This window comes from Cervus elaphus, chromosome 13, assembly GCF_910594005.1.
Source record: "Cervus elaphus chromosome 13, mCerEla1.1, whole genome shotgun sequence".
NCBI lineage: Eukaryota > Metazoa > Chordata > Mammalia > Artiodactyla > Cervidae > Cervus > Cervus elaphus.
In genome coordinates, this window is record NC_057827.1 from 49320906 (window position 1) to 49465084 (window position 144179).

The following is a 144179-nucleotide window of genomic DNA, read 5'->3' on the forward strand; positions in this document are numbered from 1 at the left end:
ACAAGCTGAGTGCACCTGGGGTATTTAAATATTGGTTTGAGATGGTTTCATAGAATATCTTGGTTTTAAAATTAAGACAAAGATGTAGAAGATACGGAGAGAAAAAGCATATAATGATTCTCCCCTCTGGCCCCAGCAAGTGTCCTGATGACTCCCGGCCTCCCTTTTCCTTCTGTAAAATAAGGGGACCATGTGCTGACCTTATATGGTACTGGAACACTTTTAAGTAGCAGCCTGAGCTGTTTCCTGGGAGAAAGGGTGTTATCATTACTAAGGGTTTCCCTAGTGGCTCAGATGGTAAAGAATCTGCCTGCAATGCAGGAGACCCAGGTTCAATCCCTGGGTCAGGAAGATCCCCTGGAGAAGGGAACGGCTACCCACTCCCATATTCTTACCTGGAGAATTCTATGGACAGAGAAGCATGGCAGGCTATAGTCCACAGGGTCTCAAAGAGTCAGACAGGACTGAGTGACTAACACTTTCACTTTTCATCATTACTAAGACCCTAAAGCCCCTCAGGACCAACATGAAGGGCTGGGGTGGGAAGCAGTTTACTTCTTCAGGGAAGGCAGTGGAGAGGATTCAAATTGTGGCTGATGTGAACAGAGTACCCAAGCCAACCTAGACAGACTTGGGGCTGAGGTTTATCCAGAAATTTGATACTTCAGAAAGCTGCCCTGAAGCTGTTGCCAAATCAGAGAGTCCTGAGTCCTGTTGAATTCAGCGTTGTGGCAAGTCAAATGAGCTCAGACACCAAGTCTAATGAGGCTCACTTTGTATGACTGTCACTGTGGGTAGCAGAAAACAATCTCCTCTCTCCTTCTGCTTCCAAGTATGGGAAGTGGATCTGGCTAAGCAACAGGAAGAGGCTACAAGGAAGTGGAGGAGGGGAGGGGGGAGGCTCCCCTGCAGTGAGGCCTGTGCAGGCATCAGCTTGATCTGTACCACTGGAGGTTTTCCCACCACAACCTGCATCTGGCTGGTGTGTCTTGCCTTTTCTGTTTCACCTCAAGGGGTACAGTGCTCCTACATCCTCACAGCCTGTGGCTGGGGCATGGGGGGGGGGGTGCATCCAAAAGCTGACACAAGCACCCAAGAGCTCAGTCTAGTCAAAGCCTGCAGGTCACAGTCGTCACAAAGAGCAACAGTTATTATGGCTTATGTTCACCACACCTAAGAGGGATACAGAAATAGCCGAAGGCAAAATGCTTGCTCTGTAGGAGTTAACAATCCAGCTAGTGATGTGGAATATAGCAGAGACCACAATCTAGGACCGTGTGAAGTCAGTGCAAGGGGGTTTCCCAGGTGGTGCTAGTGGTAAAGAATCCACCTAACAATGTAGGAGATGCAAGAGATGTGGGTTTGATCCCTGAGTTGGGAAGATTCCCCTGGAGAAGGAAATGGCACCAACTCTAGTATTCTTGCCTGGAAAATTTCATGGGCAGAGGAGCCTGGCTGGCTATAGTCCATGGGGCTGCAAACACCTGGGCACGACTGAGCAACTAAGCACAAAGTCAGTGCAAACAGGCTAGTCCACACATGCTAATATGAAATGAAGTGAATCTCAAGAAGGTTCCCTTGAAGGTGTTCTGAGTTCTGAGCCATGCTCAGATGAGGGCTCAGATGGGGGCAGGAGGACTTCCTGGCGCCAAAAGGGACACTGCCAGCATGAAATAGAGGAAAGGTGTGGGTGGGGGTTCACCCTGCCATGGCACAGAGCAACTGCTTCTGGGGTGGAATCAAAATGGGCCCAGGAAATAAAGCTCCAGCCCTGCTGACCACAGACACACAAGTTGAAGCCAGAAGCAGGAAGGGTCTAGGCAGAGTGAGTATCACCCAGCATTAAGCATAAATAAGAGTTCTATAGCTCTTCTTGGCCTGGTGAAGAGGGAGAGAGGTCTATGTTGAGGAGCAATAAAAATGGAGGTCACTGTGGAGTCAGAAGACAGACCTGGTTAGATGAATTTTGATTTAAAATGATTGACAGCAGGAAGCCCCTGGAAGTTCCTGAGAGAAAAGTGACATGATGCAAAGGGGTCTAAAGAAGACCATTCTAAAGATTGAGTCCAGTGAGCCACAGAGGAGAGACTATGTGTATGAGGTGAGGGGGCACCAGTTCACAGGCCATATCTGTAGCTCCAGAGCACTGTTGTCTGATCCTAAGGCAAGTTTGCTGATTTGGGACTAAACTACAGTATTAAGCTTCCTGGTCTATTACATTAGGTGTCAACATTGCAAGTTTAAAAAAAAAAAAAAGATTGATGCAGTCTATTCAGCTTTTGTCTCAAGATATAGTTCACAATAAAACAACACCTACAACAAAAATCACTGAAATTGTGGCCTCTCAGTGTATTTAATCCCTTAGGTCAGATTAAATATTATTATAGGGCTTGAGTTATCCGGAGGGGATAAATGACCTCACAAAGAGATTAAAGGCATGAATTAAGACAGAGTTATACCTTTGCTGGTGTTAGCAGTATTTTGGTCAAAAGTAGTATTATTTCAGGAATCAACCCTGAGCAGAGAATTTACAGACCCAAGAAAGTGACAATTATATTCTGTATATGCAATCAACCATTCGGACACCTTGTCTCTATGGCGTGGCACACAGCTCATTGACACCTAGCAGGGCACAAAAGCCACAAAAGCCAAGGATATTATGATGAGGGCATTCAGTGACTGGTTTTGCTTAGGCTAGTGATTCTCAGCCTGAGTGGGCATCATAATCTCCTGGGGAGCTTTTCAAAGAGGAAGGATGCGGGGCTTGTACCAGAATCTGAATCTCAAAGGATGCAGCCAACATTTGTCTCTACCACTTTTTTCTTAGCTTCCCCAGATACTTCAGTTGTGAGCCACTGGATTAGACTGTGAAGCTGAAATACTCTCACATAAAACACATGTGTGTTTCGGCACACACATGGACACACACACCTTCTGTGATAGCCTGTCAAGCTTGCCCAATTTTTTTTTTTTTTTCCACAGACAGAGGTGGTCACAGATATTCTGGGATTATCAGGGTATCAGAATCTCTAAATCCTTCCATTAATAATAAGATCTGTCTCCAGGGTTTTCTTAAATCTTGTCCTATTAGATTACAGTACTTTCCCAACCACCATGGTGTCTTAAAAAGCAGTTTTCCTAAGTGAAGATGCAGTCAGCAAAAAACAAGACCTGGAGCTGACTGTGGCTCCTGATTGCAAAATTCAGACTGAAATTGAAGAAAGTAGGGAAAATCACTAGGCCATTCAGGTGTGACCTAAATCAAATCCCTTATGATTATACAGTGGAAGTGACAAATAGATTCAAGGGATTAGATCTGATAGACAGAGTGTCTGAAGAACTATGGACAGAGGTTTGTGACATGGTACACGAGGCAGGGGTCAAGACCATCCCCAAGAAAAAGAAATGCAAAAAGGCAAAAATGGCTGTCTGAGGAGGCCTTACAAATAGCTGAGAAAAGAAGAGAAATGAAAGGCAAATGAGAAAAGGAAAGATATACCCGTCTGAATGCAGATTCCAAAGAACAGCAAGGAGAGAGGAGAAAGCCTTCTTAAGTGAACAATGCAAAGAAATAGAGGAAAACAATAGAATGGGAAAGACTAGAGATCTCTTCAAGAAAATTAGAGATACCAAGGGAACATTTCATGCAACGATGGGCACCATAAAGGACAGAAATGGTATTGACCTAACAGAAGCAGAAGATATTAAGACAGTGGGCAAGAATACACAGAAGAACTATACAAAAAAGTTCTAATGACCCAGAAAACCATGATGGTGTGATCAATCACATAGACCTAGACATCCTGGAGTGTGAAGTCAAGTGGGCCTTAGGAAGCGTTACTACAGACAAAGCTAGTGGAGGTGATGGAATTCTAGCTAAGCTATTTCAAATCCTAAAAGATGATGTTAAAGTGCTGCACTCAGTATGTCGGCAAACTTGCAAAACTCAGCAGTGGCCACAGGACTGGAAAATGTCAGTTTTCATTCCAATCCCAAAGAAGGGCAATGCCAAAGAATGTTCAAACTACCACACAATTATACTCATTTCACAGGCTAGCAAGATAATGCTCAAAATCCTTCAAGCTAGGCTTCCACAGTATGTGAACTGAGAACTTCCAGATGTACAAACTGGATTTAGAAAAGGCACAGGAACCAGAGATCAAATTGCCAACATCCATTGGGTCATAGAAAAAGCAAGGAAATTCCAGAAAAACATCTACTTCTGATTCATTGACTATGCTAAAGCTTTTGACTGTGTGGATCACAACAAACTGTGGAAAATTTTCGGAGAGGTGGGAATACCAGACCACCTTACCTGCCTCCTAAGACACCTGTACACAGGTCAAGGAGCAACAATTAGAACCAGGCATGGAACAACAGACTGGTTCCAAATTGGGAAAGGTACGTCAAAGCTGTATATGTCACCCTGCTTATTTAACTTGTACGCAGAGTGAAAAGTGAAAGTGAGAGTCGCCCGGTCCTGTCCAACTCTTTGCAACCCCATGAACTATACAGCCCATGGAATTCTCCACAGGCCAGAATATTGGAGTGGGTAGCCTTTCCCTTCTCCAGGGGTTCTTCCCAACCCAGGGATCTAACCCGGGTCTCCTGCATTGCAGGTGGATTCTTTACTGTCTGAGCTGCTAGGGAAGCCCTGTATACAGAGAACCTAATATGAAATGCCAGGCTGGATGAAGCTCAAGCTGGAATCAAGATTGCCATAAGAAATATAAAAAACCTCAGACATGCAGATAACACCACACTTATGGCAAAAAGTAAAGAGGAACTAAAGAGCCTCTTGATGAAGGTGAAAGAGGAGAGTGAAAAAGTTGGCTTAAAACTCAACATTCAGAAAACTAAGATCATGGCATCCAGTCCCATCACTTCATGGCAAATAGATGGGGAAACAATGGAAACAGGGACAGACTATTTTCTTGGGCTCCAAAATCACTGCAGATGGTGACTACAGCCATGAAATTAAAAGATGCTTACTCCTTGGAAGAAAAGCTATGACAAACCTAGACAGCATATTAAAAAACAGAGACATCACTTTGCCAATGAAATTCAGATAGTCAAAGCTATGGTTTTGCCAGTAGTCATGTATGGATGTGAGAACTCGACCATAAAGAAGCCTGAGCATCAGAGAATGGATGCTTTCAAACTGTGGTGCTGGAGAAGACTCTTGAGAGTCCCGTGGACTGCAAGGAGATCCAACCAGTCAATCCTAAAGGAAACCAACTCTGAATATTCACTGAAAGGACTGATGCTGAAGCCCCAGTACTTTGCCCCCTGATGCTGGGAAAGATTGAAGGCAGGAAGAGAAGGGGGCGACAGAGGATGAGATGATTGGATGGCATCACTGACTCAATGGACACGAGCTTGAGCAAACTCCAGGAGACAGTGAAGGACAAGGAAGCCTGGTGTGCTGCAGTCCATGGGGTTGCAAGAGTCAGACACGACTTAGTGACTGAACAACAACTGAGAAGAGCCCTCGCTCACCACCCTGTGGAATGTCTGGAAGCTCTTTTCCTTGCTGTCCTCATTTTAAAGCCAATCTTTCATTTGCTTTCTGTCCTCCTCCCAGCAGTATTCACTAAGATTCACATTCCTCACTGATCTCTTCCGAAAAATAAGAAGGGGGAAGGTAATTGTTTCTAGAGCCTGTGGGGAAGAAGTTGCCTCCTAGGGAGGAAGTCACAGAAGAGCCCCTGAATTCCTTGAGTAATCTCCATTGAATAAAAACACAAAGAGGGAAGCTAATTTAATTAGCAAGTGATGCCTTGTCCTAGAATAAACTTTTTGGACAAGAAAGGGCACAAGACCGGTAGGGGCTGGTGCCCAGACTGCCAACAAGAAAACATTGGCAAAGCCTGCAGTCTGCCACCCAAAGGGCAGTAGTTGCTCACTTGAGTATTTTTTTATTGAAAAAGTACCAAAGTGTTAGGCTCTTTTTGGACACAGAGTTGTGTTCACAAGATAAAGTACACTGATAAAACACGGAGAAAGAGAAGGGATAAAAATATTCTTCAAGGAAATGGAGGTCTAAAGTCCAAAGGTGAAGAGCTTTAGGGAAACATTTCACATTCTGACTTTTAAGTGAATTGAAAACACAATTCTTGAAAGAAATGCATCTTGAGAGAGCACTCAGTGTAGAGCAAAGAGTTCTTACAAGACAATTTTTGAGGAAAGGTGCGGTTGCTTATTCAACCTCTAATGTGGTTATCTCGCATGTAATAGAACCAGAGAAATGTTTACTGAATAGAACATTACTTCAGTATAGATTGGGGTTATATTTTCACTCTCTTGAATTTGAAAAAAAGATACTCAGAATATTAGAGCTGATGCTTTGATCTTGATACTATAAACACCTCATCCAGAGTCCCAGCATTACTCTATTAGATGGGATGAGCATCTCATGGTGGGGCTGGGGAGGGTGGCTCTGGGTTTGCTGCTAAAGTTGTCCTCTGTCGTGGGCCCTGAACAATCTTGAGCAAACCCAAGGGCTTGGGGGCCATGATTTGGAAGCCTCCAATCTAGCACCTCTGTCTTTATAGGTATTTCCAGTGTTAATCGCTCAGTTGTGTCTGATTCTTTGTGACCTCATGGACTGGAGCCCACCAGGCTCCTCTGTTCATGGGATTCTCCAAGCAAGAATACTGGAGTGGGTTACCATTCCCTTCTCCAGGGGATCTCCCGACCCAGGGTTCGAACCCAGATCTCCTGCAGTGCAGGCAGATTCTTTACTGATTGAGCCACCAGGAAAGCCCATTTTTATAGGTGAGGAAACAAATTCAGAGTGTGGGAGCTGGAGTCAAGTGCTCTTTCCACCACACTAAGGTGAAGTCCTACTAGGAGGTCCATTTCTTTTCCACGCCTGTGAATGTTTTGTCCTGGGCCTGTGATGCAGAGTGAAAGAGCACAGAACTGGGAGTCAGACATACCTGGGTCTGAAGGTTGGCTCTACACTTCTTCGCCCTGTACTCTTGGCAGATTACTTAACTGCACTGAGCTTCCACTTCACTTACCAAGTCGGGATACAGTGCACATTTTAGATCTTAGCCATGCACAGAAGTGCCTGGTGTATGACCTGGGCTCAGTATATGTTAGTGCCCTCTTTCAGGCAAGCAATCGAATATTTGAATAAAGTGACAAGAGCAGTGGAAGGCGCTGTCATAATACTAATACCTAGCATTTACTATTTGTCACAGGCTATACTTGGCACATCACTTATGTTAACTCATTCAATCTCCAGAACAACCCCATACAGGAGGTACTGTATTTTATCCCCATTTTGCAGGGAAGGAATCTGAGGCACAGATGGGTGAAATAAGTTGTTCAAGGTCACAAAACTAACACATAGGGAAGTTAGTATTAAATCCCAGCAACACGACTCAGAATCATGCTCTTAATCAACATAACATTTCTGGGTAGGATAGGAGGCAAGGGAGGACCAGAATAGAGATATATGGGAGGGGTTTGGTCCATTTAGGTAATTGGACCATGAAGATCTGGCATTAAAGGGTGTGTTTACATGGAAAGAGATATCTAGGGACAGGTATCTCAAGGTTCTAGAGTGAGAAACTGAACTCTCCCTCTTTATATATACATAAAATTTGGGCTATTGCATATAAATATATATATGTATATAAACACACACACACACACATATATGTTACACTTTCATGCATTATCTAATCTCCACAATAGTATCCTATAAGACAGGGCTGATATCCAGAAGGTAAAATAACTTGCTCACAGCCATATGCTTTCTAAATCATATTGCTAGTAAGTGAAACAGCTGGTGGACCCTTACTGCTGCATGGGTCCCCAAGCATTTTTTTTCCCACACCAGTTATAAAACTACTTTTCATAACCCTTCTCTACCTTCGAAGGATTTGTTACCCACCAGCATTGAAGTCATCTATAGATATCAGTGGTCATGTAATTCTTCACTTGTGGCCTTTCAGGCTCTTTTCTAAGTTCACAAATGACATCTTGGTCTTTTCCTCTGCAAGAAGAGCCTCTCTCAGGGGCCCACAGCAACAACTCTTTAAACATCTGACCTCTGCCCTGTCGTCACTCTTTCATATAGCACCACAGTGGTGCAAATCAGCTCCCCTGTCCATAAACAACTGCACTTGTGAGGCAGAAATGACTACTAAAAAGAATGGTGGAGACCCCCTGTTGAGTGCTCTAATAGGCTCTGCCAGGGACCAGGGAGAATTTCTATCACGTCCATATGTGTCCTCTTACGGGGTCAGCCTCATGGAAACAGGCACAATACCAGCTTCAGATAAAAGCCAGGGGTGATACTAAACTCACTTTCCCAGGAGAAGCCTTTCTCAAAAGGCCACCACATTCTTGATTAGGGCCAGCAAGCCAAAGGGGAGGAATGGATTTGAGATTTTTTTTTTTTCATTTTTAAAACTAGTGAAATTAATTTGCATACACTCCCCCAGGTTTGTTGTTGTTGTTGCTTTTTTTTTAACTGGGCATTTTAATTTGGAGACTCAAAGTAAGGGGCTCATCATTACTCACAAAGCCTGTTCCTTTCACCACACAGAGTATAGCAGGAAGCGTTCTTGCTATGTATTTTCTAAATGAGGCAGAGAAGCTAAAAGCCCTGCGTGTTTCTGACTCGAGTGATCAGATGCCAGGTTTCCAAAAAAGTTTTTGAAATATAAAGCAAATTTTTTTGCAGTCTGGTTAAAAGGAGTATTTGTTTGCCACGTAGGGCGTTAATGGTGATGACAAATAGAAACCCGGGTGACATCTCCATTTCTATGGAACACATGAAGCAATTCCACAAGGGCATTTTCTATGTGGATCCAGTTTTCTTTTCTGTTGCCAATGAGTGTAATTTCAGTTGTCATGTGTCAAAGTTTATACTCTTGCTTTAGAGCATCTCTTCAACTTGAACAGCATGAGTGAAATCACCCAAGTGTATGGCCTCACTGGTAATATGGCTTTTAAAATATAAGCTCTTCTCCTTTATACCCCTTGTCATTAACTGGTAAATTACTAATTTATTTCCTATTAGAATTTATATAGTTTTCAGCAATTAAGGAGAAAGGCATAATTGCTGACAAACCCAGGGCACTATTTAAATCACTTCCTTGTTGACAACATATTTCTCTTTCCTCAAACTGAATGTCACTGAAATCTGATTTGTGCAGAACCCTTGCGGACGAGCGCACTGCACCTGTCACCTGGGCGCTAGCATTCTGCTGAGGATCAATTTACATAACCTCATTTAATGGTTCATAAATCATACCCATTAAGCCCAGCTAACAGGAACCGAGGGTTCTAATTTATGCTGCCTTTCATAGCAGAAAATTGGGAGGCTGGAGCCTGTGGATAAAGAACCCAGGTCTTGCCTTTGATTGTTGATTGTGATGGTAAATGTATGGATGATGAGAACAGATTTTCACTTTATTGATTTCCTGCCAAAGCACAGCATGCTTTATTGTGAAAAGGCGCCTTTTGGCAGCAATGCTAAAAGTGGCAGTTGTTTAGGAGCCCTTTGCCAAGATGAGGTCTAAGACAATACAGAGTGGTAAATACTAAAATAATATCAAGCTGAAATGGTATTCTTTGGAAGAAAAAAAAAAAGCATCTCTAACCTTTTGGAAATCAGTGACCTTTTCTCCTCAGGAGCACCTCCTCCCATCACTGCCCCCCCTCAACCCCGAAGCACGTGAAACCAAGAATTGGGACAAGATGCTTTTAAGAAAAGGAAAAAACAATGCTCTCTAAGTCACTTGCTGATGGAGCCTCATGCAAAATAATGCAGATGTCTAGAATCCTTCAGATAATGACATTTCAGCCAGCACGCTCTACTGGGCCAAGTTTACAGCCTCTGCACTCTCTCTTCTGCCATGTACTGCTTTTTGGTTGAATACCCGGAAACACCATTTTTCTCTCTATTTCATTTTTCCCCTTTAGGTCAAGATATTGTATCCAACTATATATAGCTCTCTGCAAAATGCAATATATAAAAGGTCATCTCACAAGTGCTTGGGCTGGATTTCAAAATAGCAAAAGTGGTCCTAAGATCATTTCCCAGATGAAAAACATCTCTTAAGTATTGTTGAGGCATATTGATTCCTTTCTCTCATCTTGGTTCTGCCCTATAATGGACATTGTATACTCTCATTTTACCTCGTTCTCAAAATCTTTGTTAAACATGGTGATTTTTTTTCACTATGAAATGTAATCTCTTCCCCCCCCACCCCCTTCAACTCTCCTCAAGGCAGGGTTTTCTGAAATGCTTGTATTTCAGGTTGTGGGTGTTGCTGTGGAGGTTGATTTAGCATGAATTAGTCCACACTGTGGACTCCTCTCACTCCCATCTCTAAATTCTAAAGCTGCCATGTAGAAAACCAGTTGGAGCTAAGCAAGAGAATCAAAAAGCTTGGCAATCATTCTGTCTGCTTCTCCATCCAACATGAAATGTCTCCTCCTTTGTTACTGCTCCTTCTTCATAAGGGGAGGGAAAGAAATCAATAGCATCAGTGTCTTTTCTACTACCTGGGAGGGTTTGTCCACAGTTAGATACATAGTGCTACTAATAGAATGCAAGTGGACATGGTTCTTTGCTCTCCCAGCAATAGAACTCTTCTTTCCAAGGGGAACCCATCCCATATAATGATGGGTTCCTGCTCCCAACTCTATCCAAAGGGAAAGACCCACAATGTGAGCCTGGCCAGAAGGAGGGTAACTGTGCCCCTTGTCCAGCAATCAGTTCAGGAATGGTCACTGGGCACAATGCCAGGAGTTAACTGGAGCTGTTGTCAGGAGAGACTCTCTCTGTTCTCTGGAGATATTAATCTGTGGATAATATCTGGATAGAGTGTCCAAGAAATAGAGGGAGGGTGACAGAGTTTCACAGATGTCATTTGGGCCCCTGGATCCAGCCATGTCTGAAGCCCTCCTCTAGGCTTGTACCACATCACAGTGGTGCCACAAGATCATGATGTACCACCATCTTGGCCATATTTTTAATCTATTATAGGTAGGGTTGCCAGACAAGGCCCCACTGAAAAGATGATATTTATGTAAAGACCAGAGGGACCGAGCCATGTGTGTGTCTGGGGGAAGAACATTCCAAACAGAGGAAATAAATGTAAAAAGCCTGAAGTGGGAGGAGGAGGAAACTCAGGAAGTAGGAGGAAGGGGGCCCACGTGGCTGAAGTGGGATGAGCAGGGTTGAGAGCTCGGAGTAGGTGAGCTCAAAGTGATCATGGGGAGCTGGGCCTTGGAGAGAGCTTTGAAGGCCTCTGACTTTTACTCTGAGTCAAAGGAGGGTCCACTGGGGTTGGGGACAGTTGAGCAGAGGGGTGACATCACTTTACTTACAGACTAGAACAGGCTCACTCTAACTGCTGAGTTTTGAATAGATGAAAGGGTCAGGAGTAGAAGGGAGAAGAGTGAGAAATAAGGCCAGAAGACAGTTTGGAGCCAGTTTGTGAAAGATCTAGAATGCCCAACGGTGGGCTGGGGGAGTAGTGAGTTCTTCCAAATTGGAACCCAGAATTTCTTACCATCCACAGAGGAAGTAAAAGAGGACGAGAAAGGGGGACTAGTTTCAGTCTGTGAACCATATTCACCACTTCAGAAAGTTAAACGAAAACATTAAGTTTCTTTGCTTTTGCTTAGCATTACCCTCTTCCTGAGGATAGATAATCTTGGTTGGATCATGTTAATAGGAAACTTGGCTTGACTGTCGTTGGCATCATAGGCATTTCTGGGATGTGGTTGGGATACTCAGCTCTTTATCAAACCTAGAGGCCGGGCAGTCTCTGCACAAAGACCATTTCACAAATGGGATGGTGTGGCCACCACAATTACGAGATATCTATGAACAAACAGGACTTAACTATACTTTCTTAACTTCATTGTGTTTTCACACTGCAAATTATTAATCTTATAATATTACTGTGTAACCTCTATAACCTGATGAAACTTAATACTGAAATGCAAATTATGCTAACACTTACAAAATGCTGTTGGGTACATAGGCAGGGTGAAGATGAATTGCTTTTAGTTTAAAAGTAATAATGAAAGACATAGGTCTTGTAACTCTTTTTGGACCTGGATTTGGCACAAGTTATAAATAATAATGTCCTATATTTTTATTTTTTTAGTTGACATATGGTTTTGGCATCATAGGGCAAAAAAATGAGGGAGAAGAAAATTTTCCCAACTTTGAATTTTGAACTTTTCTATTCTTAGAAAAGTTATTTCTAAGAGTCATTCTAAGACTCTAAGAAATAGGTTTATTTCTTAGAGTCATTAATCTGGAATTATTTTTCAAGCAAATGAAACTTACAAGGGTCATAAACACTCAACAATCAGAGATTTGTTGATACATTATGGAACATCTGTAGATGGAATATTATACAGCCATTAAAATGATATTGTAAACCATTTACCGGGTGAACAAATTTAAATTGTAAAACCACAGACATGACATGATTACATTTTTAAATATATGTGTGTATGTATATATACACATATGTGCTTATCCAAAAATAGGAAGAACAAAGAAAAAAATCTATTAAGTTATTTCAGTGTGGTGAAATATAGGGTCTATATTCTAAAAGTACATCTACATTTTATATAATTAGCATGTGTTGTTTGTATGACTTTTACTGCTTGACACAGAATCAAAGGATACATAAATATGGCAAAGTTACTTTTTAGACCTGACATCCTAATTTTGGCTCATCAGACAAGATGGGTTTTCACAAAAGGCAGCCTGAGATCCTTCTAAGAATTTCCTTGAGCTACTCTTTCTGTTTGGGGTTTGAGGGATGTCTTTTGGTCATACAGGGTCTCACACCAAACCATTCTTCTTGGAACAACAATTATCATCATCAAGGACTGGGATTCCAAGAAATCCAATTTGTAACCTGACCTAAACATTTTCAAAATTATAAATCATTGCCATCATTAAGAGCCTTGTAGAAAGTGTCTTTTTCAAAGCCACTGAGTCAAAACATTAGAGTGGGCAAGGAAGGACTGACAGTGATGAAGGAGAGAAAGAATTGTTGATGGAAATTATAAATGAGCAACTTGGGAAATAGAAATCTTTTCCTTCTGATCTTATATCTTATAAGATATAAGATAAGGATATAAGATATCCTTATATCTTATAAACCAGTGTAACAAAATGTCAATAAAAATATTCAGCTGCATCTAGAATAGAACCCTTCAAAACTTTTATTTGGGAGGACTTTTAATAACAAGAATTCACTTACATCCCATGCATTTGAATTGGAAGAATTAATATAGTTAAAATGGCCATACTACCCAAAGCAATCTACAGACTTAATGCAACCTCTATCAAATTATCCATTACATCTTTCACAGAATCAGAGCAAATAATCCTGAAAGTTAGATGACCACAAAAGACCTAGAATTGCCAAAGAAATCCTGAGGAAAAAGAACAAAGCTGGAGGTATAACCCTCTCAGGCTTCATACAATTTTACAAAGCTACAGTAATTAAAACAGTGTAGTACTTACACAAAACCAGACATATAGGTAAATGCAACAGAAATAAATCCACACACATATGCTCAATTACTCTCTGACAAAGGAGGCAAGAATATATAATGGAGAAAAGACAGTCACTTCAGCAAATGGTGTTGGGAAAGCAGGACAGCTGAATGTAAATCAGTGAAGTTAGAACACTCCTTCATACCATATACCAAAATAAACTGAAAATGGATTAAAGACTTAAATATAAGACATGACACCATAAAACTCCTAGAAGAGATCATAGATAAAATATTCTCTGACATAAATAGTACCAATGTTTTCTTAGATCAATCTCCCAAGGCAATAGAAATGAAAGCAAAAATAAAAAGTAGGACCTAATCAAACTTACAAGCTTTTGCACAGCAAAGGAAACTACCAACAAAACAAAAAGATAACCTACAGACTGGGAGAAGACATTTGCAAATGATGAAACTGACAAGGGATTAATTTCCAAAATATACAAACAGCTCATACAACTCAACAATAAAAAACCAAACAATCCAATCAAAAGGGCAGAAGATATAAACAGACATTTCTCCAAAGAAGACATCCAGATGTCCAACAGGCACATGAAAACGCTCAACACTGGTAATTTTTGTTGTAGTGCAGTCACTAAGTCATGTCTGACTCTGCAACCCCATGAACTGCAGCACGCTAATTATTAGAGAAATGCAAATCAAAACTACAGTGCAGTACCATGTAACATGGGTCAGAGTAGCCATCATTTAAAAGCAATAGATGCTGGAAAGGGTGTGGAGGAAAGGGAACTGTCCTACACTATTGGTAGGAATGTAAATTGGTACAGTCACTGTGGAAAACAGTATGATTTTAAAAAACTTAAAAAGAGTTACAATATGACCCAGAAGTCCCATTCTCAGGTATATATCCAGAATAAAACATGGGCCAAAAGGATACAGGCATTCCAATATTCACTGCAGCACTATTTTACAATAGCCAAGACATGGAAGCAACCTAAATGTCCATTGACAGAGGAGTGGCTAAAGAAGATGTGGTACATATATACAATGGAATATTTGTCATTGTTGTTTAGTCGCTAAGTCATATCCAACTCTTTTGCAACCCCACAGACTGTATCCTGTCAGCATCCTCTGACCATGAGATTTCCCTGGCAAGAATACTGGAGTAGGTTGCCATTTCCTTCTCCAGGGGATCTTCCTGACCCAGGGATCAAACTTGCATCTCCTGCATTGGCAGGTGGATTCTTTACCATTGAGCCACCAGGGAAGCCCCTCAATGGAATATTAACCAGCCATTAAAAATAATGAAATAATGCTATTTGCAACATGGATGGACCCAGAGATTGCCATACTGAGTGAAGTCAGCCAGAGAAAGAGAAGTATCATAGGCTATCACTTATATTGCCAAATCTAAAAAGGAATGATACAAATGAACTTATTTATGAAACAGATACACACTCAAACTTAAAGAACAAATTTATGGTTACCAGGGGGAATGGGTTGTTAAGGAATGTGGGATTGACATGTACACACTGCTATATTTAAAATGGATAACCAGAGTTGGCTGGTGGTCCAGTGGTTAAGAATCTGCCTGCTAATACAGAGGACACTGGTTCGGTCCCTGGTCCAAGAAGATTCCACATGCCATGGGGCAACTAAACCCACGTGCCACACACTGCTGAGGCCACGTTCCAGAGCCTGTGAGCTGCAACTACTGAGCCCACGAGCCTCAGCTACTGAAGTCCACACACCCTAGAGCCTGTGTGCTACAAGAGAAGCCACCACAATGACTAGACTGCCCACCGAAACTAAAGTGCAGGCCCCGCTCCCTGCTTACCGCAACTACAGAAAGCCCGCACACAGCAACAAAGACCCAGCACAGCCAAAAATAAACACATTTTTTTAACCTAAAAAAATAAAATGGATAACTAACAAAGACCTACTATATAACGCAGGGGACTCAGGTCAATACTGCGTATTAATAACAACCCAAACGGGAAAAGAATTTGAAATAGAATGGATACACCGATACGTATAACTGAATCACTGAGCTGTACGCCTGAAACTATCACAACATTTTAATCAATGATACTCCAATATAAAATGAAAAGTTGAAAAAAAGCAAAGTTACATGCACACTAATGTTCATAGCAGCACTATTTACAACAGCCAAGCCACGGAAGCAACCTAAGTGTCCATCAGCAGAGTAATGGATAAAGATGCAGTACCTACATACAATGGAATACCACTCAGCCATAAAAAATAATGGAGTAATGCCATTTGCAGCAACATGGGTAGACCTAGAGATTACCATACTAAGTGGAGTAAATCAGACAAAGAAAGACAAATATTGTATCACTTATACGTGGAATCTAAAAAATAGTACTTGTGCTTAGTCGCTTAGTCACATCTGACCCTTTGGGCCCTTTGCACTGTAGCCTTCCAGGCTCCTCTGTCCATGATATTTTTTTCAGCCAAGAATACTGAGTGGGTTGCCATTTTCCTCCTCCAGGGAATCTTTCCGACCAAAGGATTGAACCCACATCTCCTGTGTCTCCTGCACTGCAGGTGGATTCTCTACCCACTGAGCCAAATGAACTTCTTTACAAAACAGAAACAAACTCACAGACTTGGAAAACAAATGTACAGTTACCAAAGGGGACAGTGGGGAGGGATGAATTGAAAATATGGGATTAACAGATACACACTACCTTATACAAAATAGATAAACAGCAAGGATTTACTGTATAGCACAGAAAACTATAGTCAATATCTTGGAACAACCCATAATAGAAAAGAATATAATTATATATATATATATATATGCATATATATATGCATAACTGAATCACTTTGCTGTATGCCTAAAACTAACACACTATTGTAAATCAATTGTACGTCAATAAAGTAAAAATTTACTTCCCTTTCCCTTTGCAATAGAAGCACATTCTTAGATTTAGACTTACTGATGGCCCTCTTTACTCACAACCCTGTTCTCTTCCCATCTGCCAAATCTGGAGAGTATAGTCATGAGGTCCTCTGGGCAAGAGGCTGAAGAAGTACCTGCAGGCCTGAGGAAACTCAGCTGCATTTCAGGAACAATGCAGAAATGTTTCATATGCTTCATCCTCACTCTTGTGGCTTTTACTTAGAGCATTAGCAATATGTTTGATATTATCAAATAAATAAGATTCTATCAATATATCAATACAGATATTATTTCATTAACATTGATTCCCCTTGATCATGGAAATGCATTCCTTCTTTTTAGGGAAGGATTTTGGTCAGCTGATATCATCAGAATGTAGAAGTCTGACAACAGTGAATTGTCTGTATTTCCTCTTTTAAATCAAAGTAGCCCGGATATCGTTTAGCAGTTGGATTATATGAAAAATCCCAACACAACATAGCTCTTCTATTGAAATTGGATTGATTTCTTTAGAGACCATCTGATCTCCAAAGCAGTCTGTAAAAAATCCTCTGGACCTTGAAAGAAACTAAAATTAATGGATTTTTTAAAACATCTAAGCTCTCGGTTTTCTGAGCATAAAGATTCCTACTCCCAGTAATTTGCATCTAAAAGCAAAAATCAAAGTGTACGTGTCTGTTCATATAAAAAAACCTAGTACTCCGTTCTTATGCTAAACTTTTTGATTTCTCTATTTACTAAAGAGAATTACTGTATTTTCAAACATGCTAACATTTTCTTTGAAATATCTCATCAACCTATAAACCCAAAGTTCTCCCAACTGCATACACTATTTTTAAATGTGCATAGTTTTTGAAAAAGGAATTGCCATGTGCTTCCCATGTTTACATACAGAAACTCATTAACTATCTCTCCAAAACCGTGTCAGGGTTCTCAACTTAAATACATACATCTTTCTCTTAAAGCAACTTGAAACCAAAACATGAAATTTTGAGATCTTTACAGTAAAGAATGATTATATTATGGTGATGATTCAAGTTAAGAAAAGACTTCTAGGTTTTTTTTAAATTGGTGACTTTCTCTGAAAGTTTTAAAGCAATTTAATTTGAAAACATGTTGTACTTTTTAGAAATACATATATCTATGGAGCAACATTTCCCAAATCTTGAACTTTTGTATACCATATTTTTGGCCATATCTACACATCATTTGTTCATTATTTACTTTATTGTTCTCTTTAAGAGGACTTTAAACCAAATTACTCTAGTTACTCCTTCTTGTCTAAGACTCATCCTAAGAAACAATATTCATGTTTAATATATTGATCATCAATTTTTCTGATACAAAATAAAGTTATAGCCATTAAAATAAATATCTTTATGTATATGTCCTTGAAGATCAGTGGTAAATGTATCCCAGTTTGGGCATATAGGCATCAAGAAGTTACAGTATTTCTTTGATAGCAAGTTGTATGTGTCAGCTTGCCTGGGCTAAAAAATGCCCAGATTATTGGTAAAACACTAGTTCTGAGTGTATCTGTGGAGGTGTTTAAGTAAAGAAGATGTCTCTTACCAATGCAGGTAGGTGTCATCCAATCCATTGGGAACCCAAGCAGGGTGGAAAGACAAATTCTCTCTCCTTTAGTGAGCTGGAACAACTGTCTTTTCCTGCTCTCAGATGTTACACATCAGTGCTCCTGATTCTGAGGCTTTCAGACTAGGACTTATAGCAGCAGCACCCTGCTTCTCAGGTCTTTAGCCTCCAACTGAGTTATACCACCAGCATTTTTGCTTCTCCAGCTTTCAGATGGTGGGTTGTGGGACTTCTTAGCCTTCATTTTGGTTAAGAAAGGGAGGAAAAAACAAAATTAGATATACATTTGCTTACACTTCTCTAAAGAAACTATAAGAAACTAATCAAAGAATTGATCAAAAAGGGAGATGGGGAACAGGGTGGACAGAGATGAAGCGATGATCAAGTCTTTTCAAGGAATATACTTTTATTTAACATTTATTTTTGAGCTATGTGACTATACTGTCTACTCAAAATGAACAAAATCCAGTCAGAGATTAAGGGAAAATTAAGACTGTGTCTTTAAGGGGGATGGGAGACAGGAGGTGGCACAGTACCAGTCACTTCATCACAAGGTGAGGGAATTATCAGACAGCCATTTTGATGGGCAGGATGTGGCCACTTAGGATCTGGAGGTTAACTTCAAAGTTAGATGAGAACCTATTTGGTATCTTACCAGATGCTGATTCTTGTGCCCAGTCAGGCATTTGGGACACAAGAAAGCATTTACCATCTGGGATACAGGTTACTGATCTGCAGCTCTGGGATGCATAGAACCTGGGCCCTTTTAGCACCTGTAGTTGGTCCCAAGTTACAGCTCTAGATTAAGGCATCATTACCTGTGGTTTCCCCTGTTAAGTCAACAGCCCCAGGGGGCCTACTACCACTGCGACTTATGCACTAACATGTCTATAGGCATAAAGGGGTTGGAAAACATGATTCATATCTGTAGGTGTATATGTTACAGATACACTCAAGTCTTGATTAGCTACAAATGGAACCTTGTCTAGCTGGCAAGGACAGGCTCAATCAGAAATCTGGGACTGGGTACAGAAAATCTGGATACATGCACATAAAGGACAAAAAAGTGAGCATACAGAGGAAAGAGAGAGGAAGAGGGCCAAAACCAACAGGAAGGATGCTGCCTCTCCTTTCACTAACCTGAATACAGAGAGATCAATCAGAGGCCATGAAATTTTAGGGCTCAGAATGATATTAGAAATAAATTAGTGGGACTGCTTCAATTTACAAATAAGAAAACTGAATATAAAGCCTCTGGGTGGTAGGTGGGGGGAGGTACATATATGTACACAGATGTAACATGTATGTGTTATCTACTCACACAAAAATACACCTTGGGATGCTTTTCTGTTTCCCAGGCTTTATTTATACTCAGGTTTCTTTAAAACTGTATTATCAGCTCATTCTTTTTGCTAAAATGAGCCAAGAACAGCAAGCATCTATGTCCATTTATTATTTTGAAGCAATCACTGTGAAAATGGTTTCATTTACCTCCAGAATTCACCCCCTCCCACCCAAAAAAATCTGATGATGACTGAAACCAGTAATGACTATTTTCTGTTTTCTTTTCCCTAAGTAATTGACCATTAATTATAATATCAATAGGCAGTGGGTAAGGAAAGCAGACCCATGTTAGGGCTATATTTCATTTGTAACTGTTTTGTATATATCATAAATCTCTAATATTGGGCTATTGTCAACCATGATGAATTATTGTAAGCATGTCAGCACATGGTGGAAGTCAAGTACATTCAAATACTACTCAGTCAGAATTGAATTTGGCATGATAGTCTCATAAAAGGGGGCTCAATTGAGAGTTTCCACTTGCCTGCTCTAAACTTGTCACTTGTAGGTGCTAAAGAGCTTGTTGTGTTGGTTTAATTAGTCAACAAATCGGTCCTTACTTGATTGCGTGGTCGTATCACATATGTTAACACTTCAGTGTTTGATGGAGATATTAACAAGTGACAAGAGTCTCTTGGTCTGTGGACTTTAAAGAAGAGAAGCTCTTCTATATTATTTCATTTGGCCCTGCCAATATTTATTAGATCATGCAGCCCGCAGGCTGCCAGTTAAAGAAAGACAACACAAACATTTTTCAGGGTTATGCTCATCAGTATCCCAAAGAAGGGTCACTGAACAATCGATGGGAGAAGAGCATGAGTAAGATAAGTGTTTTCTTCCACCGCTTACAAATTCATTATTTGATACAGTTTGCTGCAGACCTCCTTTGAGCTTTTTTCACTTAAAGATAATTTATGACAAGAACAGAGAGGTTCTTGAAAATGCTATAGCAACTGAAGCTGAATGATACCATGCTGGTACAAGACGCCGAGTCACCAGAGGCGGGTAAAGAGGAGGTTTGTATTTATATTAAAAAAAAAAACAACCCTATTATTTAACATTCATCCATGGTGGATAAAATTCTCCTATTAATGGTCAATAAGAGATTCAAGGAAAAAGATTCAATGAAATGATTATTCCCCAGAGTGGGAGAAGGAGATAAAAAGTTGGTACCCTGAAAGTTTGCAAAAGACCCGTCTATTCACTTTTTCTATAGCAGAACAAACAAAGAGCCGTGCTTGCTTTGAAGGACGGGCTTCATTTGTTCTGTCACCATTCCGTTATGGCTTTTATCTGTGTCCTGGCAAGAATCAGTCTCCACGCCATGGGCAGGAATGATGCAGAGCCTATGAAACAGAGTCATCCGGTAGTTCATTTTGGTTGGACACTGGTTTGCAAAAAAGCTTTTAAATAAGTGTTATCAATTCAAAATTTGCCAGCAGTGACTTAACCAGTGAATATGGCAGATAAAAAATCATGAGTGAAAGGTTTTCTGTGAAGACTCTCTAGTGGGAACTTTTATACTCTATTTTTATCTGTCTTAGGAAACTGAAAACCCGAAAGATCCTGTCTCTTTGCCTCACAAAGGATAAAAGTTGCCATTTCTCTCCTTAGAAGAGCTCACATTGATGTATTCAGTATCTAATTATGTGGTGGTCAACCATCTTGTTGGGCTTCCCAGGTGGCGCTAGTAGTAAAGAACCCACCTGCCAATGTAGAGACTTAAGAGACTCAGGTTCGATCCCTGGGTCAGGAAGATCCCTTGGAGGCGAGCATGGCAACCCACTCCAGTATTCTTGCCTGGAGAATCCCATGAACAGAGGAGCTTTGTGGGCTACAGTCCACAGGGTCACAAAGAGTCGGATATGACCAAAGCAACTTAGCACGCATGCACAAACTTGTTGGTCAGAGACCAACGTTTATCTCTTCCATAACTACCACCAGCTGAAACCCCATGGGCCTGGCCTAAGTGTTCATCTGCTGGTCAGCTGACAATTGTCTCAAAGCTTTGGCACAACTCGGGCAGGGGATGGGACAGGTGGGAAGGTCAGGTGGGGTTGGGGGTTGCAGTGAGGGTGGTGGTGCTACACGTGAAGAGTTGCAAATTTGGAGAGCGTGAACAGCCCTGGGTTAAGGAAGATTTACTCTAAATAATTAAAAATACTCTTCAGATAGTTATAGCATCTCCCTCCCTGAGGCCACTCCATTTTCAGCCAAGCTCTGGGGTTGGAGTAGCTGCAGCGTCCATGACAAAGCCTTTTCCACTCTAAAGTCTGTGGAGAGAGTTGAAAAGGAGGAATGTCCTCCTTCCTACTTACTTTTGCCTCAGCTTTTGCTTAGCCTGTGCACCAAATGAAGCCACCTTTAGATGGTGATTCAACTTCATAACTTCCTCAACCCATCCCCCACCATCACAAATGCTTTCTCAGGAGAGTTACAAATCCATCCACTCCCAGAACCAGCCAATCGGGTTTTGCTGGGAAGCGGGCCTTCAGTGAATGCTCGCTGATTAATTGATTGATTGACTAGGGTAAATTATGAGTGTTAGTCTACCCAATAGAAACAAAAAATAATCTGACTGAGTGACAGTGTTAATAGTGAAAGGTTAAAGGGGGCAAGGTGGGGTGTGCTGTGGGGTAGCACAAATTGACGTTCAGAATGTGAAAGCTTTGACAGACTATTTTCTTTTGAGGAGCTGGAGATGGGAAATGGGTTGGGTAGCTTGCAAAAGACATGGGTGCTCTCAGGGCAAGAATTTTCCTGCCTGAACTCTGAAGAAAAAAAAAATAAAAGAAGAAAGGCAAAGGATGCAGAGAATGAAAAGCCATTTGATGTGAGGTGAAGAGGAAGGGTTAGGAGGAGGGGAGCGGGGAGTGAAAGCTGTTATGAGGGAAGCAGGAACATGTGTGACTTAATCTAAGGCTCAAACTCCCACAGCTTCCAAGTTTTGCTGTTACCATGATGCTAAAAAGAACAGCCTTCAGAGAATAATTAGGAAGAATGGAAACACAATGACCTTTCTTCCTACTTTTTGTAATTCTGTAAGATTGGGATTTCATATAATCAAAATGGATTGATTTTATAGCTGGAAAAAAAAATTCAGAAACAGAAAATTAAGAGATAATTCTTGGAGCTGTGACTATTTTCAGAGAAGGAAGTACCAGCCTCTGAGGTTTAATGAGTTAATAATGAGTTGGGACTATTAAGAGTTTTTCAGTTCATTTAGGAATTTTTACCTTGGCTTCTGAAATGGTTTGATCTCCTTAAGCGTATCTACTTTCCCAAAAGTTGTCATCTTATTCTTCAGCTCTGAGAGATTGTTACTTGCTGTTCCAGTCATATAAAATCACTTCCCCCTGTAATGGCAGAAAAACCTTATTTCAATTATTTTTCTAGTCCCAAACCCTCCACAGGATGGGAAACTGTTCCTAAAAGTGAAATGGGCTGATAGAAAGCAGACCTATGTTGTCTGGGGCCAGGGATGAAGGGCAGGAACCTCCTGCTAAAGGGGACATGGGAACCTATTGGGGTGGTAGAAATGTTGTATATCTTGATTGAGGTGGTGGTTACATGATTGTACACATGTCAGAATTCATCAAATGCACATTTTAAGTGGGTGAATTTTATTGTATGTAAATCACATCATAATAAAGCTACTTTTTAAATAGCTTTACAAATAAAGTGAACTAGAACTTTTTTGAGTGATCATTTTACAAGAGTATTCCAAATTCTGGAAGATTTCAGGAGGCTTCTCTTTTTTCAAATGTCCTCAAACTGGTATCAAGAGATGTGTTAGGTTGAAAAACTATAAAGACTTTACCTACTTAAATGTCATCTTTACTTGAGGCTTAGTAGAAAAAGAAGAAAAACATTTTTTAATCACAGATTCTTATTCAGTAATTCTTGTGGTTCTTTTTTAATTTTCCTTGGAGGGAGGTATCGTCATTTGGGTACTGATATTTTGATTAAGACAAATATCCACCCATTCATTAAAAGTTTCTCTCATATAAAGGAATTCAATTTTTTTTTTTGATTGGTGCTAGACAGACAGAAATAAGCTGCCATTCTTCCATTTGATAGCCAGACGCTGCCAGTTGTAGCCAGGGCAGTCATGCTGTTAAATTAGGTCTAATGAAGGAGTAATTGCTTTAGATATAGTGAACCATTTCAAAGAAAACAAGGATTCTAATTGATTTGCAATTTGTTTGGCACATTGCATTGTCTGCGGCTATTGATTAGTCTTCTGGATTTCACACTGCATGTGTTTCCCTTTATTAAGGGAATAACAGGTTACTGATTACTTTCTTTCTGGGTTTAATGTAGCGGTTAATGTCTACTTTGTTCTTGTGTCATGTCACAGGCGAGAGAGGAATAATAGGCAAGTGGGTGGCCCTTTGCTAAGCGACTTCCCTGCTGCTCTGAGCTGTGTGCTCCGAGACAGGCTGAAAAGCAGATCAAGAGAAAGGGTTAGAATAGCAGGACTCACAAGTTAGGGCCTGAGTCAGGCTAGACTCAGCTCGCAACTTGGCTTTCCCCTCCTAGTCAAAGCGGAGCAGGGGGACGAAGCAGCTGGTGGTAGATTTGTTCTTGTATCATTCGATTATTTGGAGACAGGATATGAATCTATACCCATTGTTTTCCCTAATAGGTGGGCTCACTAAATGGGTGCAGGAGGAGAATATTTGAGGCTGAGGCCTTTGGGTTCATTTAACCCTTTGCAGAGTGACAGTTTGTTGGCACCTGGAAAGCACTTGCTGCCGAGGTGTCGATATGATCATCAAAATGGCTCTTATGTTTATATCAACTGCAGGGGAGGAAGAAGTTCTCAGGGCTGCAGTCATTTCATTGCCCTCAAAGCACAGCGGGAATTATTAGCTTACCCTGGCGCGCCCCTTTGTTTTCCTAGGGCTCTGCTCCTCCAGCAGACACTCATTTAAGGCGAATCCAGTGCTTTCTGAAATGTGTTTAGCAATGGTGCACAGAACAGCTCTCACTTAGCGGATCTAATCCTTTCACGGCTCAGCTTGTTAATGTAGCAAACTGCTGAAAATGGGAAATGGATTCTTTAATGAGACCGGTTCCTTCGTGGCTTTATTCTCCCAGTTCAACCCTCAGGCATTCATTCATTCGAGTCCCCGCCTCTGCCCGGCCCCACCACCACAGCCCCTCCAAGCCAGGATCAGACACCCCCACTTCCCACCCAGCAAGGCACCTGTTTTCCAGCATGCAATCTCCCATCTCTAGGCCCCTTGCCTCCTTGCGACCTTCCCAGAGCCCTTGGAAGCTCACAAATAACAAAGGCGTGTGGGCAGTAAAAGGTTCTCTTTTCTCGGCACTGGTTACCTCCTTCCTAAGCCAGAGCCCATCTTTTCCTGAGCTCCTAAGCTCACCAACAAGGTGGGAGAGGGGAGCAGCATTCACAGGAGCAAATGCCCAGGGATTGCATCTAACATATCAAATAAACACAATTTTGCTATCTGACCCAACATATTTATACTCTTTGTATTCTTATGTTGAAGAAGGAAATGGCAACCCACTCCTACTGGAGGAGGAGATTCTCTTGCCTGGAGAATCACATGGACAGAGGAGACTGGTGAGCAACCATCCATGGGACATGACTTAGCTATGTTGTAAACAACACTTTTATGTAATATAGTTTTGGGGCCCTACTGGCTTTTTACAGTGATCCTAATTACAATGGTTTGAAAATAGAGCCAAGAAGTGAAGGCAAACTTGGACCCTGGTCTTCACTCTTTTGCTTTTACCATTTATACTACCCTGGGTCTTCCTAAAGACTTCATACTTCTTATCCAGAAATTACACTTTCTTGAAACAATTCTAACCAACCAAGATTCAGGTTAAGAGGAATATTAAAAGCAACTTGGAATTCATAACAAGCCAGTCTTCAGTTGGAAGCAGGCATTGAGAAGACAACGTGAGGAGAGTTCTGCCTATTTTGCTCTGGAGAGCATTGATTTGGGAAAGTAAATTATATACGCATGAGCTCAGATCTTCCTTTAGTCCAAATTCATAACTTTTTTCTTTTGTGTGTACCATAGAATCCTCTGGCAATCTGTGGATCTCTTCTCAGAACGCTTTTAAGTGCATAAAACAAAACACTCAGGATTACAAAGAAAATCTATTATACTGAAATAAAGTTATCAAAAGATTTAAAAAGCAAATTTGTATACAAGCAATTCTATGATGATTTAATGTTAATGGATTTATTGCTTTAAATATTAATAATAAGATCTAGGTACAAAAGTAGCAACTCCCGTAATTTTTTAGTCATAATGAGTAATGAAGCTTTGAATATTGATAATAACTTTAATGTGTTATTTTAAAAATCCTGTGATTTCCATTGGTGATACAATTACAGATGCTGATAGTCATTATTTTGTTGCTTGCATCTATAATTTAAGGGGTAATAAAAATATTCATTTTTTCCCACCCGAATTAATGGACTTCTGTATTCTATCCACAAACCCACAGGATCCCTGCCTCCTGCAGGAATGGCCTCTTTTAACACTTCATTAGGTGCCCAGCAGCCCGCCCTTGTAGCTGTGGGGACAGGAAAAAGAGGAGAAATGGGCCCAATTTGTGGTGCTAGGATCTGACCCACCACATGGAGTACAGAACTTCATGGAGTATAGATGCCCTCCATGTCTTCCTTGATTTTGGCTCCACCCCTGTACCTCCCTCCTACAAAACTCATGTCTAGGCCACACAGCAGAGACACATGGAAAGAGAAGAGCTGGCAAAAGCAAAGCAGAATAAGCATGCAAATGGTGCCTCTCTGCATTATATTATAGACATGCAAATTTATAAGATACAATTCGAGAAATACAATCTGGGGATTGGTAAAATGTGAAAGTAACAAAGTCAAGATATTATCATGGAGAACTTAGTGCACATTGAGTTAACTAGGGTTGACAGATTTAGCAAATAAAAATACCAATATTATGCAGAACATACTTGGATTGCAAAATTATTTCTTGCTTATCTGAAATTCAGATGTAGCTGATTGTTCTGTGTTTTAGCTGGGAACCCTGAATTAAGGTTTTGTCGAAGGCAAGGAAGGAAAAATGTAAACAGTGACAGATTTTATTTTCTTGGGCTCCAAAGTCACTGTGGATGGTGACTGCAGCCATGAAATTAAAAGATGCTTGCTCCTTGGAAGAAAAGCTATGACAAACCTAGACAGCATATTTAAAAGCAGAGATATCACTTTTCCAACAAAGTTTTGTATAGTCAAAGCTATGGTTTCTCCAGTAGTCATGTATGGATGTGAGAGCTGGACCATAAAGAAAGCTGAGTGCTGAAGAGTGAATGCTTTTGAACTGTGGTGCTGGAGATGACTCTCCAGAGTCCCTTGGACTGCAAGGAGATCAAACCAGTCAATCCTAAAGGAAATCAACCTGGAATATTCATTAAAAGGACTGATGCTGAAGCTCCAACACTTTGGCCATCGATGCTGGGAAAGATTGAGAGGAAAAGGAGAAGGGGGTGGCAGAGGATGAGATGGCTAGATGGAATCATTGGCTCAATGGACATGAGTTTGAGCAAACTCCAGGAGGTAGTGAAGGACAGGGAAGCCTGCAGTGCTGTAATTCATGGGGTCACAAAGAGTCAGACACGAGTTAGTGACCGAACAACAAGGCAAGTAAATCCAAGTGTAGATGATAATTGAGTGATGGGAGAGAACTTTTGCTTTACTGGTCAAATAATCTTGAAATAAACAGTGGCAAGTTTGGGGTGATTTGTTTTCAAATCAAAGAGGATTTTCAGGATTGAAAGGGGAATAAAGAGAAGAAGGAAATTCTCTGGCAGTTCAGTGGTTAGGACTAGGCACTTTCAAGCCCTGGTCAGAGAATTAAGATCCTGCAAGTCACATGGCATGGCCAAAAGATAATTGAAAAAAAAAAAAAAAGCTAGTAGAGGAAGTTAAGAAGTGAGGAGGGGGAAAGAGATGAGACAGGAGGCAGTACAGAGTTATCCTGGCTGAGAATCCAGGACCAGGTGGCTTCTGGCGGGACCTTACTCAGTGACATCTTCCCGTCTTGACACTTTTGCAATCGACAAATGAAACCAACACGGCCTGGGCTTGGTCTTCAGACTCATAAGACATAAAGGAACCAAGGCTCTTAGAGGTCAAGCAACTTGTAGGCAGCTGTAGATCTGGGATTCAAACTCAGGGCTGACACACCAAAGACCTCATGCTTGCCACCAGACCCCACCACCTCTAGCAATTAATACCCTGGGATTTGCTACCTCACTGCTCCTTCCACTTCTCCTGTTTCCTATAGAGGATTGACACTGTCAGAGCCAGGAGGTTTGTGCCATGTGTCAAATATCATGAAAGCCCCACTCCCTGGGGGCCTTTCCATTGTCCAATAGAGAGTAATTAAATGAACCAGCTAGAAATCGTACTTCCTGAGAAGGAAAAGACAGGCTCCGTCTAGTTCCTTATTAACAACAGCAATGGCAGCAACAACACACAGAGTCCCATCACGACAGCATAACCCAGCCCTTCCCTTACTCTCTGGTCATGGGAATTTTGGGGGCTTCCCCAGTGACTCAGGGTTCAAGAATCCACCTGCAATGCAGGAGACACAGGTTCAATCCCTGGGTTGGGAAGATTCCCTGGAGAAGGAAAGTCAGACTACCCACTCCAGTACTCTTGCCTGGAAAATTCCATGGACAGAGGAGCCTGGCAGACTACAGTCCATGGAGCTGCAAAAGAGTCTGACATGACTTAGTGACTAAACAACAACATGGAAATTTAGACTTTCTTTTTAATTGGCAGATCCATCTCATTATGATTTTTTTGTTTTTATTTATTTATTTGGCTGCCACTGGGTCTTAGTTGCCTAATATGGCATGTGGAATCTAGTTCCCTGACCAGGGATCAAACCGGAGACCCCTGCCTTGGGAACTAGGATTCTTAGCCACTGGACCACCAGGACAGTCCCTGGACTTGGAGTTTTTAAATCGAGGAGGGTGCACATTCAGACTCCAAGAGCAGCCTGTGGACCCAGGTGCTCTGAAATGGTTCATTTTTCCTAGGCTGGTCCCATATCCCAGAGATGTCCGGGTGCCATGTTCTGGAGTCCTGAGATAAAGCCTCTACAAAAGAACATGTTATTACATTAATTCCTTCTATGCTACAGAACACAAGGGCAAAGGCAGTCACAGGCAAACCTCAGACACTCTCTTTGGAAGTCCAGACTTGCTGTAAATCCCCTGAGGTGGTGATGCTGGGTCAGCCCAACCAGTGCCCGCCATCCTCGCCAGGAAGCACGCCTGTGTTTAAAGCTGCTCCAAGGAAGAGCTTCCCTGAGTGAAGTCTCAACCATCACCCCGTGCTGATACTCAGATATTTCCCTGCTTTTAAAGGCATTTTCTTTCACTTTATCACAAGTGTCATCAATAGGTTATTTATATTTTGAACTCTATTGAAAAGGGGATTATATCAGGACATTTAATTTTAGTTAAGAAAATATAGAAATTACTCCCATGTATGAAAAGCAGTGCTTTAAAATGAAAGAAAATAGTTCACTTCTCACTGTCACAGCAGTAGCACTGGTAAGTACTTCTAAATTGCTCCACTCTGCTATTGTCTGAGGTCCTTGATAAGCATTCTGCATTTTAAGCTTTATCTATTTCCCATCATTAAAAAGCTCATTAGCTAGTCAGCATACTGGTACTTTCTTTACAGTTCATAAATTCAGATTATAACCTTATGGCCTATAAATGGTGCCACTCATTAGATCATCCAAAACACTAGTGTACAGACATTTAATGGGTAAGATTTAAAATTAGATCTCCACCTTTAGAAGTCTCAATAAAATACTGGACTGCTTAATGTTTTTATTGAGAGACATAAAATCAATAGTATTTTATTGTTTGACAGGCCTCTGCATCTCACTGAGCTATTGCAATGTTTAAATTAGCATTGGGACATATTGACTTAGTGAAGCTAAGCCCAAATTTTTGATGCTAGGTTCTTTTTTCCTGTTTTCATAGTGGTAAAGTTTTGCCATGATGTCACCTCTCATATGGCTTTATTGTGAAGTGAACATATCTTCAGGATTTGGGCAGTCTATAAGAAGCAGCCCACTAGTCATAGACTGATAAGCCATGGGTCAGACAAGAACCCAATGACCTCCACACCCAGGTAACCTCAAGATGTGGAGAACATTACTAAGGATATGACAAAATGCTGGATATCTTGATCTGAGATCAGTAATTGGGAGGAAGAAAAGAAAGTGGCAAAGAGTGCATTGGAAAAATGAAACCCATGTTAGACAAAACATTGTTCTGTCACCCTGGCTTGAACCAATGGGCAAATGCAAACTTACCAAACTATGTCCTGAATGGAAAAGGAGGAAACTAAGTGCCGATAAAAACTGGGAACGACACCAAATGAAAAATAATCAAGAGCAAACATTTTCTGAGGGTCCCTAGAAAACACAGACCTGCACCACACCCCTACATCCTCTTCCATGCTGTTATTCTTTCTACTTGATATTCTGTCCTAGACTGGATACCATCAATCTGAAAGGACTCATAATATACTTCTACTGCCATCTTTCCCTAAGGGGACCTACCCAACTTCCATTGCCTCTGTGTGTAATGGTGAACTACATCCCGGTGTAGTGTGTGAGAGAATGAGGCTGAAGGATGGTGGCAGAGCTGCTTGCAGGTGGTGGGCAAAGGTGGGGTGGTACTGGTTACAATCTGTGAGGCATGGCATTCCCCAGTGAAGTGCTCTAGGCTGGGTCTAAAGTTTCTTAGGCTGGAGAACTTGAGGAACTATGATTCCTGTCCTGTGCTGCACTTGACAGATAGGCACATAAGTCATTTTACCAAAACTAAACTTGACTGCTTACCTCACTTACAAAAACTACCTAAATTGAGATTAGTCTCTTTCCTGGCTACTTAGCTCCCTGTTCTTCCATTTCCTTTAATCACCCCCGAATATTCATTGGAAGGACTGATGCTGAAGCTGAAACTCCAATACTTTGGTCACCTGATGTGAAGAGCCAACCCATTGGAGAAGACCCTGATGCTGGGAAAGACTGAAGGCAAAAAAAAAAGAAGCAGGTGGCAGAGGATGAAATGGTTAGACAGCACCACCGACTCAGTGGACATGAATTTGAGCAAACTCTGGGAGTTCGTGGAGGACAGAGGAGCCTGGCATGCTGCCGTCCACGGGGGTCACAAAGAGTTGGACGCACATAACTTAGTGACTAAACACCACCACCACAGTGACTCTTAACAGTTTCCCTTTCCTCAGCTATCCCTCAACACCAGGTAGCATCTGGTTCAATAAATTTTATTCACTGAAGCCTGTCTTTAAGAATCTTCTGTAATGCCCAAGTCCTGGGGTTGCATGGGCCCTCGCCCCTTGAGAAGCATATATGACTGTTTTCTAAATACCAGCCTCTCCCTCTCCCTTGCCATGTCCCTCCCTGCCTCCCGAACCACCTCCTGCCCTCCACTCTCATCCCAAAGCTGTGCACACACAGCCCAAAGACACCAGCATCAGAGCACAACTCTAGGAATTCTAGGTACTATTCCCAAGTCTACTGGGCCCGCCTCTGGGAACTTAAAACTATGTTCTAACACGGTGCGGCTTGGCATCTGTAAATCAATAATAATAATAACCTAAATACTAAATACTGTTAAGAAGCCAGCAGTGAAAAAACAGTGGGGGTCATGGAGAATGAAGGTGTTACACCTATTCTAAGCTAGTGTAGCTCCTCTATGGAAGCTACAATTGTTCTTGTGTGAAATAAGGACAGTCCTCTGGGGAGATGCCTCCTTATGAGAACACCTATTTCCTTAAACACATTCCCCAACTTTATTGCTATCATTCTGATGACCTCGCCACACCACTGAAAACATCATCTCTACATCTTGGCCAGTCTCTCAAATTGAGGCAAACACCTTGAAATCTTTAGCAAAACATTTTAAAGCTCTGGCTCCAAATTTCCCTTGGTCTGCTATTTTTCAAGAATCTTAGCCTGTGTGTGAGGCTCGCTTTATACAACAGATACGCTTTTGGGAGTGGGCAGTACAATTTCTGTGGTTAAAATTCCATTTTAGGTATACCAGAGGACCTCATTAAACCAACAACCAATTTGAGGAATTGTCTTGTAAAGCAAAAAATCCAACGCGTTTCTGTTTTGGAGAGTAGATGTTCTTAAGCCAAGGCACATCTCAGCACCCCCACCTCTTTTAAAGCTGCCTGACCAGGAACATCTGTGACTGGGTGAGGTCTCACCTCAGTTCAACTCGGTAGCAGTTTGTTCTCTGGATGTTTGACTCCTACCTGCTTCACTCTTCTGGGCAGACTCTGCTCATTCCAGTTTCCTCCCGTTTAAGCAAACAACACGTTGCTATGCTTCACCACCGCAAGTCTGGCCCCCGTCTCTGCCACTGCTCACCTCCCTGACCTCTCCTACGAAGCCTGGCCCTCCTCAGCCTCTGCAGCCCACAGCCAGCCCCAAGGCCCGATTCCCCAGGCTTATCCTCATGTCTGCAGATGCCCTTCTGAGCCCCAACAACCGGCTCATACGCTACACAGACGAGGTCTCAGCACTTCTCAGAAATCCGCCTGTTGGGCGGCACCCCGCAGGTCTACCAGGCCCGTCCTTGCCCAGCTCCAAGACCAAAGAACAAGCTCGGCACCAGTGACAGGGACATCAGTGGTTTAAAACTGCGGGGGAGCTTACATGTCGGAAGCCGGTCCTGAAGCAACACCCCCCCACCACCGTGCGCTGCTGGCGGCCAGGCTGCGGGCAGAACATGGCGGCCATCCTCGCTCCTTGAAGCATGCGGAGGTTACCAGTTGGGGAAATTGATATCAGATTGGCGCATTGGTTACCATGGAAACCAGCAAGCCGCACGCCCCTCCCCAACCCTTTGATAAGCATTGGAGAGTTCTGAGCTAAAGCTAGGACAATCACCAGCTGAGGCAGGGGCAAATAGGTAAGGGTCAGTCAGGTGAGTAGGGTGTAGGTGAAGCGGGTTCTGGGCAAAGGATGGATGTACAGAGAGCAAGAGAACAGCCATCTTGGATGGCCTGAACTTCCACCAGAGCTTTGCCTCTCCCATCCCTGCATTTTAGAAGTCAGGGCTACAGCGGGTGGTGTTTCTTCCTACTATTCAGTTTCTGTGGACAGCAATCCATGTCACTCATTCACACAGTAAAGCAGCGTGTTACAGCCCAACACCATAATAAAGCAGAGAACACATGATGACAGCTCTTAGCCTAGCCATGCCCGGCTCTAAAAGGCAGCCCTCTCATCAAGAGGCTGAAAAGGCCCTCCAAACTCAGGAGCCTAGGAGGAAGGGACAGGACAAAGCCTGGCCTATGCTGGTCCTGTGTTAGTTAAGACACCTGGCCCAGAAGGGCCATACAGAGTTATTGTCTATGCAAGCCATGGAAATCCACTGCCCCCAGCCTCCAACGCCCACCACTCCTCAATAACCTAGTTCCCTAACATTAAATGTGCAATGACTCACAGCTGTAGAGAAGTAGAAACTTACCTACCGCATGTATATTTTGCATACTTTTGTGTGACAGGCAGAATAATGCCCCCCCCAAGATGTCCCCTGACCCTGTGGATAGGTTACCTTACACGGCAAAAGAAACGCTGCAGATGTGACTGAGTTATGGATTTGTGATGAGATGATCTTGGATCATCCAGGTGGGCCCAGTGTAATAACATAGATCCTTAAAACTAGAGACTCTTTCCCACCTGTGGTCAGAGGGAAATGTGACTACTGAAGAACAGTTAAAGAAAATGTGGCTCTGAAGAGACACAATCCAAGGAGTGTGGGTAGCCTCTAGAAGTTGGAAAAGGCGAGAAAAGGAACACAGCCCTGGTGACACCTTGATTCTAGCCCAGGGCGACCCTTTCCAGACCTCTGATGAGAAAAGCCAACTCATTGGAAAAGACCCTGATGCTGGGTAAGAGAAGGGAGTGACAGAGGACGAGATGGTTGGATGGCATCACTGACTCAATAGACATGCTGCTGCTGCTAAGTCGCGTCAGTTGTGTCCGACTCTGTGCGAACCCACAGGCGGCAGCCCACCAGGCTCCCCCGTCCCTGGGATTCTCCAGGCAAGAACACTGGAGTGGGTTGCCATTTCCTTCTCCAATGCATGAAAATGAAAAGTGAAAGTGAAGTTGCTCAGTCGTGTCTGTTTGAGCAAACTCAGGGAGATAGTGGGAAGGCTGGACAGGGAAGGATGGCATACTGCAGTTCATGGGGTTGCAAAGAGTTAGACAGGACTTACTGACTGAACAACAATAGGAAACAAACACAGTCTGGAAGAGTAGTCTGCTGAAGTTGTTGCTACAGTTTATCTTACTTAAATGCTACAAGAGCTTTCATCACATCTCACCTCCCAGAGGTCTTCTGGAAACAAATTACTCCCTTGATGCTTTTCTTTTTCCTTTCACATGTAGACTGAGGCTTCATCAGACTTATTCTACTGGAAGGCTCCAGCAATACTATCTCAGTGTATAGAGATAGAGATCTCTCCCCAAATAGGAGAGCAAACCAGTCAATCCTAAAGGAAATCAGTCTTGAATATTCATTGGAACGACTGATACTGAAGCTGAAACTCCAATACTTTGGCCCCCTGATGCAAAGAACTGACTCGTTGGAAAAGACCCTGATGCTGGGAAAGATTGGGTTGGCATCACTGACTCAATAGACATGAGTTTGAGCAAGCTCCGGGAATTGGTGATGGACAGGGAGGCCTGGCGTGCTGCAGTCCATGGGGTCGCAAAGAGTCGGACACGACTGAGTGACTAAACTGATAGCCCCTGACAAGAACAATCCACACAGGATGCTACATTTTCTCCCTCAAAAAGGGGATATGGAGGGTATCATGTGGGGGCCAGCGAATGTATTAACCAAAGACACGCTCCAGGGAAGAAGAATGAAAAGAAGATGTTTTGACTAGCTTGACTATGGCACTTCATCCCTGGAGTCATTCCCTCAAGTCTAAATTGCCGCTGACTGGGTAGTTTCCCTCTAAAAGCTTCGGGATGACCGCGTGTGCTGCCCTGGAGGAAGGCCTGAGGGGAGAAGACAATAGCTGTGAAAGAATCAGAGCTCTCACCCCTAACCACTCCCCTCCCCAACCAGGAAAAGTTAAGGAAACCACCAAATGTGGCCTCAGAAAAATGCCTAGTCAAGCAGTTGTTTCATCCCTGCCTGTTGAACATTTGGGTTGCCCAATGCAAATGTTAAAGCTGTGTTCAAACCAGAAAAAATAAAAATAATAAGCTGTCAGAATAATTACTAAGAACATGCAAGGATTATACAAAGTAAACTGCAGCCTGCAAAAAAGAGAATTGCATGTTAGCTAATTGTTAATTTTAGCAATCGCAGTGGCTAATTACCACGGCTCACATTGACTATTAGCTTGATGCCCCAGCACCTGCTTTCTCCAATGAACAGATTTCTTCATCGCTAGCACAGGAGCAAAATGTGTAATTATTGGCCATCATTGGGGCGATTTTTCAGTGATTCTTTTGTGCGATGTGAATAAAGCATAATGACATATTTTATTAGAGGGCAAATAGCTGTTTGTTAATGGAAATGATTTGAAATCCAAAAAAAACTAGAAGCTAGGAGCATGTTTTCGGTATCAGCATGAATTCAAATGTATTTTCTTTTAACTCTTTATAAAGGGAGCATAGAAATCAAATCTAAACTGAGTATAATATATTTAATGATATGTACAAACACAGCATTGATTAATTACCTCAAATGCTTTCACTGGTACACCATTTATTTTGTTTCAGTCATGTGTTAAATTTTAGTATTTCATATTTAAATTCTTATTTCTTGGTCCGAGAGTCTTGGCGAAGCTGGCCTGAGTCACACCTCATTTCCTAGAGAACTCTCTTTTCATTGGTATACGTGGCACTTTGGGAGAGCTCTGAAAACCCAGGCTCGTTGCTTTGACAGCTGACGTACCAGCATCTCCCTAAAAAGATGGGCATGAATTAGGTTATCAACACCCAACTGTCAGCCACTGGGTGGACTGGACATTGTAAATAAGGTGCCCTGAGGATAAGACTGGAACTCTTTCAGGCTTGGAAATGACCTTCTTTTCCCTTTCCTGACAAAATTAATAGATCTACTACTGGAATCTATTAAATAATAAAAGCGACATCCATCTTTAGCTAAGGGATATAAATGAAGAGTATGTCTGTGTGTGTTTACTTATCTGCTGGAAAACAGTACTTCCATCGGTCATAATGCAACATAGCAGGGTCTTTTCTTTCAACTCTGTCCCCGACAAGGTTCTCAAACCTCCGTCTAGCCTGTTTTCTTCTCCTACCCCTAACCAATTTCTATGTTCTCATAATGGACAATAATTCTAATTATGGTGCTATGAAGTTTGAGTATAAAGTCCTCTGAAACTCTCAAATGCAAAAAAAAAAAAAAATCCATTTAAGGATGGATTCATGAAGAATTAACACTAACATGATCAGCTCACCCTGTTGGTTTGATCCAGCTCAGGGGTAAAAAGCTGGTTTGGAGTGTTTAATTCCACCACATATTTATACCTTATTTGTGTGTCTAACTCTGAACACCCTGTGCTGAATTCTTCCTAAACCATGACACAAGAAAAGGCGCCTCTCGTTCTCCACAGAAAAGATTAAAGGGCTGTGCTTGAGATGTGTTTGCTGAGCTTTCGTCACTTCATTCCACTCAGGTTGGATTATGAAAGTTGTGTATTTTCAAAGGTCACTGGAAGGCAACCCACCTCTGTTTCCTGAGTGTGGAGAACTGGCTCCTAATTGCCCGGCTTATTGTTTTATTACCACTGTTTACAAACAGGGAGAAACTCCCTTGAAGGGGCACGTCCCTTTCTTACCACAGGCCTCCCCACTAGTTTAAGATGTAGATAAGTTCAGTATTCAGGTTCACTGTTTGACCCATTAAACTGGTATTGAGGTATAATTTGTGTGTTTTCCCAGTACCGTAGCACATAGAATGGGGTTCATTTCCACACGTTTGAATAAATTTATCCAGTTCAGTGAACCTGTTGTGAAGCTCAGCAAAACTCAGTAGGTGGCTTTAAAGTCCTGTAATTAGCCCATTACAGAAAATCTGTACTTTGGATTTTTGCACATTGGTTAATAAGCATAACATGCTTCATATATAAATAACATTACATTAAATGATGCAATATAAAGGAATTAAAGGCCAATGGAATTAAACAAAATACTTGAAAGAGACCTCAAATTAGCATGCTTAATTCCAACTCACTGCGCAGGAAAAGCCCCTGGCTCTTACTGTACAGCGCTCCCCACGAGCTCAGGACGCCGCCGGCTGTGCGCGAGAGGCCGGGCTCTCTGGCTGCGTGGCCTAGCGTCATCTGTCGACTCTGTTAAGTTTGGGGTGGGTTTATCTTTACCTCATTTCCTTTTGCTTCTAACTATGGACAAGGAGACGAGTTGAGGGGACAGAAGAAAAAAAAAAATTAAAAAAAAAAAGATATTCACCTCTCTGCAGAATGAAGTTCTATTCCCATTTAAAATCAAATATAGTGTAACAGTAGGGTAAACCTGCTCCAATGACTCAAGAACAAGAACGACACAAAGATGAAGTCGCCCTACAGTCATATAAACAGTAAGAGGAAAAGAGTTGAACTACCACTCCATAGAGAAGGTAAGCTTCCTGAAAGCAAAAACCCTGATGGTCTTTGCCTTTATATTCCACACCCCGCCCCCGGCGCCGCACCTCCGCCAGCGCAGTTTCTTCATTCGTTTATTCACCCCACTGTTAATTGAGCATCTTCTGCATATCAAGCACTGCAACAGGTTTTGGAAACGGTAAATAAAAGAAACAGCAGAAAAGAAACTGACTAGTTAGCCAAAAATCGATCCTGCAAAATTAATTCATCAAATGATCAAATACTGAATCACTAACTTGCCAGATTTACCAAATGTAATGATCAAAACCAGTTTCTTTTAACTATTTATACAATTTACACAATTTTTATAGGTTGGTCTTAGTTGGTCAGTTTTTATTGGCTTTTTATAGCAGCATTTTGAAGAACCATAATGTATCAAAACCTATGGATACTTCAATCTTCTCATAGACAAATTTTATATTCATAAAATGTCATATTTTACCCAAAATTTTAGTTATTATCTGAAGAAATATTTGGCCTTACACAGATTTCTTCTTTAACTCATTTACAGTTCTGTCAACTCTTTAGCTTTCTAGGATTATTTTTGTCAGTTTCCTAAGACGAATACTGGCTTCAGTATACGATGCTGTTGCTTCATTATTTCCAAGCTCATTTCTAGTTTTACCTGCCATTTTAGCATTTTTAGACATTTTAACCAAGGTTTAAATCCTTTTCTGTAAACTTCAGTTTTATGGTAACATGTAAATCAAATTTAAACTTCTGCCATTCATTTAATCTTGCCAATCCCTTATAAGCCTCTTGATTTATGCAACTTTGAACACATGTGCCCTTTTATTTTAGATTTTTTGATGCATTACAACCATGTAAAAGTACCTTAGTTTTCCCTTGCTAGAAAATAAAAACTGAATCTTCAGTTCAGTTGCTCAGTCATGTTCGACTCTTTGCGACTCCATGGACTACAGCACCCCAGACCTCCCTGTCATCACCAACTCCCAAAGTTGACGCAAACTCATATCCATTGAGTTGGTGGTGCCATCCAACTATCTCTGTCGTCCCCTTCTCCTCCCACCTTCAATCTTTCCCAGCATCAGGGTCTTTTCCAATGAGTCGGTTCTTCGCATCAGGTGGCCAAAGTATTAGAGTTTCAGCTTCAGAATCAGTCCTTCAAATGAATGTTCAGGATTGATTTCCTTTAGGACGGACTGGTTGGATCTCCTTTCTGTCCAAGGGACTCTCAAGAGTCTTAACACCACAGTTCAAAAGCATAAATTCTTCGGCACCCAGGTTTCTTTATAGTCCAACTCTCACATCCATACATGACTACTGGAAAAACCAAAGCTTTGACTAGACGGACCTTTGTTGGCAAAGTAATGTCTCTGCTTTTTAATAAGCTGTCTAGGTTGGTCATAGCTTTTCTTCTAAGGAGCAAGCATCGTTTAATTTCATGGCCACAGTCACCATCTGCAGTGATTTTGGAGCCCAAGAAAATAGAGTCTGCCACTGTTTCCCCATCTATTTGCCATGAAGTGATGGGACCAGATGCCATGATCTTAGTTTTCTGAATGTTGAGTTTTAAGCCAACTTTTTCACTCTCCTCTTTCACTTTCATCAAGAGGCTCTTTAGTTCTTTACTTTCTGCCATAATGACAGTGTCACCTGCATATCTGAGGTTATTGATATTTCTCCCAGCAATCTTGATTCCAGCTTGTGCTTCATCCAGTCCAGCATTTCTCATGATGTACTCTGCATATAAGTTAAATAAGCAGGGTGACAATATACAGCCTTGACATATTTCTTTCTCCATTTGGAACCAGTCTGCTGTTTCATGTCCAATTCTCACTGTTGCTTCTTGACCTGCATACTTCTAATTTCCATAATTGTCTAATTTTTTTCAAATGTAACCATGATTAATAATCTTTTTACATTTGCAGGGGCTTTCCTGATAGCTCAGTTGGTAAAGAATCCACCTGCAATGCAGGAGACCCCGGTTGGTTGGGAAGATCCCCTGGAGAAGGGAAAGGCTACCCACTCCAGTGTTCTTGGGCTTCCCTTGTGGCTCAGCTGGTAAAGAATCTGTCTGCAATTCAGGAGACCTGGGTTTGATCCCTAGGAGAAGATCTCCTGGAGAAGGGAAAGGCTACTCACTCCAGTATTCTGGCCTAGAGAATTCCATGGACTGAATAGTCCAAGGGGTCTCAAAGACTGAGTGACTTTCACTCTTAATATCACTTACAATTGGCATGGTAGACTTTTGTTTCTAGCGATTAAATTTTTAAATTTCAGCATTACACATAGGATGAGATTGTTTCAGTTGACTTAGTTTCCCCATCTTTCTGAATATCACTTGGGATTGCTCTTTAAACATTTTTACATTCTTTCACCAATCCTTCAAATGGCATATTACCTTAATTTTATAAGACTAGCAATTAGTGTCTAAGATCCCTGCATTTCATATGAATTCAGTTACTCTGAATTCCTCTTCAGCAATTTGATACTTAAAGGCATGAATGTTAGATTTGGGGTACTAATCTTTAAGGTTTGGTTACTGGTTATTAATTACTCTTTCTTGAATATTTAATATATACTCTAAAAGGCTAACCCATTCTGTAATCCTTAGCTTTTAACAGTCCAATATTCCTTAAAATGCTGTTAAGAAAAAATTAAAACCAACCAACTAAACCTTCACGGAAATCATCAAAAGCTTTTAAAATATTCTCTCCAATAAAACCGGCTGTATAATTTATAACAGAAAAATAACTTACACTGTTGAACTGGTACATTGCTAAATGTAGCCATCACTCCAAACACTGGACTTCAGCAAATTATTTTTATAAGTGACTCAGAGCTAAAAATAATGAAAAAATAACAATAAAACAGCCTGGCCCCTGCCCTCATGGAGCTTACCACTGAGACAGACAGGCATGAATCAAGGAATCCTATTTCCCAGGTTAATGATATTAGGAAGGCATATTGTGGGGGAACTGCCTCATTAGGGAGGCCAGATCTGGAAGCGGAAAATTAACCAGGCAAAGCTGGGGGAAAGCAACACTCCAGGAAGAAGCAAAAGTGTGTGCAAGGCCCAGACCTACAGCATGGATCCGGAAAAGGCCCCTGCGACTGTCGAATGAATGATCTGCTGTTTGTGACTTCAGATTCAATGAGCCCTCCCTCAGAGAATGGTCCTCCTCAAAGCTAAGGGGTCCTTTGAACTACCTCCTGCCGAGTGTGTCTGGGAGGCCTGCCCAGCTAAGATCAGCCAGGGCACAGGTGTCTACCCTCTCACCCACACAGGGAGGGCTTCTGTGTCCCTCACCCTACCCTTGGTTCTGTCTCAGAGTTTCCCTAGAACAAGTTTTCCTTGTTGAAGAGTGAGAAACTTACTGGCAGTAGCTGAAGGCATTGTCAGCTGTCACCAACTCTCCACAGACAAGCATTCCTAGAGACTGTTATTAATTAGCTTCATCCTAAATAATCCCACAGAACATCAGCTCTTGTAGCACTTGCCTGATTTTCAGGATTATTTTCTCAGAATTTACTTCTCTGATAACGGACATGAGATTCTCTTCTGGGGGTGGTCTGAAATGCAGAGCCCAGAAACTCACCCCAAACTCACAGAATCAAAATTTTACAGGGAAAGGATCTGGGTCTATTCATTTTAATAACCACACCCCCGCCAGGTGTTGGCCCAGCAGGTAAAGAATCTGCCTGTGATGCAGGAGACACAGAAGATGTGGGTTCAATCCCTGGCTCAGGAAGATACCCTGGAGAAGGAAATGGCACCCCACTCCAGTATTCTCGCCCGAAAAAAAAAAATCCCAGACAGAGGAGTCTGGCGGGCTACAGTCCAAAGGGTCTCAAAGAGTCAGATATGACTGGACAACTAAACACACACACAGGTAATTTTACATCGTAAAATTGGAGAACCACTGGTATGAATGTTCAATAAATAAAACTTGAAGAAAATATTGTGGCAGGGTTTATCAGATGGGTTTTTACCTGTTATTTTGAGTAATTGTTGGTTTTTCTCTTGCCTTCATGTTGGAAAATTTGGGTTGGGTGAAGGGCATTGCTGGTCTTTCTCTCCTAACACCAAGCCAAATGCTTCTCTGGGAGCTCTGTTCTGGGTTCCACATGTCAGCACCGATTTGCTTTGCACACACACTGGGGCTTTAGGGTGTCTGGATCTTGGCATATCCCAGGCTGAGAGCCACAGGTCCTCAGCGGGCTAGGGGAACACCTCTTTCATGCCTGAGCCCATCTCCCTGCATCAACTATTTCCATGCTCAACTGTGGGACAGCACCTTCCCCACAAGAAAAATGTCTGCGCCTTCACTCAGCATCCTTTCATTTCCTAACTGCCCTCCTAGACCACGCGCAGTATATAAATTAGGTAGAAACGAGATTTCTAGGTAAGATATTTTTGGTTGACATCCATAGCATTATTGCCCAGGGCCCCTAGAGTTTGGTTTGCTCTGGGTAAGCAGTTCCCATAAAGGTGTACAAACACCCACTGGGTTCAAGTCTTCCATAGGAAGTTCACTTAGGAGAGGAGTCAAAGGAAACTGTGAAGCTAGAGAAAAGGAAGAAGTATTAAGAGCTCAGATTATGGATTGAAACAGACCTTGGTCCTCCTCCTGCTCTTTCCCAGAATTGTAGTATAACTTGGGAAAGCCATCCAGCTGCTCAGCATAGTTCCCTCCCAGCTTTTCCTTCACATCGTGACGATCAAATGAGACAATGTTTATAAAGTCCTCAGTACATCTGGCACATAACTCTCAAAAATTTTCAGTAAGCTTTCATAATTTTTAAAATAAACTGACTAGTCCTGCCTGATAAACTCTATAATGTCTGTTTGCCATTCAGGTTATCTATCTTTAACCAAACAAGGGTACAAAGTGAGAAATCCCATGATGTCACCTATATTACACACAACCTTTTTGCTCTAGAAAGAGGGGCACTTGGTGGTATCTGGTTATTTCTCAAGGAATGAGGCACAACAGAAGCACAAGGGACTTTCTGTGTGTGTACCTGAAAGTTTTGGGGCTCTTCGTTTACAGCTCTTTGCTATTATAATGGGCTTTCCTGGTGGTTCAGTTGATAAAGAATCCGCCTGCAATGCAGGGGACTACCTGCAATGGAGGGGACTGCCTGCAATGCAGGAGACCTGGGTTCTACCCCTGGGTTGGGAAGATCTCTGGAGAAGGAAATGACAACCCACTCCAGTATTCATGCCTGGGAAATCCCATGAACAGAGGAGCCTGGCAGGTTACAGTCCATGGGGTTGCTCAAGAGTCAGACATGACTTAGCAATTAAATCACCACCAATGATAGATCAATAAGAATCTTACAGGTAAAATTTATTCACTCAAGAGGTATTTATTGTATACTCACAATGTGTAAGGCACTAAATTGGTTTAGACTGGATCCTCCCAAGATGTCTACAGTTACTCAGGGTGACGAAATACATAAAAACAACAGAGAGGTTGAAAGACAAGTTGCTTTCACAGTTCAGAAGAGGGACAGATTCCTTCTTAGCAGGACAACAGAAAGCTTTATGGAGGAGACAGCATTTAACCTAGGACTTGAACGAGGAAAAGGAATTGGACAACCAGATGTGGGAGTGAGGAGATCCCCAAAGAGAAGGCCCAGTGAAGCCAGGAGGTAGGAGAAGAGACACAGAAAACAGAGTCATGTATTAGTTTGAGTGAACTACAATGAGATACTTTTCACTGAAGTTTCCCACGGAAATGTGAGGCATTTACTTGTGAGTTTCCTAGGGAAACAAGAAAGCTTCTTTATTAACATAGACAGTTAAAACAGGAAGAATCCCCTACATATGTATTCTACCCAGTTTTTGAAAGAGGTTATCCCTTGGTAAAGACTTCCCTGATGGCTCAGATGGTAGAGAATCTGCCTGCAAGGCGGGAGACCTGGGCTCAATCCCTGGGTCAGGAAGATTCCCTGGAGCCCCAGAGAAGGGAGTGGCTGCCCACTCCAGCATTCTTGCCTGGAGAATCCCAGGGACAGAGGAGCCAGGCGGACTATAGTCCATGGGGTGGCAAAGAGTCAGACATAACTGAATGACTAAGCACGCACGCGTCCCTTGGTAAATATTCCAGGTGAAAATATTGTCATTAGATTTTTACGGCAATGATATAGAACCTCCAATGATGCAGAGACTAACAGTTTAACATACAACAGATTTTCACCATTTGTGCCATCCTTTTTTTTTCTTTCTTTCTTATTTTAATTAACTATAAAGCCCTACTGTGTACCTCGCAGAATGTGGTGAAGATTTTGTTAGTTGATCGGGACGTGAACTATGTCATGAAAAGAATTATCCAGTAGTGCACTCCTTGGTTCTGCAGCTCTGTCCCTTGTTTCAACAATATTTGGACAGAACAGACCCCAGGGACACCCCTTGCTCCAGCCTCAGACCACCCCAACAGTTGCAACCTTCGAATCAGCCAATCAACCATCCTGGGCCACTGGGACCAGTTTTCTGAGGTTATTTCCTTATTACCGATCACCATGAACTTCCAGGTTGTCAGAATTATTCCACGGAGGTGGGGGCCGCCGTCAATATACACCTACGGGTCTCCCATACCTACCTCTCTCCCGGCTTCTGTTTCCACCAGGAGAATGTGGTTCTGGAGGGCGTGGGACCTTCTTTTCCGCGAAATGGGCGAGGAGAAGCGCGAGGATGCCAAGCGTCTCTTGAAAATGCAAAACCAGTACTGCTGCCACGCAGTCTACCAGGACGTGCAAAAGCCATCTCAAAATGAGTGGGGTCAAACCCAGGACACTATGGAAGCCGCCATGCTCAGGGAGAAGGGCCTACAACCAGGCCCTTTCAGATCTGCGCAGCCTGGGTTCAGCCCAGCAGACCTCCACCTCTGACTTCCTGGAAAGCCGCGTCCTGGAAGAGCAAGTGAAACTCATCAAGAAGATGGGCGACCACGTGACTAACCTCTGCACGCTGACTGGTCCCCAGGCTGGGCTGGCCGAGTATCTCTTGGAAAGGCTCACCCTTAGGTAGGACTAGGAGCCTCCATGCCCAGCGGCCTTTGGGGAAACCCTCTGATATCAGGGCTTCTGCTTGAAGCCTCTCTCTGCAGCCACAAGGCAGTCTTTTAACCACCCTGGAGCCCTCTCCGAAGCCGTGGACCAAACAGATACAAGTTTTTTGCCAGGAGCGGGAAGAATTACCCAGCTGATCACCATGACTAGAACATATGGGCTTCCCAGGTGGCGCAGAGCTAAAGAATCTGCCTACTGATGTGGGAGACGCAGGAGATGCGAATTTGATCTCTGGGTCGGGAAAATCCCCTGGAGGAGGACATGACAACCCACTCCAGTATTTTTGCCTGGAAAATCCCAAGAACAGGGGAGCCTGGCAGGCTGCAGTCCACAGGGTTGTGAAGAGTCAGACACAACTTAGCGATTGATCAGGCACACAGTATGAAAATGCAGTTGACATTTCTCTGTGTTCTAACATTCCAATATATTACAGTTATTTTTATAACCCTTGCATATACCCCACAAAGATAGGAATGAAATTTTACCCTTAGTCCACTCCACTACATTGTTCTTTAGGAAGTCCAATAGAGACATTTCACGAAGGAATAATTAGAAAATGTTATAACTCACAGTCTTTCATTTTAAAATAGATTAATTCTTGCAGTCAATTTCCTGGGTTAACTATAAATCATCTTGAATGGTAAAACTCTAATTTTGACTTGTTATTTGTTCCACTGGTTTAAAAAAAAAAGAGTGGAAATAGAATAGAAATCACGCTCAATTCTTTCTGGGCAGTGGCTATGCAGTTTGTTAAAGTTCTTAAGCATAACCTTTGGGCAAAAGCAATAATACAATGACCCAGAACCCTCCCTGGGGCTTGTTGTGAGAGAGAGTAGCAAACAAGCCTTGTTTGTAAAGTGAGAGAGGCCTGGTATCTGCTTGCTCTGTGAGAACATCATTTACCCAGATTAGATTAACAATAACTAATTGGGGCTATTTCCAATTTTGCAGTATCACAGGTTGGATTCAACAGATGAGCTAGGTCATTTGCTAATGAGTTGCCTTCATTATAGCATTTGGCAGAGGAATTTTTGGCATCACTGGATGATCTGAGTAAAAAGTCCTGTGTGCTTAGGTCTTAGGTAAAATAAAAATTAAGAGAGACTGTTCTTTCCTTTAGCTAAAAAATAATCCCCAAACATAATTTTAAAGACCAAAAAAAGTTACTGAGCTAGAAAAGGTGCCTAGGAAAATAATAAAATTCTTGAAACTTAAGATATTATGTAGAATACTTAGAATATGCAAATAAAATGTGTGAAGAATGGAAATAAGAAAGGACTTAGAAGTGTGAAAGAGAACATATAAGAGACCTGCTAAAGTAGTTAAATCTGGTCAGAGAACTCAGGAAAGTGGTCAGTGGATGAAAGAAACTTTCTTCTTTGTTTGAACAGCTAGCCTTTAAATGATTATATATTATCTTAAAATTTTTTAGAATAACTTTTGACACATTGTTCAAGTGTTCTTGTAGTGTTTGCTTTATTATTATTTTTATTCACGATGAGCTTACTTCAAATGAATTTTTGCAAGTTGTTAGATTACAAATGATAAGTGAAAAAAATAAATACATAGAACCCTATAAGCAGTTGGAGTGGGGTGGGCTAAGTGAGATTAAAACAAAATATTTCACTGCTCTGACTTTTACTCATTCCTTTTTTATATTTTACATTCTAAACCTCTTAGAATCACTCTGCAGATTTCATAATTTCAGTTTTACCAAACTCACCCACCTTGTAATTATGAATATATGGACATAATTAACTGAATCACTTTGAGAGAAGAAAAAAAAATACCCTATTTAAGGCTAATTAGATGAATCATGAATGCCTGGAAGAATGCATTTCAAAAAGGTGAAAAACTTTGGATAAAAATTAATGAAGTTTCCAATTGCATTTGACCACAGAGAATATTGATAAACATTCATTCCATGCAGATTGTTGAATTGTATTGATTTAGAAACTCAAAGTATCAACAGCGCCATTGCCTCCAGAGGAGACCTGATTGCACTTACATGTCACATTCATAAAAAACATGGTGTACTAATTGGGAGTCTCCCGCCATCTGCACACTTGCTTCCAGGCGCACATGAAATGATCAATGGGAAAGCAGGGTCAGTCCAGGCAGACTGTGAGTGAAATTAAAATAATAAAATGTCTAAACATTTAACTGCAAATAGGAAATCTTTATACCCATCCACACCCTATTCTGTAGCATAAAGCTAAGGCACAATTATTCATATACCTCAAGTAATTTGCAGGCTCCATACAAAATCTCATTTAAAATAAGAAATTGCTATTTCTGCACATTTATTCTACCAAATGCCAGCTAATTGCTGCAATGGCCATTATAAAGAATAATTTTCGCTTAGTGAAAAAAAAAAAGGAATGAAGAGAACATTTTCTGGTTTTGTTCCACTGCGAAGGCTCTATTCAGTGAATGCTGAATGCACAGCGTTTCACTGCTACATTTATTATGCTAAGAGGTCAAGTATTACACAGCATCTTGTATTACGCTTTGCATGCTAAGTATTTCACTTCACAAATTGACCCTCCGGTGTACTTACTACATAATGCTTTAAAAACCCAGCTAAAACGCAGGACAATTAGCAATACTTTCACTCCCAGTGAACAATGGGAACACCAATGTAGGTGATTGCATTTACAGTGTAGCTTTCTTCACAAAACATTTTTGACACATTAAGGTACTTTGGAATTGTGCAGTACCAGTCCTCTCTTGTGAATGGCTTTCCAGCATTTGCAGAGAGAAACAGTTACTGTATGTTAGCGCTTAATTGAAAAGAATTCAGCCACGGCCTATGAAGCACCAATTAGGGTGATATTATATCATAAAAAGCTGTAATATCCATTTTCAGACTTGTGCATCAGCCAATACAAAGTAGGACACAATTAAAAAGGTATACAGTTTAAACTCTTGAAACTGTTAAATTTAATTAGGAGTTCAGTATGGGGAAAAAAAAAGTGGGGGTGGGGTAGAGAGAAAAGGAAGTTCTCCGCAGAGCTGGAGGGCCAGCAGGCACTAGCCGCCCAGGAGGACCGCAGAAGATGGTCCTTCCTGTTTAAAACACCTTTAGTTAATACAAGGTATTTGCTTTGCCCCAGTGACTATTTCTTCAGGTCAGATGAATATTCATGCTTGTCCTCGGGAAGCGCTGCTTTCCAGTAATTCTGGTATCTGCTGGTGCCTGGGAGGGAGAGAAGGCAGAACCTGCTCTGGCCAGGGAAGTGGGAACACGGTACTGATGAGTCTCTTGCCCACACAGATCAAACACAATTAAAAGGGAGCTAAATGCATTGCTTTTCACGAAGAAATTCACAGATAATTGTGAAATAAAATGGACATGGCCAGATTGGTATAAGTGTCTTTGCAGGCTTGGCTCCGAATGTAATGTTTAAATACAGGAACCTGCATGAAATCCCACATTGAGGTGACAGCCGGCAGGTAATTATCAGTAAAACAACATTATCAAAGTTCTTGTGCATAGCGTGTTTGATGGACTGGAGTGCTTCTCCGTACAAATCCCACTAATATCCATTTCAATCTGTTTTAATATGTTCACAAGTTGGGGCTTATTTTGAATTCCACTGGGTAAATGAGGACAGCACACTTTGAATTTGCATACTATACACATTTCTTTCATTTATAAAGGGTTTCCTGGTTTTTTTTTTTTTTTAAAGGAAACTGCTAACATCCAGGATCCAAAAACATTCCTTCCCTATAACTAGATTGAAAATATAAAGTAACTTGTTTATTCATTGTATTTACTCCATTTGAAGGTATATAACAGGTCTAAGAAAAATGGTCTTTATTATGTTCAAAGAAGAAAAAAGTGATTTTAATGATTTATCAGTGATCACACAATTTTCTAAGGTTTCAAGGTGTTGAAATGAAAGGTTAATTTATTATTTTTCAAGTCTGTGTTTGAAAACTGCTGGTGAAAAAGTCCTCATCTCTGGTTTGGGGAGGTTTCTCTTCAATCCACAGGTCACTCCAGGCCTTTTTAAAGTTCCACCTCTATCCTGTCCAACAAATAAGCAGACCTGAAGTTGACATTTTATTGATGAGACAAGTTTGGGATGATCTAAAACCAGATATTCCACGTTCCCTTCTTTCTCAACCAACTCTTCATGACCTTTAAAAGAAATCAGCAAACAGAAAAGAGGTGTCCATTAAAAATCCAAGGATGCTCCCCTTCTCAAACCCACTCTGAGTCCTAGATAATTCAGAATACACAGTCATTACTTTGGAGCAATATCTGATATTCAGTTTTGTTTCTAATGCTTTGAATTAAATTAAAACATTAATAAAATAGTGATAGTATTGTGGAAGTCTGCAGTAAGGTTATATTAAATTGTACATGCTGGTTTTATTTTATTGGTTGTACATATAATGAGAAATATTTTTACTAGGAGATTCTGCCTTTGAAAAGGGGGTCAATCAACAGATTCTAAGGTAGTACTGGTCTGAAGATGTCTTCTCTTTTAGTGAAAGTAGAACCAGCACATTTGATGAATGTGATTAACATGTGAGGAATTTTAAGGGATATGATAATGCTTGAGCAACTACATAGGAATTAAACACTGAATAGTCTAGATTCTAGACCTCTCTATCCAACCCCATTTCTGTGTTAGATCCCTCTTCCAAAATGAACAAGATGGGAGGTTCAGTTCATAAGTTTTAATGACAGTTCGGTAGCTTGTTGTATTAAGATTCTTTCTGAGATGACAGGAGATTTTACAAATGTTTTCCTGAGTTCATTTTCTAACTAATGGTATTTTTAAAATTCTCAACCTCTGAGGGGGCTGAAAGAATTAAGTATCTGATGTGGTCTGGAACTGATCTGATGATGAAAATTGCTATTGAGATACTGAAAATCTTTTTTCTTTTTTTAATGGACGAGAAATGTCTCTTCCTCCACTAATCAGCCCTATCAAAAAGATACAAAATGGCTTAGGTGCCTATACCTCATTTTTCCTTTCATTGTAGTGTTTTATCTTCTTTATACCTAGAGCTCACTCTACTGCTCAAGAAACCATCAAATGTTCATTCACTATAAGTGCCCATCTACACTATAGAAGTAGTAGAAGTAGCAGTATACCGGTTGACTTGGGGACATCTTCTGGAGGCATTGCCCAGTGACAGGAGTATATAATATGGTCCTATTTTTCAAAAAGAAAAAAAAAGGCCCCAAGAAGCCCGTTCATGGGAATGTATATATATACATATTACTGCGTACCTATATATACTTACATAGGATTACATGGTCATAGATTAAAAATATGCAAAGATATAAGCTAGTTTGATAGCAAGGGTTGTGTCACAGGTAAGGGTAGCAGGAAAAGAGATGAGAAGGAAGGAGATATGAAAAGGAAAAAGAAAAAACAGTCTGCACAAAACCCCAACATTTGTGCTGTAATCCCATTCATTCATTAATGCAAAGACTTACATATAATGTATGCATGCATGCTAAGTCACTTCAGTCATGTCCAACTCTTTCGCCAGGCTCCTTTGTCCATGGAGGGCTTCCCAGCTAGCTCAAATGGTAAAGATCCTGCCTGCAAAGTGGGAGACCCGGGTTTGATTCCTGGGTCAGGAAGATCCCCTGGAGAAGGGCATGGCAACCCACTCCAGTATTCTTGCCCAGGTCGCAAAGAGTCAGACACGACTGAGCAACTAACACTTCACTTTTGTCCATGGGATTCTCCAGGCAAGAATACTGGAGTGGGCTGCCATGCACTCCTCCAGGGGATCTTCCCAACCCAGGGATCAAATGTATATGTACACATAATTTTTAGTTATAATAAAAATACAAATTTGATGGTATAATTACAAATGAAACATTCCAAACTAATGGCACTGACTATGATTTAGGCTTTTAGATTGCGGGAAGTCAATCAGAGAAGTTCTCACCTAGCTCAGTCTCCAAAGTTTATTACAGTTGCTGTTAGCTAACCATTGTTTATTAATGGTTCATTTTTATTTAAGGGCTTTTTTTTTCTTTTTGGCTGTGTCGGGTCTTAGTTGCACCAAGCAGGATCTCCCGAGTTGAGGAGTGCAGGCTTAGTAGTTGTGGCACATGGGCTTAGTTGCTCTGTGGCAAGTGGGATCTTAGTTCCCCAATCAGGGATCAAACCCTTACCCCCTGCATTGCAAGGCAGATTCTTAACCACTGGACCACCAGGGAAGTCTGTTCATAATTTTATTAATGATGGTTTCACTTGCGTTTTCTTCTAACTGATAAGCCAAGGCAAAGATTTGTAGCAGAAATTGATAGACATCTGGACTGGATCTTCCATAGAAACAAAACCACTTGTTTTACAGAAAAGTAGACTCAGGGAAGCTGTGAACCTGGTTGTGGCCTAGAAATTTTACTACAACTGTTTTCCTTTAATTGTGGACGTTGTTACTCCTGCAAACTATTTTCAGCCTCTAGTCAACCATATTGCAAGCAGAGATGCCCTAAAACAATTATTTTTAAAAATTGTTAAAAAAAACAATTTTCAAAAATTGGAAGCTCTCATCCTTAATGCAGGTATCTGATGTCTCTCAAGGTTGCCCAACATTTCAAAGTAGTGAAGATGCCAATAAAGAAACTCATAGATTTCTAGTTTCCATCACTTGGTCCTGATTATTTGCCTAGGCCTCTACAACCAAACTGGTGAGACAGAGAGAATACGTGACAAAGTAATGCCAGCTCCTCAGTGACTTGAGGCCAGTCACTTTCTCTCCCTGCAGCCTAGTGTCTCATGTGGTCGCTAACACATGACCTCAGAGAAACCTGTTCTTTTACTTACTAGCATTTATAATAACTTGTAGTTATATTCTTTCAGGTTTATTTGTTTAATCAATGGTCCTCTCCACTAAGACATACTATACAGATAGGGACAATATACTAGTACCCCAACATCCAGCATAGTAGCTGACACACTTGGTTAAAAATTAACTGATTTAATTGATGAGTGAGTATATGAGAAAAGTGATCTTAAAGTATCCCCTTGACTTTTATAGTTTAGGATCCTCTAAATGCATGAAACTGATTTTTTTTTAATTGGACCATAATTCCATCATTCTCCCCAAACATCATCTAGTAGATTAAGTGCCTAAGTGAGCTTGGTTCTTTTCTGCACAGTTGCTCTGAAACACAAAACAAGCAAAAAAAACCTAGACCTAGTCATAGTAGTCCCATATCTCTGCCGCGGGTCAGCAAGATACCATTTCTGCTCATTTTTGTTGTATCTTAGCAGAACTACAACTCCTGCAAGATAGATACTTGTTGTATGTTCTAAAAAAAAATTCCACCTTCTCTTGCTATTTTGTTTCTGGATCTTAAAATCCTAATAGTAATCAAGGCATTCCTAGAAGGAAAGGATTCATAGAAGGAAGAAGAATTATCTAGTTCAGTGATTTGCAAGCTATATTTTAGAAGCGGAACCCTATTTTATGAAAAGAAATTGTCTGCATAAACTCAATATTTCTATGTGTTAAGGGAAGAGAGAGAAAAGGAAAGACAGAGAAGGAGGGAGGAAGAGCAGAAGGAAGGAATAAAAGAAAGAAACGCTCTGTCCTGGTTGCTGTGAGAACGGGAACTCCTGAGTCCTGCTCCTCAAACTGCTTCCACCTCCACCTTGGGCTCCTGCTCCACCACCCTCTCTGCCCTCTCCACCTGCCCTGCTGGTCCACGGTGTCCCTTAAGGTACCATTAAGACCGGTCATTACAAATAGCTTGAAAGCCACTAGTTGGAACAAATACCTCCTTTTTTAAAATTTACTTTTAATTGGAGGATAATTGGTTTATAATCTTGTGTTGGTTTCTCCTTTTAACAAATAAGGAAACTAAGACTTAATGGCTGTCACAGTCCTCTTTAGTATTCCTAATCCTTCCTTCTAAAAGTCAATCCATTTTCTTTTTGTTTCTTGTTAGCAAGTTACTCTGTACATTTATCGCCAAGATAATTTTAATGGACTCCAGATCATCATGGTTCAGCAGCTTCTTCCTTTTAGGTAAACCACCATAATTTAATTTTACTCATATAGTTTTATTTCAATGAAATTTTCAAAAATGAAAAATTTTTATATCTCACAGGCACTGCTTTCCTATTACAAAAATATAAAATTTGTTTTCAAATAAAAACAACATTGACCCTTATAATCACAAGTCTAAATTTTACTTATGTTCATTATGAAAATACAGAGAGAATTAAAAGAAGGTATCATTTAATATTGTCAAATGAAACAAAGATCTCCTTCTCCAAATAAAGTGGATGTAGATATGGTTACTTAACAAAGAAAAAGCTACGTCTACCAAAGCACAGACATGAAGTTATTGATCTGGACTTGGCACAATGACAAACTACTCTCAAATCTTCCTCTTCCCAATTAAGGTGTCTCTCTTGAACTGATTGAAAGCTGTTTGATAAGTATACTTTTTTCAAGATGGTATGCTCAGTTGGGGGTCTTTTTATTAAACTGAAATTCCATCATTAGCTTTGACTAGTACCAGCTGCTGTATAAATTCTGTGTTGATGTAGACCTCCACTGGTATTCCAAATATTGCAGGTGAATCTCTGACTCCAAAATCCTCAATCATGCAATATGAATAATTAACATCTGATAAATGCAGAATGGAAAGAGCTCTCATTAGAAGACACTGTGCTAAGTCGCTTCAGTCCTGTCTGACTCTGCGATGCTATGGGCTATAGCCTGCCAGGCTCCTCTGTCCATGGGATTCTCCAGGCAAGAATACTGGAGTGGGTTGCCATGTCCTCTTCCAGGAGAAGACACTGTAGTAGGGTCTTAATCCCGTCTCAGCTCCTCAGAACACTGAACTAAATAGGACTTTAGTTGTGGGCGGGGGAGGCGGGTGGAAAAGGCATTTCTAAATCTCTCTGCTTCCTAATTTTGCCCTATACCTGACTAGAAATGGAAACATTAGACACAAGATGAAAGGTTTTAGTTTTGCAGCAAACTTAAAGACAGAATCCAAGATTTAGCACGGTCCAACTAATGTTTATGTGAGCATTCTAATTCCTGACCAATTCCAAAGAATTTAGAGCTCATTCCAGCCATAATTGTTTACCCTTCTAAATAGTTTACAGTTTGTCATTATTTTAACACAAAAGCAAAACTTTCCCATTGATGAATCTAATAACATATTTACGAGATAAATGGTAATAAGGCAGGACAGAAGAATCTTAGGAAAGTTGTTTGCAATGATGAAATTATAAAAAACATCTACTTTATATATGAGGTGTGCCTAGTGAGACTTTTCCTAAATATAGTTGGTATGTTCAGGAGATAAGTTTTAAGTCATGATAAACTTGAATCTGTGAAATAATAAAATATATTAAAATGAAACATGCCATGATAGTACAGTGGTAGACAGCAGACTGTTCTGGAGCTCAATGTCTGAGCCTCAGTTTCCTCATCAGTAAAATGGGAATAATATCAGTATCAGCCTTATGGGGCTTCCCTGGTGACTCAGATGGTGAAGAATCAGCCTGCAATGCAGGAGACCTGGGTTCAATCCCTTTGTTGGGAAGATCCTCTGGAGAAGGCAATGGCAACCCACTCCAGTGTTCTTGCCTGGAGAATCCCATGAACAGAGGAGCCTGGTGGGCTACAGTCCATGGGGTTGCAAAGAGTCAGACACGACTGAGTGACTAAGCATGCGCGCGCGCGCACACACACACACACACACACACATACACACACACACACACACACACACACACGCTCGTGAGGTTACTTTAAGCTCTGAGAGAGTACCTGTGTGGTAGTTCACGTAGCACAGTGTATTCATGATTATGTAATTCATGCACAGGAATATAACTAATAAAACAAAGTTGAAAAAAGTTTAAATCTAAGATGGATGGACAAACAAGAAAATGTTAAGTACCAATCCATAATTTATGTTTTACTAGCTGATCATTCTGAGATAGTAAACTGTAAAATAAATTGCATTAGTATTATCCACCAAACACCTGCCACAACTTGTAACTCCCCCTCAGTGGATGAGTATTTGATGATAATTACCTCTTATTAGTCAGTGGTAAGGATGACTGCATACCCAGATAATCAAAAAACTCCTTTTCAGACCATAGGATCATATTAACTTGAAGCCAATATAGAGGAGAAAAAAGTTCTTTCTGATTTACTTCTACTACACTCGGAGCTGAAACACAGTAAAAACAGATATAGATTAGACTCAGGAACAGCAAGAAGACTAGGTAAAAGGATTTGCTGTTCCACGGGAAGAGAATCTGCTCAAAAATGAAGCCAGTGCGTTTCTTTCAGTGAATATTCTTAATAGCAACACCTCGGCTTCTGACATCCGGCTTATCTGTGATGGGTCACTGGAAGCAGTAGGCAAGCACCATCTCTGGACTTGGCACAGACAGTGAGACAGGGAGGGGTCTTGCTTTTCCCTCTCCTTGGGCCTGTTCTGGGTAAATGGAGTATTACATTTTGTGCCCGTGATAATACGCTAATATGTTCATCCACATGTGTCATCAGATCTCTTCAGGATTAAGTTATAGCCTGTCTCCTGTCATGGCCAAGAATGGAAGGGCCAAAACCATTAAATGAATAATAGTAAGCACTCACTAGAGTTTCCCAAGGGGCGCTAGTGATAAAGATCTGCCTGCCAGTGCAGGAGATGCAGAAGACACAGGTCTGATCCCTGGGTCTGGGAGATCCCCTGGAGGAGGAAATGGCAACCTACTCTAGTATTCGTGCAGGAGAATCCCATGGACAGAGAAACCTGGCAGGCTTCATTCCATGGCAAGCTTCTCTGTCCATGAGGTCACAAAGAGTCAGACAGGACTGAATGTCTGAGCACGATCGCTTCAAACACTCACTAAATGTTTTTTGTTACTATCAGTGTTATCTTTATCTTTGGCAGGAATGAGGCAGACCAGCAAGGATTTGTTCCTAGAACCAAGAATGGGCTCTCTCATGTCAAGGAGGCGGGCCATTATAGGATACCTGCAGTGGAGGGTGGTAGGCGAAGGTCTGGTCCTGTGAACACGGTACCTGCAGTTGATGATGACAGACAGGCAGCAGATGGTGTCTGGGAGGGCTGCTAGTCACAGTCAGGGCCTGTACTTTCCAAACACAACTCCAGGGAGACAGGAGATCCGGGAGTGCCACTCATCACCTCTGATGATAAAGGGCAGGATTAGTCTGAGACCTGAGGCTGGGAGACAGGAAAGTGACATGGGAAAGGTGGGTCAAGAGGGAAATGGGGGAAGAATTAAAGAACCAAGAAGGGGGTTACAGTGCATTTCTGAGGGTAGCCGCTTGGTATTATGAACTGGAAGAGAGGAGGAAATAGGTTATAATAGAGACTTTTAGAAGGAATGAGCAGGCTACACGTTTGGTCCAGGTGAACACTGGATGTCCCAGCTGGTCCCCACTGATCTCTTCTCCCTTCAGTCTATGTAATAAATGTTAATTCGGTCCTGATCCTTTAAATGTGATTGCCCTAAACTCATTGAAGTTTCATCCATGTTGTAGTTTTAACAGTCTTGGTAAATCTTAAGCATGCATGCCTGCACTGGTATTTCTCTCTTAGACTATAAACTTTTAGAATATAGGGATCAAATCTATATAGTTCTCTCTGAATAGTGACTATGTGAAAGCCTTTGACTGTGTGGATCACAACAAACTGTGGAAAATTCTTAAAGCGATGGGAATACCAGACCACCTTAATCTGTCTCCCGAGAAACCTGTATGTGAGTCAAGAAGCAACAGTTAGAACCAGACATGGAACAATTTGGACTGGTTCCAAATTGGGAAAGGAGTACCTCAAGGCTGTATATTGTCTCCCTGTTTATTTAACTCACTTGCAGAGTACATCATGCACAATGCCAGACTGGATCAATCACAAGCTGGAATCAAGATTGCTGAGAGAAGTATCAACAACCTCAGATATGCAAGTGATACCACTCTAATAGCAGAAAGTGAAGTGGAACTAAAGAGCCTCTTGATAAGGGTGAAAGAGGGAGAGTGAAAAAGCTGGTTTGAAACTCAACACTAAAAAAAAGACACCTAAGATCATGGCCTCTGGTCCCATCACTTCATGGCAAATAGAAAGGGAAAAAGTGGAAGCAGTGACAGGTTTTCTTTTCCTGGGCTCCAAAATCACTGTGGATGGTGACTGCAGCCATGAAATTAAAAGATGCTTGTTCCTTAGAAGAAAAACTATGACAAACCTAGACAGCGTATTCAAAAGCAGAAACATCACTTTGCCAACAAAGGTCCATCTAGTCAAAGCTATGGTTTTTCCAGTAGTCATGTACAGATGTGAGCTGGACCATAAGAAAGGCTGAGTGCCAAAGAATTGATGCTTTCAAACTATGATGCTAGAGGAGACTCTTGAGAGTCCCTTGGACAGCAAAGAGATTAAACCAGTCAATCCTAAAGGAAATCAACCTTGAATATTCATTGGAAGGACTGATACTGAAGCTGAAGTTCCAATACTCTGACTACCTGACGAGAAAAGCTGACTCATTGGAAAAGACCCTAATGCTAGGAAAGTTTGAAGGCAAAAGGAGAAGAGGGTGGCAGAAGATGAGATGATTAGATAGCATCACTGAATCAACGGACATGAATTTGAGCAAACTCTGGGAGATAGTGAAGAACCAGGAAGACTGGCATGCCGCAATCCATGAGGTCGCAAAGAGTCAGACATGACGTAGCAACTGAACAACAACTGAACAGCAAACAACTGAACAGTGTGTAACATTACAAATAAATAGATGATTAGTATTGTAAATATAAGGAAGAGGATGCTACTTACAAAATATAAAAGATGAATGAGTCAAAAAGCCCCCCACTTTGGTGAAAAGTTAGTACTGTGCTGATGAAAAAACAGCCGTATCACTTCCAATCCTTAATATGAAACTAGCTTTCTTATTCCTCTGAAAATGTTTAACGTTGTAGTCTCACTTCTAGAAGCCTGGTGTAGGGAAATAATCAGCAACAGGAACAAAGATTTTTTGGAAACATAGGAGCACCTAGATGCCTAACAGTGGAAAAATGGCCAAGTGAAGTTTGGTATATCTGTAAGGTGGAACTATCTAGCAGTTATCAAAAATCATAGTTAAAACAGTAACGTTAAAATAGCAAGTGAAAAGAATATATACAGTATGTTTTCAACTGTATTTTTCCAAAAGCATAGAATTATTGGAAAGAAATATACCAAAATGCTTTAAAAATCAAAAAAGTAGGAGACAGAGAGGAGGTGATAGCAGAGAAATGGTTTGAGGGTGAGCAGTGAGGAAACAGGCATGAGGTAAAGGGAAACTATGACTTTAAACACCTACTGTGTTCTGATTCAGCTTTAGGGTCACATGTCTAGCTATTCAGTGGACACTCCCAGCTTCTTCCAACCTCAAATTCAATATGTTCCAAACTGAACTCATCTTCCCCCCAAAACTACCCTAGTTTCATGTCTATGTTGGTAACTGGGACCACCAGCAAAGCCAGAAACTTTTGAGCTTTTTTGACTTTTTTTTTTTTTTTTTTTTTTTGGTCAGTGCTGCTCAGCTTGTGGGATCGTAGTTCCCCAACCAGGAATGGAACCCAGGCCCACTGCACCGGAAGCATGGAGTGCTAACCACTGGATGGCCAAGGAATTTCCTGGGCTTTAACCAGTCTTTCCTCTCTCCCTCACCCACAAGGCACTCTCCTTGCCCCCTGTGGCACTACGGTCAACTGAGAACCTACCGTCACTCACCTGTATGCCCGTTCCCCCATTTTCCCACCACTGTCTCTAATCTATCCTTTGAAATACAGTCCAAGGGATCTTTCTGATGTGCAAGTCTAATTATGTCAGCCCTTCCTTTAAGACTTTTTCCATAGATTGCTACTTTGCCTAAAATAAAGTCTACACTTCTTAATGCGGCTTGCAAGATCCTCTTCAAGTTCATTTTCAACACGCTCCTTTTGCACACCACGGCCCAGTGATACTTCCTGCTCTTCCCACCCTGTAGGTACTCTCTTCTCTCTCTGGCTGTTTGAGGGGCTTGAACACCATCTCCTAGCTTTCTGGTTAGACTGTTTCAAACCTTTAGATCTCAGCTTATAACCACTTACCCAAGCTCAGGTTAATAACCTTCTTATGTTTGAGCTGCTCTCCATGGGTCTGCAGTGCCTGGCAAAATCTGGCATACAATGTGCTCTATCTTTGTGGGGCTAATTCACATCACCAAGAAGTTAATTAATTTCTCCAAGGACACATAGCTAGTAAATGGTGAGTCACAATTTAAGCCTAAGTCTTCTCTCATAGCACACCAAGCAGAAAATGGGGCCTCTTGGGGGGTGAATTTAGAATTATCAACCACTCTAGAGTTGATACTGGGGAGGGCTCACCATGGGCCTGCCCAGTGCTGTTCTAAACCCTTTCCAAGTATTACCTCATTTAATCCTCCAACAACCCTACAAGATAAATACAACTATTAGCCCAGAAATTCTGGAGGGGGAGACAGAGTTGCCTACGCCCAATCAAAGAATCAGAGAGAACCAGAGGAAGGCTTTTAGTCCAGGAGTACTTTAGTCAAATGCCAGGAAGTAACCATCATTTTATCACTTTAGTATTAATAACAAGTTTTAGGACTGGTTTTAGAGAAAAGCAAGTTAGCTAAGATGACCGAAATGGAACCTTCTCTAGAGTTTGCCATCCTATCACACATATCATGTATCCATATTACACACATATCCATACACATATCCATATTACACACACATGCACATGCATGTGTTGGGTTGTGTCTCACATGTGCTTGGTTATAATGCTTGTGGAAGATGCCATTGTTATGCTTTTTGGTTCTTTTGAATACAGCAGCATCTTACAGGTACAACTACATCTACTGTACACTGGAGGGCAGAGTTTGGGATATTTGTCTTCTTTTTGCTTATCCATATTCTCTAGTTTTCTATAACACATATATATTGGTTACAGAGTAATAAATGAAGCAAAATTAAACAAGGATAAATATTCTCCATTTAGAGTTGGTACCCAGAGCTCTGAGGACTCAGTCCTTCCAAAACCTTCACCTTCCTTGAGCATAGGATGGAAATGCTAAAAAAGAATCAGAGGACCTCTGGTACAATTTTCCTCTTTTGCATTCTCTGCTTTATCACTGAGCAAATGGATAGACTCAATACCTCATAAAAGCTTTCTCTGTGCATCAAAAACTTCAAGCTATAATGTTAAATAGTAACAACAATAATAATGTGTCTGAGGCTTGTACAAAATAAATAGATCGGTTGTTGAGTGACTATTCACCCAAAATAAAAGGCTTTAAACAAAATGCTTCTCAGAATGTCACTCTATTTTCCATTTCTTCCATGTAATCCTAAGTAAATTATACTGTAAAAATCATATTTTCACTATATATAAAAATAAATGAAAAATGGATATATAGACCTAAATATAAGACCTTAAACCATAAAACTCTTAGATGAGAACATAGGTAGAACACTCTTTGACATAAATCATAGCAATATTTTTTGTCTATACCTCCTCAGTGAAAGGAAACAAAGGTAAAAATAAATAAATGGGACTTAATTAAACCTAAAAGCTTTTGCACAGCAAAGGGAACCATCACAGAATAAAAAGGCAACCTACAGAATGAGAGAAAACATTTGCAAGTGATAACGGCAGACAAGAGGTTGACAACCAAAATATACAAACAGCTCATACAGCTCAATATTTTAAAAAAATTTAAAAATGGGCAGGAGACCTGAAGAGACATTTTCCCAAAGACATACAGATGGCCAACAGGCACATGAAAAGATGCTCAACATTGCTAATTATTAGAGAAACGCAAATCAAAACAAAAATAAGATATAATCTCACACCTGTGAAAATAGCTATCATCAAAAAAATTTACAAATAAGAAATGTTAGACGGGATGTGGAAAAAAGGGAACCCTCCTAACATTGTTGGTGGAGATGTAAATTCGTGAAACTACTATGGAAAACAGTACAAAGGTTCCTCAAAAAAGTAAAAATAGAACTACCACATGATCCAGCAAATCCACTTCTGGGTATATATCTGGAAAAAATGAAAACTCTGCTGCTGCTGCTGTTTGAAAAAATACACACACCCCAATATTCATAGCAGCACTATCTACAATAACCAAGACAAGGAAGCAACCCAAATGCCCCTCAACAAATGAACGGATAAAGAAGATATGGTGTGTATGTCTGTCATAGAACATTACTCAGCCATAAAAAAGAATGAAATTCTGCCATTCGCAACAACATGGATGGACCTTAGTGAAAGGAGTGCTTAGTGAAATGAGTTAGATAAAGACAAATCCTGTATGATATCATTTACATGTGAAATCTAAAAAATACTACAAATGAATGTATAATAAATGCAAAACAGAATCAGACTCACATATAGAAAACTAACGGTTACCACAGAGGAGGGGAAGTGGGGAGGGGCAAAATAGAGGTATGAGATTAAGAGATACAAACTATAAAAACTACTATGTACAAAATAGATGAGCAATAAGGATATACTATATAGCACAGAAAATTGTAGCTATTAAATTTAAATGGAGTAAAATCTGTTTTAAGACTGAATCACTATGATATACATCTGAAACTAATATAACATTGTAAAGCAACTATACTTCAAAGTTTAAAAATTTTATTCTTATACACAAAAGCTTTTAGTAAGCTCTCTTCTAAAAGCATATGGAATTGGGTTTTTTTGTTTCTTTCTTTCTTTCTTTACTCAACCCATATACAAACAATACTCTTCTGTATAATTATCTTGTGAACCAAGTGGGTATTAAAATTTTTAGGGTCTGAATTAAAATCTCTTTAGGACTTCCCTGGTGGTGTGGTGAATAAGAATCTGCCTGCCAATGCAAGGGACGCAGGTTCCATCCCTGGTCCGGGAAGATTTCACGTGCCGCGAAACAAGTAAGCCAGTGTGCAACAACTACTGAGCCTGTGCCCTAGGGCCCGTGAGCCACAACGCCTGAAGCCCACTCCCTCTGGGCCCATGAACCCTAACTACTGAGCCCCTGAGCCACAACTACTGAAGCCCACTCGCCCAGGACCCATGAGTCATGACTATCGAGCCTGTGTGCTATAGCTACTGAAGCCCGCGAGCCTAGAGCCTGTGCTTTACAGAAGAGAAGCCACCGCAGTGAGAAGCCCATGCACCACAAAGAGCAACTCCTCGCTTGCCACAACTAGAGAAAACCCCCCTAAAAGCAACAAAGACCAGCAGTAGCCAAAAATAAATACATAAATAAATATTTTTAAGTCTAAAATAATTAAGTATCTCTCTAACAAACGACTTCCTGTAACGTCTCTTTATGTCTTGGCCATCATCGTCTTCGTCATCATCATCACTGCAAACATCTAGATTGAACTTGACATTTACACATCATTTCTATACAGGTATCTCTCTCCACATTTGCCCCACTAAGCCCTCTTTGTTACTGAGGAAGAAACTGAGGTTCACGGAGGCCAAAGGACTTGCTTAAAGTACACAGCTTCTGCAAGTACAGAGCCAGACCTCAACCTCAAATCTGACAGCTCTACATTTGTTGTTCTTTATTCTACCACACTGCTGTTCATTTCCTTACCATAACATGCTGTTCATGTTACTGGTGGTGGCCTTCGGCTCGACCTAAAAATTTTAAATTAAACCTTTGAGAAACTGCCTTTACCACAATCCCTAGAAACCAACCCAGGCATACAAGCTTTGTCAGGAAAAAAACCCTCCTATCTTATTTCATATCTGTCCACCCTTTTAAATCTAGCGCTAAACCTTAAGGACAGGCCTTTGAAAATTCAAAATTGGCAGAGAGAGGGAGAAAGAAGAAAGCAGGTTTTAGCGAGTTTTCTCTGTATTACAACTGATGGGAAGGCAACTTTTGTCTCTCTCCAATCACTAACATTTTAAAAGTTCTTTGAAAACAAGCGGTATGAACAAAACGCTCTTTTGGGAAGAGGCTAATACAGTCATGGCTGACTCTTTGTGACCCCATGGACTGTAGCCTGCCAGGCTCCCCTATCCAGGGAATTTTCCAGGCAAGAATACTGAAGCAGGTTGACATTCCCTTCGTCCGGGGAACTTCCCGACCCAAGGATTGAACCCAGGTCTCCTGCATTGGAGGCAGATTCTTTAGCATCTGAGCCACCAGGGAAGCCCTTAGGGAAAGGCAAGCTTAGGCAATAGAGGGTAAGGCAATACACAGTAAAAGAACCAGACTATAGTGCTAGAGGGAAATTCTGGATTTCAGGGTTTCGAATGTGTGAAGCATCTTGCCTGAAGAGTAAGCACATAAGAGCTACAGCGTATGTCTGCCTAAGCATGTTGCATGTAATGTTTGGGGCATATTTATACTAAAAATTCTTCAGTGTTTACATGAAATTAAATGTAACTGGGCACCCTGTATTTATCTAGCCACCCTACCCAGGGGCTGGTCCCCAAGGCAGCCTTGAGTCAGGTACAGAACATGCTTGTTTGGAGACATTCCTGATAAGCCAAGAGCTAGAACTCAGCTGACATGAGACATCTAAATTAAGTCCTTGTATATATATGTCTATTTCATGTGTTTTATCATCCACTTGGATATTTTGTCTTTGACTGAAAGTCTCTATAAACTGTGCCTGAATACCATGGCGTTAATCACAAGCTCCTGAAGTATCTTTATATTTTGTGCAATAAATGCCCATATACTTAGGAGTTAAAGTAAGAAATACTCGCCACAACATTTAGTTAAAATTACAAAGGGAGTATAAATTAAGCCATCATTTTGTTAAAGTGTATATTGTAAGTCTTATTTAATTTCCCCATGTTCTTAGATGTGTGTTTGTGTAACTGTTGTGTCAAGACTTTCACTGATAAAGTATTTCAATTAGCTGGTAAAAGAATACATTGAAGGAGTTACAACTGATGTACATTTGGGCTAAATACCTATAATCAGAGTTGTTTCTCACCTGAGTTGCTCTTACTGATGCTATGTTAACAAGTGGCCCTGATTGCTGGCAATAGCTCACTTAACATGTTCATGTTTGCATGGTAATCACATAAAAATAGTGACTCACTAGTACTTGGAAAAAGAACCTGATACTAGGTCTAGGCTGAATAAGTTATAAGGCTACTTTGTCATCTCTGGAAGCCTTGTTCCCAAGTCACCAGGATTTTAACACAGGACTGATTTGAGACCAATTGAGAGATGAAATGATACGGGGTGGGCAGAGGGGCACTGAAGTAAACTGGTGAATTGAAGGTGCCGAGTCACCTGCTTTCACGCTCACCCACGCCCATGTTTCCAGCCACTTGCCACTGCTCCCTGGGTAGTCGGGGCTTATGACTTGGGTGTAATCTTATAGACAAAAATGGCTGAAATAAGCCGAAAAGGCAGGAAGAGTGGCAGCTATAGTAGTGTCGTCACCGACATCGTAGTGGGGAAATTCAGGGCAGACACGTACAAGGAAGTAAAATCTCCTTCATCCACCAGCAGTCTCTTCTGTCCCTGGGTGGTTTGTGTGATGATTATATCACTCTTCAACAATCTCCTACCACGGTTTTATAATCATGAAATTATCATCAACACTTTTTTCCTCACAAGCTATTTATTCTCTACCTCATTTTTTCATAACCTCATAATCTCAGTTCACAGAAACGACCAAAGAATTCTCAAGATCTAATTCTATCCCGCTACTTTCCCCCAAATCACCTTAATGTGGTATTCTGGGAAATTTAGGGAGCACATCGTTGTCAAAGAAAAGTAGCATTTCTGTGGCAAGGCAAGTAATCTCTCTTCTTTGCAACTCAGCATAAGACCTGCGTGTAAAAATTAAAGAAGAAAATGTTCACATGGCTCAATTTCATGACTTCAGCAGGTCAACTCAAGGTACGGGCAAATTATGCCTTTCCGACAAAGCCATCACGGGAAACCTGAGATGGCCACTCTGAACAGCCTGGCCTGTAGGAAGTTTAAAGAACGAAATCTACCCCATGTCTTAGATATGTTCCATGTTTATAAGCAATTTCATCACTGAGAACTTTGTAGAGAATGAAGTTCTTCCTCCTAGCTCTGCTGAATACAATTTCCTTGGGATAGTGGGTCTAACAAGACAGTAAGAAAAAGTCAGTGGTCTCTAAAAAGGCTACTTTCTCTTGCTCAGGGTCTCCTTGTCTAGTCCCATGTAATGATCTTTATCCCAAATCAATGTAGCTAAGCACTCCCATGTACCTCCAGAGCATGCAGAGCTTTGAGAGGGGGAATTTTATCTTATAATGTAAATATGCTTAATATAATTTTGAACAGACAATACATTCACATTATACAAAAGTTAAAATGACATAAAAAGGCATGCATTGAGAAGCTGCGCTTCACCCCTTTTTCCCATCCACCCTACTAATTCCGGATGCCCCCTAGAGGTAAGCATGTGCATTAGTTTCTTTGGGAGTCTTTAAATATTTTTATGCATATTCAAGCAGACATTATTAATTCTCCTATATTTCCTATCTCATTTTCCTATATTTCATATACAAAAAGCAACACATGCTATACATATTCTGCAGTTTGCTTCTTTCATAGAGAAATACACCCTGGAGATCACTTCCTATCAATAGATAGTGAGTATTTATTAAAACTCCATAAAGCGTCCTTGTCAGCAGACACTCAAAATGTTCCTAACTCTTACCATCACAAACAATGCTTCAGTGAACAACTGGTTTATGTGTCCTTTCATACACATACAGATATATCTGTAAGATACATTTCCAGAAGTGGGACTTCATAGAACTTTTATTAAATACCTCTATCTTACTTATCAAAGAGTAGTCTGTACTTCAGTTTGTGCTCTCTTCACTATTTTATGAGCTTTTGGAAGGCATGAGCTGTGTTTCATTCGTCTTTGTATCCACAGCCCCTACATAGCACCTAGCATGCTAATGCAGGATATAAACTAAACTTACTCATGTAACTATATCCTTAAGAACGTTAAAGCAACCCTCAACTCAAAAGGCTGAAATCGAGGGTGTAAATTAAGAGGCACTTCCAAGTTTCTATTTAAGGATAAAAATGGGACTTACAAGATGCCAGGCCAGATGAAAATACTGAATATGGAGTAGAAGTTTCAAGGATGAGAATGTGTCTTCAAATCCAGTGACTGGGACATGTCACATAAGTGTTCTGGGCTATTTGAACACAGAGAAACTGAATAGTAAATGGAGAGGATGCCTGGAGGACCCCTGCCTGCTGAAGACCAGCCACGAGTGACTGAGACCAGCCCTAACTTAAAAGCCTAGCCCAAGATGCAAAAAAAAAAAAAAAAATGTTAAGTACACAGCTGGCTAAGAACCTGAGCAGATAAAGCAACTATACTCCAATAAAAATTAATTAAAAAAGAATCTGAACAGAAAGAAAAGCTGTGTTACGGTGTGTGTGTGTGTGTGTGTGTTTGATATGACTCTTATTCTCCTCCATCTCCATGCTCATGATAGCCTGTGTGAATGACTCCTGATCCTGCTCTATGACCCCCCCCCCACATTTGTCGGGAAGACTGCCCAGCAAGTTGGGGTGAAAGCTCAGATCTGGTCCTAATGATGGCAGCTGTACCTCCCAGCTCATTCCCTCACCATCCCAGGGCTGCCCCCGCCCAGCCATCGCTGCCACCGCAGCACACAGCCCACAGGAACGTTCTCTTTCTCCACCAGGCCTTCACGTACCATCGCAGCTGCCACTGAGCTATGCAGAAAAGCCACGCTTGAAGAGACAGGATGGCGGGCGAATGTGCCACACACAGAACTCCCCTCAGCCCTTGTCCAAATACCTGCCTCTCAACAGTGAGTGAAAAGTAAATTGAAAGACCCTCTTTGGTTGTATCAATAATGTGACAATATCATTCAAAAATTGTAAATGTGTTTTTATCTAGCACTTTCACGTCAAGCAATTAATTTCACCAAAATTTATGAACGTTCACAAAATACACATATGTTTGCTAAACTATTATTTGAGAAAGCAAAAATTCTAAAAGAAAACACTCTAAATATGCACCAATATGGGTACATTAGATCCATAATATCATATTACCTGATACCCTGTGCAACTTCTAGGAGAATGGGGTAGACCCACATATAGGGCAACATACAGCCAAAATACATTGCTAAGTGAATAAAAGGAAGTTCAGAAGAGTAAATATATTGTATGATGTTACTGAGATTTAAAAGAAGATACACTTGCTTGTGAATTAAAAAAATGTCTGTTAGAGGCCTCCTGGTGGCTCGGTAGTAAAGAGTCTGCCTGCCAATGCAGGAGACACGGGTTCGATCCCTGGCCAGGGAACTGAGATTCCCACATGCAGAGCAACTAAGCCCATGAGCTGCAACAACTGAGCCTGTGCTCTAGAGCCCGGGCACCACAACAACTGAACCCACATGGGCAACTGCTGAACCCCACCTGCCCTGGAGCCTGAACTCTGTAACAAGAGAAGCCAGGGCAACGAGAAGCCCATGCACCATAGCTGAGAGTAGTCCCCGCTCTCCACAACAGAAAAAAGCCCGAGCAGCAACAAAGACCCAGCGCAGCCATAAATAAATAAATAAAATTATTGTTGTAAAGTGTCTGTTAATGTATATGAGAGGGAGTTTCTTGGAGGTCCAGTGGTTAGGATTCAGTGCTTTCACTACAAGGATTGAGAGGGCTAGGGGGAAAGAAAGGAACATTTTAAAACTTTATATCCTGTTTGTATTGTTTTTATAAGTAAAAAGTTCACTCATAACCAATCTATTATTTCTTAGGTTGCAATGGTATATAGATTTTATGGGGTTTAGCAATCATTTTTGAAATTTTGGTCATAGTGAACAATGACCACTTAAAAAATCCTCCAGAAGAGTTCTGTGTGGCTGAGGGAAAAGTTATGGTTGATCTCAGTTGAGGCTCGCAGACACAACTACAACTTTATGGACATACACTCAAAATCCAGGTCACACAGAGAGGTTAGGGAAATTTCCCATGGTTTCAAAAATCCAGGTGTTGAGCTTTCAGATTGTTGACGAGATTAGCAGTAATTTTAATATCACTCGACCACCCCCAAACTTAGAACTGACACTTACCTACACGCATCTTTCAAAGGATGCATTTTAGCTTTTACATTGTGTTTGCAACGAGATTTCCCATGAAGTTAACTTTAAAAATTATGAAAAAAAAATTGATCACATTTTACAAAATCAGGGAGAAGTGAAGAAGAAATGATGCTCCCATATTATGCAAGTGTCCTGTTGCTAAAGAAGAAACTGCTCAAGGCAGACATACACCAAGTGGTAGGTTCTGAGATTTGGTTTTTCAAATCCTGATCAGTGGAGCCATTCAATCAGTTTCTGTGTCTGATCCTGAAGAAAGAAAACCTGAGATGAAGCAAGAAAAAGAGAAAATGTCAAAGCAAGAAAAAAAATTGACAGTACAACTGGCAACAGACCCAAATATAGGTTCCCTTGGGGCAAGGCTTTAATCAAGAAGCTTGAAAGTAGCAACATTTCATTTGAAATATCAATTTCCAGGTAACCTACCTTTTCCAAGATTTTCTGTAGCTAAGATGATGACATCTTTGGTTACTAATCTAACCAAGTTTTCCAGTGTCAAAAGTTTTATCAATTAGTCTTTCTCTCTGCAATACAGAAAAAGGAAGTTGTAGGGTATACAACAATAATTTAAATGCTTTAGATGACTCTTCTTTTCTCTGGAATAGTATTTTGTGTTTGCAAATGTTCCTACCTCTCTTGGTACTAACATGGTAGGTCTATACTAGAAGGTAAATAAGACAGACAAACCAAGCAAACAGACAATTCCTCTTGCTGTGATTATAACCAGGTCTAGTTTATGGAAGTAATGCAAGCCTAAAATTCATAAACAATCTTAATAGATCTTTAGAACCAAAGCATACTTTTTAGGTTAGCCCCAAAACTAGCCCCAAATCTTCCCTTATAGCTCAGTCAGTAAAGGATCTGCCTGCAATGCAGGAAACCCGGCTTTGATTCCTGGGTCAGGAAAATCCCCTGGAGAAGGAAATGGCAACCCACTCTAGTATTCTTGCCTGGAGAATCCCATGAACAGAGAAGCCTGGCAGGTTACAGTCCATGGGATCACAAGGGTTGGATACAACTTAGTGACTAAACCACCACCACCAAAACTTTTGAGAACTTTCATTTTACAACTGAATGCTAAAGCACAATAATAACCTTTGAGATTTAAAAAAAAACAAAAAAAACAAGAGAGAGGCTGAAAGATCAGCAACTCAGGAAGGAATAATAGAAATTAAGAGAAATAATCAAAACAGCAAATATATCAATAATTGTACCTTTGTTTGCCTAATTCACTTATTACCAAGCAATTGTGTATGTATCCTCAGTTACTCAGTCATGTCTGACTCTTTGCAACACCATAGACTGTAGCCTGCCAGGCTCCTCTGTCCATGGGATTTTCCAGGCAAGAACACTAGAGTGGGTTGCCATTTCCTACTCCAAGGGGCCTTCCCGACCCAACCAAGCAAATAATCTTCAATTATAAAAATGAGTGTAACTATTTGAGAAATGTTTACTTCCACAAAGTACGTTCTAAGCATGTTTGGTAATTTAATTTTAAATACATGTTGTTGTATTTTGGGGTTTTAAGGCACTGGCCTCCAATATTTAGATCAAGGAATCTAGAAATAAATTATCTTGATAACTAATATTAAGTTATCCAAGGTACATTGCTCAAATTATTAGAAAGGTATGGCTGAAAGCATATTTTTGAACTCAATTATCCAGATAACTTGCACATAAAATCCAACCAAAATCCACAGAGTTGGGATACCTGTATATTCTGTATACACCTGTTTTGATATACAATGTTTTTTCCTTTGAACCACTAATCAAGTTTATTATGTGCAATTTCTACAATACAAGTCTATTTGCCCCAATGTCTTAGCATCATAGGACCCTCTCATCAGAATATTGGTTAGATTCCCTAGTGTGAATCACTTATCCAGTTGCTTGCCTGATTATTCATGTGTTTTTGAGATTTGTGAAATGCAGCAGATAAACAGGTTTATGCTGTGTGCAGCTTGGAGGGCAGCCAATGTCTGTCTGACTATCCAGTGTATTGACTCTCCTGCCTCAAATCTCTCTCATACAGAGAAGCTGTATTTTAAGTCTAAAATCAGTGTAGAATGCAATCCAGGAATGTCACTGCAGAAAACAGCAGGTGCTCATCCACTCATTTGCGGTGATTCTTGCAGAGAAGAAAGTGAATCAATGATTCACCGAATGGACAAAGAAATGTCACAGTGAATATTTGGAATAGAAGTCAAATGCGGTAAAAGAACATTCTCATCTAAAAATGTGCTCTTATTTTAGAAAGGAAAACCTCCCACAAGAAAATCAGGAATTCTGCTGAAGTGCTCTGATTGTACCTGCAGTAAGCAATAGCTCCCTTCTCCCTGCTTCTCCTGTTTTATTGCTTTTGTGTTGTACTTCTAAAATAAATATCAATAAATCATTGCAGTTAGATACTCTAATATAGACAGAAATGTACTTGACTCCCTACAGTCATTACAATTGGAGGGGACTCTGATTAGGATGCTTTACTTAATTAAGTGATATCGTCTAAAGAGAGTTCTTCCCTCCATTTTCTGTTTAACAGTCTTATAAAACACCAACAGAGGAAATTCATTCTGTTGTTTGCTTTCCTTATTGTAAATGGTTTCTTCTCATTCATAGTTTACAGAAGATGTTGTGTTAATGAAACGGCTAATAAGCCAAAGGCTGTGGTTCAGCTACACACAGAGCCTTGTTCAAAGCTGCCCAAGCCACACTAGACTTCAGAACATTTTCTCTCTCAGCCCTAGAAATGTATTCTAAAATTTATTTTTACAGCGTCTGTAACCTAAAATTAAGACGATTCCAAAGAACATTTTTTCCTGAGAAATCACACTTCATCTGGTCTATACAGGGTTCAGCAGAGACCTTCAAAATCTGTTTCTTTGGAAAAATAGAAAAAAGATGGGCAAAGAATAAGCAGTCCTTATGTATAAGATGCTATTTGTGAGGCACTTTAATTTTACTGAAAGAAGTCATTAAATTTGGATTGCCAATACAAATATGATTATATATGTTTTCTAAATAAAATGTTATTATGTTGCAACTGAACTCATCCATTTATTGTTTGTTTACCTAGTGCTCAAACACATGTTTTATTCATAGATGTCTGGGAGAAAAAAATTTTGCTTGATAATCACACCAAGCATATTTAACAAAAGCAATTCTCCTTTTATTAGTGAACAAGTTTAAGCAGAATGATTTCTTTTTTTTTTTTTTTCCATTTGGTTAATTCAGACTTGCAGAATCCTCAGTATACAGCTTTTGTTTCTCCGCCTGCTGGCTTTTATGCCTTTAATGTATGCATGCCTATCCACTGATGGGAAAATATCATTTCCTCCAAGTCTTCCTTTTTCCTTCTTGACTATACTCTCAGTTGATTTCTGGTTTTGGTTAGATTTCACTAGCTACTTCTGTCAAATCATATACAAGACAGTCAAACTGAATTTAAACTCTCCTTTACTGAAGTGAATGCGAATTCTAAATATATTTACTTATCCCTTTAAAAATAAATATCTGTATTCTCAAATAAATTTAAAATGTTAGAAAATAGCCAAGAAAGTGAAGATTTATTAATATCTATGAAATTATTTTCATTAACAAATAAAACATTAACAAATGTTTTTACATTTAGCAACTTTCTATTAAAAAGCAACATAAATATAAGCACTCTCTTAAATGAAAAAGCATACAATATATATATTCTTGCCATAACACAACATGTAGCTAAAATCATTTAATGATCTTAATTTTTTAAATTCATTTGAGTCTCAAAATATAAATATGAATATTAATGAATCACATGCAAGGGGCTTTTAATTAATTTCTAATCTATTAGAGAAACTTTAAACCATTGCCAAGAACCTGAATTGTTTTAATTCCTTGCTTGTATATAGTTTGGTCATTTCTCAGGCAAAATAATAATAGCAGTAATAATAATCCACAATTGATAAATGAGTCAATTAATCTCATATGACTCTAAGGTTTTGGTTTTAAACTGCATAACACTAGCCCCGCATAAAACCACTACCTGACAACAGTCTCAAGTTATATAGATTTTCTTAACTCCCAACTTTAATCAGCTTTACCATAGAAAACCAAAGAAAAACAAGAAAACAATGTGTCCCTGGACATGTTACCCAAAATGAATTCTAGAAGTTGCTTGTAACTGCTTTTATTTTTTTTTAAGGATGCTGTTTATTAAAGATTAACCTTACAGTAGTTCTAAAGTTCATTAGTTATTTTCTAATTTTGTAATGTAGATAATTTTTATAACTAAAAGTTTAGTGAGCCTACTTTCTATTAAACAAACTTCTTTATAGATTTCCTTAAAGCTCGTCATTTAAAAAGGTGCCTTTGTCCTGAAACTAAACATATGACATTCCTGTCCCCTAGGAAAATGTTTAAAGAATTGAATAACAGTAAGTAAATTCGGTTAGAAATTTTATTCCATCTTCCCTGCATTTGTTTACTTTTTAAAAAATAATTTTTAAAAATAAAGAAGGTGGCTCTTTTCTTAAGACTTCAAGATGAATGAGAATCGCGTCTAATGAAGTACCACTGAAGAGGAGCTGCTGAGTCTGGCAAAAGAATGTGAGTCCCATTTTACGTGAACCAATTATTTTTATCAAATGACGTTTCTATCTAAATTGTTTGCTTTAAGAAATAACAATGTTAGAGATAGCAGAGTTATTTTAATATATGTTTTAGAGCATTATTATTCTAATTCCTATAAATCAAATAAACTGCAACGGAGCCCATTTCAGGCTGTTATTTATTGAAACTGCTTTTCATGGAGCAGTGAACATTTGCAGCGAATGCTCCAAAGCTGGCAAGCAAATAGATCAGATTTTTAAAATGTAAACACAAATATTACTATGCATTTAACAGGCTCTATAGTCAGAAAAAAATTTACATCCTAACATAGTCTTTTCCTGTACTTGAAAGATGAGCATTCTGAAGTATTTCTCATCAAAGCTATCTGTCTATGTAAAGCAGTAGAAAGAGTAAATTTCCTGGAGAGAACTCAGCTAAGAGACACCCTTGGTAGATCAAATCTGTACCAAGAAGAGTACAAGAAACATTTAGTTTTAAAGAGAAGATAATTCTTCGAAACTATTTTTTTTGTTTCTACAGAAATAGATAGTGAATGCTCAAGAAAGAAAATATTCAGCAAAAAGCTTTTTTGGGGGAACAGAGAGAAAAAAAAAATCTTGTGTGATGTGATAGGAGAAAGTATAGAGACTGAAACAAAACAAACAAAACCCCAAAACAGTCAAACTCGGACTGTATTCTTCTAAAGCATGTCTCCTTTCTGTAAGAGATGACTGCAGTCTGAGGAGTAAATTACTGCTGTCAGTGAGTTGCACTTTATAAATATAGGGGAAGGGATCATCCACTCCTTTGGAAGACAATTCTCTTATTAATAGCACCAGTTTCAGAGCTATTTTTGCCTCTAAAAGGGGCACCTGCTAGACATTTACAAATTACCTTTTATAAGGGAGAAAAACTTATAAACTGTTGTCAAGACGTATACATTTCTGACTCCAGTTAAACATTTTTAACAAGCCATTTTACCAATGTTTTGAAGCACCTCATGGCCACGAGGGAGGTCTACCTTTAATGTAAAAAGACAACAGAGAACCAGACACACACCCAAAAAATAAAATTATAAAATAAAATCAAACATAGGACACACAGGAAAAGAAAAGGGAAACACGTGTTGTTTATAATGAACAAACCATGAACTTCATGAAAATATGGCAAAAGCAATATTCGTGCCCTAGCAGAACAATTTCTGATGTATAATAAATGAAAGAAAAGTAAAACTTCTGAGTAGAACCAAGCACTGAATAAACTGTAGGAATATAACAGTGTTAAGTACTGCATATCCTTTTAAGACATAGTATGATATAAATGTTAATGCAGTTAACTTAGTTCAGCATTCTGTTAATATAAAAATAGCTATAATGTAGTACTTCATTATTTGTAATTAATCATTCATAAAATAATGACTCAACAGTCCAGGACAATCCCGGTCATGTTTCACAAGTACAGTAATCATACATAAATCATATAAAAACTCAAATTCACGTTTTAAATGTTATTTTCAAAATCAATATTTTTTTCTCATGTTCAAACGCATACAAAATCAAACCCCCCCCAGCTAAAAAAAAAAAAAAAGTTACTAAGATTATCCTCCTAAAACACTTACAGATCAACATTTGGGAATTTTCAAATCTTATTTTCACAGCAATAAAAAATAATCATTGAAAAGAGCAACTGAAATACATCATATATTTTAACGACTCAAATATTTATTTCTAGTTCTTTTTGCATCAAGGCTGTGGGAAATTTGTATTATGAAGATCAGATGGTGCACTGATGTGAGGAATGTTGCAAAGCATTCTGTTGATTGGTTCTAATTAACTGCAGTGCTCTTGTGTTCTCAGTTTTAGCCGGCACACACTACACAATGCCTTTTATTTTGCTTTGAATGGATTTTTACTTAAAAACAGCTGATCTCAATATCCAAAGCATTTTGGCTTTTTTTTCTTGAAATCTCTCAAAATTTTCTTGCAATATTTTCTTTTCAATTTTAAAAGATAAATTTGAAAATATTTCTAAAGCAGAAATTATAATCAGTTAAATTAACACCACTCGTGTGGTCTTTCACATGTATTTTGCATGTTCTATAGTACGTGATTACATTCTCAAACCACATTTCAATTCCTCTTTAAAAGTTACTCATCTGAGTGATGGTTTAAGCAGGAAATTCTGAAAAGCAATTTAGAGCATGCTGCTAATTTTTAATTTTTTTATTTTTGTAATCAGTCTACTAAATAGAGCAGAACTAAAAAATGGGAACATGAGCAAGAAATGAGAAGGATTCCAGAACTAAAAGTATTAAACACAATTCTTTACACTCACCTTTCTCTGATGATTTAAGCTCAAGCAGCCCTGACAGAGAGTGTCATGAATTTTCATCAACTTCACACATGTCATACATTTAAAAACATTTTGATTTGTCCTGGGCCCCCTGCATGTCTCTGGAGCATAGTAAGTGTGCTGAGCTGTTTGGTAGGTACAAACCCTATGAACTCCCAGAGCCCTGGAAGATATATTACTAATGTAAACAGGTCCTTAAGTGGGGGAAGAAAAAGGTCATTAAATAACTGGAAGCTTCCAAGGAAATGTTGAATTTAAAATAAGGAAAGTATTACTAGAAGCAGCGCATTTTAGGTTTATCCATGCGTTAGTTTTCTGAGAATATACAGTTATCCAACCTGAGAGTCATTTCGGAAAGGAAAATCCACAACCTAAAAATCGAGCTAAATTATTAACTTAACCTAGTAGATATTGAAAGTGATTAGTCATCTTTTTGTTCACATGAGGATAAGATGTGACTCATTTGAGCGGAAATTCCACAGTTTCAAAACGGCTAGCAATATCCTGCTATTTCCAGGAGGAAAGCTGTGTTCAATGCAGTACAATAAAAACAGAATTTCGCCCTAAATAACAAATCCGGGATTATCTTCCAAATATTTCTGTCCCTTTTAAAACTGTGAAAAATCATTCAGATGAAGTAAGAAATAAACAGCAGGAGAGGTTAATAAGTGTGAACAAAGTCACAAGTCATAGAACAATATAAATATAGTAGCATTACAAATAACTTACACTGTGCCCTCACTTTATGACTGAGAAAAGTGAGAATCAAAGAGAGGAAAGTGACTCCCCCAAGGTCTTACAGAGACTAGGGAACACAGCAGGAGACACAATTGGCAGAACAATGTCTATAATACCATAGAGCCTTTCAACACGGGAACAGAGATGGCAGCTCAGGTGGATGTCAATCATCCAACTAAGTAAAACAATGAGCAATGCACCCTTGACCCCAAAAGGAATATGCAGTGCATACAAAATTAACCAACCATCTTTACCCAGTGTCAACAGTTATTTTTCTTTAAAAGGTGCCTCTTTGGAAGCTATCCTTATGCCTTTATTCTTTCCAGGGTTTGAGGATTTCTATCTATTTAATGAAAGGTAGTTCTCGTTAGCACTCTTACACCAAGCAGGCAGGTAAAAACAATGATCATATGGTCTCATTGTCACTAATTTGTCCCCACTTCCAATCCATTGTCCCGTCTACTGACAAGATGGTCTTTCTAAAATGCACAACTCATTATGTCTGAATTTTTTTCTATGGCTTTCCATGTGCTACAAGATAAATAATCTACATTACCTAGTCTAGCACTCAAGGGTCTTCAAAATGTTTAGCTGGAACCATCCCTTCAGTTTTGCTCCTGACATTCTTCTTACACTTTCTGCTTCAGGAATACAAACTAGATATGACTCCCTAAACTCAACATGCTCTTCACTGCCCCCAAGCCTTTGCACATGCTGTATCCTCCAGCTGGGATGCCTGATAAACTCTGCTCTCTCCTCAAGAGTGAACACAAGTCTTACTTTTTCTCCTCCTGCCGAACATAGATGCCTCTTCCTATGGGATTCCACTGCATTTTTGCACAGACCTCACATTACTCCACTCATCGCATTGAACTCTGTCTAAATACATGACTGTTACCCCAAACACATTGTTTTTGAGGTCAGAGACATAGCTTTTTCTCCATGCCTAGTACTTTGCCTGGTGTAAGCCCTCAGTGAATATTCACTGACTGAATGAAAAAAAAAAATAAATCACCATATTTTTGTCTTGTCACAAATCACCTAGTTCTTCTATATAAGGTCTAAACTGGATGTACACTGACAACAGGATATTTGTGTCAACCTCTGTTTTTGGTTTCTATCCACTGTTTGTTTTAAGCACAATTTTATAATCACCCTCTCACCGTAGAAAGCTGCTTTTGGCATGAAGGTGGTGACAAAATATCAACTCCTATCTGTGAATCAAGAGGAGAATTCTTGGGTAAACAGTGGGTCATCAGTATTCGAGATACAGCATAGAAGAGTTGTAAATGACAGTTCCTTTTATGGCTCCATTTCTTATTAGAAACACTAGTTGAAGGATTATCTGTCACCCCCTAAAACAGAAAATGCTCATTTGGATATAAACTGGAAGTGATATCAGTATCTTCATGCCAAGTGAGTCCTTTAAAAGAGGATTTTTAGTCTGAAACAAATGGAATTTAGATCTGAGAGTCCGCTTATTCAGGGTTCTATTACTGTTTAACTCCTTCCAGTCTTCGTCATCTTGCTGAGAAAATGCTGCCCAAATACTAATGTCCTCTCCGAGCCTGCTCAGCTGAAGTGGGGGACGTCCTTGGTACATAAGCACATATTTTGCACTTGAAATAATACCCTCACACTCATTGATAAAAGGCTTCATATTCAAAATAGAGAAGAATTTGCCAGTATGGTCTTCCCTTAACATGTATAACATCTTGAGCAGACTCCAAATCAATGAAGAGTGACTCCAGTAGAAGCTGTTTGGGCCAATAAAAGGCACAGGGCATCCCAACTCTGAACCTACTTCCAATGTTTTGATTATTGCCCCCACTGACTTCACGCCGGTGTTCCATTTTGCCCCAGAGCTACAGTCCCTACTCAAACGTGAGGGGTGCTCATAAGGACTAGAAGTTGGGAACACAGTTAACAGTAGCCATTGTGCCTGCATAACAGATTCCTCTTGGTCTTCGACCACCTTCCTTAGAGCAGCCCTCTGTGGCATTAATATTAACCACCAAAGTGAGTTCTTGAATTCTCTTCTAGTAGGTGAGACCACACTGGCCAGTTCCCACCCCCACCCTTTAACGAATGATAGGATTTGTGACCTTCTGGTCTCCTCACCACTTCAGCAGATGACTACTCTTTAGAAATTTAAAAGTCTTGAATGGCGGGTGTGCCATAGAAAGTTTAAGGCTGGAATGTAAAAAAGAGATTAACTCTGTGGATTTTCCAAGTCATTAATTTTTAGGGTTCATCTTGTGTTACATCTAAGCTTTGGGGGGGGGGGGAGCTGTTTGTTTTAAACATTGCAGCATTACCTAAAACAGTTTTGTTTTCAATAGGCAGAGAAATGTGAGTCAGAGATTTCTCTCTTGCTAACCGGCACAGAATGGGGACACTTTTCTGTCATTCTGAGTCAAACCCACATAGAATTTTAACAATTTTTTGTTCATATTTTTAAAAAGGAAAAAAAAATGTTAGTAACACCCCTTTATTTTTACATTTTCATATATCAGAAAAAAATTACAACCAAGGAAATAGTTTCATAAGTTTATTCATTCAGCAAACTTATTGAATAACTATTACATGCCAGTCACTACACAGGTGTTGATTAACAGCAGATATACAAAAGAAAAAAAAGAATATGTTTATTTTGACTTCCCTGGTGGCTCAGCTGGTAAAGAGTCTGCCCGCAGTGCAGGAGACCCAGGTTTGATCTCTGGGTCTGGAAGATACCCTGGAGAAGGAAATGGCAACCCACTCCAGTATTCCTGCCTGGAGAATTCAATGGATGGATAAACCTGTTAGGTTACCATCCATGGGGTCACAAAGAGTTGGACACAACTGAACGACTTTACTTTCGCTTTCGCTTTACAGCTCTAAATTTAAGAATGTGTATTCTGACTGTTATCACATCACATAAGCTTAAAATTTCCTTTTGTCCACTTGCTATCTGTTCACTTGGAAGAAAAACCTCTCTGGCAAGAAGTGTTAAGTCAATATGGAAAATACTCATCGGCATAAATTCCAACTTTTAACTTAAAAAGCAAGAAAAAATATATATATGTCTCCAACTTGGGTGGGACCAGTTGAAAGTTCCTCATAAACCCATAAAAGGACATAGGCTTTGGTTTCCTTGAGGGTTTCTGAAATGAATCCATTACATTAAAATGGCTCTTAGTAGCAAGAGCAAGTAATGATTTGCATTATAAGCTAATAAAATGGGGGATTAGGCATATCTGTACAATAAGATCTTTTTTATTCACTTTTATAGAGATTCTCTCCCTATCCCTGCTTAAATGAACTTGGAAGATTATTCACCATTCAGTATTGCTTAAATTATAAGGCACCAATCTGTCATCTGGTTTTTAAATATTTTTCCCCTTTGGTAATGTAGATGAGTAATGTCTATCTCCATTCTTGAAGAATACACTAATATAATGACAGTCTAATTTTGAAAAAAAATTAGTTTTTCTTAATATCTCACAGCTAAAGATTTCCTGACATATTAGAAACAGAATATTCTTCCAAAATACACTTTTCCAGCCATCCTGAACATTCATAGTTCAGTGAATTGTACTTTTCATTCCTGTTCAATAAGTGCTACAAGTCCTCTCACATAAGCAAATCTCCTGGAGAAGACTTGATTGATGAAGTCAGTGTACTTGTCACGGTGTGTGTTAAGTCACTCAGTCGTGTCCAACTCTGTGTGACCCCATTGACTGCAGCCCGCCAGGCTCCTCTGTCCATGGAATTCTCTAGGCAAGAATACTAGAGTGGGTTGCCATTCCCTTCTCCAGGAGACCCACTAGATCAGTCATGGTACTCACCAGTAAAAGTGATGGCTTTATCGTCAATCATGATAGTTATAGATCCCAGAGTCACTTCCAGTGTAAAAGTATGAGACAAGGGCCTATCCTGCCAACAAAGGGAGCCTAGAAAGTTTTGTTTCACCCTTGTGACTCTTTCATGCGATATTCCTAGATTTTACATCATCAAGGTAAGAATGAGAGAGATGTATTTTGCTTTTGCAATTTTCCAATATGCCAAATACCTACTTGTTTCAATTTAAGAAAGCAAGAAAAATATTTTTATACATTTCAATTTCACTTTGCTCTGAAAGTTGAGTACTTAGATCTTATCAAATTAGCAACAATTTCTCTAGTAAAACAAATGTGAAAAGCCAGAGGTTTGTTCTATGGACAGGAAGTGATAATCCTCCAAATTTCCCTAAAGGCTCTTGATTTATTTTCCCCTCTACTACCTGATGAGGGACATTTTTCCTAATTGTTGCTCCCTGTTAGTAACGAAAATCCTATTTCTGTTTGTGGCAATTTTCAAAACTGAAGCTATCAAAGAATGCGCTTATAACTTACTTTCCAAGGAACCTGCTTGAGAGTTTCTGTACCTAAGTCACTTCTTAATATTCCCCTCCCTGACCTTCCTACAAGTGAATTTTCCCAGAGGAATTTATTACATATATGAAGAATTTAGAAATGGATCTGCCTGCTGCCACTAAAGTTTTCCTGGTTCCTTCTAGCTACTAAGGGATTACATGACTGATTCACTCCTCTCCTTGTCTCCTGGCAGCTAAATGGGAATATTGGAGAGCTGCCAGAAGGGTAGGTAGCCAACCTGCTTGCCCTTGATTGAGCCTGCCAGCTTTTTAATAACAGAAGTAGGGTCAAGTAAGTGAAATCACAAACTGAGGAGAGTATTCTGAGAATGCAAAGGCAGTTAATGTCCTTCCAAACCTCGGATGGCTGGCAACCCTTGGCAGAATAATCTATGATTTGTGGCACCTGACCCTTCCACTGTGACTGTTAGCTGTGTATTCACTAGAAACATATTTACAGAATCTCTCCATTAGCAAAGATGGCTAGTGTGTGATTACCCAATTGTCATGGTCACACTAGGATTTTGATACAGTCCCTATTCACAAAAGAAAAACTGCACTAAACTGCACACAGGACTCATTTAAAGCAGGGATCCTCAATCAATAGATCAAGACTTCTGGTAGATCTCAAAGAGATTATCACAGTCTGGCTCCCCCTCCCTCCCCACCCCAAGACCACATTCCCACCTCCCCCCATCCAAAGGCAAGACAGAATCTCCTTTATTCCTTTGAACCCTTAAGAATTCTTAATAAAGTTAAGAATAATTAGCTATAAGAATTATCCAAAGAGATGAGACTGTTTAAAATAGACTCCACCTCAGAAAACACTGGAAGAGAAAACTACTTGTTTAAACTAGCTATCATTGCTCACATTTATGTAGTACTTTCAGCAAAGTACTTTTTCCTCATTTAAAATGCTTAATTTACAAAGGCAGAGCTAGACTGTAGGCTGGCTTTCCATCATTACTAGAATCAAATACAAAGAACATTTAAAAAAATTTTTTTTCTGGTCTGCGGCAAGTGACAATGACAGCACTTGCCATTAAAAAGTTTATTGGGAAGTTTCAAAAGTGGTATCTCCCTGCTCCCTTTGCAGATATATAACATTGAGGTCTAGGCACCAGAAAATTCTTCTTGTTTACATTCCTATGTTGGCCGGCTCCAGGGTGCATGAGAAAGGTGAAGCAGTCAATTAGGGAACTGAATCAGACTCACTGGGAGCAAATATGTGGTCGTGAATCAAAACAGAAAAATCCCGATAAACCGAAGTCACTGGTATATGTCTCCCAGATGAGATGATCTGAGTGACAAAGTCGCATCGGATAAATAAATGAAGGCGATAAACTCATCACAGTTCAAGAACTACTACTAAGGTGACCTGATCTGATAGTAACCGCAGGCGACCCTGGGGAACCGCAGTGGGGTGAAACGCCCTGAGAATCGCTGAGATCCTGCCGGCCCGGCAGGGGATGCCCGGAACCCCGCGTTCTGGACCGAGCCCGCCGGAGAGAGGCTGGAGGCCGCCCAGGGCGCTCCGGGCCTGGACGCTGGCCGGAGCCAGGCAGCGAGGCCCCACGTCGGCCGGGCCGGTACGAGGGCGGAGGAAGCCGGAGCGCGGAAGAGACCACCGTCCCTCTCCCACGTCCAGGCGCTGAGGGGCCACAGTGCATCCCGGGAGAGAGGGGGGTGAAGGAGCAGCGCCGGGCCACGCAGCGGTTGCAGTAACCGCGCCGCCTGGCAGTCGCGCCGGGCGCCTTAGAAGCATCGGCTCCACCTCGGAAAGCCGGACGCCGGCCCCGACCGGCGCCTGCTGCCCGGAGCTCGCGCGGGGACCAGCAGGCCAACCAACGCGGGTGGGAAAGCCCCGCGCTCCAGCGAAACTGAGGAGCCCAGTCGGGGACTTGGGGACGCCCCAAGAGTTTGGGCGCCCCTGGAAGCAGGGAGTCATCTCCACGCGGTTCTTCCCAGGCGACCTGAATTCAGCCCCGAGAAGAAGCTACGGGCATTAGCGTGGCCACAGGGGAAGAAAGAAGAGTTATTTACATGGGGGGAGGGGCGGGTGGGAGGACTAGGAGGAAACCTTGCCGAAAAGAAATCCCCCATCACCACCAAAACCGATCCTAAGAAGTCCTGAGGTTCTTCGCCTGGAGGTTTCACTTTAAAAGCTGAAGAACAAAAAAAAAAAAATTATTCCACTGCTTTTAATTGAAGTAAACAGTGCAACAAATCCTAACTCAAATATGATTGCAGTGAGATTAGGGTCTAATTGCTTAGGGTTCAGGTGGAATCTGCGGGCTAAATCCTACAGGGCCAATCTGAATTTCACAATCATTCTGTCAAAAGGAGAGCGCTGAGAGCCCACACGCTTCCTAACAAGTCATTTTTAACAGTTACAAGCTTCGCACAAAGACCACACAGGGCGTCTAAGAGATGCAAATCTAATCCCTGGTCATTCTACAGGCCTTCAACAAAGATGTGCTAAACCCTAATAGAAAAGAAATCAGTTCTCTGTCACCAGCCCCTGGTAAAATCTATTAGAGAATGGACAGAGCCGCATCTACAGCAGTTGCTGCAAAGGTTAAGGACAAGTACAAATAAGAGGGACCCAGTTTTGTTTTCCGTGTGAAATATCGGTCGAAGCTAACCCCAAATGAGTGACGGGATTCGATCCGTGGCTTCGCATTCATTTGAATGCTAGAAAATAATAATAATAAATACACGCATTAAGACTTTCGAAGACTCCGTTTCTGAATTTTAGGAGATGAAACAAATCCCTGCCCCCACCCAAAGTTGGACGTCTTTGCCTCCGAAATTATCGAAGAATATTAACGGAGGTGAGAGGTCCAGGAGGGAGGACCTGGGAGTCTGGAGCCGGCTGGCCGGCCTTTGCTTGCATGCGATGCCTCTTCATTCGCAGGAAAAAAACCCGACGGCGGAGCCGCCGTGGGGCCGGGGCCCGGGATGCGCCACGCCTCCGGCCGCTGGGGCCGAGCGGCAGCCGCGCTCGGCCTGGGTCCCTCTCCTCGGTCCCTCTCGAGGGCTCGGGGAGGGAAGGGGCGTGAGGCCTGGTGCCTCACAGGCCGGGAAGCATCTCAAATGTGCCCTTCTGCAGTCACCGAACACATGAGGTCCTCACGAACAGTGTCATCATGCTGAGGTATTAAAAGAGTTAATACATTTCCGCTCAAATGTATCACACTGTGCGCGAGACCCTTTAAAAGGGAGGGCCCCGGGGAATCCAGGGCCCTGGGAGAAGCCGGCAAGCCGGCTGGGCGAGGGGAGCAGGGGATGCCGGCCGGTCACTGAGGGTTGAGGGGATTCCCTTCTCTTCCCCGAGGGGCAGAGACCCAGGGGACCCGGCCAGCCCTGGCCCCTTCCCGGGCTGCGAGCGCCCCGTACAGCCGGGCGCGCCCGGGTAGAACCTGGGGAGCGCGCTCCTGCACAGACGTAGTTCTGCCCGCAGCGCGTTCTCCGGGGTCACGGGGAATCGACCGTCCCCTGCGACCCGCCTTCCACCAGGGGAAGCGGCCCGGGACCCGAAGGCAAGGGTTGCGGGGCGGCCTGGGATCCGAGTCCCAGCGGAATAGCCCTGCGGTCCTCCCAGGCGGCTGGGACTCCCTCCACGTGGCCCATCCTTCGAGGCTGCGTCGAAAGGACAGCGACGAGAGGGGGCGCTGTCCAACAGTCAGGGTCGGCAAGCATCAATTTTTCGGAAGTCCCTTCTCCACCTGCAGGGAGGAGGGCTGGGGCACTTGTACGAAGGAAAACATTTTTGTATGTTTCCACGGAAGTTTCCAGAAGCCACTATTTCCTCACCGGGTGGTTCCGCCCTCTGCCACCACCCTTTCCCGCAACCTTCCCCCGACCCCCATCAGATCTCTCGGAATTTGCTCCTCCCCGGGGTTCACAGCCCGGAGCTGGCCAGGCTGGAATTTGGAAGGCGAACTCCAGTCCCTAGCCCCTTCGCTCCGTAGCCCTTTAATTGGCTCTGGCAGAAAGTCTCCATTCGTAAGATATGCCTGCAGGGAAGGAAGGGGTTGTTAGATTCGCCTCTCAGTTCAAACACGGAACACCATACACAGACCTGTTCCCTCCTCAGCCCATTCAATGCCTGCCCAGGCCAGGCGTACCTATGCTTTAGGTGGGGGCTGTATTCCTTCCTTCCCATCTACTGACATTAATTGGATTTCTCGGCGCTTGCTGCTTCTCTTTGCTTTCCTCATTTTTCTCGCTAGTCCTCTGATAGGCTGACCTTGGCGGTTCTCTGGTCTCCTTACCCCCCAACTGGCCTCCCATATGGGTCTTGCTGGCTTTCGTTCTTTATGACTTAGCACATCCACTTTATCTGCTTTTCCTTTTAGTACTGACATTAGGAAAATGATACCGGATTACCTATGAAGTAATACTGCATCTATGAGGCTGGAATTGGGCAAGTACGCAAGGAAAAGGTAGGCACTGAAACGAAAAGAAAAAAAAAAAAAAAACAGAAAACGAGGAGGATGAGGAAACAAGGGGAAAGTAGATACTGAAGTCACTTTGGGCTACAAATACAAGAATATGATATTTCCTGCAGGTGATCTTTGGGTCCTAAGGAGAGTCTGCCACATCAGCCTTGCAAGTCAGGGACAGAACTTTCTGAGTAAGGCAGGCTGAAGTTTCCTCCCCCTGACTAGGATTGCTGCGGAAGATGGGCCAGCAGTTCTAAACACTGTATGCCTGGTCCCCAGGGAGGTTCAGGAGGCCGGGAAGGAATTATCACGTATAGACCTGTGCTCCTAGAAATGGTCTGTAGTCAGCATATCTCTATGGGGCTGTCAGGTGGCTGAAACTTCCTGCCAGGAGTCTGCTCTGGCTCTCTGACTCTTTGGAGGGCTATTCCTGTGCTTCCCTTCTGACCACCCAGCCAAGGCCCTTGGGTGGATGAGCTACTGCCAGTCAATCACGTGGACTCTTTGTGAGCCCATGGACTGTAACCTGCCAGGCTCCTCTGTCCACAGGCGTTCTCCAAGCAAGAGTACCGGAGTGGGTTGCCATGCCGTTGAGTCCTACTAGTCCAGCCCCACCCTCCCCTCCTGTCAGTTGTATGAGTTCCATCCTCCTGCTTTGCAGAATCCAGAGTGTGGAGGCTCCCTGTGGTAGGAGACCTGTCCTGCCCCCACCCCTTGGCTCAGGGTGAACCTGTGCCTGCAGACCCCTCTTGCTTATCCACAGAATGAGTCCTGGAGGGATGGCCGGATGGGGAGGAACCTACAGAGTTTACAGCTGGTGTGTGCATGTGGGATGTCTTTAGATCTGTGTGGTCCCTATAATTTGACATCTGTTAAAGAGAACATCTCCCCTGGAGGAGGGCATGGCAACCCACCCCAGTATTCTTGCCTGGAGAATCCCCATGGACAGAGGAGCCTGAGGGGCTACCGTCCAGAGGGGTCGCAATGAGTCAGACAGGTCTAAGCAACTAAGCACAGCACAGCGCAAAGAGAACACCCAGGCTTTTGGGATGAGTTTTGCAGAAAATTGAGCAGCCCAGCAGGCGCTGTACAGAATCTCCACCACACACACAGCCCACCCTGCCTCCATCTATGGGTTCTCCTGAGATCTTCCCGGAGGCGAAAATGCTTTGCAAGGACATCTAAAAACACAACGCCTGCCTAAGAGGCACTATCTTGAGGTTAATAAATTATCTCCTTGCAACAAAAAAATGGAATCGACATTAAACACACGCTATTATTAGACCGAATTTCAGCCTAATACAAAGTTCGTTAGATGTTGGTATCTGGGCAGCGACGACGGAATCTCTTTTCCTTAGAACACTCATCAGGGAAAAAGCAGCAGTTTGCTGGCTTTGTTTGATTTCACTTGTTCAAAAAAAGGTTGAACGGTAAGATCGTTTTAAACATCCCTTCAGGTTAGGGTTTGGATCATCGTCGTAACCCAGTGAAGCTAATACATTCATTATATAATCTGGGGTCAAAATACACGGAAAATTTTTTCTCAGCCGCACACCAGACTTCTTGGGGAGCTTTCCAGAAGGGGTTGGGGGCCGGGTGGGCAGGCGGCGCTCTGGTCCCCAGCTAGGAACCGGGTGGAGTCACACAGGCTTGGGGATGGGGGAGAGGCTGGGTGGGAGGAGAAATTGGGGCTTTGGGCTGGGCGTTGGGGGTGGGGGAAGCCGCAGTGGGCGGGGTGCTGTTTGCTACCGGGGTTGGAGGGGAGACCTGGGGGGTGGGGAGAGCTGAGGCCGCCGGCAGAAAGGGGCGGAGGCGGGGTACGGCGCGGTTTGCGGACTGCTGCTTCAACTGATCCTAGAAACCAAAACTTTCTACAACGAGAGACCATAAAACAGCTTGAGATTTTAAGTGCCCACCCTTCTAGCTGAGACCGCTGACAACCAATACGAAACCGCGGGGTCGGAATGGAGCGAGGGGGGGGCTCGGGTCTCCGGCGGTGAGGCTGGGAGGCCTCCGAGCCTGCCCCTGGGTTTAGGTGGCAGCTCACCGCCCCCGTCGCGCTCGGGAAGGACATCGTGGCTCCAAGCCGCGAATCTTGGCCCCAGACAACCTCTTCAGGCAGCCCTTCCTTAAAAACAAGTTTGAATTTTTCATCAAATCTTTTCCCCGTGTGCTCTTCACGAAATGCCTGTTAACCAGCACCTAGGAAAAGCACTAACATGGTTTTTGTCACTTTTCCTGCCGGCTCCCCGCCCCACCCCTATCATGGAAGCTCGATATTCTAAGCAATTAAGCTATATATTCAACAGGAATATTCGATTAAAATACATTGGGACTAGAGGCTGATGCAGAAGGTCTGAGGCTAGAAGAAAATATTTAGTGCTTGCCTGCAGATTCTGTCACCCATCATCCGCTCAGAAAGCGCTCTGAATCTTTCAGCGTGTCCGGCTCTTATGATTGCAAATGGCCCTGTTTTCAAATGGAAATAAGACTTGCAAACTGATTATGTGTATTGAATCGGAATCACTCACTAGATCCTCTTGTTTAAAATGTATTGAAAAAAGGATGATGGCTGCAGACCTCTGTAACCAGCTCCCTCTCTTCTTAGGGAGGTCGATCTATTTTGCAACTTTTTGCCTTTTGAGCACGTTTAAGCTGGATAATTATGTTGCCCTTGTGTCACTGGCCCAACGCAAAGACATGGTACACACACTATCTCCTATTCCGCTCCTTGGCCCTGCTTACTAAAAGCACCATCCCTTAAACACCAGATACACCAGGACACACCACCCACTCATCCACCCTGCCCCAATGCTTCCATCTAAAGACCAGCTCTAACCAGGGAGTCTCAGCTGTCACAAACACCAACAGAACCTCACACACTTCCACTGGGCACAGTTGTTCCTCTCTTCTCCCCTCCAGTCTCCTCTCCTTCCTCTCTCGTCTTAGCAGTGATCAAAACCACAAACACACAAAGCCCCAGCTTCCACAGACACCCAATGAACAGAATCTAAGTACTCAGCCATGTTAAGAATTTTCAACAACTAATTTTAGGTTGGCATGACATTATAGTTGATAGAAAACAGTTCATACAGGAAGGTTAATGTCAACTGTTAGGGATACATGATGGTCCTTGTATGGGACCATTGATGTCAATGATTTTCTCTTTACACCCCTTCCCAATCCTGTGCTAGATGATGGCTGTGGGTGAGTTGGCTTTTGTTAAGTATTTGCAAAGGTTCTCCTGTTTGATTTGCAGACAGACATCGGAGTTTTACCCACTGTGTGAGTTGTAGGTATGACACACTACAGTTCTTCCAAAATTTACTACACCCTGGCCTCAGCCTCAACAGTCCTACCAGGGAGCAGTAATCAACATTTCAGTGACTATTGCAGCTTGGTAAGTAGTAAGGAACTGGCTACAGTTTCTATTTGCCCTGGCCAGAGGCAGGGATGTATGCTCTGTGCACACCTGTTGTGCAAGAGTTGCAGTTCTTTCTGAAGCACACTCTCACGGGAAGGAAGAAGCCAGTCACTGCCCAGAACCACCCACCCTCCTTTAGACTCCACCCAGAAAACAGTGCCTTGCAGACCTAAAGGCACCAGAGTGCCCCAGAGGGGAGAGAGGTTTAACCCTCTAGGCTTCAGAGTCTCCTCTGAAAAACCTGCCTGAAAAAAATGTCTGTTCAGAAACCTGGTGCTTTGGGGGCACCTCAGGGGCCCCTAACTTGGAAGTTCTCTCTATACAAAGCCATAGCCAGATTTGTTAAACCATTGCCTTGGTCTCCTAGGGCAGAGGAATCAACTTACGGGGACCAGCTCTTAGTCCTCTTCATATCATTACGGTAATTCCCAGTTTTATATCTGTGCTCCAGCGCACACACCTAGCCTTGTGTGTGCCCAGATCAGGTAAATTGGTAGCACACAGACCAAATAAACTCTTGTCTTCCTAGAGCTTTGGACACCTTCACACGACCACACTGGTGCTAGGTAAGGTGGAGGCTGGGCCGTTCTGGGTGACTCTTCCACAGGATGGCTCCAGGATGTAGCACCCAGAAAAGGGTATCCAAGGACACTTTTCAGGTCCTGACATCTTTTGTAGGAATGACATCATCAACAATCACCCCAAACCCTAGAAATGCAAAGTTTAACACTTCACTGACAGCCAGGTGTTACTGACAATTCCATGTAGCAATCAAAGACTGGACTAGCAGAAATGTACAAGATGTACAAAATGGGGAAAGGAGGAGGGAAAGTTTGTCTTTTTGTTGTCAGACTCAGACCTGCCCTCTTATTTCCAGTGCTCTGTGAGGGCCAGAAGAGGGGGAACTGCTAGGGGCAGCAAAGTTTCCATCTGTTTTTGTTAGTATGAACGGTGTTCATACTAATGATTTCTACTAGTGGATAATGTAGGTGAAGCATATGACAACAACAATTTTTGTTGTAGATTTCTTCAAGAAGTCTCATCTACAGCTGCGTGTCTCAGGCAACAAGTTCATTTTCTTTAAGGACAAATTTTAATATTTTCCCCCAAAATAATTCTGTGACATGAAAATAAATTAATATTCCAATTTGAAGTGGGAAAAAGCTAACAAAGGTTTCTGTTTACTTGATTTTCTTAAGGAAAACTGTTTCATGTGACCTCTTCCTTGAGATAGTAAACACATTCAACTTTCTTACATCTAATGGTTTCTATAAGATCCCCTACTAAGAAAATCCTATGTTAATTTTTTCTTTTTGAAGATTTTATAAAGTAGATACATAAGATACATACACATGTACATATATATCTATAATACACATATAGACAGGTGTCTTTTTTTCAGACAAGTTGTCTTATGCAGCCTATGTACATGTGGACAGTCAGATGTGAATATTGTATTGGATAAAAGAACCCTCTTTAACAAAGTCTGTTACTGCCTGTGGTTTTTTTTTTAATGTTTGTTTCCATTTCAAGCAGAACACTAACAGTGTCCTGCAAGTAACTAAAACAGAAATAAAACAAGACAGTCCATTTAAATCTCAGCCTTTCCAAAACTTTGTTACAACTCAACTAATAACAAAGATGATACACGTTTAGGAAGCAGAGACCGAATGGCAAACATTATCACATGGGAAACCTGGGGCTGTGCCTAGATGCCCTCCGAGTAGGGCATTAGGTCACTATCAGAAAGAAATGCATCCAGCCACTCCAACTGTGGCTTCAGAGGAGGCAGAAGCTGTGCTATCAAGTTGCTGAGACTGGCTCCTCCTCTGTTTCTTTGAGAATCATAGAGGAAAGTTTAGAAACACAACTACTTGGAGGGGAGATGACATTCAGACCTGGTCCTCCCCTTCAATAAACACATTCTGTCCTGTACTCCCATCCACACCCGGTTCCTTCAGCGACTTGGATGGACAGGCTTGCCACAGAGGGTGGTTGGTGACTAGGACACTTTCCTGAAGCTACCTGCCAAAGGGACACCAGAAAACTTTCCGTGCTCCAAGTTGAGGCGGAAGCCCCAAATTGAGGCCCATAGAGGATGGCCTGAAGTCACAAGAATACATTTGCACAACCACAGGCACATCGGTCAGAAGGCAGGGAGGACCAGAGGGAGGTGGTATCCAGTATTTTCTAACAGGGAACTGATCAAGGAACACATTCAGTCTCATCCTTCCCAATACTCGAGGCTGTCGCTTTCCATCCATTCTGAAAGACAGCAGCATTTGAAACAAACCAGCTGGCAAACCATGCCCAAGAGCCACATCATCTCAGATTCACATTTCTCAACAGGCTTTCTAGTTCTCAGCAAATAATATCCTCCATCCTTGGCTCCCCCGCCACCCCCCCAACACACACACCAATCATTGGGGGGAGGGGAGAGTGATGTCTAGAGAGACTGGTGGCATCAGATCAGAATTCAAGGCAGCTTCCCACAACTCTCTTGTTTATAGAAAATGAATGTCTGCCTGGCTTGCTTTTAGTTCAGGAAAGGGGTCAGTCTTTATCAGCAAGGTTCACACAGATCCTGGATCCCCCCCACCTCCTTATCTTAAATTGACCCGCTTTTAAGATAAAGCCATAATAGAGAAAGCATTGACCTTACCTGGTCCCTATTGAGTTGGAAGTCAGAAAACCCCGCTCTCCTCTCCTCTTAGCTCGGGTCGCCTGAGAAGAGACTCGGCGCTACCTTTTGTGCACTCGCGACTGGAGAAGGCCGCTCATCCGCGCCCAGACGCCCGCAAGCGCGCTCTGAGAGTGTGCGGCCTCTAACGTCTGAGGCTTCTTCCCTGGCGTCTCAAAATCGGACACCCCAGTGCCGAGCCCTAGGCCTGTCCCCGCCCCGGGAGGATTTCAAATCCCTTGGAAGGCTCCCGAGCCAGTCTTGCCCTTAGAAAGGCCAAGCCCTTAAGCAGTGGGAAGAAGAACTGCCTCCGGCGAAGCCCTTGGAAGTGGAGCGCGCGGGGCCTCCCCCGCCTCCAGGAGTTAGGGAGCGTTTCTTGCGGAGTCGGCTCCGGCCTGGCTCTGATTTCACTCCTGGGCCCTCGAGTTACTTCCCACCGACCCGGCCCGGGTCCCAGAGCCTCTGTCCGGGCTGCTGACGCATTCCCTGCCCCCTCCCGCCTTCTGGGCCTGGAGCACTCCAGCTGTACCCGCTTGTGTCCCTGTTGCGGGGTGGCGGCAGGCCGGCCTCCCCCTTCTTTCCTGCTCAGAGGATCTCTGTCCCAATCTTCACGCCGCCCCCAAGCCCGGCCAGGCCAGCTGAGAGGGTTGCTTTCCTGCCTCTCCGACCCACAACTCCGGGCTCCCAGGCTGGGGCGGGGGTGGGGGAGTCGCTTTGGGATGCTAAACATCAAACAAGCCAGGCCTGGGGTTTCAGGCCCTGAAGCCACTAGAGCCGCTCTCCAAGACTCTCCAGAAAGTCCTCGTGTTTACATGGCGGGGTTGGGGGTGGGGAACAGGAGGAAGGGGGGTGGGATGCCGTCTGCAAAAATCTCCCCCATTTCCCGCAGCAGCCGTCGGGACCTCGGGATGGATGGGGTGCTTAGGTGGCAGCGCTCAGCTCCTCCTGGATCTGGGGGCAAACTGCGCGGCCCCCACGCGTGGGGAAGTTTCCCCATTAGGGACATCCCCAGAAAGCTGAGTTCTTCTTAGCAGAGACCAGAAGCTCCCCGGGCCAGAGATGCTGCAGACTTAGGGGAGGTCCATGACTGAAGAGGACAAAAGATCGAAGAGGCTGGCAGGGTGTGCGGGTAAAGTGGATCTCCAGTCTTTGGTGTTTTACTGAGCCCAGCGCTCACCCATTTCCCTATCGAGACTCTTCAGATTGCCTTCCAGGGCCGCTTCCTGCAGCTACAGCAGTCTCGCGGTCAGAAACGGAGTGGACCCCGCGTGACCGACGGAGAGAAGCGGCCAAGGCCCTGTTCGTCTCGGTCCTGTCTGCAGACACGGCTCCGTTCGCCCCTTTCCCGGGACCAGTAAACAGACTTCCAAATTAAGCCAGCTCTAGACGGCAGGGGGGCGGGGAGGGGAAAGAACATATTCGGTAGTAACTCCACCCAGGGCAAGGGTGATCAGACTGAGTGCCATAGCTCACTAGAATTGTGAATCTCAGTGGCCCGCTCCGCAGCCAGTTGGGGTGGGGTGGGCAGCCCCGCTGAGCGCCCGCCAGGCCCCTTCCACGCTCGTGTATTGGGCGTGGGGGCAGGTCGAGCGTAAGCTCCCACCCCACAGAATTCAGACCTTAGCTGTAACATCTTCCCTGCCCGGCCGGGTCTGACCTGGGTGATTTAACCACCTTCACAAACTGCCCCGGGGGCTACTGCTGCCCATTCCAACACCAGTGTTCAACCTTTCCAGATTTTCCTTTGTTTTCCAAAATGTGAGGCCTCCTGAGAATTCTCCCAACCAGCACACCCTGTAGATCCAACCAGTCACCCTCTTGAAATCTCTGAGTCTCTTCTAGATACTGAAAACAGTATCTCAGCAGTCAGACACGAGAGAGAAAGCCCTCCTGGTCCACAGTTAGGGCACCACGAGAAAAGAGTCCCCAGAAAGTCAACAGAAAAGACTTCTGGTGCTAGCAAGCGCGCCCCCCCCCCCATTTTCCTTACAAGTTCCTGGGGCTTGAGGGTGGCGATTCAGGAAGACAGAGATGGAATCAGAATGAGCTGAAAAAAAAGAGGAAGAAAAGGTAGAGGCAGGCGAGACAGGAAAAAAGAAAGTTGAAATTCTAGGCGATAAATGAGTACGTGCCAAATAGGATCACACACCCCCCCCCCCCATTCAAATACTTTCAGACCTAGAGAAAAGTGCTGGGAGGGGCTCTGTCCACAGTGCACTCAGTCACTTTTCCTGTAGGTACATCAGAGATGACACAGAAGGAGCAACAGATTACCTAGGGACTACGACTTCTGTCTACACCTCTCTTTCTTCTTCCCCTCCCCAGAGCAACTAAGAGTTCCCCAACAGCTACATCAGGGTACCAAAGAGACTGAGAAATTAGAGGTAGCAAGAGAGGTCAAAGATTTTTTTTTCCTTCCCAGGGTGGATGTTGAGAGGGGATGTGATGGGGGAGAAGTGGAGAGTTGGGAATAGGAGAAAGATTCCTTGCTACACAGGTTTAGGAGGCCAGGAGCCCAGAGATGAAAATCTTGGAACAAAGAGCAGAAAGCCCTGCCAGGGGTGTTCCCAAGGCCAGCAGCCCAGTCAGACACCTTCCCGGGCCACAAAAGCTACGAGAAGCCGCTGCGCAGCCTGTGTGGGGGAATAACTGTTTTAGAGCAGAGACGAAACCCACGACTTCCCCACTTTCTCAAAAACAATCTCCCACCACATCCTAGTCCCAAGGAGGCTCTGCCAAGGATTAGAAATAAAGAATTAATGTTGAAACCTACAGGGATGATCCGTCTATAAAAATAATTGTTTATTCAGGATTCTTTAAAAATGGAATGTCCAAGGTCAACTGTTTTAAAAGGTTGGCTCAGCTGTATAAGACCACAGTAGATACTTCTGTGGTTTTAAGACACAGAAGTCTGGCTTTGAAAACTAGTCCTTTGGTGTCTTTCTCTTTCTTTTTCCTCCTGGTGGAAGTAGTTTAGCTTTTCTACTCTCTATTGCCGAATCCCAAGACTGCTCAAGGTTTGGTTCGACTTAATTCAGAAGCAGAACAAAACTCTCTCTTCCCGTGGGGCAAAGACTCTGGTCTCAGCCTCCTTCACTGGTTCAGGATCCTTTGAGCCCCCACACAATTCGAATCCTGTCAGGCCAATGCTGAGCCACTCCCCCTACTACCAAAAAATGCCATTTAAAGCCAAATCAAAACCAAACAAAAGATGGGGTTTTTAATCAGAAAAAGAATCCTTTTAATTTGTATAATTTATTAGAAGCCTCTTAGGAACTATATTTAAGCCAGATATCTACATAAGTTACAACAGAAAAAGACTGACGCTGCAAATACCAAACTGCCAAATAATATACACAGATTTGTCTTGGCCCATAAAAAATATGATGGGCTGGGGATGGGGACGGGGACTGGTTTTCTTGTTTTTGCTTTTTACAACAAAATGTACAGATTACTAAAAACTAAGTGTTTAGTCCAACTTTTGACAGCGTTTTACAACTACAAGTTCACATCAAACATAAAACGATTTTAACCAGGGCCGGTCTCAGCTGAGCCTGGGTGGCCAGAGGGGGCAGGAGGGGGCATTTCCTTTGTGTCAGTGGCAAGTGGGTTCCGTCTTTTCCTTTCCCCAGCCCCCTGTCGCCCCTTCAAAGAAATCCCGGTATTTACAAGCGAGTCCACTTTCCTGGCACGGTGTACCCAGAGTGAAGATTTCGATCTTAAGTGTCCAGAGCCATGTCAGCGTAGAGCCGTCTCCAAACTACATCCCGCCCGAGCGTGGGAAACCCATTTGAATCACCCCAAAGACACCCCCAAAGCGGTTCTTGTTATGTCCTTCTCTGTTTAAAGACTCCTTAGAAGAATTGGATTCGCTTGGTTGTTTTATTTTCTTAAAAAAAAAAAAAAAATCCTGCACATTTTAGAAAAAAAAAGGAAAGAAAAGAAAGACGTCCAGCAGTTTGGTCTTTGTGTTTTTTCCGTTGGTCTCAACGGGACAGGTTCTTAAGAAAAGTCGAAGCGCGGGGTATAGCGGCTGGTTGGTGGTGTGTGACCGGGCAGGAGGGGAAGCGATGAGGCAGAGCGCTGGGCTAGGCCGGCCCGGCGTGCTCTCACCAGGTCCGACCGTATAGCAAGGTGGAGCACGACATGGTGCCGTAGTCCGAGCCCGAGGAGTTCAGGTGGGGCAGACTGGAGACCTGGCCCTGCAGCGCCGCGGGGCTGGCGGCGTGGTGCGCCAGGTCCGGAGACTGGCCCGCGCTGCCCGGCTGGTGGCCCGGGTGGGCACCCAGGCCGGGGCCACCGCTGCCCACTGAGATGGCTGCCGCGGCCGCCTGAGCGGCCTGCGCCTGCTGCTGCGCCTGCTGCTGCGCGTGGCCTTGCAGGCTGGCGGCGCCCGGCGCGGGGGCGCCCGCCTGGCAGGGTTTGCCGTCTTTCACCAGGACCGGCACGGCCACGCGGCGCGGGGACTGCTGCTGCGCTTGCTGCTGCTGCTGCTGGCACCCCGCGCCCCCGCCGCCGCCGCCGCTGTCCTGCTGCAGTTGCTGCTGGGCCGCCTTGTCCTTGGCTTGGCGCTTCATCTTGTAGCGGTGGTTCTGGAACCAGATCTTGACCTGCGTGGGCGTCAGGTGGATCATGCTGGCCAGGTGCTCGCGCTCCGGCGCGGACAGGTACTTCTGTTGCTTGAAGCGTCGCTCCAGCTCATACACCTGCGCCTGGGAGAAGAGCACCCGGCGCTTCCGGCGCGGTGCGCTTGGCAGCGGGGCCATGTTCTTGCTCACGTCCCCCAGAGAGCCCAGGCCGCCCATGCCGCTCATGTTCATGCCGCTCGCCGGGCCCATGAAGCGGGAGACTGTAAGCGACAAACGCATAGCGTCGGCAGGGGCCGGGCCGGGCCAGACCCCCTCTGCCGCCTGCGCCCTTGGCCAGCCCGGCCCGCCCCGACGGTGCCCTTCTCACCTAGGTCGCCTCCACCCTGAGAGGCCCAGCCGCGGCGGTCGCCGGCGCCTGCCTCGAGGCCGCGCCGTCGAGGAGGTTTACTGGAGAGCTCCCCGCCTCAACCCCGGCTACCTCCCTCAGTCTCGGTGCTTTACCCAAAAAAGCAGAGCGGAGAAAGCCTTCCCCGTTCCTTTCCGGATTCGTGGGGTTAGCCGGCAGCAAACTGGGCTCAGGTCCGGAGCTGGGGTCTAACGGTAGACCCCCAGCTTGGGGAGCTTGGGAGAGGGAGGTGTTCACTTTTGAAAGATTGAGACCCCAGACTCTTTATGCCTTGGCCACTGTTTCCTGTCAGCCCGGTGAGGGCACTGGCTCTGCCCATTTAGAATCCCGCCTGGAGCCGCGCGCCCTCCCACCTGCCTAGCCTGGAGAGTGGGCCAGGCCCCGGGCCTGAGCGCGTCCCAGCAGGGCACCCTCCCTCCCGGCCAGGCCGCGCCTCTCCAAGCTCTGCTCATCCCGGTTCTCTTAGCTGGGGGGGACGCCTGTCTCCGCGCTCTCCCGCGTCGGAGCAGAGCGGCCAGTTGGCCGCATCTGGCAAACGCCAAATACCAGCTCCTGCCCTCAGGACCCCAGGGCTACCGAGTCCCTCTTCTTGGACCCCTCAGCTCAACCAGGGCAGACTCCCCAGCTCCTACACCCGACTCCTTGGCGCCACTGCCCGGCCGCCCACCCCTGATGCCCAGCGCGCAGCCGGCAGGCGCCGCGCCTTCCCGGCAGGTCTTCCCCGCGCCTCCTGCGCTCAACCCGCGGCCCCGCAGTGGGGCGGCCTCACTTACTGGCGGGGAAGCGCGGGTCTGGGTTGGCGCCGTACCATCCGGGGCCCGAGGCGCTGTTCCGCATGGTGTCCTGGTACGGCGGCAGCTCGCTCATGTTGCCCAGGTTGCCGTTGCAGTAGCCCCCCACGGCGGAGTGCGAGAGCTGGGGCACCCCCGCCGCCGTCATGTGGTAGGCGGCGGTGACTGCGCCGTGGTGCCCCACGGCGTGCTGCTGCATGGCCGCGGCCGGCGGTGCCGCCTGGCCCTGCCTGTAAGCCGCCAGCGGAGCCCCGAGGCCGCCGCCCTCCATGCCCACTTTCTTGTAGCTTTCCTCCAGGGGACTCAAGATGTCAGACACTGAGAACGGAGTCGTGTGCTTTGGACTCATCGACATGATTCGGCGGCGGCTGGAGGAGGAAGGAAGAGGAGGAAAAAAAAGGGAGAGGGGGAAGGCGAAGCCTCGCTGCTTTTTTTTTTTTTTTTCTCCCTTTGCCAAATATTCTGGTGTTACCTTAACGCCGATCTTGTTGGATGTACACGTAACCGAGTGGACCGAGTCCGCCTTAATTGGCTTGAGTGGAGGCTCGGGGGCTGCCTCGCGTTTGTTTTAGCCCGGCGCCAGGTTTTAGGCAGCCACCAGAGGCGGGGCGTAAGCGCTAAAGCAACAAGACAATAGAAGCCTACATCTTGCCCGAGATAATTAGCTTACATGCTGATGACAAGGTAAACACCTTTAAGTTTCACTTGTCAGGATTTTTAGGTCTCAAAGAGGGAGAGAGAGAGACAGAGAGGCAGAGACGCGACCCAAAGCATTTCTCCCCCGGACCCCCTACCCTCATTTTTGTGGGGTACGCTGGCGCGCGGGAGGGGGGGTGCGGAGGGGGGGAGGAAAAGGAGGAGGGAACCGAGAGAGGGGAGGGCGAGAGGTGGGATGGGGACTAGCCGAGGAGGAGGAGGGCTGCTGGGGAGGAAGGAAGGTGAATGCTGCTTTGCAACCAACTTGCGGAGTTACAAAGTGAACCACTTTCCCATTCGGTCGGGGCTCCCGGGGCGGGGACAGGGAATGGGCCGAGGACGGGGTGGGGGTTTCACCTGAGCCTGCCGGGGCCGCTCCTCCCTCCCGCCGCGGCCTCCCAGCCCCGCGCCTTCCCACTGCCTCCGGACCACATCTGGCTTCGCGGCGCCGAGCCCCAGTCGCCACCAAGGAAGCTCGGGAGTCAGGGGCCGCACCCCGGGGCCGCACTGTTGGTCTGCTTGTCTGTCAGTCTGTCTGCCTCTTCTGCCGCCGTCAGAAGGACACCTCTGCTCCCCGCCCCCTTTCCCCCCTACCCGAGAGAGAATCCCAGCGGGCGGAGGGGGCGCTGAGCTAGGGGGGGATCGGCTGCCGCCGAGAGGCTGTCCCAGATCCCCGCGCCCCCCCTTCTCCCCAGCTCAGGGTCTTCTCAGAGGCCCAGGGCCTTCGGCCTCATGCCCACCCCGCCCCCTCAACCCCCACGCGGCTATGCTTCCCCACCCCCACCCCCAGCTAAGGCAAGGACCCACCACTGGCCGCCCGAGCTGAGAAGCTGCGGGAATTCATGCGAAGGGACATCGCTGAAGTTGCTCCACCTCGAACAAACCTGGTGTCCCCGACCCTCGCCCATCGCCCAGACACGGGCAGGTCTGGGACGGGAGCTGACTTTCCGAGGACATCACAGCCCCGCACCCCAGCCCGGGGTCACATAGTTTTCCCCCCTCAGATGCTTCAGGGAGGCCTCGGGGAGGGAGCGGCGTGAGAGTCAGCTCGCCTGTTGCCGGCTGGGACGGAGCCTGAACCCGGCTGGACGAGCCGGCCGGGAGGGGGCGAATCCCCAGGCGTGAGCAGCCCCGCGGGCGGGAGGCAGGGCTGAGGCTTCCCTCCACCCGGAGCTCAGTCATGCAAAAGTGCACTTGCTTCCCGGGAATAACCAAATATCTTTGTTTAAAGTGGCGGCGTAAATGGCCAGTCGCTTTGTGGCCACGCTGGATATTAGTAGATGAGGATCATTCTGTTTCAATTGGGCGCCTCTCAGCCGGCTAGCAAGAAACTGCTTAGGAGGAAGTGGGTTTCCTCTCTGCGCGTTCCCAGGCTTCAAGTGTGAACCCCGCGCCTTGAGGGTCCTTGGGCGCCTGGAGAGGAGGAGCTGTAGGCTGCGCTTTCCGAGCGGGCGGGCGGGCCGGAGGCATCCGCCGCGAGGCTCCGGCCAGGCCCTGGCCTCCAGCGGAGTGGACCACGGAGCCAAGCCCTCCGCCGAGCAGATCCTGAGACCCGCTCCGACTTTTCCTCTTGGATTTTAAACGTTTTATTTTTACTCTTTTCTCTTTGGCTGTTTCAGCCTCCTTCGCGCTAGGGGTTGGGAGGGCGGAGCGCTCCCTGGTCGGGCAGGGGCCGCCAAGACACTGCGGGGGCCGGTTAAGGAGGCTTCTCGATTTGGGTTTCTGTTTTCATATTTTCTTTCCCTTCCTTGTAGAGGAGCTCCTGATGATGAAAAGGCGCTTTTGAACGATTTAATTCAGCAGGTTAGATGCCTTTTCCATTAATAGTGATTATACTAAGGAAACTTGTTTATTGGCTCATTTCAAGATTTCAATCTTCCCCTTGAGAACTGCACTCCCTCAATACAAAGCCAATTTACATGCTAACATTGTTTCCTTGCCACCTATATTCCTTAACAGGGGAGAGAAAGCTCAGGGCACCCCATCTCCTGCCTACAGCACAGGGCCATGTTTCCCAGCCCCCTTGGCCACTTTGGGGCAGGCAAGCAGGAATCTGAGGGTCCAGACAGCACTCCTCAGTTGTGCTGCGAAAGTCGGGTGCCAGGTCAGCTCATTGCGCTCCCCTCCAAGAGACTTCTCTGGGGGGCGCTCTCAAGAAGGACTCAGACTCCCATCGAGGGCGCCTTGGCCAAAGTGATGCCTACTTAGGCGAGGAGGGAAGAGGATGACTCTGGGTCCAAGTGAAAGGACAGAGGAAAACACTGTAGGGAGCAGACAAAACTGAATATAGGTCTTGTGTGCAGGCCAGACCCCAGCCCTGGGCCTGCGCCTCAACTAGGGTCTTTATGCCAAGGTGGGATGGGTCTCCGAGTCTCGAGTCTTCTCTCCTCCCTCTCCATTATTTTATATTATTACTAAATGTAAGAAACACTAGGTGTAGAACGTTGTAGTCTCTCCCGGTTTCAATGCCATTTAGAAATGGAGGTCATTCTTCACCAGGTTTTTGTAAGATCCAGGTAAGATAGGGCACATGAAAGTACTAGCTGGGTGAATCTTCCGCAGTCCTTGAGCCATGCCTCCTCCGCATTCGTAGCCTCGCAGCTTTCAGCTCCGAGGCAGGCACGTGGCTGACAGCTCCCCGCCCCCACCTCAAGCTTACTGTGGGGAAAGCTACCTTGTAGGTAGCTGGCAGGCGTTGGGTTAGGGCGCTGAGCGGGAGCGGGGGCTCGAGGGAGGGAGTGGAGGGTAAGGGTCCCTGCTCCCCCCTCCTCCCCGCCGCAGCCGAGATTGTGCTGCGCGCGCTAGCTCCAGATCTCGTCTGGACTTGGCCTGGGCCATCGCAGCATCTTGAGGCACCTGCCTCTTCTGCCCCTACACACACACACACACACACAGCTCCGCACCTTTCAGATGCGCTTCGCTGCCAATAATAAGCCGTCTTGTGGGGAAAAGGCGGATATCCTTATCTCCCTGCTGGTCCAAGTGAAAGAGAGTCCCTCACCTGGCCCCAACGCCTCTTTCTGACCAGAGGGTTCTCTTTTAGCCGGCCTCCCCACTCCCCCGACTCATCTCAAACCGGGCAGACCGCAGTTACGCCAGCAGTTTGTTTAGGGGATACTTGGGAACCCGAGTTCACCATGTAGGGCCCGCGCATCTTCCCTTATCTTTCAGCCAAGGTGGGGCGGTGGGGCAGGCTCAGAGCAAGGCGGATCTCAGGCCTCTCAAGTTTTCCCTGGGGCGGCCGCCGGTATCCGCCTCAATCTTCACCACGCTCTGCTTTGCGGCCTGCGGCTCAGACCGGGATCTAGGAGCTCTGTGGGTGCAGGCCCAGGCCGGGCCGGGGACTCGCGAAATCGCCTTCGGTCTTTGCTCACCACCCGCCCGGCCGAAGAGAAACGCCCTTCTTTCCCTCGTGTACCAGTTCTTTGAGAAGTTAGGACAGAGGGCTCATACAGAAGGCTAACACCGGCTCTACAGCTCTCACCAGGTTGGGGATGATGAAATAGGAACGCCTATTTTCTCCCCTCCCCCAGTTTTCTAATTTCCTTCATGGTCCTTCCGGCTTTCCCTAGGGCAGAAAGCGACCCTCTTTCTTGGTCGGGCTTATTCCGGATTATTTTGCCCGGAGTTACTGCAATTTGTGATTCATTCAACAAATAAATAGTGAGCTCTGTCCCAGGCTCCCTGCTACTTTGGAAAATTCAGCCTTAAATCAGCTAGATGCGGTTCCTACCTACACGAGCTTACAAATTAACAAATCCCTCAAATAATATGTAGCTCCTTTGTGACAAATACTACTTCTGGCTTCCACTGAGATAGACAGGGTTGTAAGGAAGGTTTGTGTGCGTGTGTCTGCACCATTTCCCGATCTTGAAGCGCTCAGGGGCGTGGGCAAAGCTCTGGAATATAAACTCAGAAGTCCTGGTTCCAGCCCGTTTTGCCACTTTCCAGCCAGGTGGTATGGCTCTTGTGGACGTCTGGAGCCTTAACCCTCAAGGCCAAAATATGCTAGGGTGTTGTTTGCAGCTCCCCCTCCCCCAAGGGCAAGTCCTTGCTTTATTTATCCTCCAGTCCTTCAGTGCCTCAAAAAATGTTGAATTAAGGAAATAAAGCATTTTAGCACCTGGTTCCTGGGCTGCAAAAATGGTCATAACCTGTCCGATGTAGCTCTCAGGTTGTGCTAGGCATGCACGTGAGTCTGTGAACTGTAAAACTCGCTAGCACACGGAAGGGGTTATTACTTCTGGTTCTAAGCCTTGGGTTTCTAGGAACAGTCTCTTGGCATGAAGCTCTCGACCCCTCGTCTGCTCCCGAGCCCAGACCCGAGGCGGGCGAGTCTTCCTTAGCCAGGCGCAGACTCCCGAGCCAGGCTGAGCTGGGTTCCGGGTGCCGTCGAGGCAACCCCGCCCAGGGAGCAGAAAGGAGGAACGCAGCCGAGCGCTGGGGGTCGCTGGTCTCCAACTCGGAGGTGCGAGGAACCGAGGGAGGATCGGGGGCCCCCTGGGGCGGGGGGGGGGGGCGTCTTCCTCTCCCTGAGGGATCTCACAGGGCCCCTCAGCCCCCTTTCCCCAGGCACCACAATCGAGAACCTCTGGAGAATCTGCGCAAAGCCCCAGGGCGCGGCAGTCTGGCGGCTTTCCGCAGGAGGATTTCGCAGACGTGGGGAGAAGGAGAAATCTGGAGATTTCTCTATTGCTCTCCATCTCTCCTTGACCATCTAGGGTCTTTGAGGGGAGCCTTCCTACTCTCTTCAACCGTGGCCTTTGGGCAGGTCGTGAGGGCAGGAGAGAGGAGGTGGATGACCCTTGGACGTCCCGGCGAGGTTCCCGTGCAGCCCTTCCCTGCACACCACTTGGCCTTCTGGGGTGGGAATGGGGGGCGAGTTTGCGCCTGTGAAGGCCAGCACCTGCCAGGAGACCAGGAGACTCCCACCCTCAGGTCTTTGGTGTCAGAGAAACCTCTCCTGTCAGGTCTGGCCCTCCTGAAGTCGACACCAGTGGTCTTGAAACCCTCCTATGTTCCTATTCAATCCTAGATTCAACTTACGTCAGGGCCCCTAACCTCTCCACTAACTCCGGGGGCGCCCCCTGGCGGGAAGGAGTCTGGGGTAAGGAGAGAATTTGGGGTCTGGTTTACAAAGCGTGGGATGGGGGAGGGGGGGGCGGTCCCAGCGCTAGCAGCACCCTTTGAACGGAGGATAACCGAGATGCTGTAGGTGGGATGTGGGGGGCGCGGGCCTGCAGCTGCTTGGACACTCCGCAAAGCCGATGCAGGGCGCGGAGGAGTGCACTCAGGAGTGAACCTGAGCTCCACATCGAAGCGGCTTCCGTTTCTTCCCATTTCTTCCCATTTCTTCGTTACTCTTTAAAGGCCTCGGAACAGGCGAGAGAGAGGATGGTGGTGATCCCACTACATTCTGGACCGACACGGGAAGCCCCCTACTAAGCTTCCCTTAAAAGGGAGAGGGACACTCGCGGACTCGCTCTGGGGCGCGGGCAGCTCGAAGGAAAGTTTTGCAGTTGCTGCGGAGACTTGAGACCAGAAAGACATTTGGGAAGGATCCTCGTGGCGGCACCGCTGATTCGCCCCCAGGCTCGGTATGCAGCCGCAGTCAGCTTTAGATGGCCGAAACCCGCAGCCTTTTCCACCTTCTGTCTCCCAAACAAACCGCAGCCCCAGCGGTGTGCTCCAGTGGGCTTTGGGCTTTCGCGTTTCCCGCGGAGTCACCAGTAGCGCTGGGGTTCCTTTCTCTGGTCCTTTCTCCTCTCCAACTTCCCACCATTTCCCCGCCCCCAACACTTGGCTCAGGCAGTTTCGGGGAGCCGAAGCACCAACCCCAGGCGCTCTCGGGGAGACGTCTGCATCCCGGGGTTTTTCCGGGACCTGACCACGCGGGCTTCCCCTTCGCGCCCCAGGACTCTAGGTCTGTCTCTGACGGTAGCAAACCGAGACGATCCGCAGCGCCCTCTTCCGTCCATCGGGAGAACTGTATCCTCAGGGCTGTCCTGGGGACGCTTTGTCACTGGGGATGCTTTGTTACTGTGGATAGTTCCGCCCAACAAGACTGACTGGTCGTGTCCAGAGACTGATAGTGGTTCGTCCGCTACGAATTTGTCTACCTTACTATTCACAGTATTATCTATCTGACCATATGTCTGGTTGCCAAAGCCGTTGCAATGTAGGTTAAAAACGACCCTTGGAATCACCCAGCCTCAATGCACCCAGTGCTTGAAAGGATCATGGAAGGCGCTTTGATACAAAAAGCCCTCCTCTTGTTAAGTTTTGCCTGGGAAGCTCGTTATGAAAACTCCCCCTCCATGCACGACGGCAGCTGGACACATATTTGGTGGCCAGTGAAGAGGCTTGAAGTTTCTGCATGTCTGAAACCTGTAGAAAGCAGTGGTCCTACTAACTGTTGCAGCTTAATATACTGCAACAGGTGCTTAGGGCCTAAAAAATACTGGAGCAAGAATACCCTATACTAGGGTGGGCGCTTCCCCTCCCCAACCTTCTAATCTCTGACACAAACAGCTAGCCAGGCTTTCTCCCCTATTATTCTCCTCTCCTTGGACTCTTGTTAAGACTGGATCCTCTCCATCACTCCCTATGTACCTAAATTACTCTGCTTTCATTTTTTCCATTTATCCAGAGTATCATTATTCACACCTCTGTAACTCAGTCCTGCCCTTCTTTTTATTAATAAAAAGCCCAATTGCCTACTGGCTAAAGCCAGATACACAGTAGGAGCTCAACATCCTGGTAGACTAAATGGATGAACCTTTATTGCACTTCTCTGTTACACTAAGACAATTTACCCTAGTTGAATGATTTCATAATTGTTTCATATGCATTTGTATTCTCTTTTTCAGCCAGACTGTAGGGTCTTTGATTTTAAAAGGGCCATGCCAGACACTTAACATGTCCCCAGAAATATGTCCCATGTGCTGCAGCATTTGTTACTGTTAACTCTCTTCAAAATTATCTCATTGGCTTTAGAGTCACCACTCAGTCATTGTTATCGTCCTCTGTCTCTGGCCATTCCCTCTCCCTTGTTGGACTTTCTGCTCATACTGTATACCCATCTCATGGTTTCAACTGCCACCGATTGCTGACGGTTCCCAAATATGTACATGCTACGTGCTAAGTTGCCTCAGTTATGTCCTACTGTTTGTGACCCAATGGACTGTAGCCCACCAGACTCTGTCCATGGGGCTCTCCAGGCAAGAATACTGGAGTGGGTTTCTGTACCCTCCTCCAGAGGATCTTCCCAACCCAGGGATCGAGCCCATGTCTCTTAGGTCTCCTGCATTGACAGGTGGATTCTTTACCACTGGCTCCACCTGAGAAGCCCATCCTTAATATGTACCTCTAGCCAATCTCTCTCCAGAGCTTCAGGCCTATATCTTAAATGGTTTATGTCCTTATGTGAATACATATCTCAGTCTGAACTCATAACTGTGCCAACTTGCTTCACATTCTGCATTCTTGGTTTAGGTGAGCAGTATGAACATATCTGCACCGCCCCCCCCCTCCAAGCTCACAAACCCCCCAAAGCTTGTGTTAGTCTTCTTGGGCTGCCATAACAAATACCATAGACTGACTGGCTTCAATAACAGAAATTAATTTCCTCACAGTTCTGGAAGCTGGAAAGTTCAAGATCAAGGTTCTGCAGAGTTCACTTTCAGGGGAAGACTCTTCCTGGCTTACATCCAGTTCCTTCCCACCAGGTCCTCACATGGTGGAGAGAGATTTCCATTTACTCCTCATCTTAGAAGGCTATAGTTCTATGGGGTCAGGGTCCCACCTTAGTTAACATATTTAACATTAATTACCTCCTAAATACCCTATCTCTAGATGTAGTCACATCAAAGGTCAGTGCTTCAACATGTGAATTTAGAGGAACAAAATTCAGTCTAAAGCAGCTTCCAAGCCAGATATCCGACTATGTACCTTTTCCTCTTCCTTATCCACTTGGTCCTAAAGCTACATCAATTCCATATCTGAATTGTCTCTCAGATCCAGCCCCACTTCTTCATTACCAGTTCTTCTCTTTTACTGCCTTCCTCAACAGGGTCCATCATCTGCTGCCAAATCACTGAGCTCTTGTCTCTACCATCAGGCTCCCTCTAGTCTGCTTAAGCCCTCTCTGCTACTCATGGGCTTCCCAGGTGGTGCCAGTGGTAACGAACCAACAGGCCAATGCAGGAGACATGAGATATGGGTTCCATCCCTGGGTTGGGAAGCTCCCCTGGAGAAGGGCACAGCAACCCACTCCAGTATTCTTGTTTGGAGAATCCCATGAACAGAAGAGCCTGGTGGGCTGTAGTCTGTACGGTCACAAAGAGTTGTTCACGACTGAAGTGACTTAGCGCAGCACTGCACCAGAGCCTACTCCACAAACCTGTCCATAGGACAGAGGCCAGCCTCGGTCTCCAGACTAATTTCTTCCTGCCTACTACCTGCCCCTTTACATTCTACTATCTCTAAACTTTTCACAGTCTTATTCATTTTATATAGCTTTATGAGGTATAACATACAATAAACTGCACATGTGTACAGTGTAAAATTAGATGTTTTGATGTAGGTATACACCTATGGAACCATGATGACAAGATAATAAACATGTATAACACCCCCCAAAGTTTCTCATGACTCTTAGAGTAAGCCTTCTCTTTTATTCCTCCCTGTTCTCATATTGATGACTAGGCAAGCAGACTAGTGGCTTTCTGTCCCTATAGGTTAGTTATCATTCTCTAGAATTATATATAAATGGAACCAAACAGTATGCAGTCTCTTTTATCTGGCTTTTTTCACTTAGTGTAATTATTTTGAGATTCATCAATGTTGCTATATGCATCTATAGGTTGGTTTATTATTACTGCTTATTGTTGTTGTTATCATTGCTGAGTAATAATCATATCGATATATGTGCTTTATCTGTTCACCTATGGATGGACATTTGGGTTATTTCCAATTTGGGGCTATTACAAAAAAGATATTAAAAACATTTATGTTACACATGATGTTTTCATTTGTCTTAGGTAAATACATAGGAGTGGAATAGCTGGGTGAGATGTCAAAATGACATCTTTTGTCACTGAGCATGATGTTAACCATAGGTTGTATGTAGATGCCATTTAACAGTTTAAAGGAGTTCTTTTCTGTTCCTATTTGCTGGAGAGTTTATGTCAGGAATGGATGCTGGATTTTGTCCAGTGCTTTTACTGTATCTCTTGAGATAAGACCATTTGACTTTTCACTTTTGGTCTGTTAATCTGTTGCATTACATTAATTGATCTTTGAATGTTAAACCAATCTTGCCTTTCTGTGATAAATTCTACTTGGTCATCATTTGTTACCCATTTTATATGTTGCTATATTTAATTTGTTAAATGTTACTTAAGAACTTTTGTATCTATGTTCATGAGCACATTAATCTATAGTTTTCTTGTAATAGTTTTGTCTATTTTTAGTTTCAGAGGCTGGCTATACAGAACAAGTTGAAAAATACTCCTTCATCTTCAGTTTTCCAGAAGAATTTGTGAAGAACTTGTATGTCATCCTCAAATGCTTGAATGTTTGGTAGACATCACCAGTGAAGTCATCTGGCCTGAACTTCCTTTGTGGAAAGATTATACATGTGTATTATGAAAACAGATATTCGAATTACCTATTTCTTCCTGAATGATCTTTGTTTGGTAGTTTGTGTCTTTCAGTGAATGTATCCATTTCATATAAGTTGCTTAAGTAAAATTATTCATATAAGCTATTTCCTTATTGTTCTTTTAATATCTGTAGGGTTTATAGTTATGTCATCTCCTCTTTTATTGTTATTGGTAACTTGTGTCTTCCCTCCATCTCTCTTTTTTGAAGAGTCTATCAATTTTACTGATCTCAAAGACTCCACTCTTGGGTTCATTGATTTCCTTATACTGATTTTGTGTTTCCCATTTCAATGATTTATTCTCATATTTTATTATTTCTTTATTCTGCTAACAGTATGCTTTCAGTTTCTTAACATGGAAAATGAGGTCACTGTGATCACTCACCTAGAGCCAGACATCCTGGAATGTGAAGTCAAGTGGGCTTTAGGCAGCATCACTACGAACAAAGCTAGTGGAGGTGATGGAATTCCAGTTGAGCTATTTCAAATCCTGAAAGATGACACTGTCAAAGTGCTGCACTCAATTTGTCAACAAATTTGGAAAACCCAGCAGTGGCCACAGGACTGGAAAAGGTCAGTTTTCATTCCAATCCCAAAGAAAGGCAATCCCAAAGAAGGCTCAAACTACTGTACAATTGCACTCATCTCACACGCTAGTAAAGTAATGCTCAAAATTCTCCAAGCCAGGCTTCAGCAATTCGTGAACCGTGAACTTCCAGATGTTCAAGCTGGTTTTAGAAAAGGCAGAGGAACCAGAGATCAAATTGCCAACATCTGCTGGATCATCGAAAAAGCAAGAGAGTTCCAGAAAAACATCTATTTCTGCTTTATTGACTATGCCAAAGCCTTTGGCTGTGTGGATCACAATAAACTGTGGAAAATTCTGAAAGAGGTGGGAATACCAGACCACCTGACCCACCTCTTGAGAAACCTATATGCAGGTCAGGAAGCAACAGTTAGAACTGGACATGGAACAACAGACTGGTTCCAAATAGGAAAAGGAGTATGTCAAGGCTGTATATTGTCACCCTGCTTATTTAACTTCTATGCAGAGTATATCATGAGAAACGCTGGGTTGGAAGAAGCACAAGCTGGAATCAGGATTGCTGGGAGAAATATCAATAACCTCAGATAACGCAGATGACACCACCCTTGTAGCAGAAAGTGAAGAAGAACTAAAGAGCCTCTTGATGAAAGTGAAAGAGGAGAGTGAAAAAGTTGGCTTAAAGCTCAACATTCAGAAAACTAAGATCATGGCATCTGGTCCCATCACTTCATAACAAATAGATGGGGAAACAGTGGAAACAGTGGCAGACTTTATTTTGGGGGGGGCTCCAAAATCACTGCAGATGGTGATTGCAGCCATGCAATTAAAAGATGCTTACTCCTTGGAAGGAAAGTTATGACCACCCTAGATAGCATATTAAAAAGCAGAGACATTACTTTGCCAGCAAAGGTCCGTCTAGTCAAGGCTATGGTTTTTGCAGTGGTCATGTATGGATGTGAGAGTTGGACTGTGAAGAAAGCTGAGCACTGAAGAATTGATGCTTTTGAACTGTGGTGTTGGAGAAGACTCTTGAGAGTCCCTTGGACTGCAAGGAGATCCACCCAATCCATCCTAAAGGAGATCAGTCTTGGGTGTTCATTGGTAGGACTGAAGCTGAAGGACTGAAGTTGAAGCTGAAACTCCAATACTTTGGCCACCTCATGCAAATAGTTGACTCATTGGAGAAGACCCTAATGCTGGGAGGGATTGGGAGCAGGAGGAGAAGGGGACGACAGAGGATGAGATGGCTGGATGGCATCACCAACTCGATGGACATGAGTTTGAGTAAACTCCGGGAGTTGGTGATAGACAGGGAGGCCTGGCATGCTGCGATTCATGGGGTCTGATTCATTCATCGGACACGACTGAGCAACTGAACTGACTGACTGACTAATGCCTATGGTACAGGTCCAATAATATAAAAATTGCCCTAGAAAATCTTATAAAATGGTAACAAAAATTTGTGTATGTAACTTGATACAATAATTTTTATGCATATTAAAATTTGAGAACTACTGAGCTAGACAAAAAGGATAATTTGAGAAAATTCTCTAAGCAATGAGTGGACATTCATATGATCCTGCTATGGAAATAACTACAAAATTAGGAGATATAAATGGAGGGGCAGTAGAGAATTCTTAAAACTCCCTATTTGTCTAGGCTGTGACTTCTCTTGTGTTTTAGTCTGTAAAGTGAAGTGAAGTGAAGTGAAAGTCACTCACCGTGTCCAATCTTTGTAACCCTTTGGAATTCTCCAGGCAAGAACACTGGAGTGCATTGCCTTTCCTTTCTTCAGGGGATCTTCTGAACCCAGGGATCAAACCCAGGTCTCCCGCATTGCAGGTAGATTCTTTACCAGCTGAGCCACAAGGGAAGCCCAAGAACACTGGAGTGGGTAGCCTTTCCCTTCTCCAGGGGATCTTCCCAACCCAGAAATCAAACTGGGGTCTCCTACATTGCAGGTGGATTCTTTACCAACTGAGCTTTCAGGGAAGCCCTTTAGGCTGTGACATGCTGGCAATCAATCAGCTCTGCTACTTACTAGCTATATAATCTTCAGCAATTCAGTTAACCTTTCTGAACCTTGGTTTCCTCGTCTATAAAAATTGGGAACCGTTCTCTTGGAATATGAATGCCAAATTGCCTGGAACATTTCTTAGGATATTGCAGAAGAGAGGGTCCAGGACTTTCCATTTATCTAAGAGTATTCCGCAAGCTTTGTTCTCAAAAGACCCAGGCAAACTCATTTCTGATTGGTTTAGATTCAATCTATATTCTCCCAAAACTTAAAAAAAAAAGAGTTTTATTTAGTTATTTCTTTTTGGCTGCACTGGGTCTTTGTTGTCGCACACTGGTTTTCTCTAGTTGCAGCAAGCAGGGGCTGCTTTCCAGTTGTGGTGCTTGGGCTTCTCGTTGCAGTGGCGCCACTTGTTTCAGAGCATGGGCTCTAGGACATGAGAGCTTCAGTAGTTATGGTACGTGGCTTCAGTAGTTGAGGCTCCTGGGCTCTAGAGCACAGGCTCAATAGTTGGGGCACAAGGGGCTTAGTTGCTCCATGGCATGTGGGATCTTCCCAGATCAGGGATCAAACCTGTGTCTCCTGCATTGACAGATGGACTCCTCACCCCTGAACCACCAGGGAAGCCCCAATACTTTGTTTTTAAAGGGAGCAACTTAAACACATGGTAACTTTTTGAAAACTTAAGAGTTTCCTGCTCACTTTCCCAAAAGAATGCAACTTGATGGATGATTTATAAGAGACCTTGGGCAACAGAAGAATAACCATGATCATGACAATTACATCCTGGAAAAGGCTTAAAATAACGATTATAGAATGTCTAGCTCTGATATATACCACCTGCTATTCTGGAAACAATCAGGGGCAGGTCTATCATTTCCATATAGGATACAATGAGAGAAAATCCTGTGTGCCTTCAGGCAGATGGGAGGCAGGGCCAAGGAACTATACTTACACAAGGTAGTAAAAATAAACTTTGCCATATCAAAAGCTGGAAGGAGTTTTTAGAGATTGTTGGGAAATAGGTGAGGCCCTGCCAAGGCTTCTCACTTTTTGCTGTCCTTGGAAACAATGGAAGCCAGAAAATTGTGGAGCAACATCTTTAAAACATTGCAAGAAAAAAATACTGCACACCTATAATTCTACACCCAATGAAAATATCTTCGGAAAATGGAGATTAAAATAAAGACATTTTCAGATATGCAGAAGCTGAAATAATTTATCACCATCAGACCTGCACTACAAAATATGTTCAAATTATTCATGCAGGAGGGAAATAATACCAGGTGGAAGTATGGATCTACTGAAGAGCACGCGAAATAGTAACTATGTGTGAAATAGGAAAGTCTTTTTCCCTTAGTATTTAAACCTCATTAAAAGATAATGGACTGTGTAAAACAAAGGCAATAAACATTTACTGTGGCGATTATGATATACTTAGTAAAACATATGATGACAACAGCGTAAAGGCTAGAAAGTGAAGGGCTGGAAGTATGCATTTGTGAGGTTCTTATACTACACATAAAGTGGTATATCATTTGAAAATAAACTGCAGTAAGTTAAATCTTATATCAGCTACTGAAATAACACAACAAAAATTATAGCTAAGAAAGCCAAAAGGAGGAGATAAAATGGAATCATAGAGAATACTCATTTAATCCAAAAGAAGACCAAAAGAGGGAAAGGGGAACAAAGGAGCAGTCTCAGATAAAATACAAACAGTAAGATGGTCAATTTAGCCCCAACAATAGCGATAATCACATTAAATGCAATTGCTCTAAATACGGCAATTAAAGGCAAAAATTGTGGAGTTGGACTAAAAGGAAGACTCAACTATATGCTGCTGACAAGAAACCACATAACTATAAAGGCTAAAAGTAAAAGAAGGATAATAGATATATGATGCTAATACTAATCAAAGTAAAGCCATAGTAATATCAGAAAAAGAAGAGATCAGAACATGGAATAATACCAGAGATTTAAAACGTTCATTTCATAGGGTTAAAATGTTGAATTCAAGAGGACATAACAATCCAAAATCCAAAATTTTATGAACCTAATAACACAGCTTCAAAATACATGAAGCAAGAGCTGATAGACCTGTAAGGAGAAAACCCAATTTTATAGTTGAAGATTTCAATACTGCTCTCTTAATAATTGATAGAACAAGTAGCTGGAATAACAGTAAGAACACAGAAGATTTAAATAATACTATGAAGCAAACTGACCTAATTGACTTGTATAGAACACTCTACTCACCTTTAACAGAGTAAACATTCCTTTCAAATGTACTCATAGATTTACCAAGAGAAACCATATTCTGAGCCATTAAACGTCTCAATAAAAACAATTCGAGTCACACAAAGGAAGTACACTACTTTGACCACAGTCAAATCAAGAGTACACAGAATCACAGCATATTATAAGAGAAATCAGCAAGAGCAAGATCGCTGGGAAATCCTCAAATGTTTGGACATTAAAGAACATTAATCTGCGTAACCCAAGAGTCAAAGAAGAGTTCAAAACAGAAATTAGAAAATATTTTTAACTGATTTGAATAATGAAAGAAGAAATACAGCCTATCAAAATGTATAGGATACAGCTAAAGCAGTGCTTATAAGGGATATTTGTACTACTAAATGCCTATTTAGAAAAGAAGCTCTCTATAGTGGGCTGAATTGTGACTTCCAAAAAGATAATGTTCACATCCTAGTCCCAAGAACTTGTGAACATTACCTTATTTGGAAAAGGAATCTTTGCAGATATAATTAAGGATCTTGAGATGAGGATATCATTATTTGGGTAGGTTCTGAATGCCATTATAAGCATCTTTATAATAGAGAGGCAAAGAGAAGCACATTCAGAGGAGAAGTCCATCTGAAACAGAGACAAAGATTGTAGTAATGTATTCAGAAGCCAAGGAATGCCAGCAGTTATCAGGAGTTTGAAGAGGCAAGGAATTTCCCCTGGAGACCCTAGAAAGAACACAAACCTGTTAACCCCTTGATTTCAGACTTCTGGCCTGCAGAACTGTGAGAGTAAAAATTTTTATTCTTCTAAGCCTCCAAGTTTGTGGTAATTTTTTTTACAGCAACAAGAGGAAACTAATATAGTCTCAAATTCAGTTCAGTTCAGCTGCTCAGTTGTGTACAACTCTTTGTGACCCCATGAACTGCAGCACGCCAGGCCTCCCTGTCCATCACCAACTCCCGGAGTCCACCCAAACCCATGTCCATTGAGTCGGTGGTGCCATCCAACCATCTCATCCTCTGTCGTCCCCTCTCCTCCTGCCCTCAATCTTTCCCAGCATCAGGGTCTTTTCAAATGAGTCAGCTCTTCACATCAGGTGACCAAAGTATTGGAGTTTCAGTTTCAACATCAGTCCTTTCAATGAATACCCAGGACTGATCTACTTTAGGATGGATTGGGTGGATCTCCTTGCAGTCCAAGGAACTCTCAAGAGTCTTCTCCAACACCACAGTTCAAAAGCATCAATTCTTCAGGGCTCAACTTTCTTCACAGTCCAACTCTCACATCCATACATGACCACTGCAAAAACCATAGCCTTGACTAGACGGACCTTTGCTGGCAAAGTAATGTCTCTGCTTTTTAATATGCTATCTAGGGTGGTCATAACTTTCCTTCCAAGGAGTAAGCATCTTTTAATTGCATGGCTGCAATCACCATCTGCAGTGATTTTGGAGCCCCCCCCAAAATAAAGTCTGCCACTGTTTCCACTGTTTCCCCATCTATTTGTTATGAAGTGATGGGACCAGATGCCATGATCTTAGTTTTCTGAATGTTGAGCTTTAAGCCAACTTTTTCACTCTCCTCTTTCACTTTCATCAAGAGGCTCTTTAGTTCTTCTTCACTTTCTGCTACAAGGGTGGTGTCATCTGCGTTATCTGAGGTTATTGATATTTCTCCCAGCAATCTTGATTCCAGCTTGTGCTTCTTCCAACCCAGCGTTTCTCATGATATACTCTGCATAGAAGTTAAATAAACAGGGTGACAATATACAGCCTTGACATACTCCTTTTCCTATTTGGAACCAGTCTGTTGTTCCATGTCCAGTTCTAACTGTTGCTTCCTGACCTGCATATAGGTTTCTCAAGAGGTGGGTCAGGTGGTCTGGTATTCCCACCTCTTTCAGAATTTTCCACAGTTTATTGTGATCCACACAGTCAAAGGATTTGGCATAGTCAATAAAGCAGAAATAGATGTTTTTCTGGAACTCTCTTGCTTTTTCGATGATCCAGCAGATGTTGGCAATTTGATCTCTGGTTCCTCTGCCTTTTCTAAAACCAGCTTGAACATCTGGAAGTTCACAGTTCATGTATTGCTGAAGCCTGGCTTGGAGAATTTTGAGCATTACTTTACTAGCGTGTGAGATGAGTGCAATTGTGCAGTAGTTTGAGCCTTCTTTGGGATTACCTTTCTTTGGAATTGGAATGAAAACTGAACTTTTCCAGTCCTGTGGCCACTGCTGAGTTTTCCAAATTTGTTGGCAAATTGAGTGCAGCACTTTGACAGTGTCATCTTTCAGGATTTGAAATAGCTCAACTGGAATTCCATCACCTCCACTAGCTTTGTTCATAGTGATGCTTTCTAAGGCCCACCTGACTTCACATTCCAGGATGTCTGGCTATAGGTGAGTGATCACACCATCGTGATTATCTGGGTTGTGAAGATCTTTTCTGTACAGTTCTTCTGTGTATTCTTGCCACCTGTTCTTAATATCTTCTGCTTCTGTTAGGTCCATACCATTTCTGTCCTTTATCGAACCCATCGTTGCATGAAATGTTCCCTTGGTATCTCTAATTTTCTTGAAGAGATCTCTAGTCTTTCCCATTCTGTTGTTTTCCTCTATTTCTTTGCACTGATCACTGAGGAAGGCTTTCTTATCTCTCCTTGCTATTCTTTGGAACTCTGCCTTCAAATGAGAATATCTTTCCTTTTCTCCTTTGCTTTTCACTTCCCTTCTTTTCACAGCTATTTGTAAGGCCTCCTCAGACAGCCATTTTGCCTTTTTGCATTTCTTTTCCATGGAGATGGTCTTGATCCCTATCTCCTGTACAATGTCATGAACTTCCATCCATAGTTCATTAGGTACTCTGCCTATTAGATCTAGTCCCTTAAATCTATTTCTCACTTCCACTGTATAGTTTGACAGAATGTGGTCCACTGGAGAAGGGAATGGCAAACCACTTCAGTATTCTTGCCTTGAGAACCCCATGAACAATATGAAAAGGCAAAATGATAGGATACTGAAAGAGGAACTCCCCAGGTCAGTAGGTGCCCAATATGCTACTAGAGTTCAGTGGAGAAATAACTCCAGAAAGAATGAAGGGATGGAGCCAAAGCAAAAACAATACCCAGTTGTGGATGTGACTGGTGATAGAAGCAAGGTCTAATGCTGTAAAGAGCAATATTGCATAGGAACCTGGAATGTTAGGTCCATGAATCAAGGCAAATTGGAAGAGGTCAAACAAGAGATGGCAAGAGTGAACGTCGACATTCTAGGGATCAGCGAACTAAGATGGACTGGAATGGGTGAATTTAACTCAGATGACCATTATATCTACTACTGTGGGCAGGAGTCCCTTAGAAGAAATGGAGTAGCCATTATGGTCAACAAGAGAGTCCGAAATGCAGTACTTGGATGCAATCTCAAAAACGACAGAATGATCTCTTTTCGTTTCAAAGGCAAACCATTCAATATCATGGTAATCCAAGTTGGGTAATCTATGCCCCAACCAGTAATGCTGAAGAAGCTGAAGCTTCTTGAATGGTTCTATGAAGACCTACAAGACCTTTTAGAACTAACACCCCAAAAAGACGTCCTTTTCATTATAGGGGACTGGAATGCAAAAGTAGGAAGTCAAGAAATGCCTGGAGTAACAGGCAAATTTGGCCTTGGAGTACGGAATGAAGCAGGGCAAAGGCTAATAGAGTTTTGCCAAGAGAACACACTGGTCATAGCAAACACCCTCTTCCAACAACACAAGAGAAGACTCTACACATGGGCATCACCAGATGGTCAACACTGAAATCAGATTGATTATATTCTTTGCAGCCAAAGATGGAGAAGCTCTATACAGTCAGCAAAGACAAGACCGGGAGCTGACTGTGGCTCAGATCATGAACTCCTTATTGCCAAATTCAGACTGAAATTGAAGAAAGTAGGGAAAGCCACTAGACCATTCAGGTATGACCTAAATCAAATCCCTTATGACTATACCATAGGCATTACATGGGATCAATCCCTGGGTCAGGAAGATCCCCTGGAAGAAGTCATGGCAACCCACTCTAATATTCTTGCCTAGAGAATCCCATGGACAGAGGAGCCTGGCGTGCTACAGTCCATAGGGTCGCAAAGAGTTGGACATGACTGAAGTGACTTCATGCTTGCACCATAGGCATTATCACATTTAAAACCTAACAACCAAGGACCACACTGTCTTCTTCCCACTCTCCCACTGTGCTCTCTGATTTTTAACAAACAGGTTCCAGTCCCTTTGGGAAAATGTAGTAACAAGGAACACATTGTGGGGAAGAGCACAGTTATGTTTGTAAGACTTTACTTTCACCATTAAAAGGAGTGTGACTAATGTACCTAAGGAGTTTAAATTCTTTTTGGCAGTGAAGATGACTTTTTAAAGGATAAAGTTAAACACAGAGTTTATCTAAGAGAGCAGCTCCCAAATGTTACAGTATAAAATAATCATCTTAAAAGCTTGTTTAAGTGTATATTCTTGAATAGGAGTTCTGATTCTGGTAATGGAAAGTTAGCTTAACCAGACTAAGTCTCAGATAACAATAATAAACTCTTGACATTGCACACACACACACACAGATACACACATGTAATTATATTTGAAGGCATTGGAAAGTGATCAAAAGCAGGCAGAAACTGAAGGGGGTTCCAGTCCTTAATGGAAACACTCCCTGCATGAAAATCAAGTTAACCAGCCTATTTTACTGAGCACTACTCAGATCACACACAGGGCTGAAAAGCCCAGTGTTTTCAGATTGAGGTATTAGAGGATGAAGTCAGAGGCTGCAAAAACATCTGGAAAATTACATTAGAGAAATTTCAGGACAGAGGAACCTTGCAGAGGATTTGGGGTATGGAGAGGAAAGACCACAATTTGCATTTAAATGCTATTCAAATCACAACCCAATTCTCCAAATGCTGATGCATGGGAGAGATTCCTAGGAGCTGAGCAGAAAATAGTACCTGGAAAGAATGTAAAAGCAGGAGAGTTTGGAGGTTGGTTCTCAGCAAGTTAAATAGATTAGTGGACACCTCTGGCTTTCTATCAAAGGAAAGCTTGCCTTGGAAAAAAAGGCAATGTCACAGCACTAAAAGATTGGCCTTCCCAGGTGGCGCTATTGGTAAAGAACATGCCTGCCAATCCAGGAGACATAAGAGTTGTGGGTTTGATTTCTGGGTTGAGAAGATCCCTTGAAGAAGGAAATGGCAACCCACTCTGGTATTCTTGCCTGGGAAATTCCATGGAGAGAGGAGCCTGGCAGGTTACAGTCCATGAGGTTGCAAAGAGTCAGACATGACCAAAAGATTTTCACTTTGTTAAATAGCTAATAATATGTTCCTCATTGTTCCAGGGGATTAGGGAGAGTGCTGTAAAAGGAAACCATATCATATTTTTTTTCTGATATCCTTTAGTTGAATCTCGAAGTTTTGAAATCAGCAAAATGCTTCTTTTACTAGTTTGTCTAGATTTACCTTTTGTCTTGGAAATCAGGCTGAAGATTTCTTTCCAACACAATGAGTATAGCCATTAATAACTCCATGATGATCCCTTGTTCTTCAGCTAGCTGCTATTTTCCAACATGTCTTCAAGAAGGAGAAAGAAGTTCCTCTCATACATGATCATATCTGACAGATTGGTTGCTATGGTAAATGCTTAGGTGCAATGATACCATTCATTATTTTTTGCAGGGTGTGCAGTGCTTGGTCAGAGAACCCAGGGAAAGTTCTATTCAAAGATGAAATCAATTTGATACCTATTTAGTGAGCATCTTCCATGCTACTGAGGCTGCAAAATATCCTACAGAAGTTGCTTAACTTCACAAGGTTGGTCATCTATTGACCATTATCATTCTGGTGCCTGTAGCAGCAGAAAATAATCTCAGACATTTTAGCCAAGCTCATAGATCGTTTTCTTGGCACAATCAGTGTGACTATACGTAAGAGTTAAAGGCACAAGCCTTAGAAGCACAGTCCTGGTATTCTAGTTACGGTCACACCTTTTAGTGGAAAAGAGACCCACTGTTGAACCCTGAAACAGCAGCAACGTTAACTTGACATTTCTGTAATAATGACTCAATTTATCCCATAAGGTTTAATAATTAGATCTTAGAATAGTAATGTTTTTGAGAGGTTCATAAGCAGAGAGGAGCCTTAAGAAACTGGATGAAGAGGACAGGACTGCATCAGGTGAACCTGAAATTGCAAATTATTGACTCTAATAATAAGCATCACGAGCTAAACCTAACATTTGGCCTGGACTCCCTCTGCTCCAGGGCTTTCCAGCTCACTTTGTCCATAAGCCCCACAACCTTACCATGTGCTCAAGCTGCTGCCTTGCTGTTTGACTCTTATTTGAAGTTTCTACTTGTTCATTTATTACAGGCATATTCATTTATTACAAGCCTATTCATATATTATAAGCATACATCCCTGAGCATAGTTATAAAAGTTGCTTTAAAATCCTTGTCTGCTAATTGCAACATTTGGGTCATCCTAGGGTTAGTATCCACTCCTGTCTTTTATGTATGAGTCTCATTTTCTTTTTTCTACATAGTAATGTTGGATTTCATCCACTGTGAATGATTCTTTGTAGAGGCTCTGTGGGCTTCTGAGTTTTATTTTCCACTGTGCCCTCTCTTTAAGAAAAAAAAAACCATAAAAGTCTGAACTCCTCCAGTGATGTTCTCTTCTTCCAAATGTTGACTCCCTTCTAGATTCTGCCTGCTTTTGCTACTCTCTGGGATGCTTAGGTAGTTGTTTTTATATTTTGTCTAGAATTTATAGTTATCTGTGGAAGGTTGGTTAAATAGAAACTACTTTGCCATAATAAGAAGAAGAGCCCCATTTTTTTTTTTTTACTTTTGATCTATTTGTGACTTTATATGAATCTTTTTCTTGTAGATAGCATGTAGTTAGATCTTGCTTTTTCATCTGGACTGATGACTTCTGCCTTCTTATGGGGATGTTGTCTTGCTGTTTAGTCTCTAAGTCATGTCTGACTCTTGTAACTTCATGACTATAGCCTGCCAAATTCCTCTGTCCATGGGATTTTTCAGGCAAGAATACTGGAGTGGGTTGCCATTTCCTTCTCCAGGGCATCTTCCTGACCAAGGGATTGAACCCAAGTCTCCTGAATGGTAGGCAGATTCTTTACCAACTGAGCCACCAGGGATATTTAGATCATATCTATTTGAAGTAAGTTTTTAACATATTTGGTTTAATTTTACAAGACTGTTATTAATCTAATATTTGTTCTCTCTATTCTATGTTCTTTTATCCCCCTTTTTTCAGCATTCTTTTGGTAGTTGAGTATTTTTAAGTATTTAATTTTAAAATCACATTGTTTCATCTACTTTAATTCTTTATAAATGGTTTCCCTAAAGTTCATAACTTATAAATAATAGCATTTATAATGCATATTTAACTCACCATAGTTTACTTTCAAATATTATAATATGTCATACATAATATAAAGAACTTACAATAATATAATTCAATTTTTCTTTATGCTATTTCTGCTATTGTCATACATTTTACTTCTATATATTATAAATAAGTAGTCTATTATTTAAAAATAACATTTTAAACCAGGGAAATTATCTTTTATATATACTCTTATCATTACCATTTATAGCAGTCTCTACTCTCGTGTAGATCCTATTTTCCATCTGGTATTATTTTCCTTCAGTATGAAGAAATTGTTTTAACATTCCTTGTAGTGCAAGTCTGCTGGCAATAGCATCTGTCATTTTTTTTAATTGGTCTGAAAATGTTTATTTTGCTTTCTTTTTTGAAGAATATTTTTTTATATGGAATTACAGGTTGATAATCTCTTTCTAAACTACTTTATTGCACTGTAATTATCATTACAAAAAAACTGTACATATTTAATGTATACAATTTAACGAGACAATTTCTTTCCTTTCAGCATTTAAAAGATGTTATTCCATTGTCTTCTGCTGTGCATTAATTTTAATGGGAAGTCTCCTACTTGAGTGAGTATATCTGATAGTCCTTTTTTCTTCTTTGTCTAAAAAAGGTGACCACAATTCCATCATCACATTTAATAAGATTAATGCTACCTTAGTAAATCTAATATCCAGACCATATTCATATTTCTTCAATTGTCTCAACAGTTTCCATCCCCCTTCAACCTGGGTGTGTCTTATAATGACCAACAGAACATGATAGAAGTGATGCTTTGTGAGTTCTGGAGCCTAGGCCTTAAGAGGAAACCCAGCTATGAAAAGAATTCAGTCTAATCTAGTAGAGGGATAAGAGGCCGCATGGAGGAAAACTGAGACTCCACAGCTGACAGCCAGGACCAACTGCCAGACATACCAGTAAGGTCATTGTGCATCCTTCAGTCCAGCTCACCATCCAGTTGATTGCAGTTGTGCAACAATGCCACAAGAAACCAGCAAAGAAACTGTCTACCTGCCCCATGGATCATGACAAATAATAATTCATTGCATCTTTAAGCTACTCTATTTTGGAGTGTTTTGCTAAATATAAAATATTTGCTAAATATTGGACTTCCTTGGTGGCACAGTGGATAAGAACCTGCCTGCCAATGCAAGGGACACGGTTTCGATCCCTGGTCTGGGAAGATTCCACACGCCGTGGAACAGCAAAGTCCAAGCTCCACAACTACTGAGCCCATGAGCTTTAGGACCTGTGAGCCACAACTACTGAAGCCTGCATGCTCTAGCGCCTGTGGTCTGCAACTAGAGAAGCCACCACAATAAGAAGCCTGAATACTGCAACAAAGAGTAGCCCTCCTCATCACAACTAGACAAAGCCCATGAACAGCAACAAAGACTCAGTGCAACCAAAAATAAATAATAGTAAAAGAAGACAATAAAAATATTTGCTAAATATAAAACATAAAAATTAGAGAAGTATTTAGATAGAAGAATTAAGTTGCCTTTAAGGAAATAAAAATTGTGTTAATCCAAGATACAAAATATTAAATATCAGAATGATAGTTCCACAATTTAGTGGAAAATAGTAAATGTTAAAATAAAAATTTTAAGACGTATCTTAGAATCAATGAAATACAGCAAATCTGTGAAAAGCAGGATCCACACTGCTCTGAGAATATGAGTAAATGTTTAAGGACCTTCTCCGTGGGGTCTTTTAATTTGAATATCAGGATATTCTTGTTGTCTAAGAGAAACATACATACCCCTGTTTACTTAAGGACATATAAGATAAAAAATAAAAATGTATTCAAGGATGATGAACAGCTTCAAAGTAGTACTGTACATGCTGGCAAGATTTAAAGTTAAAAAAAGTTAAAAAGTCTCAAAAAAAAAAAAAAAGTTAAAAAGTCTCACTGTGAATATATTTCCCCTAAAAACCTACTTTTAATTTTTAAAGATGGAAACAAAATCTCACAGCTCTAATTATTTTAATATTTTGCTTTTCTTTTGTACATTTAAGAATCTATCTGTGATGGCTAATAAACACATGGAAAGATGCTCTACATCGCTCATTACCAGAGAAATGCAAATCAAAACCACAATGAGGTATCATCTCACACCGGTCAGAATGGCCATCATCAAAGTGTCTACGAACAATAAATGCTGGAGAGGGTGTGGAGAAAAGGGAACCCTCTTACACTGTTGGTGGGAATGCAAACTAGTACAGCCACTATGGAGAACAGTGTGGAGATTCCTTAAAAAACAAGGAATAAAACCACCATACAACTCAGCAATCCCGCGACCCTAAGGAAACCAGAATTGAAAAAGACACATGTATTCCAATGGTCATTGCAGTACTATTTACAATAGCCAGGATATGAAGGCAACCTAGATGTACACCAGGAGATGAATGGATTAAGGAAGTTGTGGTACATATACACAATGGAATATTACTCAGGTATAAAAAAGAACACATTTGAGTCAGTCCTAAAGAGGTGGATGAACCTAGAGCCTATTATACTGAGTGCAGTAAGTCAGAAAGAGAAAGACAAATACTACAAATATTAACGCACATACATGGAATCTAGAAAGATGGTACTGACAATCCTATATGCAGGGCAGCAAAGGAGACACAGACATAAAGAACAGACTTTTGGACTCAGTAGGGGAAGGAGAAGGTGGGATAATATGAGAGAATAGCATTGAAATATATACATCACCATATGTAAAACGGATAATCAGGGCAAGCTTGATGCATGAAGCAGGGCACCCAGAGCCAGTGCTCTGGGGCAGCTTGGAGGGATAGGGTGAGGAGGGAGGTGGGAAGAGGGTTCAGGATGGCGGGGACACGTGTACACCCATGGCCGATTCATGTTGATGTGTGGCCAAACCCACCACAATATTGTAAAGGAATTATCCTCCAATTAAAATAAATAAAAATTTTAATATATTTATCCATTTTCATTTTTAAAATGCCTCCAACACACCAGATTATAAGTGTTAAAGTGATAGTTAATGTCAAGATTAATAAAGTTAAGAAAATTTGTTTTAGTCAATATAAAAGGTTTATTTGTAACCCCAAATTTCTTTTTCTTAAAGGAATATTTTTTTCTTCTTTTTTTTAAGGAACACAATTTTTTTCTTAAAGGAACATTGTATTTGAGACATATAAAAGCTTAATTAATCTGATGGTTTAATTAATCTGATGGATAAACAATTAATTTCATTGCCTTTCTACTTTACTAGTATTCTATCAAGTTAATTCTTGACAGTTTATTTTTAGACAGTTTCAAACACAGTGCCATATTTTTGCTTTAGGAAATTTTGTATCATAGTGGTATATAACTCTGTGAGAATATTCCTTGTTTAACCAGAAATATAGGTCATCAATGATTAATTCTTAACTTGCAAAAGCATCAAAAACTGAAAATATTACACAAAGCCATAAAAGAATTATATCACTCAAAATAGATTAAGCAGTGGTTAACAAGCAAGCCCCATATCTCAGCTTGCCCCTCACAATCAGCAGGTGGCTCTGCTCAAGGTCATCACTCAGGGATCCAGGTTGTAGGCAGGCTTGTCTCTGATACTGCCCATCCCCATGCCAGAGGACAATTCCATACTGGGCCAAGAAGTGCCACAGCTAATTTCAGCTCACAATTCATAAGACAGGACTAGACACGTGACCAGACCAGACCAAACCAGAAAGGGGAGGATGGACATTCCTAACATATTTCAAGAAGTGTGGAAATACTTGGTGAACAACATTAATGACTATAGGCTTCCCAGGTGGCACAGTGGTAAAGAATCTGCCTGCCAATGCAGGAGACATAAGAGACACAGGTTCAATCCCTGGGTCAAGAAAATCCCCCGGAGAAGGGCACGGCAACCCACTCCAGTATTCTTGCCTGTAAAATTCCACAAACAGAGGAGCCTGGCGGGCTACAGTCTGTGGGGTTGCAAAGAGTCAGACACAACTGCTATTGAGCACAAACACACACACTAATACCACAACAGACATTCTTTCCTCTAGGCTTTGGGATAGAACTTCAACCTAAACATTACTCTTATTTCATTCAGGTCCAGTTCTACTCCATCAGGGGCAGGTCAATAATAGAGACCAATGGAACCCCAGTAGAGTTGCCTGGAAGACTGTAGCTAAAAGCAACTCAGATCTTTACATGGCAGACAAAAACATTCAGTCACAAAGTTTATCATCAATTTGACTCCTACTTTTCTCCTGGAATAAAAATGGGGATAAAATAGGTTAGAGAGGATGACTCTGGCCTGGATGTTAATTCACCAAATTGATTAACCAGAAACCTAGCTTTTCTATGGGAAGCAAACTCTGAAATTTTAACACAATGAACACATAAGACAAACAATGAGAGTTTCCTCGTGGTTCATTATTTCATTGCCCTTACCCTTCTCATTTCCTTAAGTTTTTTTATCCTTTGCTTCTTCCCTTCTGGCTTACTTATCCTGGCTGCCCAGACTCCAGAGAATTTCTCTGTCTCCCAGATATATCAGCTAAAATTCTCATCCATGAAGCCAGAAGGAAAGTAGGCTACAGGAGATGAGGGTGGTTTATAGAGAGAGGCGCCATGATCACTGACATGCGAGGGCAGTCAGCACCAATAAAATACTCCAGATCCACTATCTGCCCATATAGCGGTGGCGGCATGTGCACTTGTAGTCATGTCCGACTCTTGCGACCCCATAAGCACTTTAGCACAAATTAGAAAAAGACACTTACTTCCTCCTTCAAAATAGATGTAGCTTCGTATTCTTGTGACTCTGCAATGGGAAAGAAAAGGTAATAATAAGTCTATGAGTCGACAGTGTCCAAATAAGTTAGGATCCAGTTAAGTACAGAGGGTTTTGAGTTCATTCTCAGTGGTTACTTAATCACTTTGAGCCTCAGTTTTCTTGTGTATAAAATGGGAATATCTTGGTTTGGAAAACTGTTGTGATGATAAAATGAGATAATATATGTAAAATTTCTTATTCTCATATTTCTTCAGGTACCATAGTTAGAATTCATTAAAAAGTTAATTTTCCTTTTCTTCCTTAGAGGAGAAACCCTAACGCAGCAGCAGCTGGGGCCTATTGTCTTCTGTTAAGAGAGCCTTAAGAGGAAGAAGACACCATTTAAACGACCTCCAAATCAATTCCTCCAGGCACTCTAAACCCACTAAACCATTGTTGTTCAGGGTCATTCTTTCCTCTAGCCACTGGGAACCATGACTCAACAAAATGTATCCGAACTGAACTGAACTGGCTTGCTGGTGCCTGAAATATCTTTAGAGTCTAAGGTAGCAAAAGGTAGAGATAAAACTACTCAATATTGGACACAATGCAGACTAGTCTAATGACCTTGGGAAAGTCACTTAATCTTGTCACATAGAGTAAAACCCACTCTTTTTAGCACACAGGTCTATAATTTTTGCCAAAGCTACATATAGTCTTGTAACCACCACTAGAACCAAGATGCAGTACAGGTTCATCATCTCAAAAATTCCCCCATGCTGCTCTTTCCAAGCAACCCTTGTCACTCCTAAGCCCCTGGCAACCAAGTATCTGTTTTCTATGCCTATAACTTTATCTTTTGCAGAATTCCATATAAATGAAATGATATAATATATAGCCTTTTGAATGTGGCTTCATTGATTTAGCACAGGGTGTCTGAAATTCATCAGTTTTGTTGCATGTATCAGTAGTTCCTTTTTATTGTTGAGGAGTAATCCATTTATATGGATGTATCATAATTTGTTTATTCATTCACTAGATGAAGAGCATGTGAGTTGTTTTCAGTTTGGGGGCTTTTGTTTTTGTAATTAGGATTAAAGCTACTAAATGCATGCAAGTAGATTTTTTGTTTATGAACACTGGTGTTCATTTCTCTTAGGTAGATCTCTAGGCATGAGATTGCAAGCTGGGTCATACGATCAGTTCAGTTCAGTTGCTCAGTCGTGTCCAACTCTTTGCGACCCCATGGACTGCAGCCCGCCAGGCCCTGTCCATCACCAACTCCTGGAGTTTACCCAAACTCATGTCCATTGAGTCGGTGATGCCATCCAGCCATCTCATCCTCTGTCGTCCCCTCTCCTCCTGCCCCCAATCCTTTCCAGCATCAGGGTCTTTTCCAATAAGTCAGCTCTTCAAATGAGGTGGCCAAAGTATTGGAGTTTCAGCTTCAACTTCAGTCCTTCCAGTGAACACCCAGGACTGATCTCCTTTAGGATGGATTGGGTGGATCTCCTTGCAGTCCAAGGGACTCTCAGGAGTCTTCCCCAACACCACAGTTCAAAAGCATCAATTCTTCAGTGCTCAGCTTTCTTCACAGTCCAACTCTCACATCCATACATGACCACTGCAAAAACCATAGCCTTGACTAGACGGACCTTTGCTGGCAAAGTAATGTCTCTGCTTTTTAATATGCTATCTAGGTTGGTCATAACTTTCCTGCCAAGGAAAGTCTTTTAATTTCATGGCTGCAATCACCATCTGCAGTGATTTTGGAGCCCCCCAAAATAAAGTCTGACACTGTTTACACTGTTTCCCCATCTATTTCCCATGAAGTGATGGGACCATCACTTAGTTTTGATCTTAGCCATGATCTTAGTTTTCTGAATGTTGAGCTTTAAGCCAACTTTTTCACTCTCCTCTTTCACTTTCATCAAGAGGCTTTTTAGTTCCTCTTCACTCTCTGCCATAAGGGTGGTGTCATCTGCATATCTGATGTTATTGATATTTCTCCCAGCAATCTTGATTCCAGCTTGTGCTTCTTCCAGCCCAGTGTTTCTCATGATGTACTCTGCATATAAGTTAAATAAGCAGGGTGACAATAGACAGCCTTGACATATTCCTTTTCCTATTTGGAACCAGTCTGTTGTTCCATGTCCAGTTCTAACTGTTACTTCCTGACCTGCATATAGGTTTCTCAAGAGGCAGGTCAGGTGGCCTGGTATTCCCATCGCTTTCAGAATAAGTCCATTATTCAAATTCAATTATTAATAGCATTTCAGAGTAAATTTCTTAGTCTTTTATTCTTAAAAATTACTTTACTTGATAGTACATATAATTTACAAAAAATTTTATATCTTTATCTTTTCAATTTACATTAAATCATAGGCATTTCACAGTGTTATTTCATGCTATTAAAAACAATGACTATACAATATCCTGTTAAGTAAGTAAACATCTTTTTATTCATTCTTTTCTGGATATTATTTTACCATTCCCTTCCATTTTTTACTATTATAAAAAGTGCTGTAATAATCACATTCAGGCCTATAGATTTTGTTTTTTATTTTTTATAATTTTTCCCTTAGGATAGATTCTTAGGAGCAGGATTACTGACTTCAAAGGATTTTAATATTTTAGTGGATCCTAATGCGTATATATAGATTGCTTTCCAAAATACTGTATCAATTTATGTTTGCTCCCAACAAAGCATGTTTTATCACATCTTGGCAACTGCTAGATGTTATAATTTCAAAACTTTAATAATTAAAAACAATGTAAATGGTACTTTGTTATTGTGTGTCTCTTTGATTATTAGTGAGGTTGGATATCGTCGAGGGCAGCCTGTAAGGTGGTCTCCAGTGATCTCCGCCTTCTGATATTCTTTCCCTTGTATAACTCCTTCCCATGAGTGTTAGCTGGACTGAGTTACTTGGCCTAAGGGAGAGAATATGGCAGATATGATATAGTAGATATCTACAATAGAATAGGCTGCTTTCGGTTCAGGAAAATTAGAATCAGCCCTTTTGTAACAAAAAATATATAAATTAAATATTATCAACTTTTCTTAGATAAAACTATTAATTTTTAAAAGTCTGACTGCAGAAGCTGCCTATCTTTGGTGGATTGTTCCCTCACCAAGTTGGAGAATTATTTCCTTGTATTCTAAGTAAAACCTTAGAATAGACTGCCTAACTCATAATTCAGATTATTGGAGGACTGGTTTTGGCCATGCCTGACTACAATGCATTTGACAGACCACAAAATTTGTGGTTCAAGTTCAAGGATGGGCAAGAACAGTAATTTAGACTTGGTTCAAACTTGCTACTACTTTCTCCTAAAGCAATCAATAAGCATACGAAGTTTATGCATGTGATAGAGATGCAAGTAGATAGATGTTGTTTTCCATTGTCTCCTTTGAATCTCTGGGAGGCACACTAAAGCTTAATACCTCTTGTCAGCCTGCCCAGAGTCAGGTATTCCACCCAACTAGAGAAGTGTGGACTTTATATCTCGCCACTAGCACACTATGTTCTATCGCAAAGAGTGATAACTCAGCTACACCATCCATGCCTAATGTCTAGGTTCCAGGCCTTGAAGTTCTTTCTGTGCTGACACCAGGGAAAATCTCCTTAACAACCTTTGTTCTACTGTCCATCACCTCTGTTGGGCTAATCTAGACCTAGGCCAAACCCATTTACCCTGTCCCACCCTAGTGGGGGGACAACCCATTTATCCTGTCCCACCCTGTCTCCCCTAGCAGACAGTGAGCAGCTTAAAGAGACCATAAACCAAGTCTTTTTCTGGACTCTCTCTTAGGATATATGTACCTATTTAATGTATATGAGAGTGCTTTCTAATAAAAAAAAAAAAATTCAGCAAGCATGTATTGCTGTTATTGCTAGACATAGTTATTTTAATTTATCCTAGTTCTGATACTGATTTGGATAAATCTCTTTTTTGTACCTCAGCCTAGATTTTCATAAATATTACACATAATTCTTGATCATTTGGGAAAATAAACTGAAACCAGTTTATGAACATACTTATTTTGAATTTCCTGTACATGAGGGTTTACTGCAGTTGTCTCCTGTGTAACCCAGTCCAATGGCACAGATTTTAATGGCCTCATCACATCCTAGATTCAGCATAGTTAAGTGTCACTGAGTTTATTTTTGTAGCCACAAACCCTGCTAGTTTGAATGACAGTCTTTCCTCAAATCATATCCCTAAGTTCAGAAGCTCATTTCATTCACTCATCTTTTTATTTTTTGTAACATTATTTAAATTTAACAAATTGCTGCATGTGATTTATTTTGAATTTAATTACAGAGCCAAACTGCCACATATAATTATGGATGTAAGCTGCAGTCAATTCTTTACCCTGATGGCTTGAGAAAGGCTGAAAAGTGTAGCACAGTCTTTCTACATAATCTCCTATGAGCCTTCTCTGCTTGCCATTGAATCAGTGCTGACAAATAAAGTATCAGAATAGCAACTAATAAGAGGTCATGCTTTTGTGCCGAGCCCACCCCTCGCTCCTCATTCATGATGATGCTAATGGGATGCTATTTAACAGAGCTCAGGAAAATTCATAAAATCGGACTGCTTGGGAAGAACCTTTGATCCAACATGGACAAATCGCAGCACTCCAGGGGTTAGTTTAAACTAAATTGTAATATGACATACTTCCCTTTGTTATGGATTAAAGCTCTAATGTGCATTTTTATACTCTGGGGGAAGAGACTTGGCAATTTGGAATAGCACAGGCAAATATGAAGAAAACAAATACCTCATTGATGATAATACTAGTTTCAATTGTATACAACTAGTGAATTCCAAAATGGGTAAATATTAATAATTTTCTGGGGTTCTTTACTCAATGAGGTTTCTGATATCTTCTTTTTTAAAATTTGTTTATTTAAATTATTGACCATGCTGGGTCTTGGTTGCTACATGCAGACTTTCTCTAGTTGGGGTAAACAGGGGCTACTCTTTTATTGTGGAACACGGGCTCTAGGGTGCCTGGACTTAGTTGCCCTGTGGCATGTGGGATCTCAGTTCCCAAAACAGGGATTGAATCTGTGTCCTGTTCATTAGCAGGTGGATTCTTAACCACTGGACCATCAGGGAAGTCCCAGGTCTGATATCTTTTTAACACTACATATATAGAGATTAGTTTACAGCTGTGAAAACTTGGGCAGGTTATTTAAATTCTCTGAGCCTTAGTTTCTCTATTTCCAATTTAGAAATAGAATTGTGTGGATTAACTGAATGTGTGTAAAGCACTCAGCACAGTGCCCGGTGCATAGTGATGGCCAATAACGGCAGCTGTCATTATTCTTTATATTTGGCCTTTCTCTACTTCTTTTCTTTCAATTTCTGCAGCCAGACAAATAATATATGTTTAGGGATTGCTTATGTAGCCAAAATTTGGTATTGGTAGCAACTTTGTCTCAATGGCTGTGAACCCTGGGGAGCTTGGATCTGCTGACCCTAGGATTCCCCCTCAGCAGCTATCTTAGTTCAGGGTTCTATAACCAACACACCATAGACTGGGTGGCTTAAATAATTGCTTCTCAGCCTCAGTTCTGGAGACTGTAGTATCCAACATCAAAGTGCTGACAGACTTGGTGTCTGGTGAGGTCTGCTTCTTGGTCTGCAGATGGCCATCTTCTTAGCAAAATCTCACATGGCAGAGAGAGAGGAAGTAGGTTCTCTGGTTACTCATAAGGGCACTAATCCTATTCATGAGGGCTCCACCCTCATGACCTACTTACCTCCCAAAGGCCCCACCTCTGAATACCATTAGGGATTAGGGTTCAACATATGAATTTGGTGAGGCCATATTCAGTGCATAGCAGCAGCCCTATTTTCAGGTAGCTCCTTCTCTAACCTTGCCTGGATACTTTTACACAAAACAAGCAGAACTTTCCTAAGAGCTTAAATAAACCTACAATACATATAGGCATATTTAAAATTTATTAGGCAAATTTGCTAATTTAGGTGAACTAGGGAAGATTTCATAAAACAAATCAAAGTTTTATACTTTAGTAATTGTCTGCTCTGATGTTTTCTATACTTTTTAAGCATTTCTTTTAAAAGAAAATTTAAGATGTTCCTGGTTCTAATAACAGGATGAGTTTTAGAAGGCTACTCTAGAAGGAATAAAAATATTAGATTGGCCAAAAGCTCATTCAGTGTTTTCCATAAGACCTTATGGAAAAATCCAAGTGAACTTTTTGACCAACCCAATAGAAAATGACGAAAGGAGATGTGAAAAACAGAGAAAACTGGAATTAGATGCATATGTTCAACAGAGGTTCATATCCATTGACTTTATTTTTAAACAACTTAATTGAGATATAATTTCCATACCATAAATTTCCCTCTGTAAATTATAATTTAATAATTTTAACTTTAGAATATTTACAGAGTTGTGCAGCCATCACAGCAATGCAGTTTAGAACATTTCATCAGCTCAAAAAGAAACCTCCTATCCATTAGTATTAATAGTAACACCCCACTCCTCCACTCATCAGTAGTCAATCATTAATCTACTTTCTGTCTCTACAGATTAGTCTGTTCTGGACATTTCATATGAATTGAATCATATGCTATGTTATCTTTTGTGTCTAGCTTCTTTCAGTTAGCATAATGTTTTTGAGCTTTGTCCATATTGGATCATGTATCACTGAATTTTAAAAAAGAGCATTTTATAATTTTATTTCATTTTCAGGTGAAAGTTTCAACAGAAACTTTTAGTCTCTGTTGAGAATCATAAAACATGAGATATAGTTATTATAAAAGAATAGCTTATTAAAATGGAATACTAGTCATAAAAAGGAACGCATTTGAGTCAATGCTAATGAGGTGGATGAACCTAGAGCCTATTATACAGAGTGAATTAAGGCAGAAAGAGAAAAACAAATACCATATTTTAACACATACATATGAAATCTAGTAAGATGGTACTGATGAACCCATTTGCAGCACAGCAATGGAGATGCAGACATAGAGAATAGACTTAGGGACACGGAGCAGGGGGACAGGAAGGAGAGGGTGGGACAAACGGAAACAGCAGCATGAAAACATATATACTACCATATGTAAAGTAGATAGCCAGTGGAAATTTGCTATATGACTCAGGAAACTCAAACCAGGGCTCTGTGGCAACCTAGAGGGGTGAGATGGGGTGGGAGGTGGAAGGGAGGTCCAAGAGGGAGGGGACATAAGTATACCTATGGCTGATTCATGTTGATGTATGGCAGAAACCAACACAATATTTTAAAGCAATTATCCTCCAATTAAAAATAAATACATTTTAAAAAGAATAACTCATAAAACCTGCACGCTAGTGCATTTCAAGCAAGCCCTAGTGACTTGTATAAAAAAGAGAAATAGTTTCAGACAGTAGACTTGACCATTAAAGGGCAAACAGGGTTGTTTGGTACTAACGTTAGTTGAGAAAAAAATACCTTAGACAGGGGAATTAGAAAAGGTAGAGGACAGAGAATCTTTCATTGGACAGCGAAACATAGCTTTAGGAAACGAAGTCCTCCTTACAGGTGAAATCAGTGCTGAAAGTTTCTAAGGACTCTTGAAAGAAATGTGATAAATCAATAACTACTATAAGACACAGCTACAATCTACCCAAGGAAAAATGATGGGCAAATCTGTCAAGGAGACAACCTCATGTCCCTTTAAAAAAATACTGGACTTTATCTTTTAGAGCAGTTTTAGATTCACAGCAAAATTGAGGGGAAGATCTAAAGATTTCCCATACATACTCTATCTCCACACTTAGTGCTCAGCCTTCCCCATTATCAATATTCCCCAAATGAGGGGTATATTTATTATAGCTGATAAACCTACACTGACACATCATTGTCACCCAGAGTCCATAGTTTATATTGGTTCGCACTTGGTGCATACACAATCTATATGTTTGAACAAATTTATTATGATATGTATCTACCATTATACTATCATACACAGCAGTTTCATTGCCCCAAAATTCATCTGTACTCTGCCTATTCATCCTTACCTCCCTTCCCCAACATCTGGCAACCTCTAACCTTTTTGCTATCTCCATAGTTTCACCTCTTCCAGAATGTCATATAGTTGGAATCAAATAGTATATAGCCTTTTCAGATTGGTTTCTTTCACTTTGTAATATGCATTTAAGTTTTCTCCATATCTTTTCATGCCTTGATAGCTCATTTCTTTCTAGTGCTGAATAATATTCCATTGTTCAGATGTACCACAGTTTATTTATCCACTCACCTACCAAAGGACACCTTGATTGTTTTTGAGTTTTGACAATTATGAATAAAGCTGCTATAACCATCATAAAAGCATGCAGGTGTTTGTGTGAACATAAGTTTTAAACTCCTTTGGTTAAACACCAAGGAGCTTGAAAATGCTGGATCAGATGGTAAAACTATTTAGTTTTGTAATGTTTTATTTATTTTTTTTTTATATATAAAACTCCTAGAGGAAAACATAGGCAAAACACTCTCCGACATAAACCACAGCAGGATCCTCTATGACCCACCTCCCAGAATATTGGAAATAAAAGCAAAAATAAACAAATGCGACCTAATGAAAATTAAAAGCTTCTGCACAACAAAGGAAACTATAAGCAAGGTGAAAAGACAGCCTTCAGAATGGGAGAAAATAAAAGCAAATGAAGCAATGGACAAAGAATTAATCTCAAAAATATACAAGCAACTCCTGCAGCTCAATTCCAGAAAAATAAAAGACCCAATCAAAAAGTGGGCCAAAGAACTAAACAGACATTTCTCCAAAGAGGACATACAGATGGCTAACAAACATATGAAAAGATACTCAACATCACTCATTATCAGAGAAATGCAAATCAAAACCACAATGAGATACCATGACACACCAGTCAGAATGGCTGCTATCCGAAAGTCTACAAGCAATAAATGCTGGAGAGGGTGTGGAGAAAAGGGAACACTCTTACACTGTTGGTGGGAATGCAAACTAGTACAGCCACTATGGAGAACAGTGTGGAGATTCCTTAAAAAACTGGAAATAGAACTGCCATACGACCCAGCAATCCCGCTGCTGGGCATACACACTGAGGAAACCAGAATTGAAAGAGACACGTGTATCCCAGTGTTCATCGCAGCACTGTTTATAATAGCCAGGACATGGAAGCAACCTAGATGCCCATCAGCAGACGAATGGATAAGAAAGCTGTGGTACACAATGGAATATTACTCAGCCATTAAAAAGAATACATTTGAATCAGTTCTAATGAGGTGGATGAAACTGGAGCCTATTATACAGAGGGAAGTAAGCCAGAAAGAAAAACGCTAATACAGTATACTAATGCATATATATGGAATTTAGAAAGATGGCAATGATAACCCTGTATGCAAGACAGCAAAAGAGACACAGATGTATAGAACAGTCTTTTGGACTCTGTGGGAGAGGGCGAGGGTGGGATGATACGGGAGAATGGCACTGAAACACGTAAATTATCATATGTGATGTTTTATATTTAGTACCTTCCTGCTTTTTTTTCCAGCATTTTTGCACTGGGCCCTGCAAATGACACAGCTACCCTGCCAAGAACTCATTGAAGAGGCAAGGAGCTGGGTTGGTGGCTAGGAGTCATGTCTTGATTGAGAGGGAACAGAATAGCCAAATGAAGGTCAAGCTTGGAGGTCATGATGCCTAAATGATGGATGTAGGAAGCAAATCTTGTGGGATATGAGCTGATGTGTGGACACAAATTTACAGGAGGGATAATATTGCCGGGAACCTAGCATCATATGGGTGGAGAGTTCTTTCTTTACTTTGAGGGTATATTTTACTTCATTTTCCTTTTTACAACTAAAAGATAAAAAAGTTAACAAAGGTACGCAGGGATAAATTATTCCCATTTTACAAATAAGGAAGTTGATAGTCAGAGTTAAGTATGTATTTCATAGTAGGGGTTGCTGCTGCTGCTGCTAAGTCGCTTTAGTTGTGTCCAACTCTGTGTGACCCCACAGACAGCAGTCCACCAGGCTCCCCCGTCCCTGGGATTCTCCAGGCAAGAACACTGGAGTGGGTTGCCATTTCCTTCTCCAATGCATGAAAGTGAAAAGTGAAAGTGAAGTCGCTCAGTCTTGTCCAACTCTTTGCAACCCCATGGACTGCAGCCCACCAGGCTCCTCTGCCCATGGGATTTTCCAGGCAAGAGTACTGGAGTGGGTTGCCATTGCCTTCTCCGATAGTAGGGGTTAGCCAGTGACAAATGTGGCCTCAATTCAAATATTGATGCCTGATTCAGACACTATTCATTGTTTGCCAGTGTTAATCACAGCATGCACCATTATTAGTTTTTGATAATCTTCCACTTGCCAGTGGTTTATATACAATGTCATTTGATTCTCACACAATTCTTTCAAATGGTAGGTATTACACACATTTTATAAAGGAAGAACCTAGAATCAAAAAGACTAAGTAATTAACTCAAGATCACAAACCCAGTAAATCTGTCTGACTTCAAAATGAAAACTTTTTCTACGTCACCACAGCTGGGCTTCAACATGGAGCTGGCTTAAAGTTTGATGATTCAAAGGGAAAAAGAATCTGTTTTAAAGTCTATGATAATGTATATGAATTTTTATTTTTAAGAATTAAATATCATAATTTTTTACTTATGTTAATAATAAATACATATAGGCTATCAAAAATTAAGTAGATTAAAAACAATAAAGAAAATAGAATTTTTCAAAAATTCAAGGTAAAGAGTTGGCATAGACTGATCTATCACTCAACTAGCTAGTTAGCGTCTAGCAAGCTGGCAGCTAACGTGCACACAGGCAGGAAAATCAATCAACAAATTCATGAAACTTGGTTATTTACAATTATCATTTGTTTTATATTGTAACATATCCCTGTCAGTTAAGATGGCAATTTCATGTGTTCACTTTACTGGTTTTCTCTACAGGGACCAAGACTCAATATTTCACATAGTGCTACCTGTAACTGAAATTACTACCTGTATTAGAAATTCCTCAAAATTATATTTCTTCACATTAAAAGTCTCCTCAAAGTTATGACTCAATAACTTCACTTTTTTTCCTATTACTACTATAGTTTGTCTTACCTTTTAGTTTATAAAAGAGAAGATCTTTTGTAGGATGAACCAACTGTCCAGTTGCCAAGGACTAAGTGTTTCCCTGAATACACAGGGCTTTCAGTGAAAAAAACAGAACAGGAGGAAATATTAAAACAATAAAGTGTTGCATAATTGAGTACTGGAATTTTTAAAATATGGGACTCTAATCTCATTTTTGTCTCCAATTATCTACATTATTTAGAATAAGATAATTTAACATTTAAACTAAAAATGAAGATATTAGTGTCCATCTTTTGTATCTTTTTAATAAGATATAAAAGTATAGTTTTTAATGGAAAGAGAGGTTTCAAATAGCAACTTTATATAGAGGATTCTCCTAGTCCTCTCTTGATAACAATCTATATATTAAAAGGGGCTTCCCAAGTGGTGCTAGTGCTAAAGAACCTGCCTGTCAATGCAGAAGACATAAGAGACTTGGGTTTGATCCCTGGGTTGGGAGCATCCCCTGGAGTAGGAAATGGCAGTATTCTTGCCCTGGGAAGTCCCATGGACAAGGAGTCTGGAGGGCTACAGCCCATGGTGTCTCAAAGAGTTGGACTGAAGCGACTTAGCATGCATGCAAGCATACATTAAAAAGTCAAACACTGAAACTGGGGATTTCTGGTGATCAAGGATTAATAAAATAACCTTAGACAAATTTAAACAATTTTTCCAGGGTGTGTGATAGAGACCTAACTTCATTTTCTTCTACATGGGAAATGATTTTTGCTGGTTCCATAAACTACTCTTTTCGCACTGAACTGAAATGACACATTTATCATATGAACTTGGACCCATGGTTAAGTTTCTAATGAGTTCTTTGCCTCTTCTAACTATGCATCACTTTCATACTGTTTTCACTCAGGAAAGCAGAAGTGTTAGGACTGATGTCAAGCAAAGATGCAATGTGGGAAGAGGTAAGGATGGCCAGAGAAGAGAAAGGAAGCCCTCAACTCTCTGCAGGGTGAACAGACAAGGACTGTGGTTGGGGTAGTTACAGCTTTCGATGGCTAGAGAAAAACAAGCAGTATAGAAGGCAGTGGGATCAGAAAGGAACCAAATTTATCAGGAAACTCCATCTTAGAGAGCACGATTTAAGAGAGGTAAAAGAGGCCAGAGTCTCTCCTTTTGAGTCTAACATAAGGATACCAGGTTACCGAAATCTCAAGAGGCAGCTGTATGAAAGCCAGTGGGTGGAGGGAACATAAGCATTTCTCTTCTAGCCAAGTGATCAAACAGCCATTGTCCTGACTTTAGCACAGACCACAGCCAAGCTGTATTACCTCTTAATTTATATAATAAGACTTGAGACCATCATCCTTTCTGAAGAATGCTTCTTGGCCTGCCTAGGGACCTAGGATATTTCATTACTCATGCCAGACAACCAGAGTGTAGTGTTTAAAACCATATCCACCATCCTACCAGTGTCCTGTTAACCTCATAACAGAGACTTGATATCCATGAACTGTGATCATCAACCAGTATAACAATGAGCCACTGAGTTCTACATTATTCTATCTTGTAATACCTAGAGAATTTTCATGTTAATTTAAGTGGTAGTGTTAGCATCAAAATATGTGTAGAATCCCAAAATAGCTGAACCTTAGGGGGAAAAAAAAAAGCCACCCATTTACTAAGATGTGCTTTGTGATCTGCAGAGAACAGTCCCTTCCACCAGGGGTCTCTAGCTCACTGACATTATCAGAATCTAACTCCCATGGACAGAGGAGCCTGGCCAGCTACATGGGGTTGCAAAGAGCCAGACATGACAGAGACTAAACAACAGTAACAAACTCTTCCATGGGATATATTAAATATGTGCTGTCCAATACCATAGCCACCAGCCACACGTGGCTATCTAAATTTAGTTAAGAATAAATAATGAATAAAAATTAAATTTAAACCTCAGTTCCTCAGCTGTACTAACTGCATTTTTAGTGCTCAATATCTACACATGGCTAGTGATTTCCATGCCGGACAGTGCAGACAGCTAATAGGTGCAGTATAAATTCCTGTATGTATAATTCATCAATGTAGAAATACAAGTTTAGGATCTCACTGTTAAAAGAACAAAGAGGCAGTGCCTCTCCTGAGCGCCCCAGCTAAGTCTGCAGTATGGTGTCTGAATCCTCCCTTTATCCCAGTATCCTGGGTGGACGGCGAGAACATTCTTCAAGATCACATTCAACTTACTCTTCCTGCACAGCCTGCATATTCTATCTCTTTAATAATTCATAGATTCATTTTTTTTTCTCATATGGAGAAAATTGGGGCCAGCAAATTTTAAGAAATAGATGTGGTTTTTTAAAAAAAGAAGAGTTACTTACCTCTGTCCATAACAGCTGAGAGACAGAGTTGCTGAACTCTGGGCTTGCAAATGCTCCTGGATAAAATGAGTGGGGCGACTACACGCTCTCTTAAGACCTAAGACACCCAAGTACAGCAAGACTAATATGTGTAGTCCTTACAAGTAAAACTAACCTCTGGCCCACACAACAGGTTCCAAAATGCTTAGACTGTGTGGACAGCTTCTGCCTCATGTCACAGGTGAGTTTTAAAGTCACAGAATGGTGTCGCTTCAGAGCAGTTTTGGTAAATAGCCTCAGCTAAATATTTAGACCATATGAGATGATAACTGCTATTTTCAGTATATGTATGTATATATATATCAGTTTTCCTTTTATTTAAAGTGAGATTGTGACCTTAAGATAATTGTAAGCTCAAGAGATAATGCTTATTCCATTCTTTATTGTGACTGTATCACAATGAGTACATCGCTTGTCAGTAAGAATACAATATTTCAAAATAATGATGCACTTTATTCCATGGAGCTCAATGACAGACTTAATCTAACATTGTGGTCATTAAAGAAAAAATCCTTCCTAGGTGGCCCCCTGAATTATACCTCTCTATAAGATGCCATTCTTTTAATAGATAAAAGAGATTGCTCTTTTAATAGAAATGTAGGCATGGGCTCTATTCTTTGTTCTCTACACTTACATTTTGAACAAGTGGCTGAAAGTTTTTTTTCTTTTAAAGAAAAACATGAGCTTCTTTTCAGGCTTAATGGTGCCACTGCTCTCAAACTTGAGATGAAAATATTAATATGTTTGTACCTGGGATTTCTCTTACAGGTAGCATTTATCCTCAGGTCATGGGCCAAACCCTTGCCTGTCTGCATATAGTTCACTGCTTATCATGGCTATAAGTCATAAAGGGTTGAATATGGGGGAAATGGGTGATAAAATGAAGTTTAAGGAGAGAAAATCGTGGGCAGGAGGAAGCAGTGATTAAAGCAGGAACGGTGGTCAGGAGTGTCAACCTGGAGTGCTTTCTCCAGGTGCTTTTTTCCCAGAAATTGAAGGGGGGAAAAGCAACTTTTCTACCAAACTCCACCTGAATTCTTTCAACTACAATGATGTGAAGAAAATACACCCTAATTATGAGCAGGAACATTATCTATTAATATGTTAATGAAGCAGGTTTGCTAATGGTGAAAGACCTGAATTTTAATAAAATTTTAAGAGCTTCTTGATTACGTGTTTGTTAGTCGATATGATCGTTTAAAATTATCTCTAGGTGGCTTTACATGGAATAAAACCTACATTAGAACTGTATTCTAAACAGGCCTTAATGAAGCAGGTGAGGATACCATCTGTGACATAAACACTGTCAGCCAGAAATTCACTTCAAAAGCAATGTAAACTAGTTAACAAGAAACGTGTTATCATATCTGTCAGTAACAGCTTTCAATGTAGGTAATTTATGCATTTACTTGCTAATTTTTTCAAACATATTTGCTTATGAAAATAATGTTCAATTGAATTAATAGATACTGCCTTTTAATACTGGAAGGGTTATTTTTCATTAAAAAAGAACCAACTCTAGTGTCCTGTTTTGACAACATCCCATACACAGAGGGAAAGTGTTTTATCCACCCAAACCCAGACGCTGTTTGAGGGAAAAAAGCGGAAAGAGTCATCCCAATCCAAGTCAAACCAGAACCTGTATAGAGAGCTCACTGATGCGTCTGGATGAATAGGAGAAATTGCATTGCCTGTTATCCAATATGATTTTGGCATCAAAGTGACTGGTAACCCCCATCTGCCACTCCAGGATGTGGGTGAAGGTGCTCGGCGTCATTCCCCTCTGCGCGTTAGAAGCGAGAGGCCCTGGTTAGAGGTTGGGCCTGGATTACAAGCCAGGGCTTGTGAAGCAGGCAGGCCCGAGGAGGACGCGTGAGGCCCCCGCTGCAGGGACCTAGCGCGATGAGCCAGGGCGGAGCCCGCGAGGGTCTGAAGGGCGCGGGCCACGGGCCTGGCTGCATCACTGGCGGGCTGTGGCGTGGGTGTGGGTGGGGCCCGCGTCTTCTTACTATATGTGAAGCAATGATGACTATGTTAGCAAGGAAAAGCACGCGTTAATCCTAGAATCCTAGGAATCGCGGCTAAGAACCCTGCGTGTCTCGAGGGCTTGAGCCACCCTATTTCTTAACGCGCCAAGAATGAAGGGAAGCGAACGGGGTGGGTGGGATGAAGAAGGGCAGAGACCTCTTACTCCCTCCATGTCCCTCTGAGACACCCTGAAGAGAGGCTGCAGAGGAGAGCTTCTGACGGGAAGTCTCTGTCGAAGAAGCAAGCCCATCTTAGAACCCGGAGGTGCTTCCTCCTGAGCAGCCTTCCTTCAGCCAAGGTGGTGGGGATTCAACCAGGTTCCTTAATTTCCCAGCGTTTGCAATGCTTTTTGTTTGATGGTGTCAACGGAACATATTTCTATGGTAGTTATCAGAAATCGATTAGTTCTCCTAAGTTCTTGGTAGGGTTTCTAATGAGATTTTAGAGGGTCTTTTGTAAGGTTCAGTTCAGTTCAGTCGCTCAGTCGCGTCCGACTCTTTGCAACCCCAAAGGTTGATAAGAGACAATTCAAGAAGGTGATTGGCCATTTCAGGGGCTTCCAATTGGGTCCTGGGTAAGTTTCTTTGAGGGCATGCTGCCCTCTAGGGGTTGAAGCACTTGCCGTCAAGGAGGATTTCAGAGGTTTAAGAGCCTTGTTTGAAGGAATGAAGTGCTTTCCTAGGATTTTCATAAAAATGATTCTGCTTTTCAACCAATTGTATTTAAGCTCTAAAAATATTTTATTTCACAGAAAGTATCACCTATTCTAAAGGCTATTTAAATACAACAATATTAAATTCAATATAGTGCTTTCTCTCCTCTCTCCTCTTTTCAAGAGTCAGTACAAGCCATCATGTGGGGTAGGTGGGGACACAGAGATAATGTGTAGGCATTAAAAAACCCTAATACTCCAGTTCCTGATTACTCAGTGCAAAAGTCTCTTAGCTTTTATTGGTGGCTCCTCTCAGTAGGACCTTCCACGTGCGGCCACATTAAACTCAGACTTCAATTTTACTGAGCCAGATGTCAAGAAACAGCAGAATGTCTATTTGAACCCAAGTTTTCCTATTCCAAAATCAGTGCATTCTCCATTTTACCACCAGAAAAAATACAACTGGCTATCGCTTAACTTTTAAACAATCTGTAATTTGTCAACAAATTCTGACACTTTTCTTTTTATGCTTCTCTGATTTTGCACAGTAATCACAGCTTTTGTTGTAAATGAAAGGATTTACAGATAGATAAGTAGATATGTGACAACCATACAGTTTATCATTTGGCAGTACATTCATCCAAAACCTCAGTGTTGCTAACATAGCCTAGAAAGAAAACCAGATATGAAAATTATCGTGGTATAGACCAAGAGCCAGAGAAAAAGGTATGTTCTAAAGACATAGAGAGTGGGCCGGAAAAACATAAAATAGCAATAGAAAACGAACCTAGAGGCACAGAGTAAATGAAAAGAAAAATGGGATAAAGTATTAATAAACAGTAGAATTCTGACCTCCTATGGCCAGGGTGCTTCATACATCGCAAACAGACCATTCAGAGAATCTGGCCCTTTCTAGGCAGGGTGTGAGCTCCCTCCCTCTGAGGGGAGCCCCCAGCTGGACCCTTCTCTCCCTTTCCCCTGCAGCCCCCCACCACTCCCACTCTAAACAACATCAGCAACAAAAAGGTCAAGGCAGGCTGTAAAACTGTTCCATAGTTATTGTGTGAACAGAGAGGGAGTTTGTGACGTGGAAACCACGGCACAGAGAGAGGTAATTCTCAGAGTGATAAACAGCTGCAGATGGAACTTCACACACAGTGTGCCCTGAACACACACACACACACACACGAATAAATAATAGCATCACAGCATAAATTTGAGAAGAACTTTACCAACTGGTTTTCTAACCCACTTACCTTAAATGCACAACTCTTCTGAGCTCCCCTACTAATCCTCTTTCAGCAGGCTTTTGTCTAAATTACATTTATTTAAATCTGCCTTTATCTTGAAATCCACTAGTCCTAGCTCTGATGGATTTGAGAAGAAATTTTTACAGTCGGATACATCTTTCCAAAGTTCTGGCTCAATATATCAATACATAATAACAAGGGAGAACCCTTTCCTACTCCTAGTCTTGGTGACCACACCCTGCCTCATTCTCACCATCTATTCTATTCCTAATATATTGTACAGAGAGCATACATACCAGCGTGGTTGCTTTTCTAATGATGGTGTTTTTATCAGTGGTTTTCACTCTTTTTTCATAACTTCTGAAAATGACTCCTTGAAGTGGAGAAAAACCGTGCTTGGAATTCCCTGGTGGTCCAGTGGTTAGGACTCTGCACTCTCACTGCCTAGGGCTTGGGTTCAACCTCTGGAGGCAAAACTAAGAACTACAGCATGGCCAAAACAAACCAACAAAAAACAATGCTGACAGGGCTCTAAACAAAAGAAATCAAACTGTGTAGGGTCCTCTTCTTTCAGGAAAGGAACTACTATAGAATGGCGGGGGGATATGTTATTTAAGGCTTGAAGTTGCCTTAGAAAGCAGTCTGGCATATCTTCTTCTCTTTGAAAAAGAGCTGCTTTTAAACAAAGTATAAATTGATCTGCTAGTGTGTGTGTGTGTGTATGTGTGTGTGGAGAGACAGAGAGAGGCTCTGCTGCCCACTACCCCTGCTAACAATACATTCTGCTACAACGGCAGGCTAGTTCCTCTAGTCTAGACCGCAAAAGGGACTACAGACTACTCAACACCTCCTCTCCCTCCTCCTCATCCTTTTCCTTAGTAGGCATTTGAATAACTTTTTTTCCTTTAGAAAGTTTTCTTTAGCCTTTGGGGATTTCTTTCTCAAACCTTTTATGAGCTTAATTACCTTTCTCTGGATGGCTTAAGTTATAAGTTGACAAAAATGGAGATGTAATATTCACTACCTCTCCCCAATGCTGAAATTAAAGAGGACAAATCACAGAGGTAAATAAGGTGTAAAAAATTTTATTGTCTTAACAACACTGGGTTTCTTATGACTCTTGTTCTTCTGTCAAGTCTAGTCATCCCTGTCCTCATTTTAAACTAGCTTAAGATCACAGTGCTTACTATTACTGATGGATGGATGAACTTGTTCAGGCATAAAGAACTAAATGACCCAGAGTGAACCTAGAAGAAATTTCCCAAGAAAATGCTGTACTTCCTCTTCCCCTGGAGACCAATTTGGTTCTAACTTAGGGTCAGAAATGAAGGTTTCTGATCTCCCCAACCCAGGCCCAACCAGTAATCCCAGCAGAAGTGTTAGAAGCCTGAGGCATTTCTCAAACCAATGTCTCAGCTTAGACCCCTCTGGGAATACTTAGATCTCCTCCCTGCCCAGCTCAGGCCCGGGCCTAGAGCACTGCTGCTTTGCTCATCCATATACATTTTACACATATTTCCGGAAAGACTATTACATGCCAAGTACCATACGAGGTGTTGGCACTACAGAGGCAAATACAATTTATATGGTCCCTGTCCTCATGCCAAGTAAAGAAGTAAGTAAGCAGTTAGAGAAGTGTGGTTAGGGCTGTAATGGGAAAGCAGAGAGTGCCATGTTTAGATGGAGTGGGTCCCTGAAGCTGACCTACACTGGGGGACAGACAGGAAAAACCTGAGGAGGATATGCTTAAATCAAGGTTGGAAGGGTCCTTTGATGACAGAACAAGAAGAAATAAGCAGGAGGAGCTTGACATCTTTAAAGAACTGGACTAAATTAAGTATAATTGCCTGTACAGTCTGTAGGGTTGGGTGAAGTGGGGGGATTTGGTGAGCGAGTGTAGGGCATTAGGAGGCCGGAATGGCTCACAGCAAGAAATGAGACTAAGTAATAACTATAGCCCATGTTTGGAAGTTTGGGCTTGATTCCACAAGTGGTAGGAGCCACTGCAGGGTTTTAAGCCTATGAGCAAACATGATTCTGCATGCATCATGTAAATATCACTGTGAAAACAGTGTGGAGAAAAAGAAAAGTAAAAGGAGATGCAACAAGGAGACTGCAGGAACCCAGCTGAGACAAGACGGTGGTCTGGACACTGCAGTGACTCTGGTGCCCAGCCACAGGACCCAGGACAAGACCAGAGTCTGCGTGAGTCACTGTATCTCCTCTTTCTTGTTCCCTGATGAAGAAAATCTATGTGAGGTAGGTTGGCTTGCTATTGTTGCGTGTTAAAAATGTCTTTTATTTAAAAAAAAAAAAAATGTCTTTTATGATTTGTATTTTTATGATGCTTTGGTATCTTAGGGCCTTGTGGACAGGGGAGGGATAGCCCCTCCCAGGGTTAGCTAATTCCTAGAGACAGCAAGCAACCTGCCTGTAAGCATGCCTTCCATATGCAAACTAACCAATCCAGTGTCTATACTCCAAACCACCTCCCTATCTGACTTTCACAGTCGAGGAGGCAATATCCTCTCCTCTGTTCATCTCACATCCAGGTACTGGATAACTAGGGACCACCCCTGTAACCCAGAGCCCACTGAAATTGTTCAAACAAAGTAGCCCTATGATCAGCTGCCTACTCGGCCTTGCTCATTTCTTCCCACAAAAAACCATAATAAAGTCCCTTGCCCATGCTTTCTTCTCCTTCCTTCTGCCTCCTGACTGACCTTGGTGCTTCCCTAGGTGGCCCTGTGTGCTGTGGCATGCCCCCCATTCTTGGAAACAGTAATTAATAAACTATCACTCCAATAGCAATAGTCTCCTGATCTGTTGTCCTCACCATCTTGTTGTTTAGTCCCTAAGTCCTGTCTCTTTTCTGACCCCATGGACTGTACCCTGCCAGGCTCCTCCGTCCATGGGATCCTCCAGGCAAGAATACTAGAGTGGGTTGCCATTTCCTTCTTCACGGGATCTTCACAACCCAGGGATCAAACCTGTGTCTTCTGCTTAGCAGGTGGATTCTTTACCACTGAGTCATCTGGGAAACCCTGTCCTCACCATAACTGAGTAAAACAAAATCCCAGGTACATTTTAAAACAAGTTGCATTTCACCTAGGTGAGCCCATACTAAGAAAGGCTTAAGAATCAATGACAAATTTTCTTTAGACCTAAAGTGCTATATAGTTTTACTTAATGCTCTTACATGTCACCCTACTTATGTCTTCTTCAGTAGTTTCATAAGTTCCAGAGGAGAGTTAACAGTCTTCTGTGAACTTAAATACAAATAGTATTGGATTTAGCAACCAGGAAGTCACTGGAGGGCTTGATGCAAGGAGTTTCAGCAGAATGGTGGAGCAAAAATTCATGAGATTAATTTTTTAGGAGACTGGGGGCTTTCTCCTCTGACCATGAAGAATTAGCAGCAATAGGAATCACCTTTCAACTGTAAGCAACTGTAAACTTGATAAAATAGATGAAATAATAGTTTTCAGACACTGGACAGTAGGCAGTATAAGTGTGATCATGAGAGAAGGAAGACAAATGAGATAAGCTTGAGGATTTGCTAGCTTACTGTTTAGAGCCAGTTTCAGGCCACACTGCAGGGCAGGGGAGCTCAAAGAGCCTAGCACTCCTACTGAGTTGAAGA

The 144179-nt window shown here is 42.3% G+C and overlaps 1 protein-coding gene, 2 long non-coding RNA genes and 1 pseudogene across 8 annotated transcripts; 2 read left to right on the forward strand and 2 right to left on the reverse strand.

Annotated features, from left to right (window-relative positions):
- The first annotated feature begins 32127 nt into the window (after window positions 1-32127).
- On the forward strand, window positions 32128-44124 carry LOC122706420 (annotated as a pseudogene).
- Window positions 44125-46719: 2595 nt separating this feature from the next.
- Window positions 46720-90584, reverse strand: LOC122706767. Of its 3 annotated transcripts, XR_006344457.1 has the most exons (7): window positions 89922-90584; window positions 67738-67835; window positions 67285-67575; window positions 55212-55374; window positions 54213-54351; window positions 53946-54008; window positions 46720-48312 (listed from the first exon to the last, which is right to left on the reverse strand). It is a non-coding gene; the product is annotated as an uncharacterized LOC122706767 (long non-coding RNA). The 3 variants fall into 3 exon arrangements; XR_006344455.1 differs by lacking the exon at window positions 53946-54008; XR_006344456.1 differs by lacking the exons at window positions 53946-54008; window positions 89922-90584 and adding an exon at window positions 74236-74340.
- A 2567-nt stretch (window positions 90585-93151) lies between these two features.
- NKX2-1 (NK2 homeobox 1) lies at window positions 93152-97559 on the reverse strand. Of its 3 annotated transcripts, XM_043922663.1 has the most exons (4): window positions 96779-97205; window positions 96198-96342; window positions 95708-96093; window positions 93152-94788 (listed from the first exon to the last, which is right to left on the reverse strand). In XM_043922663.1, exons 3-4 carry the CDS (start codon window positions 96078-96080, stop codon window positions 94049-94051), a joined length of 1113 nt encoding a protein of 370 aa, XP_043778598.1. In that variant the 5' UTR covers window positions 96081-96093; window positions 96198-96342; window positions 96779-97205; the 3' UTR covers window positions 93152-94048. The 3 variants fall into 3 exon arrangements, with proteins under 3 accessions (XP_043778598.1, XP_043778597.1, XP_043778599.1); XM_043922662.1 differs by lacking the exons at window positions 96198-96342; window positions 96779-97205 and adding an exon at window positions 97229-97559; XM_043922664.1 differs by lacking the exon at window positions 96198-96342 and having other exon boundaries at window positions 96779-97206.
- On the forward strand, window positions 96273-106190 carry LOC122707025. Of its 2 annotated transcripts, XR_006344555.1 has the most exons (4): window positions 96485-96534; window positions 101457-101528; window positions 101792-102018; window positions 105895-106190. It is a non-coding gene; the product is annotated as an uncharacterized LOC122707025 (long non-coding RNA). The 2 variants fall into 2 exon arrangements; XR_006344554.1 differs by lacking the exons at window positions 96485-96534; window positions 101457-101528; window positions 101792-102018 and adding an exon at window positions 96273-96409.
- The last annotated feature ends 37989 nt before the right edge of the window (window positions 106191-144179 follow it).

Coding starts and splice junctions, on each gene's coding strand:
- NKX2-1 (XM_043922662.1), bottom strand. CDS start 97,329: ATGGGCGAGGGTCGGGGACACCAGGTTTGTTCGAGGTGGAGCAACTTC. Junction 96,094..97,228: donor CTCAGCTCGGGCGGCCAGTG/GTGGGTCCTTGC, acceptor TTCCTCCTCCAG/CCGCCGCCGAATCATGTCGA. Junction 94,789..95,707: donor AGACCCGCGCTTCCCCGCCA/GTAAGTGAGGCC, acceptor TGTCGCTTACAG/TCTCCCGCTTCATGGGCCCG.